Source organism: Pongo pygmaeus, chromosome 9 (assembly GCF_028885625.2).
Source record: "Pongo pygmaeus isolate AG05252 chromosome 9, NHGRI_mPonPyg2-v2.0_pri, whole genome shotgun sequence".
Taxonomy (NCBI): Eukaryota; Metazoa; Chordata; class Mammalia; order Primates; family Hominidae; genus Pongo; species Pongo pygmaeus.
Window position 1 is genome coordinate 96610303 of NC_072382.2, and position 144179 is coordinate 96754481.

Consider the following 144179-nt stretch of genomic DNA (forward strand, 5'->3'; position numbering starts at 1 on the left):
TTCCTTAGCTTCTAAAAACAAACCTAGTGAAATAAGAGTAGGGTTATCAGGTAGGTTGCAGAACCTAGGGTGATCTGCCTTGTAGAGTTTGTGGTTAATATTCATTTGTTGAACCTTCACGCCCACCTGCCTGTATATTAGGCACAAAGAGTAGACAAAAAACATAGTCATGTACCTGCTATTACAGTGCTTGTACCAAATACCTACATACTGTGGCTGGGGAGGTTGGGAGAAGACTGATAAGCAAATAATATGGTAGACAAGGAACTAATGTCCTCAATGTATACATAGAGCTCACAAAAATGCCTAAGAAGAATGCTGTCATCATTGTGTTGTTGTATAAAGTCACAGTTTACCTTTTTGAAGAGAATGAGTTTATAGAAAGGCAGATTAGGAATGTAATCTTTCCCATATGACATACTTTCTTTATGTGTATTTTTATTGTCAGAAAAATAATTTCATGGGCAAAGGATTTCAAAATATGAGTTCTCATTTTGAGAAGGGAAAATGCGAAGTTGCTACAAAAAAACTTATCTTTAAGAAAGAATTCAGATTTACAAATTCATTCAGCCACTCTGACTACAGGTGAGGTTGTAGAATGGGGGTGTCTTATCTGTTGCACTCCCTGGCCTGAAATACCATTATTGCAGATAGGTGCTCAACTCCCGGCTTCCCTGACTAATTCCAGCCCCCATTTGAGAGGTTTGATTTCACAGGACTGTGGAGAGTCTCTTTCAGGAAAACAAAGATCGAGCAGTGCTGATCACAAGCTGCTGGAGCTGGATTCCCCTCTAAGGGGCATGCCCAGGGAGTCTCACAGCCCTGCCAGTTTGACAGCAAAATGGTACAGACAGGAAACCTTCACTCTCTCTTGCTCAGGCTGATCCTGGTTAATGTCCAATGTTCCTTTGAGAAGGATCAAGGACTGGGTCTACTGGCATCCTGAACTGCCTCCTGCAGCTCCCTTTGCTCCCGTCATCCTCGATCTGTTTAACCAACTTCCCAGAAACCATCCATTGATCTTCCAGTATGTTGGTCAGTGGAGATGAGATTGAGTCAGATGAGGAACCCATCCTTGAGTAACTCGTGATCAAGTTGTCCCTCTGTTTGATCAGTTTTTCAAGTGTCCTTGCCTTCTAGCTTGTTTTCTTCTACATTCCCAGAACAATGTGGCCCTGGAGAATGATTCATTTAGTACCAGCTACTGCATTGTGTGGTGAGAAGGGAGAGGATATAGGAAAAGTGCTTCTGTAATAGCTGCTGTGATGCCATTGGTGTTGTTGGCAGTCACCACCCTCCTTCCTAACTCTACTAGCAGGCTGTGGAGGCAGGGTGTGATGTCCAGCTGCAGATTTCTGATACTGTCAAGAGCTCACATCCCACAGCCCCTTGAGCTGTATCATTCCTTGGAGAAGAGTTCCACACAGCTCCACTCAGGGCTCCAACTCCAAGCTGTGGGTTGGACAAAAAAGACAGGGGAGGTGATCTAATCACCAACACACATCTCTCTGCAGTACATTTATAGAAGACTCGCAAAGTTACTCACTTTGAGAAATTAGATACTGTATAGATGTCTCCAAATGCTAACATTATGTAAGGACATGACATTGCCTTCTTCACAAGGAAGAGGAAAGCAATTTTCCTTGCTTGGCTTAGGTTGATCATGTGAGAAGAGCACAGAAAAAATCAACTATTAAATAGTGGGAAATTACGTCCATCACCACTGAGGGAGATGGTGTTTTGAATATAATGAAAATGTAACTGATCAGTGAAGAAGCTCTCAGGCTCTGTCTATATTTTGTTTTAGCAGCCCTTACCCCTGAAAACTATTTTATCTTTAATCTTCATCACACAAATAGCCTTTCCCTTGAGTGAGTAGCATCATCAACTGCTTGGGCATTTCACCAGATCTAGTCAGGCTTAGCTGGATGGGCATAAACACTGCGGACATGACTAAGCTTAATTCCATTACATGAATTGCTTGCAAAAAATAGAGGAATCCCCTTAGGAACTGAATAAGGAGTTTCCCAAAGTTGTGAGGCCCCAAGTGGACCTCTCCCTGCTACATTTTCCTCAGAGCACTGATCTGGGACCTGAGAAACAGGGTGCACCTGTTGATTCAGTTTCTCCTCCCTGCCCACTAAGTCACAGACCCTGACATGCTGTTGCTCTGGTGGCTACTCTGCCACTCTCAGTCATCACACATCTGACATGTCACTTGTCACTGGTGCTGATGAGTGCTTCAGATTCAGTAGCAAGCATGGCAGGGCCAGTGGCAGGAGGATAGAGGTTGTGGACCATCATGTGCGTGGACCATGGTATGATCTGTTTTCACCACTAAACTGGAAAATGAAGAAGATGATGATGGAAATTTTCCTGTGGATATGAGATGGGTGGGGACATGGAAGCAAGAATGAAGGCCTGTCCTTCCACAGGCATTCTTGCCATGACTTCATGGATTCTTCTCTCCCTAGGAATGCTGTCATGATTTCCAAGATCCTTCTCATCCTAGGAGTGATCAGCAAAACTCCTCAGACCTGTCTGCCCTGAAGAGGGTCCACTATGAACCTCCAGAACATCAATCTAGGAGGGCTATTGACTCCTTAGAAGCAGTGCAAAGTAGGAGAGCACATCAGCACTCTCCAAGTGCATCTCTTGCTGGAGAAATAATCATGACTTCCCAGATCCATTGCCTCCCTCCCTCCCTCAGGAAGATCTATCTTAACTCTCTAGCAGAGACATCTCCATCCAGCAGGACCTTCCATGATTTTCCAGGTTGGCTTCCAATATCTATCACTTTCTATCGAGAACAAAAATGAGCGAGATATGAAAAAGAGCCTCCAGCAAGTCTTTTCCACATTGGAAGAGCCAGAAACCTCTCATTTATTCCAAAAAGCAGCAAATAGAAATACAATTCAGACCCCTCTCCACCATGAAAAAAAAAAAAGCAAACAAAATCCCATTCTGAAAGTAAGAAGTAGCATGCCTTCAAACGCTCTTTCCCCAGCCATAGCAAACCTCAGATAAGCTCTTTGTCTAGAAGTCACACTCTGGATCTCCTTACCACCAGAGTGGGCACAGGAAGTCCTCTGACTCAGATCCGTCTCTCTGTGGAATAGACCTTGGCCAAGGAGCTCTGATTCTGGAAACAGGGGAGCAACTCTTCTGCTTCCAATCTGACCCCGCTCCAGATGGGTCAAGTTCCTGCAAATAAGGCTAAGTACTTGCTTTCTTGGGCCCAAACTGACATGCAGTGAAAACCTTAGGAGCTTAGGTGAGCCAAAGAAACCACGGAGTTTGAAGTTGAATTCCAAATGCCAAAGTCATATTTTAGTAACTTTAAACTGGATTATTTAGACCAAAGGAGAAATGCAGAGAAGATGAGGAGTCCTCCCAGTGGGGAAAGGGGCTGGCCCGGAGCCAGCCAGAACAATAGAGTTTGGAGGTGCTGAAGCCCCTGGGCGGCTACGTGGATGAAAACTTGCACTGAATGTTCAGAGGACAGGAGAGAGGAATCCCATGGCCAAATTGGGAAGAATAAGCCTAAGGAGATCAGAGATAAGAAAGTGAGGACTCACTGCAGTGGTCTGGCACCTCCTTCCAATGGATTCAATATCTGGCTGGGACACCACAAGGATGGAGAGAACAGATCCAGTGTGTTTGACCCAAGGCAATTTGCAGGCGTGCAAGCAAGAAGACAATCACTGTTGTGACTGAAGGTATGAGCATGGGGGATGGACCTTCAGCTGCTACGTCTATCTTGGCTAACAATCAGGGCTTACCCAGATCAGCAGCAACTTGTTGGGCACCAACTTTGGTTCTAGGAGAATTTGGGCCTGGAAATTCTAATTAGGGGCATCCTGAATTTCTCAGCTATTCTAATATAGAGGAAACACTGGTTTTTCAGTACCCTGAGAACATCTAGAGTTTATTCTGCTTAGAGTTTTTCTCTATTTTACTTTTCTTTCTGTAGCTGAACATATCCATATTTATTAGAAAAAGTGCAAAGCCCTGTAATTTGTACTTCTAGCATTAATAAGGGGGTACAGGCAAGACCAGAACTGGGGAGTGTTCTCTTCCTTAGACAGCAATCAGCAGCACAGACAGCATCTCTGGCAGTTGGCTGTAAAGACCACTGACATCAACAAGATCCCACATTTTATGAGCAATAACTTGGGTTCAAAAAATGCAAGTTTATAACAAGGTGAGTTACGTAACACATACTCAAGGAAAAAAGCAAACAAAGTTGGTCAAAGATAAGCCAAAAGGAATACATCCCAGCCAATGCCGGACAAGATGGAGATGAAGAAGAATCTCTTTAGGCTATAAAATGACTAAGCAGAGAAATTTGGAGGCAAATGGCAGAGCCTCCTCCTCTTCCGGATTGACTGTTTAGAGGTTGACAGGGGCATCATGCCCTGCCATTGCTTCATTTCTGCTTAGAGACAGTATTAAAAGTTCCTGGACATGTGCCAAAAGTACCACTGACATGCAATGAGTCTCACAAGACCATCACCTTTAGGGTGTTGAGCAGAGAGGCTGACCAGGCAAGTTTCAAACACACTGGAACAGTTTCTCTCCACTTCCACTTCAAGAGGATGGCACCACCACCAGACCTCCTGGCGTGAAGAGGCTCTACTCCTACTGAGAAATAGTTTTCCTCCTTGGCCATCACTGCCCTAAATTTTTGCCGCCACCCTCACATGTGGTCCTACACCCTCAGAGCCCTGAGCTACTCTTACTCTGTTGTGTCTGCAGCTCTCTGGTTCTAATCCTGGCACCAGGAATCCACCACCAACTTCCGGGGTCTCCTACCAATTTCTAGTGTTTGCCTTTCATTGCTGATTTTCATACCCAGGCCCAGAAGTTCACCCACCAACCATTGCAATTTGCCCCCAGGTCCCAAGGGTCCAGCAGCTTCTGGAATCACCCCAGCCTCTTAGGTTGCGCCCAGTGACCCAAGAGTACACACTGATTCTCAACTCCCCATTCCTCCTCTTTTTCCAAATGAAAAGCTCTACCCTTTTCCCCCTCAAGCTTTATTTTTTCTTCTAATTTCCCATCTTTTTCTCCATAGGGAAGTTTTGGTGATGTTGTATAGGGGCCTGTACTGTCCCCAGAGTTGATTAAATAGATTCTGCCCCCCACCCCATGATATGAATACACTGTTGCAACAAAAACTATACTAAGCTGCTAAATGAAAGAGCCCTATACTCTACTGTTTTGTAATAAACTACAGTTACAGCCCTGCAGAGAAACATTAATACAAACAAGGAATAAGTTTCAAATAAGAAAGAGGAGAATAAGGAGGAGAAATGATTAAAGGGAAACTGAGCAATGAAGCAAACTTTTGTCTATCCATGCAAATTCTCCCGCTCCCAGTACCTTGTGAGTTGTAGATGATGCTCCTCAGCAGGTTAGGCTGAGAATAAAGGGCCCAATTCAGATGACTCCTCTGCTCTGGTGAGTTACCTCCTCTGTTTCTTAAAAGGAGAAAACTAGAGCTTTCTCTGATGTGACGCCAAACTTATGTTTATTTTTTAAAATTGAAATTCTAACCCTTATATTTGTGTGGAACCCATGGTTTGTGAAACATTTTTAAAAACAATTTTAAGAAGCCATAAAACATGGCTGCATGTGGGAAACTATGATAGCTAATAACTGTAGCAGCTGCCAACTACTTGGCTGTAATGGACTCGAACTCTTCAGTGTTTTTTTGTTTGTTAGCTGATTTTACTTGCCTATTAAACCCTCAGCCTATTAAAAACTTATTGTTGCTCATGAAACTTGAGAAAGCAGCTTACACTGCTAATTTTCCCTGATGTAGTTGTGTGAAATAAATTTGAATTAAATGAATCTCTGGCATTTTTCTGAACCCACACAAAAAGAGATGCATTTGTTTGGTGGCTGTTTTCTTCTTCTTCTTCTCTCTCTCTCTCTCTCTCTCTTTTGTTTTGTTTTGTTTTGGTGGCTCTAGGAGCTGGGGCCTCAATGATGAACAAGATCCAGGCATTGGCCTTAAAGAGCCCACAGGCTGGTGTTCAAGAGCCAGGCAAACCCCTCCTTCCTTGACATGGGTCAGCTTTGAGCAAAGATGGGTAAGTGGATGTGTAAAAAGCCAACTTAGGAATATGGAACAAGAAGGCAAAGAGCTGGAGAACTGCCACTCAGAATACAAGTTGATGCACAGAAAATATATCAGCAGGATCCAGAGCACCAGGAAGCTGAATCAGCAGAGCTGGCCAATAGTGAGATGACTCACCCCATTCCATGCAGGGGAAATGCATACATCTTCTTCGTATCCTCTCTCCCTGCACATATGACACTGGGCAGAAACTGTTCATGTGTTTACCTCTGGCCCTGGGCTGTGTCTTAGTTATCTTTCTATCCCACTTCCTGACATTACCATCTACCACACTTTCTGGTGCAGAGCGAGGCTTAATAAATAATAGTTGTATTAAACAAGCATTCAAGAAGAAATGTCCTCACTAAGTGGGAAGTTGAACTAGAATAGCTCCCAAATTCTGTTCTACTTGGGGATTCTATGATTATATAGAGAGCCTGGCATGGGATAGGTGCCCACTAAATATTGATTCAGATGATGCCTGCTTAGTTTTGCAGTTATTTGTGCCCATGTTTTATCTCCCCATATAATCAGCTTACTTTTTTCTGCAACTGTATTAATCATTTACCAAGCACGTTAGTAATCAGTTTGCATGCATTGTCTTACTTGATTTCACATAACCCTAGGAGCTAGTGATTTAGTTTCTATTGCTGCATAACAAACCACTCCATAACTTAATGGCTTAAAACAACCATTTATTATTATCTGTCTTGGTTTGTGTACTAACTTGGCTCAGTTTATTCGCATTCTTTTTGGGGTCCCAGATGTGGGCTGGTGCTGCAGTCTTCAGAAGGCCCAAAGGTGCTGGATGTCAGGAGAGCTCACTCGGTGGGCAGCTGATGCTTGCTGTTGGCTGGGACTGTTAGCCAGAGCACCTACACATGGCTTTTCCAAGTGTTCAGGCTTCTCACAGTATGGTGGCTGGGTTGGAAGAGGGAACATCCCAAAAGACTCACACAGAATGATTTAGCTTGTATGACCTAGCCTTGGAAGTCCCGGAACATCACTTTTGCCACATTTCAATGCCCAAGTAAGTCCCTGAGGCCAGCCCAGATGCAAAGGAAGGGGAATTAGATTTCATCTGTTGATGGAGGAATGGCAAGGTCATTTCTGAAGAGCAGCTGAGATGGAAAGTATTTTGTAGGCATTTATGGAAAATGCCATCTGCCACAGTAGTTACTATTAATATCTCTTTCTACACAGGAGAAAATTTCACAATGACTTAGCTAAGTTATATGATTAAACTGCTTGTTCAAGATCAACCAGATCCAGATGCCATCTAATTTGGTAACCATTATACTTCACTTAGGATAGTGTTCTAAAACTTTAATAAGGAAGGAGTCACCCCTTTCAAAAATGCAGTATTAGTATCAAGGATATGAAAATATAAATTCTAGTAAAATGTATAAAGTAGAAATATAAATTCTAGTAACACTTGGGATGCCATGTTCAATAAATATTACTGAAGGAGGAGCTAACATCTGCTGCACTGCTTCAGTGGTCCAGGCACACATACACTATATATAAACTCACTTAATCCTCACAGTTATCTTTTTCCCCCAGATCAAAGTGAACTTTAGAGGGATTAAATGCCTTGCCCCAAACCACATAATCACTTAGCGACAGAGCCAGGGTTTGAACACAGTCACATCTCAGTCCACATTCCATGTGCTTTTCACTGAGCTCCATGTTGCAGGTTGGGCTCCCCAGGAATCAGTCTCTGAGATGAGAGTAGCAGGCAGGAAGTTAAGAAAAAAGTGCTCAGAGGGAACACGTGGAGAAGGAGAAAACGCAGGATCGGGCAAAGGAGAAGGTGGGCTGTGATGCAAACAGTAATTCAGCAGGCCCCCCGAGAGCTCTGAAGCTGGGATAGCCCTTCAGAGTTGTCTTACCGGGGACACAGAGTCTGCACTTTGATTTCCACCCCTTTCAACATAGAAAGCAACATAGTAAACGGTTGCCCGATTAAGACTGAATTGTAAAGGGAGGCAGCATCACAAAGGGGAGAAAGCACTGACATGTAAGGGAAGCCAGTCCAGGCTCTCGACAAGAAGAATCTTTCCTGCAAAAGACTAGGATATTCAGTGCCCACGCTACTATACAATCTTCAAAGGTGAAGCCAGGTCTCTTAGCCCAGACAAAGCGCTAAGATGAATGCTGCAAGTCCCTCTACATAATCTGCCGAATGAATCCTCAGAGCAGGCTGGTACATTTTTAATGTCGTTGAGTTTAGACATGGCCCCAAATTGAATCAACTGACAGTATTGAATTTGTTTACTCTAGGATTCCAAATTGTGTGACCATATACCCAATGATGAGTTCCAAAAAGTAAATAATTCAGGAGCTAGTCACTCATAGAGGTCAGTGGTGGGAGACAGTTAGCTAACAAGACATTAACAGCTATTCATAATGACAGTCATCTTCAAAGGGTAGAGTCCAAAGTGGGTGGAATGAAATAAAGGAACTATACGTTTCCCAGATCCCATCCCTTATGTCTCTGCCTGATGCAGCCTCATCTCCAATCTCTGCGAACAGGCAGAAGCAAAAATAGGGAGAATTCGAAGTCAATGGGGAAGAGGAAAAAATGAGAAAACGTAAGGAGATGGGACTAATTTATTAAATACATGCTATGTCACTTAATTCTTATTACCACCCTATGGATTACTATAATCCCAAGCTTTTTGGAGGAGGAAATTGAGATGCCAAAGGACCACTTGAAATCCCATGGATGTGGGATGAAATGGTAAACAGAAGAAAAACAATGAAGGGAAGAGGGAAGGGGGGAACTGGAATTGGGCACATTTATCAGGAAAGGGGACAATAATTTTAAAAATATTGCCAAAGCACCCTGCAAGCTGCCAAAACACATGTTCCTTCCCTCTGCACCCAAACCGTGAGAAACCAAGTCCCTGGAGTATGGTCCCTTAGTGACCTCACCAGCAGCATCCACTGCCCTGTGCCTTTAATGATCACACTCAAACCGGACTGGCTCTAGCCTGTGTGGACCCCTATCGGTGCTGCCAATAGTTCATCAAGGGAAAATACCATTATTCATAGCACCCCTGAAGTTCTGCCCTTCTGCAGAACAGATGGGAGGGAAGAGTCTGCCTGGGTCCTGGCAGTGGGACTGAGACTCTGGCGGAAGCAACGAGGGAGGATTAACGAGCCAAAGTCTAAAAGAAGAGGACCATCCTGGAGGCACACCCAAGTGGCAGGCACTGTCCTCTCAGAACTGAACTAGGAGGCAGGGGCCATATGAGGCTGGGTCCCCCAAAACAGTCTCACTGCGACCCTTAGTGCTACCAAGCAACCAAGGAGGTGGGGCAGGTAAAGAGGGAGGTGGATGGTGGATGGAGTGGAAAGATGTTATTTACTGAGGCAGGTAGAACTAGAGCCAAGCAAATGCCAGCCAGCCTTTTGGAGGGTTTGGGTGGATAAGGGACAATGCCAAAAACAGCATTAATTTTCAATCCTGGGTGGTGGAAAGACTATATATATGTATGTATGTATGTGTGTGTGTGTATGTATGTATGTGTGTATGTATGTATGTGTGTATGTATGTGTGTATGTAGTATGTGTGTGTGTATGTATGTATGTGTATATGTATGTATGTGTGTATGTATGTGTGTATGTAGTATGTGTGTATGTATGTATGTGTGTGTGAATGTATGTATGTATGTGTAATTTCTCTATGTCAGACATTGTTGGGTTTGTGCCCCCCTCTATAATCTACTGATTGTGGGACTTCATATGAGGTACAAAACATAAGTGACCTAATAAGCCCTCTCGACAGGGCTTCAGGGAGGAGCCAAGGCTGGCACATAGTCAGAGGGCAGGAAAATTTCCACTCCCTCCGTGTGATTAGGAGGGCTGCTTTGTTTTCTTCCCAGGCAGAGAGACCTCAAAGAAAAGTGTGACTTGTGGCAATCATTGGAATGCTCTAACGGGAGGGAGCCCTAAGCTAAGGGGAGGGGCTGGATCAGCATTGGGAGGGCGAGCGACAAAGGGGCATTGTTTCCCGGGAGGGCAGGCTGGGGCAAGGCTGACTCCACTGCCGGCCTGGGTGTGGACAGGTTTGCTCCTGGGAGGAGAAGGCCTCCATCCTGGCCCACAATAGCCAACCCAAAACAGTTTTGGCAAAATTAAAAGACGCAGGAAAATGCCAGCGACCGTTTATTTTCTCCTGGGGTAGATGGGGGAGGAAGCAGCTCCTTTTTCTGGGCTGGATGGAGTCTCAGGGAGGAGGCTAGGTGACAGCATCGCCCCTTCCTCTCCGGCTATTGCGCACCTTCTGGAGCCTCGCTCAGCCTGCTCCCTCCGGCGCAATACGCCAATGCTGCTACCCACAACGCACAGACCAGAAACCAGGATAGACAAAAGCCTAGAATGGCCTGGCACCGAGCAGGCCCAGCGCAAACGCAAGCTCTCTTCCTCTTCTCTCGGTGAACCCCAAGCCCAGTCCCGGGAGAGGGAGCGGATGCTCATTTCCGAAGGCTGGCAATCCTGCAGTGGCAACTGGAAAAATACACATACGTGTGTGTGTGTGTGTGTGTGTGTGTGTGTGTGCGCGCGCGCGCACAGTGCATATCGTGCCCATCTACAAGGAAACCTGGCGGCTCCACAAACAACTTTGAGTCCCGGGAGGGCGGAGGTGGAGAGAGATTCTCCGCTTGGATAAGGGCGCTGGATAGCCGAGTACTCTCTTTTGGGGCTGTTGGCGGTCTCCGGAGTCTCGGGAGCGCCTTGGTGTCCCTTCCCAGGGCTCGGGTTCCTTTGAGAGAATCAAGAGGGAGGTGTTTTTCACTAGGACTCGCGGCGGGCCCCACCTGCCTACCGTGGCCGGCTGGGAGCGATTACAGCAGGGTCTGCCCGTCCGACGACGGCGGCTCCAATCTGGGGTCCCGCCGGCACCGACCCTCAGCTCTCTCCCGATACCCGCTGGCCTCTCACAGCCTTTGGTGGCACTCGCCGCCACGGGGAGGGTGAGATCAAAGAGGCAGACCTAGGCCAGGAGGGACAGCCAGGGCTCTTTCCCGCGGGCCAGCCTCTCGTCCTTCCTCCCGGGAGGGGGCTCTTTCCCTTTTTCCGGATGCGGGCCTTTGAGAGTCAGCGACGCCTTAGACTCCTGCCAGAAAAATACACCCTCATCTACCCAATTCTGCCCTACCCTTTGGAGCTCCTGGACCCGCTGACCGCTCGGTGGGGTCAGAGCCCACCCCCGGAAGGGCCGCTGGTCAGGGACGGGTTCGCCCTCTCCTGGCCTCCTTGGACCAGCGCGCGGGGAGGATCCCGGTAACGCCGGGCGCCTGCAGACCTTGAGTGGCCTCACCCTGGTGACCTCCCCGGGAAAAGCTGGGCCGTGCTTCCACACTGAGGGCCACTTGTTAATTTGCACGAGAAAGTGCTGCCGAGGGCCCACACGTGTGAATCCACCTGTGGAGTGCGTCCCCTCTCTGGGGGCAAGGCCTAGGGGAGGCCGAAGCGGAGAAGTTGCCGGAAGACTGGGAAGTAAGAGCAGGGGCGTCGGAGGAATCGAAGTTGCAGTGACATCAGGCTCGGACATCCGGCGGACTCCTCTCAAGGTGATCGGATACTTCCGAGAGCCCCACAGCCCTCCTGGGCCTTTGCCCTCGCGTCTGGGATGCCTTCGGGCGCCCCCAGTCTGCAATGCGTTCGTACTTCCAGTAGGGTGATGTTTTCGCCCGGCCCCTCTGCGAACAGTCTCCGCCCTTCTCCACTGTGAGATATTTCACAGTTTCACCCGCAGAGGGCAACCTTATTCCAAGTTCCTGAGCGCCCTAGGCCTCTTTCCCCTCCCTGCCTAACTGGTGAGGTGGGACTTCAATGTCTTTTAGGTTTACAGTCTTTTCCTCCCCACGGCTTCTCTTTCCTCCCCGTCTCAGGCACTGGGCATTTCCAGTCGATCCAGCGGGTCTGGCTTCTCTCACATATGCAGTAAGGGTTAGGGGAGAAGGTCCCAGCTCCTCTTGTCTTTAGCAGAGTGTAAACTGGCTCTGCTGAGGAGGTGGCTATCCTTTTATTCCTTCTCCTGAGAACTGTTTATATAATAAGGAGCTTCACAGCCTCCAACATAAGGAAAGCAGGTAGGAACTGATCATATAAGGCTTTGTAAATGTTTTAGACTTTGGCTTTAATGGGAAAGAAATGGGGAGCCGTTCGTGGGTTTTTGAGCAGCAGGTGGACATTGCTTCTCATAATGACCACGCCAGCTGCTGTTTGGAGAATAGACTGTAGGGGTCACTGCGCAAAATGGAGGCCGCGATCCAGGTGAGAACCAGGTGAAAGAGAGCTGGGGCCATGGAGTGGCGCTGGAGGTAAAGAGAAGCACTCAGACTCTGGGTATGTTTTTCGAAAGTAGGATAAAAGGCCGGGCGCGGTGGCTCACGCCTGTAATCCCAGCACTTTGGGAGGCTGAGACGGGCGGATCAAGAGGTCAGGAGATCGAGACCATCCTGGCTAACACGGTGAAACCTCGTCTCTACTAAAAATACAAAAAAAAAAAAAAAAAAAAAAAAAAAATTAGCCGGGCGTGGTGGCAGGTGCCTGTAGTCCCAGCTACTCGGGAGGCTGAGGCAGGAGAATGGTGTGAACCTGGGAGGCAGAGCTTACAGTGAGCCGAGATGGCGCCACTGCACTCCAGCCTGGGCGACAGAGCGAGACTCTGTCTCAATCAATCAATCAATAAAAATACAAAACATTAGCTGGGTGTGGTGGTGTGCACCCTTAATCCCACCTACTTGGGAGGCTGAGTCAAGAGAATAGCGTGAACCCAGGAGGCAGAGGTTGCAGTGAGCCGAGATTGCGCCATTGCACTCCAACCGGGGCGAAGATTTACATATATATAAGATTTTCTGTCTGATTGTTTGTGGGGGTATGAGAAAAAGACAGGAATCAGGGATGACTCCAAGCAGCTGGAAAAACAGAGATGCTGCTGGCTGAGATTGGAAGATGTTGGGGTAGAGGGATAAGAGAGCTTAATGTTATGTATTTTAGGTTTGAGGTGTTCATTAGAAAAACAAGTGGAGAGATTGATTGTGCAGACACGCAGGTCTGGAGAGGGCTGGGCTGGAGATAGAAATATGGGTTGCCATGATACAGGCATGGGACTGAAAGCCCCATCAGTCCCTTGGAGAGATCATCAGAGAGTGAGTAGAGACAGAGCAGGGCGAAGCCCTGAGCCCCAGTTCCCCCAACATGTACCTGCAGTCTGTTTCCTCTTCTCAACTACAATTCCCATGGTCTTGTCTTGTTCACAGAACCTGCTCAAAGAGCATCTATTAAATGAAGGAACCCAACTTTCATCACATGTAAAATAAACATCATTATAATCCTACCTCATAAGGTTGTTGTCAGAAAAAGTTAAATGCCATAACGAAAGTGAAACTGCCTTATGATTGGTAGACGCCTGCTATATTTTTAAAGTGTAGCCTTCATTATCTCATTCTGTACAGCTTGTATTACTTGATTGTATCTTCACAGTTTCTGATACATGTAAGGCAAACACTCTCGTTCTCACGTTATTGACGAGGAAAGTAGGATTGGTGAGACAAAATAAGTCCCTGAAGCTGCATATCTAATAGTAACACCAGTGGCTGACCTATTTGAGCACATCTGCGGCAGGCACTGTGTTAATGATTTTGCATGTGTTATCTGGCAACAACACAGCGAGGTGGGGATTATTATCTTCACTTGCACATGAGGAAACCAAAGCATAGAGAGGGTGGTTAACTTAGCCAAGGTACCATAGTGAGTGGCTGGAAGAGTCTGGGTCATGAAGCAGACCTCCCCATCCTGATTCAATGTTCTTTTCGCAGCCTCATAGCTCCTCTTCTTCATCCCCCTACTAGACTCCTGCCAGGGCCAAGCCTCACCACTCCTTCCCTTGACATTGGCAACATTCCTCTCTCCTTCCGTTTCTCTCCTACCAAGCCTGCTTGCTGCAGGATACAAGAGTTCAGTCACTCCTTGGGATCTATCTGCAGGTCAAAACATTTTGGCTTATTGCTCCCCCTTTCTGGAAAGTCCTTTCCCTTCCTCTCTGCCTTATGAACTCCTGTGTGTTCTTCCAAACCCTGGTGAACTCCTATGTGGTTTTCCAAGTCCAATTAATATGTCACCTCTGTTGTGAAGCTTTCCCTGTTTGCACCAGGCAAGAGGCATGACTTAGATCATGTGACACTTTGTTTATAGGTCTATCAAAACAAACTGACAATTTCCTGTGGGTTTGACTGATGCCCCTGTAATATTGTGACTTTTCTCTCAGAAAGGTTCTTATGTTTTCATGTCTTTTTATCCAACATGCTGTTTGCTTCATGAATACATAAATGAATGATCCATTTACAATCACTATCAAAGCAAATTTATGGATATCAAATACTCTTCTAGAGATGAGGAAATAGGCTAAAAGGAGTGATTTGCCTAAAGTCAGTCAACTGATTAAATACTGGAGCTTTGCTGGGTATGATTATGTGTGCCTATAATTCCAGCTACTCAGGAAGCTAAGGTGGGGGCAGAGCGGGTGGGTGGCAGTGAGGGCTTGAGCTCAAGAGTTTGAAGCCAGTCTGGCCAGCATAGTGAGACTCTGCCTCAAATAAATAAACATAAATAAATACATAAATATTGGAGTGTGAGCTCAAGAGAGGTGAGGAGATTTTATCTGGTGAAACTCAAGATTTCACATGCCTATTGCTTCCCTCTCTGGCATCTAGGGTCCTGGAACCCTCCTCCAAATGCTCCTGCAGGTGGCAACAGAGGCCAAGGAAAGGTGAAGCATTCTGGCAGAAGTTCTGGAGACAGATGGGAAGCTGAGCTCCCTGAGGGCAGGGGCAAGGTGACTTGAAGAAAGCCAGGCCAGAGGGAGCATTTTATGCCTCCATCATTTGTAATCCAGAAACAAAAGGTTTAGACACTTTTAGTGTAAGCATTAGTCATAAAATTGACACTGAAGAAAGGAAAAAGCAATTGAAATAAAAGGACAGTAAATAACAAATTATCTTACAGGAAAAGCTACACCATGTGCCCCAAGACACCGAGCTAGAAAGTAGCAGGGGTAGTCAGTATCGGGGCCCATCGCCTCATGTTATCTGCACAGGGAGTCTCTGTCTGATGTTTGGGCACAGATAAACAAAGTCCAGGTATAGTGCATTAAACAGGATCCAGAGGGTGTTTATGCATGGACTGATGGCCACCTCGAGTGTCAGAGCTTCTGGCTTATTGTGTCTCCACCTCTGTCCTAATACACATTTTTACCAATGGCTTGCTGAAAAAAACAGAGGAAAGGTCGGTGAATTTGCCAAGGACAGGAAGCTCTGAGTGTTTGCGAGTGCCCACGTGGAGAACAGGGAATTGTACAAGTTCGAGCTGCATGGGCCAATAGGGAAATGGAACAAAGGGACATTCTACCTTTGTGTTCAAAATAATTAGACAAGGACAGCATGGAAGAGACATGGCTTTAGTAATAGTGTATGTTGAAAAGAATGGGGCTGGGGCATTTATTACAACAACCGACATTTGTGCAGCATTTATAAGGCATTTTCATTACTCCTTATGACACATTAGAAGTAGTAACGGGGAAACCAAGGCTGGGAGTATCTTGTGTAATTAAATGGCAGAGCTGTAGTGTGAATTATGTTTCTGTAACCCTGGGGTTACTTCTCTTCTTTTGTTCCCCATCTCTAACCAAGCTGCATGCTGTGCTCATTCTTTTTTGTGAATGTCTCTCACCTCCAATGCAGCCAGCCATCCTGTTAAAGGGGTGGATTATCCATGTCTTTCTGAGACTATTGTACAACCTCCTCATTTAATCTCATTTCTCTTTCCTCCCATTAATTTTATATATGCCACATGAGCCGGATTACCAGATTTAGCAAAAAGCAAAAACAAAAAGCCAAGATACTCAGTTACATTGTTACATTTGAATTTTAAAAATGAATAATTTTTATTGTATGGGACATACTTATATTAAAAATTATTTGTTGTTTATCTGAAATTCAAATTTAACTGTGCATTCTGTATTTTATATGGCAACCCTGATAATCATGAAATACCATTTCCATCATTCCAGAAATATCCATTAGTTCCCTGTTACCTGAAGGACAGGGGCCTCAAACTCGAATTTTTACAGGTAGGTAACATAAACATACAAATTAAGTGACTAGTTGGTTAAGTGGGGCCTGAAGCTAAATTCAAAATTGAAGAGCAAATGTTCCCTGACCCTAGACATTCCAGTTTGGACTTTAAACATATATAATCAACTCCAATAAAAGCAAAAAAGAAACACACACACACACACATACACACTCACACTCACACATCCGTAGCCATCAGAGAGTCTGGCTTCTAATCTGAAACCTGGGCTAAACGAAACCACTTGGCCTGGAATTGGAGGCCCCTGATTGGCCTTTCTGCCCTTCACTCTCACCACTCTCCACCATGGGCCCTCCCATGTCTCCTCCACCGGCTCATCATGGATGGCCTCCCTCACCCGTAGCCGTCTTCTTACCATGCCAGTCTCACAGGCCACTCAAGTCCACAGTAATCTTTCCCTTTCCATCGTCAATTTTGGCTCCTCTCTGTCCCAGGGACACGTTTAGTGGTCACATCATTTTTCTCCCCAAGACCCGAAAGGGAATACAGGAAGTGACTTTGAGAGGCCCCTACCATATGCCAAGTCCTCTAAAAAGATCTTTGCTTATTTTTGTTCCCTCTCTCCTTAGTGAGATGGTGAAGTACTCAAGGGTAACAACCCTGTCTCATATGATTCCAAATGCTATATTGAGCTTTGCTATAACATCCATGCTCAATATATACTTTCTTACTGACAGGTCCAAGAGTGTACAAACTCATGAACTCAATGACCGCAGACTGGAAGTAAAATCACAAACCAGTGCTTCCCCCACCCCCACGCTTCCTTCGTACACCCCTGTCACCTCCCAATTCTGGCTTCAAGCATTTTTCAAGTCTGAGGCTTTAGCCCAAATTTAAGCTTTGGCTTAAATAACGTCTTTTTTTTTTTTTTTTTTTCCAGAGCTGATAAGAACTTACATTTGAAAGATGGTTCTTTTTTTTGACCTCAGTCCTGCTGGGTAGTTGTGCCTTATTAGACAATTATCCATAGCACTTTCAAAGTCCTCCTCATGAGCATGTTGAATTGAGCCAGACTTGGAGCTTTGAATGGAATGCCATTTAATCTTGGCAAAGGTCCACCTTTTGTTTCTAAGGAGGGAAAAAGCCTAAGGAACATGGGTGACTTAGGGACCATTTGCACTTAGACCTGATCTGCTGGGGAAAGGTTCGGAATCCTGGAAAAACACGAATTAGACACTGAGCTGGTAAAAAGAAAGAGACAAGCACTGGCCAGGCAACCTTCAGTTTTGCTAATGCCAGAGGTTTTAAAAATATCATCCCTTTCTTAGGATTCCTTGGCCTGCCTAGCTATGTTCTGGCTGAGATGTGCTGAGCTGTGCTGGGCTGCCGGCTCCGGGACTGGTTTGTAGCCAGCTGTGCCTTCAAAGAGCTCTCTCTTCAAGACTTCCTCCAACTCTAGATTCCACAACTGCCTCCAGGAGCTGCTGGGCCAGGGAGGGCCCTTCTGGAAGCCTGGTTGCCTTTTGCATTCTGTTTTTACTCTTTTTTTTCTTTATAAACAGATTCTCCTCATTTCAGTGGGAAAAGGTGTCATGACAGATCCATGTCTCTATTTTACCCTTAGGCCTCAAACTTCTTCATGGGAAAAAACAGCTTCTCTTTTTTAATTGAATGAACTAGAAGAAGTTCATTGTTATTCATCAACTTCAAAGAGACTATATGAGGCCCCTTGGCCAGGACTACAGAGTAGTATTTTTTAATCAGAAATTATGGCCAAAAAGAAGAGGAGACCAGAACACATGGGTGAATGTTACTCAATTAGTGGTTTTCCTTAAATAGTCTAGTTTCGGTGTGTGGGAGGAAGGAAGTTGCAAGTGCTTATGTGCCAGGTACTGTGCTAGGATCTGAGGATGCAGAAATGAAGAAAATGCAATCCCTGGCCCTCCCACCTGTTGGGGGAAGTGGACTTCGCACCCTGTGGATAAGGAGTACACAGTGTAGCACTGTGGTTAGAAGCACCAGCTCTGTCATCGCAGGGCTTGGCTTGTTTCCTGGCTCTGCTGTGGGCTGTGTGGCATTGGGCAAGTTACTTAGCTTCTCTGTGCATTATGTTTTGCATCCTAAAAATGGGGTTAGTGATAAAATCTGTGTTATATGGTTCCTGTGGGGATTTCGTGAGTTAAAATAGTTAAAGTACTTAAGCTCAGTGGTTGGCACTTTGAGTGTTTATTACTATCGTTGAGAAGATGTAGAGGAAGTATATGGGCATAGAGAGCAAGGTGGAGCTGACTGCTTGGGTGAGGCAGGGGATGCTTCAAAGAGGAGGTGACATTTGCTTTGCACTCTGAAAGATGAGTGGGAGTTCAGTAGACAAGGGTGGTGTGAGGGAACCCAGGCAGTGGGAAGTGTGGTCGGGGCAGAGAAGGTGATGGCTGGAAGCAGTAGCAGAAAGGCCAATGTGGCTGCAGCCTGGGACTCTCATGTGGCTTGGGGGAAGGGAGTAAAATCATAGGCTGAGTCTGGAAAGGTGAGTTCAGGCTAGACTGAGAAAGGCTTTAAACTCCATGTCATTAATTCATTCATGTAACTCTATTATCCCCATAAAGATGAAGAAGGAAGGCATTAAAAATTATGTAATTTGCTGGGTGTGGTGGCCCACGCCTGTAATCCCAGCACTTTGGGAGGCAGAGGCTGGCGGATCACTCGAGGTCAGGAGTTCGAGACCAGCCTGGACAACATGGCAAAACCCCGTCTTTACTAAAAATACAAAAATTAGCCAGATGTGGTGGTGGTTGCCTGTAATCCCAGCTACTTGGGAGGCTGGGGCACGAGAATCGCTTGAACTTGGGAGGCAGAGGTTGCAGTGAGCAGAGATGGCGCCACTGCACTCCTGCCTGGGCGACAAAGCAAGACTCCGTCTCAACATCACTGAACCAGTAGGGGGCAGAGCTGGAAGTTGAGCCTGGGTGTGTCTGACTCCAGAGCCTACACCCTGAGCCTTGACTTTGTGCTTTCTCACAATGCCTATGGCTGCTGCTTTAAAACAGTACTTTCCATTTGCCTTGTTAAATGGGACTGTATATGAATTATACTGCACTGTTTATTTTTAGAGAAATAAAAGAACCTAATAAAGGAATCTGACACGGACCTTGGGTGAATAAATGTACCCTTAGGCTAGAGTGTATTTCAGATAGCTTGGATAGAGAACTTGCGCGGTATCCCCAAGGCTCAGGCCCTGAGAAGGCATGGCCATCTGATACCTTGGTTCCTTTAGCACAAAATCCCCATGATAACCTCAGTTTGCATTTCTTTGAAATCTGCTTGGCAGAGCTGTGGGATACCTGAAACTCTCTGGGTCATTTTGCTTTGATCAAGGGCTTTGCTGTTATAGGGGCAGTCTCAGATCAGGTGGTGGAGGTCATCAGGCCTTGGCAAAAAGCCCAAACATCTTCCAATGGGACCAGGCCCTGTGATAGCATCTTTCCAACCCATTAATGGTCAGCTGGGCTTTTTTGTCCTGGGTCCATTCTGAAGTTCCTCGCTCCCTTCTTTTCAGAGACACTCACTACTGCTCAAGGACACTTAGTCTTTAGGTCCCTGGCACCTCCTGGGAAGTAGCTGGGGAGAGAAGAACAGGGCTACAGTGGGAAAGCAGACAACAGGTGCCAGGCAATTTCCTTTCTCCAAACACTTCCCTGGGGACAGCTGCCACTCATAAGCATCCTAATGCAGATCCACAAAGAACTCTTCCCTGCCCCACAATTCATTATTTTTTTTTTTTTTTTTTAGACAGAGTCTTGTTCTGTCACCCAGACTGGAGTACAGTGGTGCAATCTCGGCTCACTGCAACCTCCACCTCCCAGGTTCCAGAGATTCTCCTGCCTCAGCCTCCTGAGTAGCTTGGATTACAGGTATGCACCACCATGCCTGGCTAATCTTTGTATTTTTAGTAGAGATGGAGTTTCACCATGTTGGTCAGGCTGGTCTCAAACTCCTGACCTCAGGTTATCCACCCACCTCTGCCTCCCAAAGTGCTGGGATTATAGGCGTGAGCCACCGTGCCCAGCCCACAATTCACTCTTATTCTCTGTCTTTCCCTTTATAATGCTGACCACAGTTTGTAGTTTTATAATTTCGTGGTTTTCTTGCTTACTATCCACCTTCTCACTCCCCTGACTGTGAGCTCCATATGGCAGGGGCCACATCCATTTTATTTCCTGTTGTAGCCAGCATTGAGGACCGGGGTGGCAGATGGTCTTTTTCCTCCAACTCTGTCAGTTCCTTTTCTCTCTCCTTCGTCCCCACTAGTGCATTCTCTTCTTCCTGGCCTTTAAGCGTTGGGATCCCTCAAGACTGGCTCTTTGGTTACCTTTATCTCTCACTTTTTCCTAAACCCTCACCCAGGTATAAAGCTTCAATTAGTCTACCTGACATCTTTGTAGATCTTTTTTTTTTTTTTTTTTTTTTTAGTTATTATTATACTTTAAGATTTAGGGTACATGTGCACAATGTGCAGGTTAGTTACATATGTATACATGTGCCATGCTGGTGTGCTGCACCCATTAACTCGTCATTTAGCATTAGGTATATCTCCTAATGTTATCCCTCCTCCCTCCCCTCACCCCATAACAGTCCCCAGAGTGTGATGTTCCCCTTCCTGTGTCCATGTGTTCTCATTGTTCAATTCCCATCTATGAGTGAGAACATGCGGTGTTTGGTTTTTTGTCCTTGTGATAGTTTACTGAGAATGATGATTTCCAGCTTCATCCATGTCCCTACAAAGGACATGAACTCATTTTTTATGGCTGCATAGTATTCCATGGCATGTATGTGCCACATTTTCTTAATCCAGTCTATCATTGTTGGACATTTGGGTTGGTTCCAAGTCTTTGCTATTGTGAATAGTGCCACAATAAACATACGTGTGCATGTGTCTTTATAGCAGCATGATTTATAATCCTTTGGGTATATACCCAGTAATGGGATGGCTGGGTCAAATGGTATTTCTAGTTCTAGATCCCTGAGGAATTGCCACACTGACTTCCACAATGGTTGAACTAGTTTACAGTCCCACCAACAGTGTAAAAGTGTTCCTATTTCTCCACACCCTCTCCAGCACCTGTTGTTTCCTGACTTTTTAATGATCGCCATTCTAACTGGTGTGAGATGGTATCTCATTGTGGTTTTGAGTTGCATTTCTCTGATGGCCAGTGATGATGAGCATTTGTTCATGTGTCTTTTGGCTGCATAAATATCTTCTTTTGAGAAGTGTCTGTTCATATCCTTTGCCCACTTTTTGATGGGGTTGTTTGTTTTTTTCTTGTAAATTTGTTGGAGTTCATTGTAGATTCTGGATATTAGCCCTTTGTCAGATGAGTAGGTTGCGAAAATTTTCTCCCATTTTGTAGGTTGCCTGTTCACTCTGATGGTAGTTTCTTTTGCTGTGCAGAAGCTCTTGAGTTTAATTAGATCCCATTTGTCAATTTTGGCTTTTGTTGCCATTGCTTTTGGTGTTTTAGACATGAAGTCCTTGCCCATGCCTATGTCCTGAATGGTAATGCCTAGGTTTTCTTCTAGGGTTTTTATGGTTTTAGGTCTTCAAACTAAACTACAAGGCTACAGTAACCAAAACAGCATGGTACTGGTACCAAAACAGAGATATAGATCAATGGAACAGAACAGAGCCCTCAGAAATAATGCTGCGTATCTACAACTATCTGATCTTTGACAAACCTGAGAAAAACAAGCAATGGGGAAAGGATGCCCTATTTAATAAATGGTGCTGGGAAAACTGGCTAGCCATATGGAGAAAGCTGAAACTGGATCCCTTCCTTACACCTTAGACAAAAATTAATTCAAGATGGATTAAAGACTTAAATCTTTGTAGATTTTAAAGGCATCTCAGATTCCCAAATTATCAAGGCAATACACATGATCTTTTCCCTAGAACTTGGCCCCTTCCCAGTGTTCTGTGAGTAAATGGCTGCATCAGGCAGCAATATGGGCAAGACAGAAATGAAGGAGTCATCCTGATGCCTCCTTATTGTTTACCCTCCCCGCAAGCCAATCACTTAGACTTGTTGATTTTTACCTATTGTTCAAATCCACCTACTGCTCCGCATCTCTGCTGTTCGTACTGTAGCCTTCACTGCCTGCTCTGTTCACCTGACTAGCTTATTAATGAGCCTTCCTGCTTCTGTTCTGGTCCCCCTCCATTTGTTATGCTCCAGCCAGAGCATCCTTAAAATGCAAATCTGATCATTTCACTATGATTACCCACCCCCACCCCCCCAGCACACACACACACAATGTAAAATTCTCCGACAGCCTCCATTGCTCTTACAATAAAAGCCAACATCCAGCTGGGTGTGGTGGCTCATGCCTGTAATCCCAGCACTTTGGGAGGCCGAGACCAGCAGATCACTTGAGGTCAGGAGTTTGAGTCCAGTATGGCCAACGTGGTGAAACCCCGTCTCTGCTAAAAATACAAAAATTTGCTGGGTGTGGTGGTGTGCACCTGTAGTCCCAGCTACTCAGGAGGCTGAGGCAGGAGAATTGCTTGAATGCAGGAGGGGGAGGTTGCACTGAGCTGAGATTGCACCACTGCCCTCCAGCTTGAATCAACATGGTTAACATGGTGTCAACATGGTGACAGAACAAGACTCCATCTAAAAACAAAAAAAAGCCAGCGTCCTTTGTTTGTGTGGGCTTTAAAGTCTTTGTAGCCCAGACCGTACAGTAGGCTGACTTCGGCAATGCACTCTCTGGCTGATCTCTTATGTCTCTGGCCTTTGTGTTGGGAGGCACCTCACTCTGGCAAGCCACTCTCTTGGACAGTGTTCCTTCGAGACAGCTCCAGCCTGGTTACCTTCCAAGGTCTTCTCTTGACCTACAGAGAGCTCACATATCCTTGCCCTGCCAAATACTGGAAGGGCAATTTTTCTTGTGGCTGTCCTCTCTCTTGTTTGCATGCCTATATGGGCAGCAAGCTGCCTGAATGCTTTCTTTTAGATTGGAATTGAATGCCAGTATATATTGTTCCTTAAACTCCACAAGATTTGTACAAATGCCTCAGAATGAACTCCTTGAAGGGAGCTGGAACTCGAAGCATAGCACTTTCTAAACAAACCCTCTCTTTTTGCCTCTTCAATTTCCACTCTTTCATAGCCAGCAGTGGGGTTGAAGTAAGGCTCACGAAACGGGGTTGGGATCACCACTTTTGCAAATCGTTAATGTGCGATCATTTCAGTTTGCAATATGGGAACACATTGCCACCTCTTGAATGAATCCTTTTGGGGCCACGGCCAGCACTGAGTAGTTCTATTTACAGAATCCTGTTTTAGAGAGAGAAGATGCTCACTTGATGGAAGGGGTCAGTTAGAATCTACCATTTTCAGACAAGAAGGGGCATGTTCCTTTTGGAAAAGCTGGGTGGGCACAGTCCTGAGCAGTTAGAGGCATCATAACAGCACCAGGAAGCTGCATGCGAGGGCATAAGGGCTAACTTACCTTCTTTGCTGATATGCCTGATGCCTCAAGTTAGAGTGAAGGTCTTTTGAAACTCCTAACTTGGCCCAACTCCTTTTTACCTCTTACCCTCCCGGTCATTCCCTGTACCCCATCTGGGGGCCCTCCCCAGGGATAGCTCCTGGCCTCAGCCTAGAGGAGCTGCTTCTGTCAGAGATTACTCTATAAGAGGCATCCTTGCCCGGGCGCGGTGGCTCACGCCTAATCCCAGCACTTTGGGAGGCCGAGGCAGGCGGATCACGAGGTCAGGAGATCAAGACCATCCTGGCTAACACGGTGAAACCCCGTCTCTACTAAAAATACAAAAAAATTAGCCGGGCATGGTGGCGGGCGCCTGTAGTCCCAGCTACTCGGGAGGCTGAAGCAGGAGAATGGCGTGAACCCGGGGGGCGGAGCTTGCAGTGAGCAGACATCGCGCCACTGCACTCCCGCCTGGGCAACAGAGCAAGACTCCGTCTCAAAAAAAAAAAAAAAAAAAAAGAGGCATCCCCTAACCCTGGGCCACAACTGGAGACCTAAGTGCTGCTGCACCCTGGCCAGGTCGGACAGCCGCACTTCTCTTGAACACTACCCAGAATCTCCACTTCAATCAAGTGGTAAGAAGGGTCCTTCTCTCTTGCCCAGAAGTCCTGTGGCTGTCTGAGCCTTGCCCCCCCCGAGTCGTTGGTCCATTCACAGAGTCTTTCTCTCTCATCTCACCACGGCCAGCACTGTACAAATTCATGAAGGAGATGCAATTTGTCTGAAGTGCCCATGACCAAGGGGAGGGGCATTTCATGCACATTGGTGTAAACTGGCACAACCTTTCTGAAAAGCAATTCAGAAATGTGTATCAAGAGTATTAAGGGTGTTTTTTGCTGTTTGAGAAATTCCATTTCAGTAACTTCCATTTCAAAAGCAGTTTCTAACAGGTTTGTCATGGGGAGTTTGTTTTCACCTTGGGAAATCCATCTTTGATGTCGCGTCTTCTGAATTCTATTTGATTTGCTCCTTTAATAACGTCATGAAACTCTGTCAGTTTCCCAGTTATATATGGAACACAGAAAGAGAGTGTAGGCAGTCAAGGTGGATTTAAGGCTGTGTAACTCTTTGAATAATGTTGTCGAAGAGAGAGGCTGCTCCCAAAAGACATGGTTTCCAAAAGCAGACTGGTGTGGCTCTGAGTGAATAAACATTGTGTGGGGATCTTGTAAAACGGGAAATTTTATGAGCCCCTCATCTCCCATTCTGATTCAGTAAGTCACGGTGGTTTCCAGGAATGTCTATTTTTAACAAGATTTTCTGTAGATTTTGATGCTCAGATAGAGGTCTGATAATCACAGCTTAGAATGTAAGCTACCATAGTCTATTTCATTTTTAAGAAATTTTACTACATCTTATTTTGATGGAATATTGTATGTCACATGGGATCCATGCATTCAAGAAATATCTGAAATACTAGACAAGCATTCTCACTGCCAAATTATAGGGAGGAGTGTAATTTCAAAAAATTTCAATGCATATAGATACAGAGAAATCTAGAATGACTTCGGTATGCAAAGTATTCTGCTCACTAGCAAGCACAGGCACTTCATTTCTTTCCTAGGTGTCATGTGACAAATGGGTGCCTGTTTCGATTTCACCTTTCTAGCACTTCTTAGGCCCCAACCCTAAAGATGTGGTCTTAGAAAAAGCTGGATTTTTTTTTTCTCATTTCTGCCTAATTCAGCTGTTGACTTTTCATTCCACCTGCAGTCCAGTTTGGTAAATCAGAGCTGCAATTATTTTTGCTGTTAGGAAGATATCTATTGGGTGGAGTTAATAATACAATTTTGTCCAGTGGTTCTCAAAATGTATCATGCATTGAAATCACCAGGAACGCTTTTCAAAACCGAATGCACTGGATTCACCTCAGTCCAATTACATCAGCATCTCAAGGTTGGGGTTTGTTCTCAGGTCTTCAGATGACTCTAGGTGCAGTATGGTTGAGGACTATTAATTTGGCCTAAATTCCACCTGGGGTAGCAATAAAAGTGTAGCAGGGGCTGGGTGTGGTGGCTCACACCTGTAATCCCAGCACTTTGGGAGGTGGAGGCGGGGGAATCACGAGGTCAGGAGATCAAGACCATCCTGGCAAACATGGTGAAACCCTGTCTCTATTAAAAATACAAAAAACTAGTGGGGCGTGGTTCAGGTGCCTGAAATCCCAGCTACTTGGGAGGCTGAGGCAGGAGAATCGCTTTAAACCCAGGAGGCGGAGGTTGCAGTGAGCTGAGATTGTGCCACTGCACTCCAGCCTGGGCAACAGAGTGAGACTCCATCTCAAAATTAATAAATAAATAAATTAACTAATTAATTAAAAGTGTAGCAGGAACCTTCATTGAACAGTCAGGAGAAAAAGATGTTTTTCTCTTGTGCCTACCCCCATTCATGATTTCATGATTGCCTCTGTGTCCACCTGTCCTTCTGTGGTTCTGTTTGCTGTTTTAAAATTCTCTTCTTTTCCTTACAGCCTTCCATTATTCTTCTGTGGTGTGTACCTGTATTGAAGTTTTATTACATTTAGACCTTTTTATTACATTAGTCCTTTTATAATCTAACCGTTTTCCCTTGGAGTATGACCATGTTATACAGGATGCTTTTTAAAAAATGGAGGTTCCTGGGTCCTTGTGCTGTACTCACTAGATCAGAACCTTTCTCTATCTCTCTGTCCATATATATACATATATAGGGATTTATTAGAGAAATTGGCTCATGTGATTATAGAGGCTGAGAAGTCCCAAATTAGGCCATACACAAGCTGGAGAACCAGGGAAACCAATAGCATGGTCCAGTCCATGTCCAAAGGCCTCAGAACCAAAGAAGCCAATGGCATGGCATAACTCCCATTTTGAGGGGAAGGCCAAACCCCAGGGAGCTGCTAGAGAAAATTTCGAAGCTCAAAGGCCAGAGAACCTGGAATTCTGACATTCAAGAACTCCAGGTAGGAGAAGGGCATCCCCGCTCCAGAAGGGAAAGTAAGAATTTGCCCTTCCTCTATCTTTTTGTTCCATCCAGGCATCCAGCTGATTAGATGGCACCTGCCCATGCTAAGGGCAGACCTTACCCACTCAGTCCATCAACTCAAATTCCAGTCTCCTTCAGAAACACCCTCGGAGACACAACCGGGACAGCCCAATAATTCTAGTGAAATGCCAGAGCACCTGATTTTCCCTTTCAGCAGAATAGGGATGGGCTCAGTGCCCACTGAAGCACTGAGAATAATTAATGCTTTACTAGCTATCTGGGTATCCTTTAGCCCAATCAAGTTGACACACAAAATCAACCATTGCACTCAGTGATTCTTATATTCTACAGTTTGAGTATTTCTGTCCTAATTGTACCAGTCCAGTTACGGGTACAGTCATGCTTAGGGTCTAAAACATTGAGGGTGAAGGCCTAAGAACAAGCTTAACAGGAATGTGATATATTTCAACTCCATAAAGGTGAACATTCTGAGGGTGGAGATGAGCAAAGGGCTGATTATTAAGTTACCAACTATAGTGACTCTGGTTTAGTGATATAAGTAAAAATCCCTAAGACTATCCAAGGCTATCCTTAATAGACTATGATATAAGGAAGAAATTTTCCAGTCTAGATTCTCTATGGATAAAGCACTGGCCACCTCCAGCATTTACATTCTGTCAGTTATCTATTGCTACAACAATGCTGTACTGTGTAATATACAACCAGAAAACCTCAATGGTGCACAACAGTAAATATCAAGTTTTGCTCATGAGTCGGTGGATTGACTGGGTGATTCTGCTGGTCTAACTGGGTTTGATGGGGTACCTCCATGAGTTTCCAGTCAGTTCTAGGTAAGCTAGTTTGACTTTACTGGTCTTGGATGGGTTTTTTCACGTGTGCTGAGCCTCAGCCAGAGCATCTGGGACAACTGAGCTTGCTCCAGGTGGCTCATTCTCCAGCAGACTAGCCCAGGCATGGCAGGAGCCAGAAAGAGAGAAGCATGTGGTCTCTTAAACCCTAGGTCTGCAGCATGTACAGTGTCACTTCTGCGCATTCTCTTGGCCAGTTCAAGTCACAGGATGAGCCCAGATTCAAGAGTGCAGAAATAGACTCTACCTTTTGATGAGCGAACTTGTAAAGTCACATTCCAAAATGTGTGAGTATGGATTTATGCAAACAATCAGCTACAGCCACTGGGGCCAGTTATGTAAACAATCAGCTACATCCATTACCCAAGCTTTACCTGTTTACCTAACACTTAGTTACAAGGCATCAAGTTCTGAAGTTTATCATATTGCTCCCAGGCATCAAAAAAGTTTGTGTGCACATACCTGGGAAGGTAAGGCCTTGCATGTCAACAGTTTGCTTTGAGTATCTTATACTTCATCAATGATGTACATCAAGGAGGATGTGCAATGTATTCAGGAAATTATTCAAGATATTCAGAAAATTCCCACATACTCAAAGAATGCCTTATGGTTACCTTGAAGATCCTGTTTTTATGGTGCCCTGAAATTCTAGACAGTCTCTGATTGCCAAGGAGATGCTGTTGTTTCAAAGTGGGACACATCATCGTGCTAAAAACTCATTGAAAATGGCTCCTTTTTAAATCTGCCTCAATCTGGCTTTCACTTCCTTTTCTAAGTGAAGAAATACAAATAGCTTAGCCTATAACCTTTAGACACTGCACTGTTTGACCAAACTATACTTTCCAAATTCATCTTGTAATGTGAAGTCCCACACATATGGCCTGAACACCACACTCCGGATTTTTGTTTCCTCTGTCTCTTTCACCTTCAACGTGATGTTCCTCAGTCTCTGCAAATCCAAGTCTTTTTTTTTTATTTATTATACTTTAAGTTTTAGGGTACATGTGCACAATGTGCAGGTTAGTTACATATGTATACATGCCCATTAACTCGTCATTTAGCATTAGGTATATCTCCTAATGCTATCTTTCCCCCCTCCCCCCACCCCACAACAGTCCGCAGAGTGTGATGTTCCCCTTCCTGTGTCCATGCGTTCTCATTGTTCAATTCCCATCTATGAGTGAGAACATGCGGTGTTTGGTTTTTTGTCCTTCTGATAGTTTACTGAGAATGATGATTTCCAATTTCATCCATGTCCCTACAAAGGACATGAACTCTTCATTTTTTATGGCTGCATAGTATTCCATGGTGTATATGTGCCACATTTTCTTAATCCAGTCTGTCATTGTTGGACATTTGGGTTGGTTCCAAGTCTTTGCTATTGTGAATAGTGCCACAATAAACATACGTGTGCATGTGTCTTTATAGCAGCATGATTTATAATCCTTTGGGTATATACCCAGTAATGGGATGGCTGGGTCAAATGGTATTTCTAGTTCTAGATCCCTGAGGAATCGCCACACTGACTTCCACAATGGTTGAACTAGTTTACAGTCCCACCAACAGTGTAAAAGTGTTCCTATTTCTCCACACCCTCTCCAGCACCTGTTGTTTCCTGACTTTTTAATGATCACCATTCTAACTGGTGTGAGATGGTATCTCATTGTGGTTTTGCTTTGCATTTCTCTGATGGCCAGTGATGATGAGCATTTTTTCATGTGTCTTTTGGCTGCATAAATATCTTCTTTTGAGAAGTGTCTGTTCATATCCTTTGCCCACTTTTTGATGGGGCTGTTTGTTTTTTTCTTGTAAATTTGTTGGAGTTCATTGTAGATTCTGGATATTAGCCCTTTGTCAGATGAGTAGGTTGCAAAAACTTTCTCCCATTTTGTAGGTTGCCTGTTCACTCTGATGGTAGTTTCTTTTGCTGTGCAGAAGCTCTTTAGTTTAATTAGATCCCATTTGTCAATTTTGGCTTTTGTTGCCATTGCTTTTGGTGTTTTAGACATGAAGTCCTTGCCCATGCCTATGTCCTGAATGGTAATGCCTAGGTTTTCTTCTAGGGTTTTTATGGTTTTCGGTCTAACATTTAAGTCTTTAATCCATCTTGAATTAATTTTTGTATAAGGTGTAAGGAAGGGATCCAGTTTCAGCTTTCTCCATTTGGCTAGCCAGTTTTCCCAACACCATTTATTAAATAGGGAATCCTTTCCCCGTTGCTTGTTTTTCTCAGGTTTGTCAAAGATCAGATAGTTGTAGATATGCGGTGTTATTTCTGAGGGCTCTGTTCTGTTCCATTGATCTATATCTCTGTTTTGGTACCAGTACCATGCTGTTTTGGTTACTGTAGCCTTGTAGTATAGTTTGAAGTCAGGTAGCGTGATGCCTCCAGCTTTGTTCTTTTGGCTTAGGATTGACTTGGCGATGTGGGCTCTTTTTTGGTTCCATATGAACTTTAAAGTAGTTTTTTCCAATTCTGTGAAGAAAGTCATTGGTAGCTTGATGGGGATGGCATTGAATCTATAAATTACCTTGGGCAGTATGGCCATTTTCACGATATTGATTCTTCCTACCCATGAGCATGGAATGTTCTTCCATTTGTTTGTATCCTCTTTTATTTCATTGAGCAGTGGTTTATAGTAGTTCTCCTTGAAGAGGTCCTTCACATCCCTTGTAAGTTGGATTCCTAAGTATTTTTATTCTCTTTGAAGCAATTGTGAGTGGGAGTTCACTCATGATTTGGCTCTCTGTTTGTCTGTTATTGGTGTATAAGAATGTTTGTGATTTTTGTACATTGATTTTGTATCCTGAGACTTTGCTGAAGTTGCTTATCAGCTTAAGGAGATTTTGGGCTGAGACAATGGGGTTTTCTAGATATACAATCATGTCGTCTGCAAACAGGGACAATTTGACTTCCTCTTTTCCTAATTGAATACCCTTTATTTCCTTCTCCTGCCTAATTGCCCTGGCCAGAACTTCCAACACTATGTTGAATAGGAGTGGTGAGAGAGGGCATCCCTGTCTTGTGCCCATTTTCAAAGGGAATGCTTCTAGTTTTTGCCCATTCAGTATGATATTGGTTGTGGGTTTGTCATAGATAGCTCTTATTATTTTGAGATACGTCCCATCAATACCTAATTTATTGAGAGTTTTTAGCATGAAGGGTTGTTGAATTTTGTCAAAGGCCTTTTCTGCATCTATTGAGATAATCATGTGGTTTTTGTCTTTGGTTCTGTTTATATGCTGGATTACATTTATTGATTTGTGTATATTGAACCAGCCTTGCATCCCAGTGATGAAGCCCACTTGATCATAGTGGATAAGCTTTTTGATGTGCTGCTGGATTCGGTTTGCCAGTATTTTATTGAGGATTTTTGCATCAATGTTCATCAAGGATATTGGTCTAAAATTCTCTTTTTTGGTTGTGTCTCTGCCTGGCTTTGGTATCAGGATGATGCTGGCCTCATAAAATGAGTTAGGAAGGATTCCCTCTTTTTCTATTGATTGGAATAGTTTCAGAAGGAATAGTACCAGTTCCTCCTTCTTAACAATCCTACGGTGTCTGCTTAAATATGGCCTTCTGCTTAAAAAACCCTTCACTGATAACCCCAAACAAAAGTGTGCTTGTTTCCTCTTTATGTTGCAAAGAGAGGGGAAAAATAGCAAGTAAATTCAGACAAATCTGAGAACAGTTCTACCATTCACTTACTGTTAGACTTAGACATGGTGCTTAATTTTGCTAAGCCTATTTTTCTTAACTCTCTGAGATGGGGATACTATCCACCTCCAGGATGATTATAATAAAAATACTGTATTAAAAGTTCTAACATTTACAAGGTCCTTGATAAATGATGGCTTTTTAATGACCCCATGTACAAGCCATTATCTTCTTATTTTCTATATTGTTTAATGCCCAACCAATGCCTGTGTTACTGTTTTGCTCCCTGCGCTTCCGTCTTCTTAAGGACAAGGGTTATGTCTTCCTTCTTATTGCTTTTCTCTGCATTTTACAGATGAGGAAACTGAGGAACCACAAGATTAAGTAACTTGTTCAAAGGCAGATAATTAGCAATACTGGAGTTGAGATTTGAATTTATTTTAGGAACTACTTTCTAAACCCCTACCCTGTGTGTACTGCCTTGTCTTAGCCTGGCTTCCCGCTGGAAATAAAGCCTGAGACCAAGGTTTATTTGCCACTGGGTTGAAGGAGGCGGGCAGGAGTGAAGGACAGGTAGGGTGAAATAGGAAAGGAGGGACAACTGATAGAGTTGGACTGGTGCTCGATCCCACCAAATCCTCTACGTTTCAAAACTGTGGCTTGGGGAATGAAAGGAAGCACCGGTTATGGGTTAGCCAGAGTTAACTTCTTGCACTTTTGGTTGTACATACTTAGCAGAAAGGCAGTACCCTCTGGCATCCTACCAAAAGCACTCAGGAGAGCCCCGAGGCAGGAGGCCAGAAGTAAGCAGTCCAGGACCACGAGAGCAGTATCTGTGAAAATTGGGCGAAAGTTTGCAGATAATTGGTTGCCACCACACCAGCACTGAAGTTAGAGATGGGCAAGGTGACTGTGAAGGGGTGTACAAGGGGTGTGCACTACATGTCTCTTAGCAAGTAAAGGAGAGAGTCAATGTGTGCTGAAAAGTACTGTAACCACGAGAGTTTTCCTGAATTTCACCTAGATGTGAAGATGACGGATTTGTTTATTTTAGGAGCATGCCTGTGTAGGAAGGAGTATTAAGAATTCTTGCCAAGGCTGGGTGCAGTGGCTTACGCCTGTAATCCCAGCACTTTGGGAGGCCAAGGCGAGCAAATCGCTTGGGGTCAGAAGTTCGAGACCAGCCTGGCCAACATGGCCAAACCCTGTCTCTACTAAAAATACAAAAATTAGCTGGGCGTGGTGGCAGTGCCTATAGTCCCAGCTACTTGGGAGGCTGAGGTGGGAGAATCACTTGAACCCGCAAGGTGGAGGTCATAGTGAGCCAAGATTGGGCTACTGCACTCTAGTCTGGGAGACAGAGCAATTCTCCATCTAAAAAAGAAAAAAAAAATTCTTGCCTCAAATTCCTTTTAAAGAGTTTTATGGGAAGGTTTTGGGCTCATTTGTGTTTTGAAACATGTCAAGTACATGAGATTATGGGAGAAGAGATATTTTCTGAGATGTTCGTCTAAATCCACAGAAAGAGAAGCCTATGTTAGAAAGTTACATGTATTAAAAACTATGACTTGAATTCATAATTCTTACCATACAGTAGAATGTTCCTAAAATAGAAATGCAACACAGTTTTAAGTTTTCCTGAGTCTTCTTTAGAATCAGGCCCATTGTTCTCTTAGAATTTTTAGCCTTAAATTCGCAGGTGCTGATTTTTATCTCCTGGTCTGTGAACCTTCCCCTCAGGGACCATCTTTTGACTCAAAAGTTCATTTAGGACCAGAGGGAAAAAAAAAATCTATTTTTTAAAAGTAAAATTGTTGCAAGTAAGCCAGAAAGAAAAGTTATCTAACCTTGTCTGAAGCATGGATCATCCATTTACTTTTCAGTAAAATGTCATGCAGATAGCATGGTCATTTATATCATTCAACAAGAAACTTAAGCTGAATTAAGGTAGTGAAGTTCAGTAGAAAAAATGATGTCAGAAAGACCAGAATTTGAATCTCCACTGTGCCAATTCTAAAAACTGTACCAACTCTTATACAAGTAAAGCTTTCTATGACTTAATTTCCTCATCTATAAAATGAAGATATCGTCATTGCAAAATTATTGTGAGGATTTGTTCTTCACAAAGTTGTGAGGATTACATGAAATTGTATATGTGAAAGGACAAAGTACACGCATAAACATGAAGTATTATTTTACTTTAAAGAATGGCTCAAAGTTGTTAATAAATTCATGGGGAAACTAGTGTCAAAAGCCTGATTTTGAATTGGGGGAGAACTTGTAGAAGGACTGGGTTGTTAGCTGAGTTTGGCCCAATGTACCCTGTCGTTTGTCTCCCCTGGCGTTGCATATTATTGAAAAAAAGATTTTTTTTTTTGAGAGACAGGGTCTCACTATGTTGCCCAGGCTGGTCTTGAACTCCTAGGTGCAGATCCTCCTGCCTCGGCCTCTCAAAGCGCTAGGATTACAGGCATGAGCCTCCACACCCAGCCAAAAGATAGACTCTAATCAGCAAGCAGCTGGTTTCCACCAATCTCCCATTACAGCTAGACACATGGCACAAAGGAAGAAATCTTGCCTTTGGTATGAGTTTTTACGTAATATGTGAATTTAAGACAAATGAAAAGTCAGGTCCTTCCTTAGAAAACTTGCACAAAAGACTGCACAACCCTTATAGCTTTCCAAAAGCCTATTTTACATTCCTACTTAGAAGTCTTATCACCACTTCACATTACACATATATCAATCATCCTCTCTCCATTAATTTTTTTCTACTTTATATCAAATAGTAACACTATTCTCTGGGCTTGTTTATCCATTCAAGCTCATTATTGTGCTGTATATTTCAAATACATGAGTACACATCACCTAATTCTTAACCATCTCAAGAAGGTATTACTCCTGATAGAATGTAGTGCAGAAATCAAAGATCAGAGAGATTAATTTACTTTCAAGGTCGCAAAGCTAGTAGAATATGAAAAAAACTAGGTTTTTTAATCCAGGCCTTTAATCCAACCTTATGTTCGATGCCTCTTTCCTCATTCTAATTACTGCTTTGGTTAACAAGAGACAATAATAAAGTTAATTTGCCTCTTGCTAAGATCACAATTGATATTTTAAAAGGTAACAATAACTACATATTTTGTACAACTTACACTATTGCAATATTCCACCAATAGAATATTGAGTGATAAGAAATATCACCAGGAAACTGGGTCAGGAAAAAAATAGTGAAAATAATGACTCCTATAATTCTGATATCTTTAAGAATGCATGTCTCAATAATCAAGCAGAAATAAACCAAGTGAGAATGCTACTCCAATATAAACAAAGTAGGCAAATGATTGGTGTTCAGTTTTGCCAATTTTATTGAACCAATAAAATTCCTACTAATAACAATGAAATAAATTTTTGCAAGTATAAATGTGATACAGTTTAACAAAACCCATTGTTCTGTACCTATAAATAGATTTTCAAAATGTCATAAAAAGTGCAGTTATGAATTGTTAACATGTTAATACACAGTTCCTTTATTTCAGATGTGTTTGTCTTGACTCACTAACAGTTCCTTCTGCATCTGTCCAAATAATATTACCCTCCCTCTAAAAAAAAAAAGAGTCATTAAAGCACTAGAATATTACACATAAACTGATCCATTTAGGTCAGCTTTAGTCAGAACTGTAAAATCAGCAACATAAGAAAAACAAAACCTAGTAATACATACAAAAGCTTTCATGGGTTCTATAACCTTCTTAACTGCTGATTCATGTGGAGGGCATTAAGAGTTGAAAAGGCTTATATGGTTAACTACCTTAGACTATATCTACAGCAGGGTCTGGTTTGCCAGAACAAGTTTAAAGTGGCTGTTTATTAAGTTTGCTATTTTCAGAATTGAAACTATAAGACCGCCATTTGACACTGAAACTTGCGTGAATCCTAAATTGCATCAATTATCTATTTGATAAAAGCTTATTCTAATTTAAAACCTTATAGAGCAAAAGACTGATATATATAGCAGTCTTAAAGATCACGTCATCTGCCTTACATTAGTCCAGTCACGTGCTTCGTAAAAAACAAAAAAATTACAGTAACAAAGCACAGGACTACAAAGGCAAAACATCACAGCTTCTGATTACATTGAATAAAAAGTACCAAGAAACGCAAAAGATAATTCTGTATTAATACTGATGAATTAAAGAACTATAATAGACGTTTCACAGCATGCTACATATATCGCTCACAACTTAAGGATAAATGTCTAACGTTGAAAGTCAAGAAGTTGGCAATCTGATTTCATGTGCAATTCAGCTACAGTCTTAATATATACATTCATTATGTAGCTGTCCTGCAAAACCAGGATTTTTTAAAAAGAGTTTTCAAGTTCAACTATTTCATAAGTTAAAAGATGCGTCCAGTTCTTCCATGACCAGGAAAGTTATTTTCAGGCTTAAAGGAGCTAATCCAAGCAGCAAGGCCATGTTCCAAGTGGACCTGACAGGGTTCTTTATAACCTTGCTGAGACTGTGTATGTGTATGTGCCTATACTAGTAGCACTGAGAAGATGCCAAACTGGCTGTGGTTTGCTTTCTATGTCTCTTATTTTGGGTTGAAAAGAGTAAATGTGAAGAGAAAGAGGAAGGGGAAACTGTATTTTCTCTCCAGAGAAGACTAAATAATGCAAAGGAAATATCTGCACTAGATATATAGTTTGGATCACTTTCCTTGGTGAACAAGGGTACCATTTAACTCTTTTACCTTAGAGAACCAGCGAAATTCAGAAAGCGGAAGTCTCTCAACATTACAAAGGAAACTCCTTGGCCACCCAACTAATACATTTCTTTATTCTACCTTTTAATCCTTCCTTATCAGACTTGGGGAGCCAGTTGAAAATGTGTAAAGATATTAATTTAAGAAAGAGATGTATAATAAGTTTTATTCTGTAAGTTTCATAATGTATGCACTTAACTAATCAGGATTTGTGAACAATATTTTAACACTATAGGCCAGAGAGATTCTCTCTGATATTCTTTCGGTAGAAATTATACATTCATTTTTTTAAGAGGTTAACTTGAGGGGTGCAAGAAAACAAGACTGTTCTAGCAAAATTTACATAACAAAAATTCTATTCATCTTATTTAGACTTACTAATGTTTGATGTTGTCCTATGAACTGTAAAATTGGGTATTTGTTCTAAAGGCTATTTTGTGGTATGCCCTGCACTATTTCAAAGATTTCCACAAGCATTCAAAAGAATCAGATATTCATTCTGTTTCCCCCTATATATATATATTTTTCATTCTGTACTTCATGGTGGTACAGTCACAATTAGGTTAAAGCTAAAATGAACACTTCATGGCATATAATTTAAAACAAACCGCCTCATTCAGTCTCCATTATTAAGTCTCATTTCTTAACTAGGACGTCAATTCATTCCTGAGCCCTGAAAGGCATTTATTGGATACTACTATCAGGGTGAGTTGTTCATGAATGAGATGGAAAACATCCAAATACTACAAGAAATAATAATAATCTATACTTTCAAATGGGATGGTTCATCAGGTCAGACAACTGTGTGCAGTGTCCCATGTTAGAAACCTGACATAATTTTACATTTAGGAACAACCTCAAATGCACCTAGCTGGAGAGGAAAACTATTACATCTTCTTCCTCTTTGCATTTCCTCTTCCTTCTGGATATACCCGAAGTGCGGCTAGGAGAATAAAGACTACAAAGTCAATGCATTTTCTTTTCATCCCATGGAACATTTTTTTTCCTCCCATAAGAACAGGATAGGAACAGAGGTTAGAGGCTTAGTCTAACCCAGGAAAGCCTGGTTAAACCCTTATGTACCCAATTTTGTGTTATTTTATCTATATTATAAATCAAATGGGCTTCTGTGATCCCATAGGACCATCTAAATACCCTTTGCCATATGTCATTCTATTAGAAATGTGTTTCAAGGCCCAAACACCAAACAAATGTCTGGAACACCACCCTATTTGCATGCCAGAAATTTCCCATTCCACTGAAGGGTTACAAGTCATTCTGGATTGCTGGAGAATTTTAACTTTACATTCAAATAGCTTGGACTAACAATAGTATTCATAACCTAATACAAATCCAAGTTAGGATGGCAATTCAATCACTTTAAAATCCTGTTATATGCTAAATTCTGAATGATAGAAATAGTTCAATTTCTGTATCATGTATAAATATAAAGTTTCCTACTTTGATAGAAGGCAAAAATCTTTTATGATTTATTTAAAATATGGAAGTTGTATTACTGAACAACAGTGAGTGAATCCATGAAAAGGTTGGATACTCTGAATTTATAGGCTCTTTGGGGATGAGGTAGAGGAGAGCAAGATATTTCGGCAGCAGGGAAAAGGGTAGAACAGAATAGGGTGACACAATTTACACTTGATACTGCATTAACATCTGGTAGTGTCTAGGGCAAAGGTTAGCCAAAATATAGCTGGATGGTTGAGGGATTTAGGAGTTGGGATGAATCCATAGTCTCAATGAATGGAGAAAAAGTAACTCAGGAAAGTAAATGCTGGTGACTTATCAGCGGGTGGCTGGTGATGTTTGGTTTGGATTGTGAAAGCTGCTTAGACCAAGATGGGCTGAGGGAAGGGGAGGAGAGTGAGCATGTAGAGGTTGAGGCACTTGGAGGAAGAAGCAGGCAGAAAAGGGTGGACTGAATGCAGACAGGACCTCCCACATGGGAAATATTTTCTCTAGATTAGGTGTATGATGCTGAAGGCAGCCACACTCTCAGCACTATGTTTCTCGTATTCTTTGAAAACTCTTCCTTCCTCATAGGGCTCTGCCTTGACATATACCTCTACCTCTCTTATCCATTTCACCCCAGCTATTTTTGTTCTAGGTCTCACCGGGGCAGATTCTAGGTCTGTTAACTAAGCCAAATTAGCATTGAAATAAGCTCCACATACAGTGGGCATATAAGTTCTGTTGACTGAGATAAATACATTCATGTTACAGTACTGCTTTGAAGAAAGACTGTTTAATTTGATTCTCAGTCTCCAGAGGGATATAATAGGGAAACACAGTTTATGTTGACGGCCACCTAGAATAGGTTCTGATTACATAAATTAGGCAACTTAAAACTCAGTCTGAGCAGAGGAGCCACGACTTTCAGTCTGCTGTTGAATTGTGCTACTAACTAAGCAAATGTGATATACTATTTACATAACATTATTGTTATGTACTATTTACTCCATGTAAGACAATCTCTTTGCATAAAAGCAGTCCTATTAAAGAGAAGAATTTAAGGGCTTGCTTTCTAGAGAAATGATTTAGAATTGTCTTTAAAATACAACCTAAAACACCTTATTTTGCTAACACAGTGCAAATCATTTTTATAACATGCACTGAAATTTATTTTTTCCATGAGGAATTGTCCTTAGAGTTCAAAAGAATCTTACCATCATATAGGCATGCACCCTCCCTCCACTAAAAATGGTGAACTATTTTAAGTACAGATCTTTAATTGTTTGTTGATCATTTTATTTTGCTGTGGCACAGAAATCTAAGATTTTGGATTTAAAAAAAACTTTATAAGGGGGAAAAGGAAAAAGCTGCTCTGGAATAATAATTAGCTTTTAGAAGCATTTAAAATCTTTAGGAGACATTATAACAATCAAATAGGAGCTCTGGTTCAAATTTTATAGGATTCTTATATAAAACTTATATTGAGTTTTCTGTTGTAAAAACAGCCCTGTGTTTCTCTGCCATTATTTGGGCTTACAACCATAATTAAAGGCCAAGGCTATGCCCCAGAGTCCATGTTAGCCATCTTTTATTTTAAAAATACCCCAAATGGGACAAATTCATACTGGGACTGAGACAATGTACTTAGTTCAAAAAGGTGAAGGAGGTAATAAGCTGTCTCAAAAGCCTCTTTTCCCCTAATAGTCATATATCCACCTGAGGAAGCCTCATCTGAAGAAGCCAGTGAGGCACCTGCCTGGCTACTCCCATAGTCAGGTGGGTTAAAGAACAGATTATTTTCAGGTGGGAGAGTATCTCAATATTTCTTAAGGTGATCTGAGAAATTATAAATTACCATTGAAGCTGGAAATCTTGAAATTCCAAAGTAAATAGACATTATTCAAGCATACACATCAGTGGACTATGAAGACTAATTTTAACATAATAAGCAAAGAATTAAAGAATTCACATTCACATGTGCTTTTCTCACGTACACTTGCACATTTAAGTTTGGCACAATGTGAGCGCAAGGTGTAGATCAGCATATTGCATAATCACGTCGTTATACCAATTGAACCAGATATCTCTTTTAAAAATATCACATTTTAATATAAAAAGCTATACTATAAATTACTAAATAGTAAATTCAATACTCTGAAAAAATATCACCCTGGAAAACCGCATCAGAATTTCAAGTTTGCATTGGATAAAGAGAGTTAACAGCAAACTCGTTGTAAAATGGTATTCACAACCTGAAATGCTGTGCATGCTGCATATTAGTAGGTGCTTTAGCACCTGCAGAAGTCAATTTTTCTAGGCTGGTTCACTGAGGTTCATAAATATATGGTTTTGTTTTTGTTTATAGTTCCAAGTCAACTTATTTTCCTGACTATTGATAAGATAGATCAATGCTGAGCTAAAAAGAAACTTTGCAAGGAAAGAGATCTATTAAAGGCACTAATATTTCCATAGCCTAAACTCCAACTACTTACATTTCCAGGGAAAAAAATAAACAAAAACTAAGTGGCCATTTTAGTTACTTAAACCTTGTTTCCCCTTTTGGTCTAAAGCTCATATGGTGTTCTGTGAGAATTTCTCCTCCTTTTCAATACATACAAATCATTTTTTATCCTGTTATACAGTTCACCTGCACAAAAATATAGGGCTATTAATTGAAAGCATCTAGTAAAAAAACAAATTCAAGAATAAATGACATCCTCAACTTGAAAGTTGTGAAGTTAGGTAAGTCAAATGGACATTTATGTTGCCATTTGTGTTTTGCCATTCTCCTATTTTCTTTGTATTACATATCTACATAATGTAATATTGAATAAAAGTTAACATATGGCATATGCAATAAAACAGACGAGATATGGCACAAGTTCTCTGAATAATCTCTTTAAATAAACCACCCTGTCTTTAAAAATATTAGTAATTTTTTCCTCACATGGAAGATTTCAAACAGGATCCTGGAATCCAAAAATGCAGAACTACCTTATGTTAATAAGTATACAGTCATATTTGTTTTCCTATCTGGAACAAAATCTAAAAGAAAGCAACCCAATATATTGTACCAGAAGAGGATGGTAAATGGAAGAGGAAAATGATTTAATGAAACACTAGTTCACGATTCTTTCACAAAAGAAAAGTTAAATCTTATATCACAAGTAAGTCTAAAACGAAATATTTGCGGGAACTCTAACAGAAAATTTTATCTATATTATTTACTATGAAAAATGGATATGTTTTCAAAAATTAGCATGTATGTGTACAATTCAAGTCACCCTTAACTAACCAAAAAGTGTTTAAAAAGCAGTGCAGTTGTGTCCTACTGGATAGTTGTAAGCATCTCTTTAGGCACTTCACTGGTTCGTTGACATAATACAAATTAAAGCTATAAACACATAATGTTGTGCTCTCTGAAGATAGTCTAATTAAGCAACGTAAACCAATGCAAAAATGTGACTTTTTGGCCGCTTATTCCTCCCCTATGACTTAATAACTTTTTTAAACCAGTTGTCCAAGGAGATTTTTCTGGGGAAGGGAATGCTTTGGCATTATGAAAGGAACATTGTTCAATCCCAGTAAGGTAAAACTGAAAAAAGCCTGTGCAATAAAGAAATTTGAAAAAAATTTCTTTATGGCTCTGTTTAAAAGGACACTTTTGCAGTGATATGACAGGGGGAAAGTTTAGTTGAGTATTTTTTGAACATATTGCACTCTGTTTTTGTAGTTCAATCACATTAATGCATAGAAACACAATTTTTACCTTTGAATAATAAACTGTCTAACCTATTATAAGAACAAAAGTCATGGAAAATAATTTCTAAAAGCCTAACAGGAAAAAAATAGGCATATTAACCTTCCTTTGCTTAACGAAATACAGAAAAAAACTATGAGAAAGGAAAAATGTGCAAAGAAAATTTTTGGTCAGTCTTGTGTGGGTACAGGTTTATATGTGCCAACTAAATGAACTGTAAGCAGCACTGTGAGCACTGATTATTTAAGGTGACTGAGGATTACTGTCAGTGATAGGATTGTGTATAATTCCACTTATAATATATACATCTGATATGGAAAACTGAAACTTCCGTTTTAGAAGAGAAAGAAAATAGCTGAATTTGGCATTTCAGTAGCATGCTATAGAATTCATCATGATTAATTTCACATTAAATTATGGGCAATAGCTGTATCACATTTCATGTTATCGCCAATAGCAGTAAAACAACAATAAATGAACAAACAAACAAAAAACAGTGCCTGACAAATAATCTCCTGGGGACACAAATATGTGTCCAGTGAGCAGCTTGGTTCAACAGCGCATGCTTTTCCTCCACCAGATTTAGGACACAACATTAAAATTTTAGAATGGCCAACGAGGTCACTCTTTGCTGAATTCCAATATCTGAAAAACAATTGCTTGAGCAGATTGTAAGCACTTGTCCTTATTCTTAAAAAAAGGGCGGGGTGGGGGGAAGAAAAAATACACATACACACAACCCAAAAGCACTGAAGTTAAGCATTAATAAGCCAGATTCATGATTTATGATCAGTATCCAAAACTCCAACTATAAACAATGCAAAGTAGTGCTCCTCAGTATTATTTTTGCAATTGTTAGTAATGTTAAGCATCAAGGAAAATAAAACACATCATTGCACATTACAGCCGCAAAAAACAAAAACAAAAAACAAACGGCTAAACTTTGACACTAGAGAACTGAATAATTTTTGATGCTATATCACAAATAGCTTCGATGTTTAACTTATGTGAAAGGTCTTTACACATGTATGACATTTTCCTTGGGTGATACTTCAGGTCAAATGCCGAGTTATGGCACGAAGAGCATAAAGAAGTTCAGCTTGCATTCGTGCTTCCATTAAAAGTAGATTGACATGAACCTAGAAGTGAAAATGTTATCAGTTTAGTAGCCATTATAAACACCTAGAAAATCTTATTAGACATTCACAAAGGTTTTTTTATGTGTATATAAGCAATATACACACACACACCTAGGCATATTTATCCATGTTCATGATGCAACATTCAAACCTGTGTCTAATGGCTCTGCGAGCAGTAAAAATAACCCATAAAATCTAAAAAATTCTGATAACTCTACTAAAGTTGTTATTTTTGTAAAGTCAGTCTGTTGGGTTATAAAATAAAACCAATTTTTATAAATTATAATTTTCCTACAAATTATATTTCTTTCTAGTTATAAAATTTTACATGGCTAAAAATCAGACCTCATTTTTTTTTAACAGCTTATGCTTATCCTGTGAAAAGCTTTAAAAAATTTTTCCTAGTATTTACTTAAAAGATACTAAAGTGAAAATCTGATGTTTAAAGTTTCTGATTAGTGTTTGATACTTGTTAGACATACATAGCTTCCCTAGAGTCTTTCAGATAAAACTGTGAAGAACATTTCTTTCGGGGTTACATCTCGGCTGATAAGTTAAAATGGGTATCCATAAGTTTTCAAAATTTACTACAAAAATATGTTTTAATATTATATTATTTTGATATATTTATACCAGTCGGATATGTGGTTGGATATATTCTCCTGAAGAGTAAAGAGAATTTCTAGATACAATCTAGAAAAGGAAGAAAATCTAGAGCAAACATATAAATATGGGATAAAGACCCATCAAGGGGAAATGCTGGATGTAAAATGGGTATTTACCTGATGTGAGTGGGTCTAAGACTGCAAAAAATCTGTTAGGTACTGAAGCCTTAACATTCTCTGCTAAGATCAGACAGTTTATTATTAGTGAATGTTTCCTAAAAAGATTTTCTTACTCTCAAGCTTCAAAACTGTTGTATAAAGGAGATTCTTGAACTTAAAGGTTAAAAGTCCTAGGACTTAAGGCCAGCTCTTATACTATGATGTTGATAAAGATCCTTAACATTTATTAGGTTTTCTAACTTAATGTTTCCTATATATTTCTTTCAAATAAATATTTTTATGTAACAGTATATTTGGCTCAAATGTCCTGAATTATACTGTCAAAACACTAAATTACCAAGTTTGGGTAAAAAATCTATTGTCTTTTTTTTTTTTTTTCCGAGAGATGGAGTCTTACTCTGTTGCCCAGGCTGGAGTGCAGTGGAGTGATCTCGGCTCACTGCAACCTCTGCCTCCTGGGTTCAAGTGATTCTCCTGCCTCAGATTCCCAAGTAGCTGGGACTACAGGCATGCGCAACCACGTCCAGCTAATTTTTGTATTTTTTAGCAGAAATGGGGTTTCACTATATGTTGGCCTGGCTGGTTTCGAACTCCTGACCTCAGGTGATCCCCCCCACCTCGGCCTCCCAAAGTGCTAGGATTACAGGCAGGAGCCACTGCACCCAGCCACTATCTGGGTTTTTAAAATATTTTTTTAATTCAGATTTATTGAATAGTAACCCAATTTTGGTTATACGCTTTGTTCAATATAGCGTATAAAAGTTTATCGTAAGCCTTAGAAATACTAGATCTAAGTACTGATATCTTCAAAGTACATTTGGAAAACTGTCTACAGTTCTAACTATTAATAAAAATCAGACATACTGAAATGTTGTGTTAGGTGTAATTGTATTTTGGCCCAGAAGGCACATCCATTTCGAGATTCTTTAACCACTAGAGTTAACCTATTAAGACAATGGTTTCTGCTAAGCACAGTGGCTCCCGCCTGTAATCCCAGCACTTTGGGAGGCCGAGGTGGGCGGATCACCTGAGGTCAGGAGTTTGAGACCAGTCTGACTAACACGGTGAAACCCCATCTCTAGTAAAAATACAAAAATTAGCCAGGGGTGGTGGCGGGCACCTGTAATCTCAGCTACTTGGGAGGGTGAGGCAGAAGAATCACTTGAACCCGGGAAGTGAAGGTTGCAGTGAGCCGAGATCACGCCACTGCATTCCAGCCTGGCAAACAAACAAACAAAAAAACCCCAGATAGCTAGATGATGCCACTTCCATGTCAATGGCAATAATTTATTAATACTTTCACGTGTCATTTTTCATTAACTATTACTTCTTGTACTGAAGAACTGTCTATGGTATAATGCTTAATACTGAAACACTTACCTTTTCTGAGTGTTTGAACTGCCGCCAGTAACTATCATACATGCGTTTTGTAGTCCTCTCAGGATAGCAGGTCACTGTCTTAATGTAAACCTTCAGGCTTCTTTCAAGTAATTGATTAACTTCTCCATAATCATAGTCATCATACCTACGAGCAATACAACAATAGCTTTATAATGACAAAATCAAAATATTTAATTTCCAAAGTTATACTAAGGACATTTATTGTCTAGTAATTAAATACTAAAAGCTCGTTAATTAATTGAATCAACAAATGTTTACTGAGTACCCATTATGTGCCATGAGTACTCAGTAGTAGTGATATACTAGTGAACAAAATAGACAAAAATCCTTGGTTTCATGGAGCTTAAATTTTGTTGAAGAAAAAAGGACAAAAAATTAAAAAGATAAACACATTGTAGTCAGATGGTGATAACTGCCATGGAGAGGAAATGGAACTTGGTCTGGGAGGAGAGGAGTTGTGATTTTCAATAGGGTGGGCAGGAAGACTTCTCTGAAAGCCTTGATATTTGAACAAATACCAGATGGTGGTAAAGAAGCAAGTGTAAAGGACTTGAGGTAGGAGTCAAGTGTCTCAGGGAAGAGCAAGTAATCACTGAGTCCCATGCTGCCAAATAGTCAAATAAGATAACTGGGAACTGACCACTGGAAGTAGCTATATGGAGGTCACTAGCAACCTCGATAAGAGCAGTTTTGTTGGTTGATAGGGACAAAAGCCTGATACTGTGAATAGGTTCAAGAGAGAATGGGAGATAAGAAAATAGTGACAGTAAATATACACAATTTTGTCAGAGACTTGCTTCACAGGAAAGCAGAAAATGAGGCAGTAGCCAGACGGAAATGAAAGGTGAAACTGAAATTTTCTTTAAAGATGGGAGAAATTAAGTGTGTTTCAATGCTGATGGGAAAGATCCAAAAAGGGAGTAAAGCTGATTATGCTGGAGAGAGAAGGGAGCATTGCTAGAACTGAGATCTTTAGAAAATGAGAAATGGGATTTTGTGCATAAGTGTAAAGGAACATAGACAGTAATGACAGCAGAGTAAATGGGCACAGATGCAGACAGGTAGGTAAATGTGGTATTGGGAGCTTGTGGAATTTCTCTGTTATATTTTCAGTTAATTTTTAACCCAGATAATGCTTAGTTTAATAAAAAGAGTATCTTGATGCATTTATGTAAGCTTTATTTTGTAGCATCCAACAGATACATTCACTACATTTGTTACCTTGTATCCAATACATATTTATTACATTTAAATTGAGTTTTATCAGTGTTTTTCTTAGGTAGGTAGATATGATATATATGTGTTTTAAAATGTATTGATTCTTTAATAACATTGTCTAGCATGGTAAATGGACAAATAGCTCAGTTATTACATACAACCATAATCTATTACATGGAATATCATGTTATTAGTCGATTTATCAGTAAATTTTGGGGTTCTTTAGCTAAAATTATAGAAAATACTTTGCTTAACAGATTAAATTCTAATTATCATAAAGTCTTTCTGATATATATCTATATAGTCAAGTTGAATAATTTGTAACTGGAAAGTTTTTCTGTCTGCTAATCTATTACCATAAAAGCCTCAAAACCACAACTCAAAAAGGCACATTCTCCAAAAAGTGCTTTCTTGATTAGACTATTCAATCTCATGTACTTACTGTCCTTTCAATGCTAATTTTCTAAATTTAGAGGTCATTAATTTATATTGGCTGATATATTTAATTTCAGTGTTATGTGACCTTATGTAAGCTTATGAAGGCACAACCTAGTATAGTTTTGTTTATACCGTAATTACCATTCCTTAAAAAATAAGTTTTAAAAAGAGCAAACTAACTAAACAAACCAGAATTTATTATAGTGATCTAAAGGGACACTACACCCGTTTTTTAAAACTCACCTGTTCTTCCAGGAAGGATTCTCAAATTTAGTCTAATTCTATCCTATCCCCAATCATTACTGATGCTTTTTTCCCTCCTTAGTAAATTTTTACCACTATATTTATATGTGCATCAATGTTAAGATTCATAACAAAGAAAAATGCTTCTCCATAAAATGAAATTAATTTTTAAAATCAGAAGTCTACATGTAATATTTTCTTCCCAGAGTCATATACTCCCAAACAGGACAAAAATAAGACTCATGCTTGAATTTTCACTTAGAAATGTAAAAAACTGTCTCTACAATGAACATACCTGATTCCAAACATACAGTGAACGTAGTTAAATAAAGCTCTGCGCAGCATGGTTGTGTCAACGTCCTCATGGGTGGCCATAGTGTTATATGTGAGATTATAGACCATCCGAAACTTTTCATCAAGAAGATGTCCAATGTCAGAATAAAGTCTGTTCACCAGGGAGAACCCATGATTTTCCCAGGTATAGTCCTAAAAGAATAAAATGTATTTAATTACAAAGTGGGCATTTTCCATCTAAATTCTATGTATTTATTAAATATAACTAATGAAGCAAGTAAGCGAGGCTATTTCTAATTTAGTTCTAGGTTTTCAGCTTTACTAAGGCTTTACCAATAACCCTTCACATCAGTTAGTAGATCAGAGTGTCTGGATGTTTCTTCATGGGGTATGGGATTTGCCATGTTAGTGATGAACTCTGGTCATCTCCTACCCTCAGGTACTACGCACACTATCCTCTTATCTGGAAGAGCCCTAGGAGATCTTGGAATATTCCCATGTGAACAAACCTACCCAGTGACATGGACAGTTAGCAGATCATCTAAAATAACCATGAAGGAGTTTGTCATAATTCAATCTCATACCCTCTTTAGGAGTCATATCACTGCTGTGGCTATTTCTTAGGGGTGAATATTAGAGTAGCCCTTAAGCCCATGACTACTGGTATATGATCTTATTCCAAGAAAAAGTGATGTCACTTGTTTTCCTCTCTGTTCCCTCCCCACCAAAAATGGTATAAACATTATGCAAATACCATGTAATAATAGAAGTAACTGAATAAAGCAGACTGTTTCCTTTTGTCTTCTTAGGGAGAAAAATGTTGAAATAATTATCCATCTATTGGGAACTCCAATAAGATTAGACTGAAACTAGGTTAAATACAAAGATTTATAGATTCTATCAAAAATTCTTTAGTGCCAATTTTAAAAATTTAAACAGTTAACGGTTAAAATGACAGTATTTTCTAGTTTCTCTGAATTAAAGACATATTATACCTGAGCTCGGAATGTTGGCAAATGCTCTTCTCCTCGTCTGGCAAAGTCTTCATACCCAAAACCAGGGTCTTCAATATATCGAGAGACATCAGATGTTATAATCATGTCATCCTCAAAATCTAAGGACAATAATGAACAATCTAGTGTTAAGGATACTGTACGTGGTTATGACAATAAAACAGAACTCCATTTTCTTCCACTTTTTAGCTTTTCCACGGATTTCTAAAGTGAAAACATGGACTCCGTGACTTAAATTTATACGAAATATCTACTGCTAAAGTTTTAAATATAATTTCATTACCAAATACTGGCAATCTTACCATTTAACTAGTTTTCCTAACTGAAATATCTAAACAGTAGTAGCAAAGGATCAATATGCTAGTTTTACTAATTTAGGAATGGAAGATAGCATAGGCCTGGAAGTATAAAGCTGAACAAAATTTTTTTTTTTTTTTTTTTGAGACAGAGTCTTGCTCTGTCGCCCAGGCTGGAGTGCAGTGGCACGATCTTAGCTCACTGCAACCTCTGTCTCCTGGGTTCAAGCGATTCTTCTGCCTCAGCCTCCCAAGTAGCTGGGACTACAGGTGTGTGCCACCATGCTCAGCTAATTTTTTGTATTTTAGTAGAGACAGGGTTTTGCCATATTGGCCAGGCTGGTCTTGAACTCCTGACCTCGTGATCCACCCACCTTGGCCTCCCGAAGTGCAGCTTAACCATTTTTTTGGTTTTGTTTTTATCTCTCCAGGGGATGAAGTGGGATGAGAGGAAGGAGAAGAAGAGATGAAGGTGAAAGACCACTCTGAGTTTAAGATAAACTTTGTTAAAATTACATGGTGTTTCATCTGGATGTATTCACAGTAAAAATTAGTTCAATATAGTTTATTTTTAGCTTGCAAAAAAGCATATAGGGAGAAAGATCAGAAAGGACACTCAGTGGGGAGGAGAGCAGAGTTTTTGATGTCATTATCATTATCTTAATACACTTGAGAGCTAAGTAGGGGGGCTCAGTTTGTGAACATTCACTGAGCTTTATGCCTAAGATATGTGCACTTTTCTATGCATATGAAAACAAAAAGTACACAATATATGGAGTAAACAATGTCCTAATGAGACTGTGACTAGAATATTACCAAAGTGGCATTCAGGAAGATAGCAAGGCAATAATAATATTTTAAGAAAACTGATTTCTGCATACTTGATGACATTAACAATTTACCACTGAAAAAGTTGAAATATCCAATGCATATTAATTTATGCAAAATAATTCTATCTCACTTTTTATTTTAGGTTGGTCTGTCTTTACTATTTTTTCTGATTTTAACCATTAAAAGGGAATGAACAAGCTTCATTTACTAGCTTCTAGTCTAGAAAATGAACATATATTTCTCAAAAGAACAAACTAGCTATTTCCCTGAAAGGAACAATATTTTCATTATAAGTATTTTAGTATTAAATGTTGTATTTCATAAATAATAAATAGTAAAACAGTATTATGGCATAATAAAAGACAAACTATAATTCTTAACTGAAAATTTTTGAGAGACTTAAAAAAAAGTGTAATTATGTTAATTCTTCCTAAAGAAAGACCTGGTAGTAATACTTCATTATCTTTAATCTTTGCTATTGCATGAACATCCTAACATTAAGTATTCTTTTCTCACAAGTTTTCAGCTGTCTTTAGGTCACTGCTGTGGACTAACTGGGTGCTTGATAATGGCAGGAAAGGTTAAGTGCTCTGGTTACCCAATTTCAGATAAATCTTATTAACATTCTTACCAAACTTCATTACATATAAAGAAAAGAGACAGTGTTTACTGAGTACTTACCATATACCAAGTACTATACTACACACTTACTATTTTTTGTTTCATTAATACAGGAAGAAATATCCATTTAAGAAATAGATTAACTGTATCTTACTAACACCATTGTCAGTACTGTATCAGTAAGAAATACAATGTGTAGATGTTTAAGTATAAGATGATGTGAAAAACTTCTAAACATTAAATGCTTAAACTGATCTGAAGTTTTTAAGTGATTTTTCAGTCCTGTGAAGAGAATTTTCAGGCTTATCCCCAGCCCAATCCCATAACCACTTTATTTTCTCCTTGTCCTCCCAGCACTTTATTCAGGTCAACAGAAACACTTTTAAAATGGCATTTTCAATGCATTATCTCTTAACATTTACAAAACCAGCTTATACTTTCCTTAATTCAGTTCATTACATAATAATATAAATGAAGCAAAAATTATAAAATGTAGTAGCAATCACTGAGGCTGCTATGAAAGGTAGTTTTATAGGTTGCAAAGTTTATGGATTGCAAAGTAAAATAAAGCCAAAAACAGTAAGTAATAACTAAACTCTATAAAACAGTGTCTCTCTAGATGTGATTTTTCCTTTGACGCTGCACAACCAAGTGGTTTCATCTGGCAAATATTGATACTGGAGTTGACTATTACACAGTTGGTTCTTTAGTTTTTGTTTTGCTCATATACATTTTCAAGTTGTATGACTTTTAGACAGTTTAAAATAAACAGTAAAAAGTAAGTAGTCAGCCAAATAAGAGAAGTGATCCTAGGAAAAATCTCTATGCATTAATTTTTAACTTAGGAGTCAATTAACACCTGTTTCCTAGACAATTTTTATTCACAGAAAGAAATGTACAAACGTCCCTCAATCCACAAATACTTTTTTCCTAAATTTATCTTAAGAAGTTAAAATTAGCATTCTGATTATTAAATCTAAAACTCTAGCTTTAATTCTATCTAAACAATTATTTCAAAGTCTGTACTCAAAAGAAATAGTATTTTGTTCATTATCTGCATTATTCTGCCCCTAAGAAGTAGTTACTGACATAATACAGGAAACATTCTGTTGCAGTAATGGAATGCCTAACTGAAAAAACAAAAAACAGTAAAAGCTAGTTAACCCTGTTACCAAGCTACAGAATATGACCCCTGTAGAATACTTTAAACATTTATTTTCTTCAAAAGACTTGAAAAACTATTCTTAGAATCCTTACATAGAATCTAGAATACTTTATAACGCTGGTCAAACCAAGACTTTTTTAATACCAAAAAAAACTTTTTATTTCTATTTTAAAACATGGTAAGTCTACACAAATGACTCAATTAGCTATTGTACTGAGTCTTTTTTCTATATTTTCTTTGTGCAGCCAGCAAATTTGGTACTGGCAATGATTAAGAGTGAAATATGGATTTTTATAAATATGTGTGTATATATGTAAATATATATGTATGTGGAGGGGTATATGTATGTATACTGACATTATTTCCTTGAAATAGCCTCTTCTATTAAAATTAGAACATAATTTTTGGCTAAGGTCCAAGACTTGCTAGTCAAAATTCACTTTTGAAGGCTGTAGTCCCGGCTTAAAGTTCCAAGAAGGTAGAGACTGAAATCCAAAGTATATTTTTAATATTTCAAAAGACCTAAGAGAAATAAAACATCAATATTTTTCAAGCTTTAGTGATCTTAATGAAGCTCTTAAAAATTAATTTTTGAAAACACACAGATATTACTAACTTTAATATAAATGTTTACATCTTTAGACATTAGTTTACCTAGAAGGTTCATCATAGAGTCATTATTTTCCTTCACCCTCACCTGTTCTCTCTGGATGAATTTTATAATCAACTTTTAATTTCTGTTCCCAGTTATATGCTGATAACTTCTAAAATTTTGCCTTGACCTTAAAGCCCTCTCCTGATTTCCCATCTCTTCCACCCTTTGTATTCCGAGAGTGGTTTGCATACTAGCAGCACTGGCATTACTTGGAGGCTTGATAGAAATGTGGCCTCTCAGGCCCTACCCTAAACTGACTGATTCAACTTCTGCATCTCAACAAGATTCCCCAAGTGACTCATGAACACTGAAGTTTGAGAAGTGCTGCGCAAGACATTTCCAGACTGGTTGTTTTATACACATCTCTACTCAAAATGTCCAAAATATGGGAGGTTACATATTTCTTAAGGTTAGCAAGATCCTTACAGTGGGGACTCTACCTAACCAGATTTCTCTTTACACTACCTGTTTGATGATGTACGTCCTAACAACACAGAACCACTTGTTCTTGGACCCAGCATCCTGTTTCCTTACCATCGTGCCTTTGCTTGGCCCTGGATGCTGTTTACCATGTCCTCCTGTGCCCCTCAGTCATTACCTGACTTCCTCACACTCAACTGGGTTAAGATTTATCTTAGAGCCAAGGGCTGCAGGCATTCTTCCTCTAGGTTCCTCTTCTGCCTACACCCTTTGCCTATCAAGACTGGGTTCAGTGCCCTCTTCTAGGCTCCTATCTTTCACATTCTGCTATGAGTTACAATTATTTTTTTTTGCTACTAGAATGAGAGTGCCCTGAGAGCAGGAATCATGCCTTATTTAACCTTAAAACCTTAGTACCTAACACCATGCTGAAACTCTATCAGGTACTCAATAACTGTTTGCAGAGTGAATATTAAACCAATAATCAAAATACTAGGTTTCTTTGTTTGGAATTTCCTGCTGACTAGAGGCTCTGATTTCAGTGACAGTAATCTTCAATGGATTAAATTAATTGAAAGGATTAAAATGGTTACTCAATTTGGTAGGTAAAATTTTTCATAAAAAAGATCATCAGGAGAAACGATAAAAAGGGTTCTTGTTCTTCCTGGTAAAACTGAGAACTACTGATTAATGTTTTATGTTTAACATTAACAAGTTATGGCTGAAACAATTCTCAAAATTTATGAGATTGATGAGTTTTAAGACAGGCAGTAGTTTTGAAGGCCTCTTTAGATCAACAGAACTCTATTTTTTAAAAATATGTTATGTGTGATCCCAGCTACTCAGGAGGCTGAGACAAGAGAACCGCTTGAACCTAGGAGACGGAGGTTGCAGTGAGCCAAGACCACGTCACTGAACTCCAGCCTGGGTGACAGGGCAAGACTCTGTCTCAAAAAAAAAAAAAAAATGTTATGCATATAGATTACTTTTAAAGAGTTTAAACTTTGTATTGAGTCTATGCTATTTTAATATCATTTACTATGTGGTGTTCAATATCTTTTTAGTTATAATTGAAAAGTTTACTTCCTATTTCAGTCTCTTCGAGTATTAGAAAAACTGTTTTCAAGACTACAGCAAAGAATCTCAGCTTTTAACACAGGATGAATTCCTCCAAATTCAATCTAAGAAAATGACCTAAATAATACATTTTTATAGAATTCCAAAGAAATGTAAATGCAAATGCAGTGTAATTTTAGAACTAATCTGGAAAAGCAGCAGTGTGAGAATAATCTTCCCACACACACCCCACCTACAAAAAAGGCAGTTTTAAAATTTTATCTATTGAAACAATATTTCACTTATCATTTTAAAAAAATCACAAAAGTAGGATAAATTAAATATGCCTATCTAACTTTATAAGTAACCGATCTGCTTTAAATAACATTTTATCCAGGACAGAGTATGAACTACGAAGCTGAAAGTTTCTCTCAACTCAATCTGAAATACATTCAAGGATGAACCAGCCTGAGGGAAAGCAATAGCATGAGGGTAAGATAGAAGAGGAGAACTACATAAGAGAAAGATGGTAGCAGAATCATTTTTACATATCCATATGGAAAACACTGAAGTTGCCCTGTCAGGGTTCTAAGAACAACTAAAAGGCAAAAAGTGCAAAAAAGCACCTGAATGAGGAAATGAATGAAAAGTATCTCCAGAGACCACAAAAAGACTTTCTTTCTTCTCCTTTTCAAAACGAGTGCTCATTTCTTCCTGAGACGCCTCTTCATCTTCCCTTTCTTCTTGAAGTCTTTTCATCCTTTCCATTAAGGCCTCTAGCTCACTTAGAGAATCCACAATCTGGAAACAGATAAGATAATGTTGGGTGCTATTCATACTAAAAGTATTCCAGTAAATATCTCCATCTCCAAATGTCACCTTACTATGTACAGCGGAACAGGCACAGTTATGAAGTTCTTAAGTCGGTTTTTCACCAATTTCAAAGGAAATCATGACAGATTCCAACATTTTCAGAAGTATGGTTTTTTTTCAGTTATAAATATATATGTTTATAAGTATATATGTGTGTGTATAAAATCTACAATTCTAGCATTTGGTATATATTAAATATTATAGTTTAGTTTAAAAAATGAGGCAGTACAATTGTTTTACTTTTTTCTGTCATAAGATATGTTTTCCACTGGTTGTTCCAGCATCTTATACATACAAGTATATTGTTTTGGGATCTACTGTCCAAAGGGTCTAACATTAAAAGCCTATGATCACTAGAATGCATCACTGTTTAGTCTTTATGATTTGCAGCAATATGTATTTGCTTTAAAAGCCTCTTTAAAATAAATCAGAACTTCAGGTACCAAATTTTTACAGTAATAAAAATTATGCAAAAATATTTTAAGTATATAATATCCTATCTAATTGGAGAAAAATTCTCTCTAGATATTTTTAATATTAGAAGTTTAAAGCAAAAATAGTAAAGAAAAATAGCTAAGAAAACTAACCCCAAAGTTGCTGCCTGAAAGAGATGCATTCTCTATGTTGTTGTCATTAGCAAGATCACAAACGCAGAAATTGTTGACTGATATTAGCCTGAATCCATTGGAGATTTCTGGATCTCTCTCTGGATTGATACCACTACCAAAAACAAAGCTTGCCAAAGCATGATAATGTGCCAGGAGGACCACAGCATGTACCAGTTCAGGCAAAGACCAATTATTTTCTCCAGTTTTGACAAGTTTCTGAAATGAGAAAGCAAATCAGAGCAAATATAAAAATTCTAGAATGCTACAAAGCAATTTCAATGAAAATCTACCAATTTTCATATATCCACTTAGAGTAATAAAACTTAAAACTCTCTTTTAAAAATGTTTCACATGTTAAAGATATGATTTTGGCCAATGCGCCATTAAAACTATCATACCTAACAATATAATTACATTGTAGTGTCTTCTAAATCCCTTATTATACAATAAATCTTCTGCTTCAAAAGCATTTTTTATATAGTATGCTATTTTAGTGAAATACTTTTAGAAAATCAAAGAACACTGGAGCTAGATAGGACTTTAAAGATTATCGAACAAAACCATTCATTTTAAGGTGTATTGGAAACTTCATCTTACAAAATCATGAAAAACCCCAATTCAGCAAGTCAAGTTTCAGTTATCCTTTAGATACCTTCTAATGGAGAAAGACCCTGCAGCAGATGACAGAAATTGTAGAATACTACCACCTCACATCTGAATAAGAATTTAAAAAATGTCCAAGCACTTTTTCATATTCTGTATTTCACTTGATCCTCCGGCTGAATGATGGATCACAAATGAAGTCATTAAAAACAGTAATTCCTCCACTTTGTCCAAGAGTGAATTCCACCAATTAATCCATCAGGGATTCTTTCCCATCGGTGTTCATTTTCTCTCCCTTTCTCTCTCTATCTCTCACTGTGTGTGTGTGTGTGTGTGTGTGTGTGGTATGTGTGTGTGTGTGGTGTATGTGAGGGAGAATCTCATCCCTCTCTTTCCCTCCTTCCAAATCTAAAACTTTCATTTGGCTTACTTAATGGCTAAAACAAAACAAAACAAAACAAAACAAAAATAAAACTGCTTTCTTTTGCTTTACTACCCACTGTTTAACTACACACCATATATAATTTAATATATTACCAAAAGCTCACAGAAAAGAAAAGAAAATCAGTCAAATTCTATCATCCTATGGCCAGGGGAGATAGGAAAAGATCTGTTAAAGAACAAAATTATAGCTAGATAGAAGGAATAAATTCTAGTGTTCCATACCACTGTAGGATGACTATAGTTAACAATAACATACAGTTTCAAATAGCTAGAGGGAGGATATTGAACATTCCCAACACAAAGAAATAATAAATGTTTGAGGTGATGGGTATCCTAATTAATCTGGTCACTGTATATTATATGTTATCAAAATATCACTATGTACCCCATGGATATGGACAATTATTTGTTAATTAAAAAATAAAATTTAAAAAGTGATCTTAAGACAAAAATATCATTATTACAATCTGTAATAATGTAAATAAAGAGGGTCATTATTGAATAATAAAAGAATATACCCCAGAAAAATATACTTACTTTACATCTGTATGTACCTAACCTTGTAGCCACAAAATATACTAAATGGCTGCAATATTGACTGAAAAAAATTCTACCACTCTAACTTTTACGTATTTTCTTTTATTTTTTATAAGCAATTATATAGTTATAACAACATATATTTATATTTTTCTGATGTTCAACTTTGACATTTTGGCATGTTCATTTTTCATTAGGCCACACTGCCATATTAATTTTTAAGCAAGGCCTCTCCTGTATGTCAATAGATGTATATAACTACTTATCCTTTCCTATACCATTATTCATATTCTAAATTTATTTGCTTCTATAAATAGCATCTTCATACTATAGTTTTGTTCTTATTTTAGAAACATTTCCTAATAGGATTTTTAGAACAAAGTGTAGTAATATTTTTATGACTTTTGATAATACTGCCAAAGAGCTTTCCAAAAGGATTGTTAGAATTTACAATGCCCTCACCAATCTTTACAGGATTATCATTAAACCTGAAAGGACAGCCAACACTCACCATCTCTAATTTCTTGCCTCACATTCATTTCTACTTTTAAAAATTCATTACAATCTGGTTTCTTTTTCAAGCAAACTCCTGAAGCTACATTTACTAAGATTACACATGACCTTCCAAATGGCCAAATTTGACTATTTCTTTTTAGTCCTTATTTGATCTCTGCAGAATTTACATTGTTTACTTTCTCCCTTCTTGACATTAATCTCTCTTGGCTTCAACAATTCCACATTTTGGGGAGGGAAGTATACTTGCTACCCTGAGAAAGATCTTTCTCTATTGCTGTATTCCCTCCACAATCTTCCTTCCTTGGTACAGTATCTCCCTGGATGGGCCATTCATTCCTTCAACCTGACCTTTGCTTATCTGTAAACAACTATCCAATTTTACTTTTAACTCACATTTTATCTTGAGTTACAGACCTGTATTTCCTTTAGTAAGTGGACATCACTTTGTGGATGTCATTTTTAGTTGTTGTCACCTGTATATGCTCATGTCATGAAGAAGGACACCTTAGTCACTCTCTTGTCCCACCCACTTTCTCCATCCTCACATCCTGCCAGTCACCAAAGTCCTACTTATTCTCATGCAGAATCATTACTAGAATCTTATCCTTCCTATGTATCTCCCATGGCTTTAAAAAAAAAAAAATCACCTCTCAGGTGTAGTACTATGACTGGTCTACTGCTTCCAGTCTGTACAATCTGTAATTTATCTTCTAAATCACCTAATATATTTATATTACAACTTGGCACAAAAACCTTTAATGATTCTCGATTCTCTATCATATTGATCTCCAAGCTCTTGTGATCAAATGTACTTCCAAATGTAACAATTGGGAAAGGTCCAACCCCAGATATTATGTATATTTATTTGTAAATTTATACACATAAAATATATTTTATATAGAATATTTATATATGTGTACTGTAATAAAAACAAAATACACAAATACAAAAATTTATAAGAAAGAGATAAGAATATACACACATACACAAATATTCTGTTAATATTTTGGAAAATTTTCTTGTGTACCTCCTGAGTACCATAATATAACCCTGAAGACCATAACTTTCTGAGAATAAAATACAAATTATTTAATACAGTATTCACTGGGTCATACAATATGATCTCAATTCTTCCCAGTTCCCACCTTACATAAACATTGCTACACTTCAATAATCTGAAACTGTTGGCTATTCTTCCAATATACCATAATATTAAATACTCTATTCTTTCTTTGAAATGCCCTGCTCTACTTGAAAACTCCCACTTATTCTTCAAGACCTAGCTCAAATGTTACCTCTTTCAGAAAATAAACTTTCTGGTCCCATTCTCTTTATTCATACATTCATACCCTGTTGTGCTGTGATTATTGTCATTACCCCGTTCTTCTTCTCCCCTAGACCCCAAGCAAATCTATAGGCAGGGTCTTTATCTTTACCCATCAAAGTATCTGGCACAAAGTAATTAAGATATGACATTAAAAACAATGATTAATTCCCCTATCTAGCTAACATATTATCAAATCAGAACATAACTCTTAAGACAGCATCGTGCTTCATAGTTTCCCAGATACATCATCAAAATCTGAGAGTATGCAGATTGATAAACACTATGTTTGGTTGAAAGGGCAAATAACAAAAATGTAGTCTAACAAGAGGATCCAAAAACCAAGGACATTTCTATGCATTAGGAACAGAGATTTTAAATAACAAAGGTTTCCACTGAGAATTTAGATGATAGGTCCCATGTATTGAATAGTTACCACGTGCCAAGAATAGTGCTAAGCATATTGAATAATGACCTCACCCTGTAGGCCTTTAATGGAAGCGCCTTCAGAAATACAAGTGCTCTTAGTCAATCACGACAACTCTATTTCTCGTCTAAGCTCTAGTTTTAAAAGGCATTTAAGCATTCACACACCAGCTGGCAAATCACTTTTTTATTTGCAAAATCATTTTTTGAGAATCTAAAACTTATGAAATGTTAGAACTATAAAAAAGTTTAAAACTCATTTAATCCAGCTCCCTCATTCTGTAGAAGGGAGAACTGAGGCCCATAGAAGTTAATTTACTAAAAGGACACAAACTTGTAACAGAGTACAGACTAGATCTCAGGCATCCTATCATGCTAGTGTATTTTCTTTAGTCTATCTACTACTTAAAAATAGAAACCAAATTTTCTCATAGCCATTCACCAAAGTACTGTAGAATGATTACTTAAAGAGGAGAAATATTCATTTGTGCTTAAATTAAACCGACTTTCTAAACTTATCTTTTCTACACATACTAAGACACTATTATTTATGTTCCAAGTTCCTAATATACACATATTATAATTAAGTCCTAAGCAAATTCCTTTTTATTTCAAAGAAACATTCAGTACCTGAATGTGCTCTTTTGTGATCAGCCAAGGTCGATGTGCTAGCAGCTTATTAATTTCATTAAGATTTTTCAGTCTTTGTGGCACATATTCCAAACCATTCAACCACTCAGCAATACCTCCAGTCTTTAAAAATTCATCCACATGCATGTTTATTAAGTAAGAACACTGATGTCTAGCTGCAGCCTAAAGCACAAAGAAAAAAATTCATTGATAAAAGAATCACAGTAGAGTTTCTTTCCACTATTTCTAAACAAATAATTCAGATGGAGCTAATGATTTTTATAGCCAGTACCTCTTTTCTTACAGAATCCTTTTTCTAAAACATCCATCATAATGATGTAATAGATTCAATACATGAAGCTGATACTTGTATAAGCAAATAATTGCCACATTAAGCCAATTATTTCCTTGTCTGGAAGTTGGTATAGCTTAGGCCACAGCCTACTTTCTAGCTATGAATAGGAAATACAGGTCCATTTCAATATGACAAATATACCTATTATATTCTACTTAAAACATAATAAAATCTCATTAACTTACATTCTAACAACTCAGGATTCATCCTAATTTGATTACTTCTCTTATCCTCTTTAAGATAAATGTGACTTCAGTCATATTTGTACACATCTTCCTACTTAGATGACATGGAAGCTCACTGACCCTTTTCTTCCTATGCAGTCAGAATCAGCCCTCAATTGACCTCTTTTTTCCTCAGGGCTGCTTCTCAGTAAAACAGTATTATTTTATTCTTTCTATTCTCTACATCTTATTTCTCCATATTTTACAAGCATTCTAAGTCTGCTTTCAGCCTTAGTGTCATCAAAACCTTAAGCTAAAATTACAGCCTCAGTGAAGTTCATCATTCAATAAAACATGCAATGTTGCTTTTTGTTGTTGTGTAAAAGTTCAGTGAGACTATAAAAAAGACAATCAAATCAAGCGTGGTCAAACTTAATCTGCTAACTCCTGGCTAGTTATGCCAGCCCTGTCAGCCCAGCTTCTTCCCCAACTTCTCCAAATATATAGCACTTTCATTATGTTCTTGTTCTTCTTTTCCTCCATTAAAGTCCAATACACACAAAACTTTGTAATTCTCCTCCATGACCTCTATTGCCTGTGAATAACTAGTTAACCAGTTTGTAATCAGAACTATACTTAGAAGTGTTATAATTCATTCAAAAATTCTTCTCTCATTCAGATTCTCCATTAATGCTGACTGATACTTTCCTCTTACTTGGCCAAATTAGTGATATTCTTTATGTATAAAATTACTAAGAAAAATGTCACAAACAATTTGTGTTTGTATAAAAACAAGATATCAAGAGCAAAGACAAAACTTGTGGGGTATTATTTTGCATGCTATAAGCATCTTTATTTGTAAGAGATTAAATATGAAAAATGATTTTACTGAAAATTAAATGAGAAACATTCAGTGCATTAAGTGGCTTAACATATTCCAAATGTACCCAAGACACTTGGTATCCAAAAGGCCATAGGCTTCTTCAGTTCTTATGTCCATAAATTATACTTAGCTCTATACACACACAAGGACACACGCCTATTTTGGAAGGGAGAAAGAATAAGTGAGGAAGGTGTTATGTGAACATAGGAAAATAAGCACCCACCATTATTGCAATATAGTGCCTGTATGGTAGAGGAAGGGGACCATCCATGCGCAACATGTAAAACTGGCTCCGCAAGAAAGACTCCAGGTACTGAGTGTGTAAACTCATAACCTGTGTGATGTTGTCCAGACGACCGGATGTAGAGTATTCTTCCACAAGAAAGTTAGTACGTTCATCCACTGTGTTTGCTTGGACAACCTGATAACCAAGAAACACAAAACAAAATGACTATTGAGACATAAACACACCCTTGGTTTACATAAATTATGCCACTATTGAAGCAAATGAATATTCATTTGATATTAACAGACACTGAAATTATGCAGTTGCTCATACTGGAAACAGAAATAAAAAAAGAAAGCACCATTCATTTTTGGCTCTGGTACCACAATTTATTAAACAACAAATGTTAAATTATCAAACATTATACACACAGCTATGAATGAAGAAAAGAAGCTTCCATCTGTTTTGCTAGGCATATTAGGTAGATTCTTCAGGGTCCATTTGCCTGGCCATTGTCACACCAATGTGTGGTAAAGCACAAGCAGCAGCATCTGGTTACATATATTTACAATTTCATCTCATCAGCCTATGAAGCACATCATTTTTAAACTAATATTTTCAGTCTAATCCTTTGCTTGCTTTTGTGATTTAACATAAAAAAAACTTTCTCAAGTCTTCAGGGACAAAGGCATATATAATAATTTTTAGAAAAGTGTTAATTGAAAAATTAATGAGGACACCAGAATACTGTCATTCCTATTTTGAGCCTAACAATATTAATTACTAAAAACAAGGCAAGTTATTAAAATGGACATTCTCCATCCTAGGAAATCAAAAGAGTTTTCTCAAAAATAGATTATTTATATATAGCTTCATACACAATGACAGTTTGGGCATCACACCAAGAACTGGTTCTGAAGGTGTTAAGAGTTTATTAGCACCTTGTAGAAAGACTCAACCCTGTGGGAGTTAATGGACATGAGATGCATAATTCTAAGAGTGGTTCACTGTTTATTTGTATTTCAGAATTGGAGTTCTAGACTTATTTTAGAGATAAGGAAACAGATTTAAGATTAAATTCAAGCTCATGCACTTTATTAATAGCAGAGTCTGATCTAGAATCCAGATCCCCTAAAACCCAAACTAATGGTCTTTCCAAACATTCACACTGCTATTAAGAAACTGTTTACTCTTCAGAGCTGGCTTCGCAGTCTGAAAAATAAGTACACATTATACAAAGACACTACTGACTTAGGGAAATTTAATCCCAAAGGAAACATAATGTTTGAAAAGTATAAATTGTGAGGAAATGTTAACTACAATGGTGTAACTCATTATGGAGCCAAGTATACTTTGATTTGCTCACTTCCCCACCATTTTGTCAACTACAGGGACCAAGATAGTTAAAAATATAATGGAATCTAGATGAACCACATATAATTAGAAGTAGAATATTTGTTATTTTTGTTTTGCTTTCCCCAGCATAAGTTTCTTCTAACTGGATGCCTAAGATTCATTAATAGATTCATATGATGCAATAGATCCTAAAAACCAGATTATCCTCACATATATACTGTGAAAAATGACTATGCTTCAGGAAGTCTTTATATGTAGTAGGCAATTTAGAGCAGCCCCAAGCTATCTGAGGAAAATAGGCATAAGCAGGACAGCTTCTCCAGTGCATGGTGCATCATCCTCACCCAGATCAGCTATTGTCACTGAGCTCCCAAAATGTTACTGTCACTTTGGATTTGCACTTAGGTGGGAAGGTCACTAAAAAGGTGATCTGATGATGAAAGAACTGTTGACTCTGGCAATGATCTGGTATTATTCTATTTCTACTAGTCCCTTCTTTTAAGACAATAATCGGCACTCTAAATATTTGTGAAGCTGAAAAGAAAATATCTCCATGGTTTTCTGACATGTGAACAAGAAAGTCAAGAGCAAAATTCATTCCTACTTTCATATTAACAACAGATATTCTTTGATACAGTTAAGTTATTTTTAAATCTTACTTTTTATATTTTAAGACAGATAAACTTACTTCCTTCTCTGGAATAAAGGCACTTGGTCCTCTTGTCAAGGGTTGAGACACTCTGATTCTTTTATCCTATTTTTAAAAGAAAAGTTTTATGTATTAATGATGACTTTCTAAGAAATGTTAAATTTGTACACATTTATTGCTAAGGTACTAAAATAAAGAGAATAAATAATTAAATTAAATTATGTGAGACCAGAATAAGTGTTGGGTCTCAGATCAAAGAAAACCCATAGGGCCACTGTATGGATGAGATAATGGGGCAAACACCTACCATAGTGCTAAGTGCAGCACAGCCTCCTCAAAATGTCATACCCCTTAGTCACAGTCTACACCATAAACTTTAAGCCCACATCTGACATGCCTGAAAACCATTAACCTCCATAATAAAATAGTGTTTTATAGTAGTAAACTGTTAGACATCAATTTGAAAACTAAATAAAAGGTTAAATTCAAAGAGGATTACATAACAACCCTTCAAAGCAATTACCCAGTCTGCTTTTTTTCCCTAAAATAGCAATAAGCATATCTAATATGAAGTTTTGAAACTTTAAGAAAAATGTAAAAATTAGAGAAGGAGAGGTTAGTTCAATATAAAGAATGGGGAATATAGTAATTCTTATTGTTCCACTTGCTATTCTATTAGTGATATTAACAAGTGACAGATTGCCAATGGTATGTCTGAATGCTGATTTTTTTAAAGTTTTTAAAAATTTGTTAACTTTTTAAAATTGAAAAGTATTTTAGTATCCTCATTTAAGTGCGATATAAGCCATAAAAATTCAAATCAGAGAATAGGGTCCTTCTTCTCACCCTCCCTTTCTCCCCCCATTACTAGGTAACCTGAGTCTTTTTTGGTCCTTAAAATCAAACAGCCTATCAAACATAAAATAGTTATTTAAATCTCTTAAATCCTTTACTTCATTAGGAACCAGTTACAAAACAAATTGGTGAAAGTAGGCAGTCAGGCATTTAACATAATTTTTTTGAGAGCCTAATCAGAGACTGTGATAGACTGAGGATACAAGGTGAGGAAAACAGATATGCTCTCTGCCGTCATGAGCTTTGCACACAATCTTCATCAATTTTGGGGGTTCTATTGAAATAAATATATTAAACAATAATACTCTTAACCTGGTAAAGTTTCAGAAATAACTAGGCATCTAGGTTATATTTACAAAATGATGACAAAGGCCTCAATCTCCTGGTCAAGTACACTGGAGGACTACATGTTAAGAGGATGAAGTCAGGATTCCAATATTGGTATTTCTTGTCTATGTCAACCAAATCTAGACTTACCCAGAAAGATAATTTAAAGGAAAATAACAGGTTTCTTCCTTTTGCTAGCCTCCATAAAATATAGAAAAAAAAATTTCGAACACTCTCTGTATAACTCAATGAACTATGAGGTTAAAGTAAGCTGTAATTGCACCACTGCACTCCAGCCCGGGTGACAGAGTGAGACCTCATCTCACAAAACCACCACAACAAAAAACTTAATGAAGTAGTATATGAAAAGCAATTTTCTGGACAACTATTCATTTCAAATGAACAAAGCAGCTGGAAAAACTGATTACGAGGAAAAATTACAATTATGAGGTTTGAGGAAAAAAATTTCAACAGGAAGATAAATTGAAATCTTTAAATAATAAAAAATACATAAAATTTAGAGAACATGTAGGGGGAGCAAAATATAAACTCTTTCACGTTAAGATGGACAATGGGATTTTGGAAACAAAAAATGATTTATTAAATTTGTTGATAAAAATCACAATTTGATACAGTTAGCAACTAAATTTACCTTTAAATGTTTGATATTATTACTTTAAATATTTTCCCCAACAGGAGAGATTTAAATCTGAAAAAACATTTTCATTATAAATGGAACTGAAAGGTACTGCATTTAAATGAATATAACATCTCTTAGTGTTTAGCAATTGAAAAGAAGCAACTTAAACTCAATTTCATTTGTGTCAACACTGATTTCTTCATTTATTTAGCAAACATTAATTGAGCATCTACAATGTGCTAGGCAGTGAGTACACAAATAAGAATTAGATTGGCAGAATGCATACAACCTGGCCTATGACATATGCCATAGCAGTTGCATACAAAAAGTGATGAAAGAAGACATCATTTTAGCAATTATCATTTACTTAAGTCATTTTCCTACTGTTGAACATTTTAGTTATATACAGTTTTCACTATTATAAGTAATCCTGTGATGAACACCTTCATATAAAGAGACTTGGGATATATTTTGTTGTGTTTACGATAGTTTCTTTAGGAAGATTCCCAGAAGTGGACTTACTATGGTTTGGGTTATAAATATCTTTAAACTTCTTGTTACTTACTGCCAATATGCTAACAAAAATGTCTTACCAATTTTATTTTCATCGGCTGAGAAAATGTCCACTTAACTTACTAATTTCAAAAGTAAAAGGCAGCATTCAAAAACGTGTTTGAAGCATTTTATTGTATGCTTATTTGTAGTAAAAAGTTCTTAAGCAGAGATGTGGATCAGATCTGTGTTTTTAATACTGTTGAGGGTGATGTAGCCCCTGGGCCTGAGAGGGAAAAATCCCAGCCGGGAAGCTCTGGTGATAGTCCAGGAGAGATAAAATATGGCCTGACCTAAAATATTTGTTTATATACTGAACATAAAAGAAAACTAACACAATTTTTAACATCATGTATTCTTCCTCAATTATATTTTTTAATGTTGCCATTTTTGAAATGATCAGCCTAGTTTCTGCTTCTGCATAAGGAGAATCTTTTCTGGCAAGGACTCTAATACTGTGTTGTCTCAGTTGGCTGCTCTGTCTATTCAAAGGAAGGTGAAATACAATTTTAAAAATGATCAAAGTTCATAAATTCTACTCTAAACACATTTCATTCTGAAAATGTGTTTCCACCCACTTTTCTATCTCTGCACGCTTTTAAAGTCAGTAAGATCAAATACAAAAGAAATAGGATAGGACTATATCCAAAAGATTGATTTTTTTTTTTTTTTAAGATAAGACCATAAGCTAGAGTTCTGGTCAAATTATAATGCCTTTCCTCCGCCTTTCTTTCAAATCCCCAATGTCCAAGGACCAAGTTCCTACTTCACTCATACTAACTTTTCTAAAGTCTCTAGACCTACGTTCCCCAAAGTGGTAAGCATCAGCCACATATGGCTAAATTTAAATGAATTAAAATTAAATAAAGTTAAAAAACACAGTTTCTCAGCCACATTAACCACATTTCAGATGCTCAGCAGCCACATAGGACCACATGTACTCTACAGGACAGCGCAGATGTTTCCATCTTCCACTGCAGACAGTTCTACTGGACAGTGCTGCTCTGGACTCATTTGGTTTTGCTTTTTTAAAATTGCATTTTCAGACATTTTTATAACTTTTTGAAATACTAAATGACTGCTCTGCAGAGTTATTCATTTGATGGTCACCTACTCAATCCCAGAACGAAGCATTTTAGCGTAATTGCAGAAATGCTCTGAACCAATCAACCAATTTGTCCTGTTTGGGCAAATTAGGAAGAAAAAAAACTATCAGCCAGTTCCAAGGACCCTTGTCTCAATTTCTGCTTACATTACAGTCCCTAGAAAAGTATCAAGGGCACGCTCACTTTCCTTCCTTCTTTCTTTCTTGTGGTAATAAATAAGTAAATAACATCCAAGGTTTACCCTTTTAAATTAAGTGTACAACCCCAGTATTGTTAACTATATGCATGATGTTGTACAGAAGAGGTCTAGGACTTTTTCATCTTGCGTAACTGAAATTTTATTCCCATTGAACAACAACTCCCATTTCTCCCTACCCCTAGGTCTAGGAACCACCATTCTACCTTTTGCTTTTTATGTAAACACAGTCTTTAGATCACAGCTGAGATTCTCCCTATGTAATCCCCTGCTTTCTTACCTCTTTGCACAAGTCAAATCTACCTCCTTCTGGGCAACTCTCTCCTTTTTGGGCTTCCTTTTTCTTTTTTTTTTGAGACAGAGTTTCGCTCTTGTTGCCCAGGCTGCAGTGCAATGGCACAATCTCGGCTCACTGCAACCTCCACCTCCTAGGCTCAAGCGATTCTCCTGCCTCAGCCTCCCGAGTTGCTGAGCTTCCATAACACTTTACCACCCAACCCACTAACTTCTTTGATCATTTACTTTTATGTTTCCTAGATGTTCCTTGCAACTCCTTCCTTATAAATATTGATTCTTTCAAGTCAATGTTCTCTTCTATGGCTACCATATTCTTTACACAAAACAAAATTCTACTCAAATTTGTTATGGTGACTATATTGTAGGGAAGACAATGGAGCAGATGAAGGAAAAAATAAGGGCATATGATATGAAAATGAGCAACCCATGCAACTGCCTCCTGAATCTTTTTTATCTAGAAAACTCGCTAGCTCTTCTCCGCCCTCCAGTCTGGCTTTGGGTATTTTGTGACATAACCTGGATGCAGCATTAGCACCTTAAAATCAACATGTTTAAAATGAATCTTCTATCTCAAACCAGCTGTTCCTCCTCACTTTCCTCTGTAGGTTATAAAATCACCATACATACCAGCAACCCTGGCTCAGATTCACAGTTATCTTTGACTCTTTATTTTAGGGGCCTGCATTCAAATGGTTGCTAAATCCTATAACTGTCTTTTACCAACTAAATCTTTAAGTCATCCTTTCCACACCCCCTACTCAGTTGTAAGATTTCTCTCATGCCAAGAAAACTTTCCCCTCACAAGTGAGAATAATATCAATTCTAGACTGTAGCTTTCCCCATTGTTGGGAAGCTTTGAGAAGATACCATATAAAAATGTAAAACACACAAAGCATAATATATTTTTATTTTTCTCCTGCTTATTTTCCTCAATGTCAAAAAAAAGGAACCCAAAACTAAAACAGCTACATTTTCTCAACAGATGCTACTTGATTAGAAAAATTCAAGGATTGTTCTATGCTATGAGTGAAAATATGCAGTGGCTGCACTAATTTTGAGGAATAATATTGCTATGTTTTTCTCTAAGTATTTAAGCTAAAGCTACTATCTTATTTTTGGGAATAAATGAGTTTGATCATTTAGTCAAAGATCTAGTGAATCTTATATAATGGCTTTTAAATAATAAATCTTATTTATTTCTGTGAAAAACCAAAACAAGTCCTTGAGTTTCTTTCGCTGTCACTAGCCACATATGCCTATTGAAATTTAAGCTGATTAACATTAAATAAAGTTAAGAATTTAGAGTTCAATTGCACTAGCCACATGTCAAGTATTTAAAAGCCACATGTGGCTAGTGGATACCATTCAGGAAAATGCGAATCTAGGCTATTTCTACCATTGCCAAAAGTTCTACGGTATAGTGTTGCTTTGTAATATTGTTCAGCTGCTAGGATAATGCAAAGATAAAATGGCTACAAAATCAGGAATAAACATGGCATAATAAACACGTACTAAAGTACTTTCATAGAAATAAAAGATTGATTTGAATGTTAAAACTGAAAAACCCAATAAAACCAACCAATTAATCTTAATAACAGAAAAGTTGAGAGATACCATTCTTCAGTCTTAATTTGATGACAACTTTGAAATCACTAACTAAAAAGAATGAAAGAAATTATCTAAAATGTTGACGAGTTTAAAAAAAGGAATATAAAAGTACTTAAGAAATTTTAAACAGTAATAACTTTATCGTGATTTGTTTTCAGAATTAGCTGTTTTTCATGAAATCCTGTAATTTTAATCAAGAAAAAACTAGTTATAAAATAGGAACTCACACTTTCTATGTGTCACTTGTATGTACTCTAAGAGATTATTTTGTAAGGTTTATAATCTCAAGAATGTTACCATTAGGAAAATTTATTTTTACAGATAACTCATTATAGCTGAAAAAAGTTACGCTTGAAATTCATCAGTTGAGATTATGCCTATTAAGTAATTATCTGCTGGAAAACAAAACACTGAAAGGATGAGGATGAATTATATTTAGAAAATCACTTATTTTGACACTTAACAGCTAAGCGACTTATTAGATCCCTTTAAAGGATATAAATTGATCCCAACAGAAAATTAAGATCCTTGTATTTGGAAGTTAGAAACTCTTAAAATTCTGAGTCTTCAGGAGTAATCAGCAAATTACTTGCCCCTAAAAGACTGACTTCCAAAGAAAATTAATTGCTGCACTTTAAGCTATTAAATGCTTTAAAATAAATTATTAAAATTAATTTTCACTTATTTTTCAGTGTATTTTATTAAAAGTAGAAAAGCAAAATCATACATTTCTATCTACTAAAATGTAAATGTTGCTTATAATTTATCTCTGTAGGGGAGCAAAATGTGTAATTAATTTACATAGAAACACTTAAGGATCTTTTTTTAAGGAAAATCTGTTCAACATATAAAATATTCTGGTAAAGTAAAATTTGACTCCATAGAGAACACTAACCCCACAATTTTTAAAGATATCCTTAGAAGATAATTTAATAGTGCCAACATTCTTTTTTAAATACACTACAATGACAAAATGTCTTAAATACAAAACACATGCCCCAAACAAAATTTTTAGGTACGAATGTAAGAAAGCCAATTGAAATGGTCTATACAAATAGTAAATTCAGTTTTTGACCCTCCTTTTATTGTTATAGATGTTCCATTTTGGCAGAAACACTGCAACAACAACAACGACAAAAAAGTAGGTACAAACAGGCAGCTCTATGCTACGAAATAATGCTGATGTAACCCTAGGTGAGAAAACAACAGGTTTTAAATGAATTATAACGGATTGGTACTTTTACAGTAAACTTAACTTTAAAGGCCAGTCACTAACTGGAACATAAATTCAGTTCCCACTATCTCTAAAAGAAAAATCCAAAAGATAATTTAAAAAAATGTGACTTCTATACCATATTAAAATATGTATTGATGTTCACCAGATTATAATAACTGAGATCCAAGATTATTCCATAAGAAAAGATCTAAAAGCAGAAAATGGCAATGGCACCAGGAGTGAGAATGTTTTAAATTACACCAGCATCTCTTCTCTTACTTGAAGCTAGAGTGGTTCAAGGAACCACTGAAGATCAGAAGCCCAGCAGATGTTACAGGGGTGTCAGAAATTCACTGACACTCCAAAAAGCACTCAAAATTCTCCTTCATAATGGGGAATCTCATCTAATCCTAAGGGCCTGAGACTTTTTAAGAGTGAACTCCTTTTAACTGAGCTATTAAAACCAAGACTATCAAGTCCTTCCTGCAACAGTTTTACCTCTGGATAGAGTCATTTGAGGAACATAGGAAAGATCTTGTTACTAATAGTGTGAAATCTAGCCTTCTTCAACAATACATATGAAATTCGATTTTTAACTTGAATTCTCAAAACATTTCCACTCAAAAGTACTAGAGTTATCAACTGTATTATAGCAATTTCTTTACCTCCTCTCTCTCTACTGAATCATCAGTTCCTTGTAGGCCGGTTGGTCAGTACCTTGTTCATCTTTGACTACTTCAACCTTAGAATGGTGTACATATGAGGTAAACTTCTGGTCTAGTTTTTACAGCTTTATGTAATAATGGTCATTTGCATAGCAGTATGTTTTTCTATTTTGCTTTTCCAAAAGAATGAGTTCTAAGAAATAATATGAGATATTATGATTAAGTAACTTTCATGAAAAAAAAAAAATCTTGGTGTGCCATTTGGTAAGAACCATTACATAAATTTTACTTGTTTTACTAACTGTGAGCCCAAAGCTACACAAGCTCACCTAGTGAGTACTCTGGAAATGGCAGCCATGAGTACTGCTATTATTAGTGGAAACTGGCAGTAGTACTCATTGTAGTAGAAGCAGTTAAGTATTTAAAGATGAATGGATTCATTCCAGCACTGAAAGAATTAAAATGAATGAAGAATTAAAAACGTATATCCATATAGCAAAGGGTAGCTAATGAGTTTAGTTTGCAGTGCAGTATAACTGAGCTTCCAAATAAGCTTTTGCTTGGCTAGTAACAAAATCCCTTAATTTTTACTCATTAGAACACACAGTGAACTTGTTCAAAGTGCAAACAAGTTGTTATATTTATACACTGACTATGGAGTGACAAGCTTCTAAAAACAAAAGGACCACTTCAAGGTAGCTCTAGAACCCTGTATGACCCCAGAATTATACAAATCTACAAAGGTGGAAATAATTAAGAACAAATGCTATAGGACAATCTTTAAGCTACACCATTAGCACTATACTACTAGTTAGTCCTTTAAACTGGAAATAAATCTAAAATCACATTCATGTCCAGTGTCACCCAGAGGCAAGTGACAAAGAACACACTTTTTCCACTTTCCATGTAATGCCACAGAATGACGTAAATCAAAGCTACAGTCACCTGTAAATTTAAAAGGTAATTGGTAGTTTTAAAATGACTTGTCTTTTCTGTGCTCTGTGGAAATTAGATATATTTCAACCAGTGTATTCCTGAGGATCTGCCTTCCCTTTTTCTCTCTATTGAAATGCTATCCATACTTCCTTTAAGCCCTGTCTCAAATACCAACTCCTTTGGTCTTCCTTCTCTCCTGCCAACTCCCAAGCTTTCCTATGAAAGCTTTACATTTATTTTTCTTAAGGTTCAGTTATATTGTTTCTCTCTCTTATAGCTATTAACATATATCATTATCTTTTGCTCCTTTCAGACTATAAGCTCCTTAAAGAGTAGAATCAATTTCTAACACAATATCTGTAGCATTACAGCTCAGCAAAGTGAAAATAATAGATTCTCATATATTTTTTGAATGGAATTAAGGAGATAGGAGTCTGGCTGTAGGCTCTTTCATCCATTTCTCCTCCTTGAACAGAACAAGAACATCCTGTGGATTTAAGGAAATTAATGTTCTCTGTATTCTTATTAGAAATACCAATAAGTTAAACCAATATATAAAACACAGTCCTAAACATCAATCTACTTACTATCTTCCATGTGCCCTCTGGATGCCTATTTGTTTATTTTCTTAGTTATTAAAACAAATAGTATCTATAATTTCCCATAATTTGTACCACTTTCTTAAAAATCAGTAATATTCCATGCTGTGACACTAATCTTGGGCAACAAAGCCTCCTGTATAAGCTTTTAAGTGTTGAACACTTTTTATAGAGCTATGGAGCTACAAAATATAGCTGTTGAATATGCTAGTAAAATTTTGAGCTAAAGCACAAGAAAATGAGGACAGAACTATAAATCTTAGTAGCTGAGATAATGCAAGTCCATAATAAGCACTTAACTCATTGCTTCCTTATTAACATAAAGACAATATGCTTTTCTACCACTAATTATAAGATCTGGTCCCAAAAAAGTATTAAGAAAGTCTTTACTTCTATATGAATAATTTTTTAAAAGTTTCTGTATTGTGTAACAATAAAACTTCACCTTGAATTTTAGAAACTTTTCCTATTAAAATAATGTCTCAATTAGATGAAAAGAAATTAAAATTGGAAGTTTTAGAAAGTAAAATTCCCATTAGAGACAATTACAGTTATATAACATTCTAACGTTACTCAGTAGATGGTTGATAGTTACTAGTACTTTTGGAGAAACAAAAATATGCTGTGAATGTAGTTATCTTGGTGTATGAGGGAAAAGTGGAGTTTTAAATCAGGCTTCCATATTCAGCATCTACCAGCTTGACTATAGTATTATAAAATCAAAAGGCTTTAGGTTATTCCAATGGAACAGAATGACAGGATGGTTTTCAGATTTTTCAAAACACAACGATAAAATACAAGTCACTTACTCAGCTTAGAGGAATCAGGGAAATATATTAAATGCATTTGATTTATAGAGATTTACAAAACAAATTATAAGCATTTAGCCTTATGGAAACCAGTACTTCTTTACGCACTGAGTCAGAAATAAGAAGAACTCATGTTCTCATTTAAATTGAGAAAGTACCTTTCACACAGCCTCCCAGGATCACAACTGTGTAAATTCAAGTATATTTGATTTTACTCTGAATTACATTAAACTTCCATTTTAATAAAACTTAAAAGAACAGAAGTCTTTATTCCTAGTTTTAAAAGGAGCAGTCACATTTTCATTTTTACCTGGAATAGAATGAACAGATCTGATCTGTACAGTAAATGCACGAAGACATCATTTCTGCTTTATTTTGTCAATCCCCAAGTCTATAAGCAGAAAACTACAAGACTGTGCTTTAATGTACACAGGTAAACTTAAAACCTACTGTAATCAGAATTAAAACCATTCTTATGCTCATTTAAGTAAACAGTTCACACACGTCTTGATGTCAGGACCTCTTCATAGTCTTAAAAATTATTGACCCCTCTGCTTCTGGGCAAGGAATGGTTTGCTGGTGTGGACATCTGTGTCTATGTGAAAAGTAGTGGTCATGTGGCTCAGATTTGTGCTACCCAGCAGTATGTCTCCAAATCCCTGGTAGCCTATTGCCGGAAATACGTAAATGAGGCGTCCAAGAAGCAGATCAAAGACATCCTCATCCAGTACGACTGGATCCTGCTGATAGCTGACCCCCTTGCTGCAAATTCAAAAAGTTAGGAGGCACTGCAGTTATATAAGAATGTGTCCTTATATTTTAGAAATATATACTAAAGTATACAGCAGGTAGAAGAAAATGAGTTTTGAGATTTAATTATTTCAGCAGCAATAATAGCAACACAGGATTGATGAAGTTAAGAGTGATAAAACCTTCCCAATATTAAATTTGGTCATGGGTTTATGAAGCTTCATTACACTATTTTTTCTGCTTTTGCGTTGCTTGAAATTTTTATAATTTTTTAAGTGACTAGCAGGTACCTGAGATAAATAGGCATTTAAATAAATGACAATTATTACAACAAAGTTTTTGTAATTTATAATACAAGTTAATGAAAAATAAATGTTATTAATAAACCTAAGATTGAAATTAAACACTGTAACTTTTAAAAAGAAGAATTATTAATTCATTTGATTATTTTTTTAAACCTCTGTTATGTACTGAATGTTCCTGTCCCCCCCTCAAAATTCTTATGTTGAAATCCTAGCCCCCAATGTGACGGTATTAGGAGGTGGGGCCGTTGGAAGGTAATTAGGTCATAAGAGTAGAATCTTCATGAATGGGATTAGTGCCCTTTATAAAAGAGACCCCAAGAGCACCCTGGCCCTCTTCTGCCCTGTTGAGGACACAGTGCAAAGATAGCTGTCTATGAACTAGGAAGCAGACATTCATTAGACACAATTTGCTGGCACCCTGATCTAGGACTTCTCAGCTTGTGGAACTGTGAGAAATAAATATTCATTGTTTCTGCCACCCAATCTTTGGTTTTTGTTATAGCAGCCTGCATGGACTAAGACAAGCTCATTTGCTGGAAAGTCTTGAACTAAGTACTTGAAAATACAAAGATAAATGAAGCACAAGTGCTGACTTCAAGGAAATGCCAGGTAAATAAGTATGGATGCACAATTACAATGTATGTTAGGAGCTATAATGGGAGTAACCAAAACAGGAAAGCCTCACTCTGCCTGCAAGGGTATGGACTAAAACAGCCTTCCAGATGAGATAAATCTTGGGAAGGAGTAGAAATTTGTTAGGATACCTAGAAAAGGATAGTTAAGTCTATGTGGATACAACAATACCAGGAAAAAGAAATATAAAATACAAAGACATGACACATCGAGGGAACTATGTTGTTCCACATGATTCCTGAAACTTTCTCAGGGAATAAGGCTAGAGACATAGGCAAGAGTCACATCATGAATGTCAGAGTAAAGAGCTTTGATATTATATAAACAATGGGCAATAGTAAAATAATTATATTTGTCTTTTAAGAAAATATTTCTGACATCCATTAGAAAGTAGAGTGGGGTGGTGGAGGCTGGGGGAAATACGAGCTATTAGTAGGCTACTATATTATGTAGGAAAGAGAAGATTTGGGTTAATTAAGTAGTATGGATTAAAGAAAAGGAATTATATTGACAGCTAGTTAGCAGACTAAATAGAATTGAGTGACTAATGGAATATCAGGGTAAAACAGTGAGAAAAGTCTAGGGTTCCTCACAGAATTCTGAATTAGATGACTGGATGGATGAATAATGGTGACACTAACTGATATAAAAGAAATCCACACAATAAGGCAGCTTAGATTTAGGCTGATACTAGCAATCCAGGGATTATGCTTATAAGACAGTAATGTGGAAGGATATGGGTTTCAAGGAGATGAAAGCACTGTCAAGAATCAAGTGTTTCATTATTTTAATTTGCATTTAAAGACCCAAACTTTTATTATACATTACACTCTAATATTTAGTAACAACTTTATACTAGGTTATCTCACCACCTGTTCACAAACTTCTCAGTGAGTCTAATTTGCTTTCCATTTCTACTACTACTACCTCAGTTTAGCCTATCATTTTATCCTTAGCTTATTGAGGGGGTGGAGTTAGGGGAAGGACAGTAGAGGAAGAAAGGCAAGATCTCCAACATTCTGGCCCCTAACCTAACTTTTCAACTTTTGTTTTCCAAGTGTTCCCTTATATGAACACTTCATTTCACATAAGCCTCAACACAGTTCCTAAATTCCGTATACTGACTCATTCAAACCCACAGCGAGTTTTCCCGTCTTCCAGATTCCCATTTATATGATGCCTGGTATCATTTTGTGAAAGAGAAGATAAACCTCTTTTATATAAAAGTGGTTTATCTTCTCTTTCACTAATTTAATTATAAAAGAAGTGTTCTATCTTAATGACTAATTCAAATCAGATGCCCAATAAACGCTGATTGATAACATACTATTTCTATATATTACTCTGACTATGATACATTTAATGATATTAGAAACTATTTTTGAACAATAACCACCTTAAAATGTTTTTTGGCATCCTGGATTTATGCCAGTCCTAAAATACACACACACACACACACACACACACACACACACACTCTTATAATTTAATAGAGTTACTTCACAACATCCAAAGTTTCTCAGTTCCTGTTTTGGCAAGAAAATTCTCAGAGTGCAGTTTTTGATAGAAAGAAAAAGCTATAATTATGCTATAATTAAGATCTGTGAAAGTAATTATCTTCTAATAATCACAAAGACTTCCTTTAATTTGTCATTCTCCTGATATCTCCTCCCATTTTCCAGATTAGTTTGCATACAGATGCTATTCAGGCCCTTTTCTGTTCTTTAGCTTTCTTTTTTAAGTAACTTAACTAAGGATAACAGGATTTGTTATCCTTAGCCTGTACTTAAGGTTTCAGTGTTAGTGTACTAAATCAATAGTTTTTCAGTTAACTCAAAATAAACATTCATATCACTTAAACATTACTATTTTTTTTTTTTTTAGATGGAATCTTGCTCTGTTGCCCAGGCTGAAGTACAGTGGCATGATCTCAGCTCACTGTAACCTCCACCTCCCAGGTTCAAGCGTTTCTTCTGCCTCAGCCTCCCAAGTAGCTGGGACTACAGAGGCATTTTTTTGGTATTTCTAGTAGAGATGGGGTTTCACCATCTTGGCCAGGCTAGTCTCGAACTCCTGACCTTGTGATCCACCCACCTCAGCCTCCCAAAGTTTTGGGATTACAGGCATGAGCCACCGCGCCCGGCCAACATTACTACTTTTTAAGCACTGAAAGGACATCAGTGAACACCAGAGGCCTGCACTAGGCATTCTAAGTTTAAAACACTTTCAAATCAATCAACCAACCAATCAGTATGTACCAACTAAATTCATTGTTAAGCAGCTTATGTAATAGCTCTTTTAAGAATGGAAAGTATAAAAACTGCCTAAAGGGGTTTACAAACTACTTGGTAAAATTAGATACAGACACCCAAAGAGTAATAAACAATGTAATACATAACTGAATGCTAGAGGTAAGGTGATACGACGAAAAAGGTACTAAAACCTGAGTTATTTTCCCTTCTTAGCACTGAAAGGATCAGTGCTTTGATCATTTTTCAAGGAATTAATTTTCGCATTTAAAAAATGAGAGACATTCCATGGGGCCTTTTTGCATTAACATTATATGGTTATACAGAATGCTGTGAAAGATTCTAAATGCTGGTAGAAAGTTTTCAGAAAGAAAATAAGCTAAATGCTTTAAAATTACTTTCCCATTATTTTGCTAGTTTAAAAAATGTTTTCTTATTTTAAAAATAATTTTACTTAACCTAGTAATAAATTGACTGATACCTTCTGGATTTTTGGTAAAATGTTATAAAACCAAGATTAGAAAAAGGTCTATTATAGATATATATCATATAATATCATATAATTTACATAATTTAATAGCAGAAGAACTGTAATTTTAAATATGTCTAAAATTCTCTTCAATGTTCTATACTATATATTTTTTTTGTTTGTTTTGTTTTGTTTTGTAGAGACTGGGTTTCATCATGTTGCCCAGGCTGGTCTCAAACTCAAGAGTTCAAGTAATCCACCTGCCTGGGCCTCCCAAAGTGCTGGGATTATAGGTGTGAGCCACCACGCCCAGCCAATTTATGTTCTTCATAAATGATCCAGTGAACAAAGCATACCATATTCTAAAAAAAAAGAAATAATAATAATCTATTTATTGTCAGGATTTATGGTATTCAATGATTTTCTTCTTTCCTTAGTTTTTTTAAAAAAAAATGAATCAAGGGATTATGTTAAGGTATTTTATGTAAATGGTGATAGTAGTCTTTTAAATAATCTTTATATGATTAATAACCTTTATAATCTAGTAGTATGAATAACTTTTGAAAGTCCTCACAAAATAACGTATGGACTTGTCCTCGCATATTTTTATTTAAAAAATATATTAAATAATTTTAGCTCCAGCATGAAGTATTACTGGGCCTGTATATATTAGTGAGGTTTAACTTTACGTAACTGTTTTATAGAGAGTTCATATAATCATGATAGGACTTCAAATACAGCTGTTCCTTCCCAAGAATGTAATCTCCAAAAAATACATTTTTTTCTCCTAAAAGAAGAGCTGCATGATCATCAGTGTGCCAAATGTGTTTATAACTATCAGAGCATATGGGTTGGCTGGTAGGTAGTAATTCCTCACTTAAATGGCTACCATTGACTTTCTTCACAGAATTGAAAAAAACTACTTTAAATTTCATATGGAACCAAAAAAAGCCCACATAGCCAAGACAATCCTAAGCAAAAAGAGCAAAACTGGAGGCATCACGCTACCTGGCTTCAAACTATACTACAAGGCTACAGTAACCAAAACAGCATGGCACTGGTACTAAGATATATAGACCAATAGAACAGAACAGAGGCCTCAGAAATAACGCCACACTTCTACAACCATCTGATCTTTGACAAACCTGACAAAAACAAGCAATTAAGAAAGGATTCCCTATTTAATAAATGGTGTTGGGAAAACTGGCTAGCCATATGCAGAAAACTGAAACTGGACCCCTTCCTTATACCTTATACAAAAATTAATTCAAGGTAGATTAAGGACTTAAACATAAGACCTAAAACCATAAAAACCCTGGAAGAAAAGCTAGGCAATATCATTCAGGACATAGGCATGGGCAAAGACTTCATGACTAAAACACCAAAAGCAATGGCAACAAAAGCCAAAATAGACAAATGGGATCTAATTAAACTAAAGAGCTTCTGCACAGCAAAAGAAACTATCATCAGAATGAATAGGCAATCTACCTGTAACATTATCATGCTGCTTGTCCCTTGGAGAAAATTCATGGTACAAGGTAAAATAAACTTTTGAATTCCTAAAAAAAAAAAAAAAAAAAAAAAAAAAGAATGAATAGGCAATCTACAGAATGGGAGAAAATTTTTGCAATCTATCCATCTGACAAAGGGCTAATATCCAGAATCTACAAGGAACTTAAACAAATGTACAAGAAAAAAACAACCTCATCAAAAAGTGGGCAAAGGATATGAACAGACACTTCTCAAAAGAAGACATTCATGTGGTCAACAACCATACGAAAAAAAGCTCATCATCACTGGTCATTACAGAAATGCAAATCAAAAACACAATGAGATACCACCTAACCCCAGTTAGAATGGTGATCATTAAAAAGTCAGGAAACAACAGATGCTGGAAAGGATGTGGAGAAAATAGGAATGCTTTACACTGTTGGTGGGAGTGTAAATTAGTTCAACTACTGTGGAAGACTGTGTGGCGATTCCTCAAGGATCTAGAACCAGAAATACCATTTGACCCAGCAATCCCATTAGTGGGTATATACCCAAAGGATTATAAATCATTCTCCTCTAAAGACACATGCACATGTATGTTTATTGCAGCACTATTCACAATAGCAAAGACTTGGAACCAACCCAAATGCCTATCAATGATAGACTGGATAAAGAAAATGTGGCACATATATACCATGGAATACTATGCAGCCATAAAAAAGGATGTTTGGCCAGGTGTGGTGGCTCACACCTGTAATCCCAGCACTTTGGGAGGCCAAGGCGGGTGGATCTCCTGAGGTTAGAAGTTTGAGACCAGCCTGGCTAACATGGCAAAACCCCATCTCTACTAAAAATATAAAAATCAGCCAGGTGTGGTGGTGTGCACCTGTAGTCCCAGCTACTCTGGAGGCTGAGGCAGAAGAATTGCTTGATCCCAGGAGGTGTAGGTTGCAGTGAGCCAAGATCACGCCATTGCACTCCAACCTGGGCAATAAGTGCGAAACTCCACCTCAAAAAAAAAAAAAAAAAAAAAGAAGGATGAGTTCATGCCCTTTGCAGGGACATGGATGAAGCTGGAAACCATCATTCTCAGCAAACTAATACAGAAACAGAAAACCAAACACCGCATGTTCTTGCTCATAAGTGGGAGTTGAACAATGAGAACACATGGACACAGGGAGGGGAATATCATACACCGGAGCCTGTTGTGGGGTAGGGGGTTAGGGGAGGGATAGCATTAGGAGAAATACCTAATGTAGATGATAGGCTGATGGGTGCAGCAAACCACCATGACACATGTATACCTATGTAACAAACCTGCACGTTCTTCTTGCACATGTATCCCAGAACTTAAAGTATAGTTAAAATATATATGTATATGGCACTCTACCTTGAAAAAGAAAATTGCTTATGGAAGTGGTTACTGCAAGGCCTACAGCCTGTAAGTTATGAAGCAGCAGCAGAAGGATGATCTGAAATAAGACGTAACAATGTAACACCAGATATGAATGGATGGAGCTCATAACACACTGGTGAACTAAGGGGGAGGGTAGATGTTTGAAGTATGTATCCTAATACACAAAACTCACTGATATGCTCAAATCATTCCCTAATACATCAATTAAAACAAATTTGCATTAAGTGTTATAGCAGAACTGTGAGCATTTTGCATTCTACCACTATATCACTTAAGCATAGCTCTTATTAAAACAGAAAGGAAGACTAAAGAAACTTATTATTCCAATATACTAGATTCAAGACTCTTTAATAAACAGTTTGTATTTTTAAAAAGTTAATTTGACAAAGTTCACAGGCAAGATAAAGGGAATGAGAAAAACCCAAACTTGGTAAATCTGCTTTTAATTAGGACATAGAGTTCATTATAAATAATACTCTATAAACATACTTCTTTATATCAAAGGTTTGGCCAGACTAAAAAAAAGGAAAAAACAAAAGCAGCTAGTTTACAATTACACTTGCATTATGTGAAAAATTCAGAGAAAAAGATACCCGGTTTTATCAAGAGAAATGATAAGATGCTCTGACACAATTATAGTGGAAAAGAATAATAAATATCCCAGATAATCATTAATTCCTTCCTGGTGCATAGAAAAGTATGTGTTAAAACAATAATGACAAACCAAGTTTGCAAATTCTAAAGTTGTAATCAAGTAAACCAGCAAAATTTCTATTGACCAAAAGGTTTTTATACATTTTTAAGAAACATAGATAGTTAAAATTACTCACAGAAAAACTGGTCTTTAGAAATGATGATCAGTAGACCATTCCCTCCAAACAGTAGCAAAATCCAAATTATCTTAATATTCAATCTGCTTTTAAGGGCTCTTAAAGAGGAAACCAAATCTCTTACCTCTCTCTATAAAGACTATGTCAATCAGCTCTCAATCATGACATGCAAATGTATTTACCTATATCAGAGTTTGTGGACAAATAAATGGAAATAGAATCATCAGGGGACCTGGATTAAAAACTTTGGCAATTAATAATAAAAATGTAAAGGTAGTTCATTTCTGAGTTAGAAATGGGGTAAAACATCACATTTCTATATGCTTTCTTTTTATTTCCTGACATCAAGAATTTCTATAATATCTGGGTTGAAGGAAAGCAAACAGAAGAAAACAGTCAGGGGAATGGTTGTTAATAGTTTTAAACAAGTTACCTTGTGTACCTAATAATCTCATCTATGAAATGAGGATAACAGCATATACCTCCCTCATAGGGTAAGTATGGTATAAGGCCTAAAATTGAGGTCCAATATTATATGATCCCTTGACATCTGGTAAAATTGGGAGGACCTTAAATGTTAATTGCAAGTTCCCCTCCCCTCCCCACCTTGCTCATGGGCATAAGGTCCCCTGGTCAAACAGCTCACCTTCTCAAATGAACCAGGTGTAATTCCCACTTATTCCTAGGTGGCAGATTTCAGTTCACTGCCAGTTCATGCAATTATGTAAACAAGCCAACCATAGCTTCATGTAGAAACTTGGGGCATCTCACCCTCTTTGTTCTAGAAAGCCTGTCTCTCACTGCCCCTCGTTGTTCATTCTCTTCCAGAATACAACTTCTAAGTGCACTGCACGGTGTGCAGTGTCCTTTTTCCCTGGACTGTGAGTATATGTGACTAATAAACCACTGTTGATCTCATCTGTCCAGTGTTAGGTATTATATGTTCAGCCACCCCCATGACCCAAGAGTGGCAGTCCCTCCCACAGCAGTGGGTGAATAGAAGGCTATTAAAATAGGCAGTGAGAATATTATATGAATGTAAAGCTCTTAAGAGTGTGACATTATCTATACAACTATAAAAGGCTCACGCCTGTAATCCCAGCACTTTGGGAGGCCAAGGCGGGTGGGTCACGAGGTCAGGAGTTTGAGACCAGCCTGGCCAATATGGTGAAACCCCATCTCTACCAAAAAAAAAAAAATACAAAAATTAGCTGGGCCTCCCAGGAGGCTGAGGCAGGAGAATCGCTTGAACCCGGGAGGCGGAGGTTGCAGTGAGCCGAGATCACGCCACTGCACTCCAGCCTGGGTGACAGATCAAAACTCCATCTCAAAAAAAAAAAAAAAGTAACTGCCATTATTAGAGTTATGCAATACTGAGTTCCTAAGTATAACACAACTAGACAACATGTTTAGAAATTGTCTTACAAGCTAAAGAAAAGATTTACAGAATAGGCTGGGTTTAGAAAACTATGAATTGGCTCAAAGTAGGTCCTTAATTCGATATTTTGTTCAACAAATGACCCATCATATTAGAAATGGAAAATAAAATTGGAAAGTAAAGCCACTTAAGTAAAAAACACCCGTTTATAAAATAACTGGTTATAGATACTCTATAATGTTATCTATAAACACATTTTGCATTTTTGAGAATTAAAATATATATTTTAAAAAATCATGAAAAATAGACAGTCCACTGAAACCACATACCTAAGCCTTAAACATAAGAACAAGTATTTAATATTTAACTACCCTTCTTTTCCATATAGTAATGTATTAAATTAATTGAAACATTATCCATGCTTTCACAAGTGAAGATACATAATAATCTATTAACCTCTACAAAAAGTCAAAAGGTATAGTTTTCCATTTTTAGCTATCTTTAAAGTTATTTAGAAAACATCTTTCTCTCTAACCACAGAGTAAGCTCTCTAAAACCTAGGACAGACTCCATACACCTTGAGTCTTCAAAAATCCTAGTATACATATTAATTAAATAATTCTAAAATTACATTATTTTATAAAGTAGCCATCTTTTTCTATTTCAGTTCCTAATAGATAATATCTCTAGATTAACATACAGTGCTCACATTATATATTTAAGTTCCTGAAATTTATACAGTAAGTTTTATTATCTACCATATGGTATAAAAGTAGAGCAATACAATTGCAGCTATCTCTTGAATTCATAATTAAGGAAAAGAACTAATATTCTGATGAAATATTAATAAGCACATCAGATTCCTAAAGAGAATGATTGATATGACAACATAAAGGAATATGCTATAGATAGGCACAGTACCTTCATTCATTTCCAGATTGTATTTATCTATGTCTACACATGTGAGTCCTCATTAGCCTCCTACACACACATTATTATTCCCTTGGTGATTTACCCATAGCTACTTTGGATATCTATTAAACCTGTGAACATCTGTCTTTATCTCAATGCATCTTTAATTTGCCATCTCATTTGAATCTGCTCTCTGTACTATCCATCACTTAAATTATCTATTCTTCTCTATTATTTCAAAACAGTAATAGCTTTTTAAATTTTTATAAAATATGTGTTTATTGTTAAAAACAAAGGACAATGAAGAGAAGTAGATGGTAAAAATAATCTCCTGTAACCCCACCACCCAGAAATTAATACTGTTAATTTTGGATTCCTTCCTTCTGTATTTATCTTTTTTTAAATGAAAACAAAAATCTTCATATTCCTAAAAAATAAAAAACTTGGTTTTTTCCAATCAGTGGACAGACATATTATGGACATATATGGACAGACATATTATGGATGTCTGTCCACTTCTATACATAGATCAGTTGCCCGGTATTCCACTGTATTTATGTCACATAATTTGTTTAACCAATTCCCTCATTAACAGTAACCTCAGAGTATTAAGCATTTACTGATGATATTTTAAAGATGAGAGCTGATTCAATTGAAAATGACCCCTATACTGAGATAAGATTTAGTCAAGGGGCAAACAACTATAGAAAGGAAAAAGACAAAGTAAGATTACCGATGACAATGTGGTCTTATTCTCTAGCTTCTAATATACAGCACTGTCACTGACCTTTACTGAAAGCTAGGTGAACAAGCAGCTAGAATCAAAGGGCTCTGCCTTTAAGTAAGTGTGGATGCAAACAGGAACAAGGGAGGCAGGCTGCCAGTGGAGTCTTTTAAATAGGATAAGTGATCTGTAGACCCCAAATCGTAGGAGTTGGCTGAAAAAAAACTGGCATAATTTGTTAAACTTTTATTTTTAATCTTGTTATTGCTTCCACTGTTCCATGAGATAGTTCTGTTTAAATGTAATTATGAATGACCCATAATTTAGTCAGTATTTTTATTCTTTATGAGAGTAAAATTACAACCAGAGCTAGGCAACTCTTTTTTTCTCAGGCATGGACCCAATCCTATATCTAAGCTTCTCAAGTTCTCTATCAATCTGAAGATAATAATTATCATCCATTAATTCAGAGAAGGAATTCAGTAATATTTCAAAATACTCAATTAAAAAGTCCTATGTAAAAAAGAAAAAAGAAAAAAAGATAAAGTTCTGCTACCTTAACCAGTCATGCAATAACTGACAGGAAATATTCTCATACCTTACTTTTGCCATACTGCTATTTTAGACCATGAAAATGCTTTTTAAATTTTCTTTTTTCATGAGATTCAAAGTCAAAAGCTGACTGTCCATTGCCATGGAGACAGTTCTATTTAAGGTACTATATTAGCCCTTTCTTCACAGAAGGATAGAAAAATGGTCACTAGAAAAGCATCACCTACCATGATTTAGAATTAAGTAATCACATATGCTTCTGGGGCAGCCCATGCATAAGGAACTTCAGAATTAAAGTGGGGTAATTTAATACAGCCTGCTATTCACATAAGTAACATCAATACAGGTTAAACTGTAGTACTAACTTAGAAGTAATATGAGGAAAACACCCATTACCTCAAAGTTAGATGCAACCAAAGAACAAAATAAAATTACTTATAGTTACTGTCCTAGATAGAACTGCAACTAACTGAGACAATCTTTGCTTTTCAAAGAGCAATCTTTTATATACCTATGGTCCATATATAATACACATGCCATGGGTTTCTTTTGTTTTAATTTGTAGGCCGCCTGTCTCCAAATGGAGACTTTCTGACACTCCATTTTTAATTGAAGAGTAAGCTACTATAGGTGAAAGAGAACATCCATAATTTATATATATATATATGTATTTAATATTGTCCAAGAGTTTCAAAAGAATTTTTAAAAAACAACATATCAATCCCAAATCTGTCATCAGGACAAATGTTATCATTTCTTCTTTGATTAAAAAACGTTCTTTTCTTTATGAAAGCTTAAAATATCAATCTTCCTTGAAATAAAAATAATCTAAGATGGAAAGACCTACCAGAGTCTACCAATGTTAGTGCCAAAACGCTTATTTTTATGTAAGCAAGCACGTCCAAGAGATATTTTCACTTGATTTCAGTCGTAAACAAGCTTTCAAAACCCAATTCCTTTTTCCCTAAGCTAAAGTTCAGAATGTAGCAACAATAAAATAAGACATATTTTTCTTACAGTGAGAGCATATTATATCTGAAGGTCTCAAATCTGCATTTTTAAAAATAGGCAAAAGGAATCTTCCTGATTCTAGCACTGGCGCTGCCAATATCATCTATCTCAAACAACTGATAATGCATGTTGAAACTGAAGTAGATGTAAACAATTTTCATTTGTGGAAGCATTTGGTTAATTATACTAGACTGGTGGTACTAAATTCTTAAGAGTATTAGAATCACCTGGAAGGCTTGTTACACTACAGACGGTTGGGTCCCATCCCCAGAATTTCAAAAGATTCAGCAGGTCTAGGGGTGGGGGGTGGGGTAGTAATCTAACAAACTCCCAGTTGATACTGATGCTGCTGGTTCTAGAACCACACTGCAGAACCATCGTCCTAGACATTAAACAAACTGATTCGCCTACGGAATTGTTATTCTTTGCTGGTTAATATTTCAACCTTTCTCAAAATTAAACATTTTAAATAAAACAATAGCTTCGGTCTGGGGGAGGGGAAGTAGGAACAGTCAATCACAGCAATTTGGGAAAGATATTAATTCAATGAAGACCGAGTTAATTCCTAAAAATTGTTATCTAGTTTGGTGAACTGCTGAATTACAATGACATTCAGGAAAATAAATACCTGACATGTAGTAAACGGTCTGTGTCCCCTGTGAATTCAACTGGCCTTGACAAACAAATATCTATCATAAAATAATGAACTTAGTATTTGAACGTGAATTTTTCCTAGAAATAATTGTAAACCAATTATGTGTCACATATGCTCTAGAAAAGGTATGTATCAAGTTTCTGTGAATCCAATCTAGCTTTTCCACTGATTTATGTCTTCATTTTAGAAATCCTTTATCTTAAATAGATTGATATACAATAGACAGCACACTGCATTTTAGTTTCTAAGTGCTCTACACTTTCTGTCAAATAGTTGATGATCCATAAACAATAAAATGTGTTAAGATGACCATAAAGGTAGAATAAAAAGAAATGGCCTTTTATAGTAACAATGGACTCCTCTTTGACAGTCATGTAATGTATACCTATCACTGAAAAGGCAATGGACAGGTTAGGACTGCTAGAGGACATATTACTTCATTTTTGTGACATCACAGCACTTTTTATGAATGATAACATAGTAGTTTATTAAATGCAAAATTTACTAAATATACACTGTCACAATGAGTTCAAATTTTAGTAGCACTCTAAAATGAAAAATGAAATGCTTCAGCACATTGATGGCAACATCCTAGGTAATTTCTTATTCAGTGTTTTTAAAAATCCAATTGTTTCTATAAATAATCTACATCTAACTACAAATGGAATTATCATTGAGGTACTTATTATCAATTCATTCCATTTTCCATTGTGACAAATATGTTCTCCACAACAGCTCTAATAAAAATCTAATCATTAGTAAAGGAAGTAAGATAAAATCACATAGATATTAGCAATAATTAGTAAAGGAGGCAAGATAAAAAAAGACAAACGACACAGATGTCTTGTAGTTTAAAAGTTTAACATCAATTAAGAGTAAAATACTGGCCAGGCACAGTGGCTCACACCTGGTAATCCCAGTACTTTGGGGGGCTGAGGCAGGTGGATTACGAGGCCAGGAGTTCGAGACCAGCCTGACCAATATGGTGAAACCCTGTCTCTACTAAAACTACAAAAACTAGCTGGGTGTGGTGGTGCATGCCTGTACTCCCAGCTACTCAGGAGGCTGAGGCAGGAGAATCGCTTGAACCCTGGAGGCGGGGGTTGCAGTGAGCCACGATCATGCCACCGCACTCCAGCCTGGACAACAGAGCAAGACTCTGTCTCAAAAAAAAAAAAAAAAAGTAAAATATTTTCCACTACTTTATGCTTATACATCATGTGAATTTGTTTTTTAAAACCACATGTGTTTAGACTAGTGATTACTTCACAAGATAAAAGACAGATAAGAAAGGTCACCCATATCAATGTACGCATTTTGTGCATTTAATTCTCCCATATGTAATCATAAAACTGCACAACCGTAACAAGAGTTAGTCAGGGGACTCCCTGTCAAATCTAATTTGAAGCATACATTATTAAACTGCTTAACTGTCGGCCACTGTGGCTCATGCCAGTAATCCCAGCACTTTGGGAGGCCAAGGTGGGTGGATCACTTGAGGTCAGGAGTTCAAGACCAGCCTGGCCAACAGGGTGAAACCCCTGTCTCTACTAAAAATACAAAAATTAGCCGGGCATGGTGGTGGGCACCTGTAATCCCAGCTACTTGGGAAGCTGAGGCAGGAGAATTGCTTGAACCCGGGAGGTGGAGGTTGCAGTGAGCTGAGATGGCGTTGCTGCACTCCAGCCTGGGCGACAAGAGCCAGACTCCGTCGGAAAAAAAAAAAAAAGCTTAATTGTCAATCCTCATTTCAAAGGAAGAATTCTGACTGAATAGGGCTTGAATCTTGCACACTGCACTAGTTACGTCATGGCTTGATCTGGGTATCATTAGATCCCAACCATGGAACGCATCACATACTGATGCTTTCACAAATGTGCAACCCAGATAATGGTGCCATATTAATTACATTGATTAAATGCTCAGTGTGCAATTTTAAAAGCTTATCCCTATAAAAAGTATTCTGAATGACTTGATTTTCCATTTTTTAATTACTGACATCCACCACTTCTCATCAGAGGAAGGGTTTGTTTCTGCTGAATAATCTTCCTCTCACAACACTCTCCAACAACAACACTCACATATTCCTGCATCAGGTACCACCTTTGCCCCCTCTGGAGTGAGTGTACGTTCATTTATTACATGACACATTTCTTGAGCACCACTATGCTAATGTTGGTTGGGGAAGGTAGGTAGAGAATTAGGATTTTAAGACAACAAGACAATTAGTTCAAAGCTTTACAATTACTTACTATAGAAGAACTACTGTGCTTATGTGTATGGCCCGTAAGCCCAAAATATTATTACCCAGCCCTTTACAGAAAGTTTACCAAATCCTACTCTTGACTGTAGTGTCAACTGGGAGGCATAACCTTGAAGATCTCTATAAGACCCAGGCATATGTTGCAAGTCATCACGCTACGTAGGTAAAAACTCTGATGTTCTCATTCTAAGTTTGTTCAGTGCCTAACAGGTGAGAGCACTTAATGTTTCCTAAATAAATTAATTAATTAAAGATATTCATATAGTATTCAGTGATTTATAAATGTTAATAGCCTTAACATTTCTTGCCTAAGAATCTGAAGGCCAGTAAAAGGTAATAGCATTTGACATACAATTCTGATAAGCATAAAATAGCAATCTGTACAATTTTACAAAAAAACCTGTTTCTACATTCCCATCTACCTAAACATATATTTACCCTCTTTTTTTTTTTTTTGAGACAGCGTCTCGCTCTGTCGCCCGGGCTGGAGTGCAATGGCGCGATCTCAGCTCACTGCAAGCTCCGCCTCCCAGGTTCACGCCATTCTCCTGACTTGGCCTCCCGAGTAGCTGGGACTACAGGCGCCTGCCACCACGCCCACTAATTTTTTGCATTTTGTTTCGCAGAGATGGCGTTTCACCGTGTTAGCCAGGATGGTCTCGTTCTCCCGACCTCGTGATCCGCCCGCCTCGGCCTCCCAAAGTGCTGGGATTACAGGCGTGAGCCACTGCTCCCGGCCATATTTACCCTCATTTTTAAGAGCACCAAATACTAAATAGGTTTCTTGTATAATCAAAAGAATACTTACTAGTTTATGCACATTTTGAGTGTTCAATAATGCACTTTGCCTAAAGAATATTAGAAACTAGAGCTTTAGTTATTTTTAATAGCTACACAATATAAAAATTAATCTCATGAGATTATATACATCATACTCTATTAAAACAATAAAACTACAACACAAATAGATATTCCACACCCCAACTGAGAATTCACTAATTTCAAGTAACATACAAAACAGTTTTGATAAAATAATTTGAACATTACATGGAATTTAGTGCTAAGGTATCTTACTTTAGCTTAAATGCCATTTATTTTTATTAGTTTTAAGTTTTTTTTTTCTTTACTGGAGTACATTTGCTGGACTGACTTGTTTTACTTTACTAATTTACACCAAAAAATTAAGATATACATATTAAATGTCTAATTTTATATCAAAGAGGAACTTTCTGGGTAGGTAAAATATTATTTCTTTTTCATCTGTGTTACCTTAAAGACAAAAATAAATAATAACAAATATGCCACCCCACTTAAAATTCACCATGCTGGGCCCAAACCTTGGTCAACACAAAGTGAACAAGGATAAGCCAGCTTGATATTGGCCATCAGTTGTCCCAACACCCTGCTTATTATTACCCAACTTTATCTCTTTCTTCATTTCAACTCCTAGCTATATATTGGATGGAACTTCATTAACAGTTTTCCTATTAGACACAGCACAACTGACAAGCACATCCTTGGAGTAAACATATTGAAAAATATTTTTTTTTTTTGCCAAAATCATTACCTTTTTAATGTTTAGTAAACAAGTTAGGAAAGACAGTCTCTAGAGAAGCAGTTACTTGAATTTCAGGATATATGTTCCTCTGGAAACAATGTTATACCCAGTGGTTAGGTTTCTAGGCTAATTAACAAATGCCTGAACATACCTGTAATATTAACAGTACTCTGGAACTTAACCACATATCTTACTGTGTTTCTATGGAAAACTCTCAGAATCAGAGTTCTAACTTAAAATAAATAGCAGAACCACATCTCACCATAAATCCCTCTCCCCAGCACAAACCCTTTCTAAGACTGGAAACCCTTCTAGAGATGTAGATTCTGTAGACTATAGGGGATGTAGGTAGGGGAATGATAACAGCCCAACGGTTTCTTTGCTTCCTTTAATCAAAATTTTTGTCTCAACATATAATGAAAGCCAAATGAGTGGTGGAAATGAGCATTCATGTTATTATTTATCTTCATAAATAATAGTTTTACTGAAAAAAATTTACCAAAAAGTGAGAATATTTCTTAGAGGTCCAATTCGCAAGACACATACTTAAAATGTTTCCAGATAATATCTTTTGTCACAGACACTACAGCAGTATTAAATAATTCAATGTTATTGAACTAATTAATGACTGGTTGGCAGGAGGAGGAGGGCAAAGTATGCTGGTAAGTTAGGAAAAAAAAATCCTGAGGTTAAGAAAGGATGGTCACATAATTAGGATTTACACAGATAGAAGAGATAACTATATAGGTTAAAACTGTTCAATAAGAACTTTAATGTGTTTCTCAATAGATTTAATCTTATAAAATGATTTTTTGCATTTCTAATGTAAAAATAAGATACAATACATATGAATTTGAAATCACTCCTATAAACTCTTGAATAATCACATCCTATTAAGTTTCATTAGTTTTACATTTTATAACAGCCTTTCACACAAAGAAAAACATGAAATATAAGACAAGGCAGTGTTTATACCTGCACAAAGAGCCAGGCTTTGGAGTTCAACCTGGTTGCAAATCCTAAGTCTGTCACTTACTGGTACTATAACCTTTAAGAAGTTAAGAATGCCCTGTGAGCCCTAGTTTCTTTATCCATAAACTGTGAGTAATAATTCATCGCAGGTTAATTGTGATGCTTGAATGCGATAACATATGTAGAGTTTAAATGCTTAGCACATAAGTAGTATTCAGTAGAAGCTATTGTCATTATAGATATTATAAAATGTGTTTTGAAAGTAAGAGTCACAGCCGGGCTGGGTGGCTCGTGCCTTTAATCCTAGCACTTTGGGAGGCCAAGGCAGGCAGATCACTTGAGGTCAGGAGTTCGAAGCCAGCGTGGCCAACATGGTGAAATCCCGTCTCTACAAAAAATACAAAAAATTAGCCGGGCATGGTGGTGGGTGCTTGTAATCCCAGCTACTTAGGAGGCTGAGGCAGGAGAATCGCTTGAACCCAGGAGGCGGAGATTTCAGCAAGCCAAGATGGCGCCACTGCACTCCAGCCTGGGTGACAGAGTGAGACTCCAACAAAAAAAGGAAGTAAGAGTCACAGTCTCAGATAATTACAATGATCTTCTACAAAACCCAGCTTTAGCTACCCATGAGGTAAATATGATCTTTCTAATATTCAGGATATATATTGATAACTGAAAAGACATTTCATTTCTTCAACTGACTAGTTCCATCTTTTCAGTATAGGAAGATATAAAAATAAAATATGTATCTAAAAAGAAGAACATATCCTTCCACTACAAGTAGCTATTAATTAGCAGAGAATAGAAAGAAAATAAGTCTTACTAAAATACATATTTTATACTTGTTAAGAAGTCTCTGGTGGTGCAAGAAATAATATGGCCCTAAGTCAGCCATTTTAATTTTTGGTCATATTTATTCACATATGATATTTTCAATACATTCTTTGTAAAACATAAGGTTAAATGCCTGTCATACCTTATTAGAAGTTTTGGGCAGCATAGTGCAAGATATTTCAACCAGCCTAAATAGGAATAAAATATCTCATAATATTCGTGTGTACCTCAAGGGGCGTCAATATACTGGCTCATAGACCAATAAATGACTCACTTCTGCGTGGATCTAAAAAGTAAAGGCTAGTTATGGGGTAGTCTGGGCCTATGAACAATTCTATTTCACATTTACCAAGGGAGTGCCTGCTGGCCAAGGGGTTCATAGCTGGTTTGGGAGACTTTCAAAGTAAAGGGCTTGTGGGGAAGTGGAAGACTGAAAGGCTAAGCCAGAATTCTAGAGTCAAACTGGAACCCTAGGCTCACCTAGAATCTTGGAAGTTTGAAGGTATACCCTTAACTACTCAAAAACAGCCATCCCTTATAAAACACTAACAGATTCCAAGAAGTGGAGCATGTGTCCATTTAAAAGCAATGGCCACTTTATATTTCTGAGAAGGACCAGCAGCTAAGGCTGGTGTCTTGACCCTATCTCTTTGTGGGACATTCTTGCTCCCTATTAGAATTTCCTTCAAAAGTGATGATATTTAATTGAAAGATTTTCATGGCCACAAGGATAATGAAATGCTTGAAAGCAAAAACAAAGAAACAAAGAAGTCCAGGCACCAATGCACTAAAAGATTATTTTCTCAAATAATCTTTGCTATTGCACTTCTGAAAGTGTTTCTTATAAAGAGAACAAAATAAAGCCATAGAAGAACAGACATATTTTGGAAAATAAGAAAAGTTTTCATATTATTGGCTATATTGTATTGTATCTAATATAAATATACTACTGACATTTTTAAAATAAATGTCTTTAAATCAAAATCCTATTTTGCTAACAATAAACTCTCCATTAACTAGATCCCAAATAAGAGGCAACCTAGTAGGAGAAAGGTTTATGTAATTGTTAATTTTAATTCAGTATGCTAAGTGCAATAAATGCAGTGCAACTGCATATCATGGCAGTCCAGAGGATAGAAGGAGAAGGAAGAGTTGGAAGATTAGAAAAGGCTTTTTGGAAATGTCATTAGACTTTTGAAGAACAGTCTTTCTTCAGATTTTTGAAAGACAAATAGGAATTCTATATGGTAACTACAGGTTTAGATTATATAGGATATATATTTTAAATTGTTTAAATCACACAGGTTTAAGGAAACTGTTATGGGGACACATGACTAAACGTTTTGACTTGTTAGCGTATTTACTTTATACAGTGAATTCCACTTCCTCCCCGCCATCTCTACTGCTATCACAGTGATGTCTAAGGGACAAGGACAAGTTAGATACAGCTAGTCACTTATAGGTCTCAGCAGATCTAATCAGACAGAGTAAATAGACCCTTATGCTTATGCCTTCAAGACCACACTGAATGCAGGTAGTTGCTGGCTGTCATAGCTTTTGTGTATAGTGTACCACAACTCCCCCCCGACCCCCGCAAACCCATCACACACACACAATAGAAAGTCCACTATACCTTTGTGGATTTATTTAGGAACTCCCACATTCAGAGCTATCCCATCTCCTGTTTACAGCAGTGGTTTTGTTTTCCTTTGTCTTAATCTTAACAATGCTTGTTATCAGTACTCTGCATTAATAGTTCTGTCTCTTCTCTCTCTTTTCTTGTTCCTTCTGCTGCTGCTTCTCCCACACTTCTCAGCTTTCAAGCCAAACAGACTAATCTTGCTACTCAGGGTCTTTCTTTCCCTTGCAGCCAAGAACCAATCAATTAGGTATAATGGACATAATTTTTGGATTTGACCTTTCTTCAGCTGTTGCACAGTACTAAAGGAGAATATTCCTTCAAAGTGAAGGAACTTTGTTTTTTTCCCTCCCTGGTTTATATCAGAAAAATGATGCTCATGAAAATTAGGGAAAGATCATTTCTAGTTAGCCAGTTACTGTGGTAGTAGAGAAGCTTCTAGGATGTCACTGAAAAGGCGGTAGGCAGCATCTGCAAGTGATACACACACCAAACAGAGGTAACTGAGTTGACTTTATCAATATTTTCTGTCAGTGGTATTAAGCTTTTTATTTTCCCCATAGAATTACACCATATACTGGCATCAGTAGTAACTCTGGCTCAGTAGTTCGTAAATGTCTTGGTCCTGGAACCCCTTCAGACTCTTAAAAATTATTGAGGACCCCAAAGAGCCTTTGTTTATATGTGGGTTATAACTGCCCATATTTACTGTATTAGAAATTAAACCCGAGAAAACTTTGAAATGTTTAAAATTCATTTAAAATAGTAATAAAATCTATTACATATTAATATAAATCACATATTTTTAGGAATAATTGTATTTTCCAAAACATAAAAAGTGAGAAGAGTGACATTTACATTTTGCAAATCTCTTTAATGTCTATTTAATACAAGACAGCTGAATTTCCCCAATCTGTTGTGATGTGTTTTGATTGAACTATGTGTGAAAAATCAAACCTGACATAGCTATATAGTTGGAAAAAGAAGATAAGTGTGAATATTTTTCTTTGATACCACACTAAAACTCAACAAGTATAGCTTCTTAAAGGTTAATTGCAATGTGGTATCTGAAATCATATCCATGACCTCAACTGTTTATATCATATTAAAATCCACTTGTACATTTTGCGGTTTAAATGGATTTTACCCATATATGATTTTGATAAACACTTCCTCAAAAATAAGCAAAATGATCCTGAAAACTAGAGGAAAACAACTGACAATAATCATTGTCAGTGATTAAAAGAATGGTCAGATCCAAAGATTACCTTGTCCATTATGCTCTAATTGGCTGCTCTTGGCTGAAAAGGAAAGAAAGAACCCAATTAATAATGTCTTTCTCTGTTGGTCATTTGAAAAATATTGGCTCAATGAGTTATGTAAATCTTTCAAATACTGACAAATTTTATTATAGATTATCAAAAAATTACATCCACTAATATCATACTTGATCTCAAGGGGACAGCCTTTAAGAACCAGGAAGCTTTAAGGCTACTGGTGACAGATACATATTTTCAAAAATTCTAATTTTTCCCTGAAAGCTTGAATTTTATCACTGGCAGCAAATAGTGTCAATTGGTTTCCTTGAATTTTCAGGGTTATATTACTCATTTATAAGATAATGTTTATCAAATACCCAGGTCTGAGTAACCAAAGTTTGTCTGACAGGTGTTATTTCAAGTAAAAATGGGGTTACATGAAAAAAGTGGCTAGTTCAGCTTGCAACTAAAACAACTGCACAAGTTTTCTCCTTGAGCCAACCAGTTTGCTATGCAATGGATGCACTTTATACACTTTCCATTTTGTCATATGGGGTATTAAAAAGATGCACACAAAAAGGTCAAGCTTTAACAAAATTTAAATTTTCACTGCTTCTTCAAGGACATTCAGTGATATTGAAATTGTTTCCCCATTGTTCAATGTGCAGTGGTAAAGAATACAGTGATAACTGTTTGGTGTCACTAACCTGATTAATACTAAGGGGCTAGCATAGTTTTACCCCCACTGCTTTTGCTCTCAGTGAAGAAGGCAAATAAAGTCTTTGTATAATTATGAACACAGTTTTGACCTCTCAGGCCTTCTGAAAGGGTTTTGGACCCACAGGGATCCAAGCACCATACTTTGAGAACTGCTGCTTTATCTTATTAAGGAATTAGCCAAACAACTGTTAGATAAAAGTGGCCAGCTTACTCTTCTCCTACTACTTCAGTTAATCTACAATAGTATTTAAAGTATGGCTAACTTTCATGTTTCCAACCAATATTACCTGGAGAATCTTCGGTATCTTTGGGCAGTCCACAGATGCTGAAGCTGGGAGTAGGGATATTCCCTAGCAGCCTCAATATTGCGGAGGACAATTAGAAACAGCTTATTACAAAGGCAGTATTAAGAATTAAATGGATTTCTTTGTTATTAGTTGTATGACTGAGACCAGGCCACTTAAATCTTCTCAATTTGTGAGAATCAACTGAAATAATGTGAAAGCACCCTAAAAACTGTGAAGGTCAACACACACTTAAGTTATTATAATCCAATTCTTTCAAAGGAAGAAAATGAAAAGGCTGAAGAGATGGGGAGAAAAGGTTAAAAGACTTTTACTTCCATCTCTTCTCCTAAACTAAAATAATTAAAAATTTTTGCTTTACCCTAGATTTACCCCCCCTTTTATTAAGCACAATTTTCCTTAACTCTTAGTCTTTTCAAACTAAACACCAATTCCCCTTATCTGCTGAAGTGTCAAGGAAGCAATTTAATTATTTGAGAATCAAAAGTCAATGCCTTGCTATTTAAGTGCAGGGGTGGGGAAGGGGCGGGGAATACAGATAGAAATATGGAAATCAAAAATAAGTTAAAAAAGTCATTCTGACTAAAAGCATAATCTTTACCTCTCATTTACAGGCAATAATTAAACAGGACAGAAAAGTGAGTATTAACCAAATTACTCAGTATGTATTGAAATATATTCCCATAACACAAAAAGAACTAACATAGTCTGGGAAAATGGAAAAATATATAGACTTGTCCTTTTCTTTCTTACGTGGCTTACAAAGTTCATCAACACACATCTCTCTCCAACTATACAGCAATCTGTAAGGCAAGTAAAAATTATCAACATTTTACAGAGAAAACTCTGCTTCAAAATCAAAAGATCTGTTAAAGACCTAACTGCAACCACATCTGTGGCTTCCAGTATCACTACATTAGTAGTTATGTTTTGTATTTATTTAGGGTGGGGAGTTGGGGGAAGCAGGAGAACACTTTTTACAAATTAAATGTTCTATTGAACCTGAACTATAAAGCATATAAATACACCAAGCAACTTTCAAGTATTTTAGTAATAAAGTAACAACTACTGATAACAATAAATTTGTGCTCTCACAAGTAAACATTTAACTTAATATGGAAGGAATTCTTTTTAAAAAGCCAGTGCCTTCACAATCAATGACAATCTTTCTCATACATGACACAGTAACAAAAAAAAATTCAAACATCTGTACAAAGATAGCAGAACAAATTGTAATTCAAGACCTGCACAAGAATAATTCTGTAATGAAAGATAATGGTGTGAAGACTCCAGTGTATTAAAATTACGTGTACATATTTGGGGGTACCCATATTTTTAAATTACAATTTTAAAATAAGTTAAAACATACTTAAAAAATTTAATGCAACTCAAGCATTTTAAAACCCCAAAGAATCTTAAGGGTCCATACGAAGCAGTTTGAAAACCATTGCATAAAGGTTTGCCATCACGAATTTACTACTTGATTTCTGCTTAGGATATTTAAGATAATCAAGTTAAAAACTGCCTTTGACAATCAAAAATATATAACACAAGAAAACTGATTAACCAAGGCATAATGTAACTAATGGTCCACAGATAGAGCAAATACGTTTTATTGGCTAAACCATATAAAGTTGCTATTACTTAACAATTTTGACTATAAAAATGAGGCTCATATAGTTCAATCTAGTATTTTTCTTTTTTCTTTTTTTTTGAGACAGAGTTTTGCTCTTGTTGCTCAGGCTGGAGTGCAGTGGCGCGACCTTGGCTCACCACAACCTCTGCCTCCCAGGTTCAAGCGATTCTCCTGCCTCAGCCTCCTGAGTAACTGGGACTACAGGCACACGGTACCACGCCCAGCTAATTTTTGTATTTTTAGTAGAGACGGGGTTTCACCATGTTGGCCAGGATGCTCTCGATCTTTTGACCTCGTGATCTGCCCACCTCGGCCTCCCAAAGTGCTGGGATTACAGGCGTAAGCCACCATGCCTGGTCCTCAATCTAGTATTTTTCATTTTGACAGTATCTTTGTTTATAAAACCATCAAAAAGCGGTCAAAATATATGATCATATAACAAAGTGAAAAGTGCAATAACAATACAAAGATATATCATTATAACTATCTTAACATTAAAAAAGTTGAAATGTTAGATCCTTTAAACTTAAGAGCACAAAACTATTCATTTAAGTAGCACTAACTGCTCAATACCCAAAGTACACTGTAATATGCCAATTTTTTATTTACTGGAAGATGAGTGGACTGATAATTACCTACCTTCCTCAATGCAGTTTGACACATGACTTTTCAAATTAAAGGATTATGTTCTTCTAGTTATCACTAGAATTTCTTCAAGTAAAAGATTAAACTTAAAAACTCGTTAACTTTACAAAATAAATAGAAGCATTTCCTCTTTTATTAAAAACTTTACTGAACTACCTCATTGACAATAGAGCAAGTTAGACTTAAGAGTTAGGGATTTCAGGATAGTTTTGATGGTTCATTTATTTATGGATATGGTTTACCTCTCCATTCTTTTTACTGACCTAAGGTTACCAAATTAGATACATTCAATATTTTAATAAGTCTCTTTATTTTGGAGGATACTAAATCAAAACTGTAAACAGACTTCTAAGAATAAATGTAATTCTCATACAATATACAATTCAATATTCAGGCATTGGGTTAAACCAAATTATTTCATTTGAAGGTGAATTCCATTCCTTGTGAAGTTCCCCTAAAATTCAACACACTGCAACAAATTAAGCCACTTACTGAGAGAATAACACTTTCTGCCCCATATAAAGGTGACCCTTCTTCCATCATTATATAGAAATATAAAAGCAAAAGTAATTCACACTGGATGAGCATGAGTTTCATTCTTCCATTATGAATGAGACTGAACAAACATTCAAAAGGCTATGACTCACTTGGCTACATTACTGAACACTTTATTAAATGGAAAACAAGATAAATTCTAAGAATCACATTTTGAGAGTTATAGATGACTTTTAACTTAGAGTTATATCAACAAGAAAAACATGTCTTTATTAGAAATAAACTTTTCATTGTTATTTTAAGAATGATGAAACATTTAAAATGCTACATACTGATTCTCTTAAGAGCACTTCAAAGTGGCACTCTTTAAAAAGCTGCAAATGTTGCCAAGTCATGTTATAACTGGCTCAAAGAATCCTATTTCCATTAAGTTATTTCATGCCACTGCATGAATCAATATTAAATACCTTGGAGTTACTAAAAACTGGAATACTGGCAGAGATGTGCACAGCAATTATAAAATGTGAAAATGTGAATACTCTTTTTCCACGTTTCTTTTAATAATGGCCAGAAATGAGGATGTTCTTTCTAGGTAAACAGAAATAGTTTCTTAAAAGCTAAAGGAAAGATGTAATATCTTAAATGCTAGCAAAGTGTCATGGATCCATAGCCATAGCTCTCTCAAAAGAAAAATGAAATACATTTTGAAGCCTAATATTACCTCCAAACATTTTATTAGCCTAACAAATTGCCAGAGCCATTAAAAAAATTTTTTTATCAAAGTCAATACAGTGCTCTTTTTCCTTATTCAATTAAAAAACATAACTTGCTGTCATTTTAACCAGGCTGCACTTTAATCAAACGTGTCTTAAACAACACATTTTTTCATGTCAAAGACATAACATAAATTTAAAAATTAAGAAATAAATTTTTTTGAAAGCTAAGTTCAGATGACATCTGGCCCTGCAGTGAAAGAGTTAACATTCAACTAAGCTGATCTGCACTTCTGATCCATTACATTTCTCACAAGCTACCCTACAATGAGCTGAGCAAGTATCAACTGTAATTTGATCCTAGAGTTTATGGAAAAAAATAACTGCACATACTCATCACGCACATTTAATAAAAATCTGTTTCAAGAAAAACATATCCAATAAACACAATTTAAGGCATATTTAACTGTTCAATTAACCTCAAATCTGCAATCCCTTTGCTCTCACGCTCTCAAATAAAATAGGAAGAAAAAAAAAAGCAGCAGCCCTACTGCAGGGAAAAGAGGCTTGAAAAACAACTTTGATTGGCACTTGGCCTGACCCACAGAGGAAGAAAAACAGTTTTTGGACAAAGAGAGCAAATATTTGAGCTTGCTTACTTATGTGCTTTTTTCTTTCTTCCTTTTTTTAAAAAAAAATGTAGAAAGAACAATCCCAAAGTGAACTGTATTTAGAGATGTTGACTAAAAATGGTACTATATTCATCTCCGCTTTCAGTCCCGATGCATTTGCACAGCTCAGCAATTTTAATTCATTTGTAGTGAACAAACAGAAGCATCTCACCTAACGTTTCCACTTAATAAAATGTAAAAATAGAGTTTGAATACGAATAAACTGATTATAATATTACTTTGGGGCAGTTGTTAAAATCTGATCAAAAACTCTAGAGACCTTTTTTTCATTCCCTTCCCCATCCCTCTCACCCTTCCCCACGGGGCGATTAAGCCAAGTAAGCTAAACAATATTGGAGTAAACTTTCTATCAGTCACTCTAGGAAGCAGCAATAAACTGACGGTGCGCCTCATTTTTATGGATCAACACGGGGGGAGGGGGGTGCTAAGGAGGAATAACCCACATCCACCTCAGTCTCCTCCTCCCCCAACCCCAGCCTCAGGAACTGGCCAGGTCGAATTGCATCTCCCATGGGCATAAAGTTCAAGATGCTTTACTGGTTCCTTTCGAGACTGAACTACAGACACGGGACGACCATCCGAACAATTTGAAAACGGGGGGGCGTTGAGCAAGGCGCGCAAGGCAGAAGCAACCGAATAAACAAAAACGATACTCGCAAGAGTTAGCCACAGCAAAGAGGGGCCAGGTTCCTCGGGATCCGACCCAGCTGCTCTGATTTCACAACGACCTCCATCAACAGCTAAACTGCACAGGGAGGAGGATCGAACGGATCCCTCCCGCCCTCCGCCCAAGGAGCCGACCCGGGGTAGCAAGGTAGGGAAACGAGCCGTAAAGGAGAGCAAAGGCACCAAATAAAAGGAACAAGGGAAGAAAAAATATCCCAACCCCTCCAGACTTGGGTCTGTCCCGGCGGAAATAAAAAGCTGCAGCAGTCCAAACCCTCCCGCCCTCAACCCACGCCCCCTTCCTCAGTCCCTGCGGAGGGACGGTGCCCGGGGATCCCTCTCAGCCTCCCCCAGTGCGCGCCCGGGGACAAGCCGCCCGAGCCCCGGCCGGCAGGAAGCGACCCTCGCCGGCAGGACCCCGGGCCGAACCCGTACCTTCCGCAGCACTTTCCGGCAGTTGGTACAGAGCAGGTAGTTGGCGGCGGCCGACGGGCTGCTGCCGCCCCGGTTCATCGTGGCTGCGGGCGCCGAGGCGAGAGCGGGCGGAGGGCCGGGTCCGGGCTGTCACTGCGGCCACTGCAGGGCCGGTCCGTCCCCCCGCCGCCAGCCGCGATTCCGCCTCAGCCTCCTCAAGGCGGGATGTCGGGAGGAGAGGCGACTGCCCGAAAGCTAGCGGCACTGCCAGAGGCGACCACCGCGGCAGCTGCCCCAGCGACGGCGGAGACGGCGGCGGCTGCTCCTCACCGGCCCGTTGTTCCACCCGCCCCCATCCTCCAGACCCCCGCCCCCGCCAGGCTAGGACGAGCAGCCGCCACCACTGCCACCGCCACCGCCGCCGCCGCCGCCGCAGCGTCTCAGTGCGGCCCCGCCTCCGCCGACCCACCACCTTCACCACCTCCACGCTCCGGCACCGCCCCTCCCGCCAATCGGACAGCTCCGGCTACGCCCCCAGGGCGCCAGCCCGCAGCCAATGAGCAACGAGAGCCCGGCTGGGAGTCGTGCCGGCCAATCGCAGGGGCCGAGGAAGCCTTGAATCTCCGGGCAAGTTAAGTTTATCTCCGAGGCTCGGAACTGAAGGGAGATGGCGGTTAGCTAAGTAGTAGGGTAGCAGGGAACAGTTTGCTCTCCTCTGCCAATAAGAGGACGAGGGTGTGTCATATGCAAATACACTGCCCTCCAAGCCCCACCCCCAAGATAAGCTACGCCCCCTTCTCTAGGTCCCTGCAAAAGTGGTGAGGAGAATGAGATAAATAGTTGGGAGCTAGAGCTCGCTAGAGAGTCTAAGATTGAGCTAAATATTTCCTGATCTCTCGAGAAAGGGGGAGGGGAGTGGGAGGATTAAATGTTCCTTCCTTCAGGACAGTGGTTAGGCTTTCTCTCCACGAAAATCTAACTTTAGCTGTAAAGAAGACAGCAGTTATGTAGCACTTTGTATCCAGGGATCTCAAAGAACTTTATGCATCATTTATTGTGAACCTTGTTTTGCAAAGACTTCAGTTACTTGAGGCTTGGGAGGCGGTTAGGGGATAAATGTCTGAGTTATATATATATTTACGCAAGTAATCGAGTTTGAGGGGAGAGACATAAAACCTCTGGTTTAGCGGTTTCCTCCTGTTTCTGAAGCATCTTCTAGCAGTTATCTTAGAGATGTAAGTTCATTTACTTGTCCAGCACTAAAAGGCCAAAGGGGCTTGTTTTCTCACCCAAAAGACCTTCCTGAGGCAGCTGTTTGGATACATGCAGAGCACAGCGCCCTGCTCAGAAAGGAAGGTTCAGAGAACAAATTGCCGTTTAAAACTATTGGGACAAACCTGCCTCTTCTAGAGCTTAAAATGGTGAGTCAGGGTTTTAGCGTCCACGTTCCGCGGAGAGAAGGCAGACTTGACTGGGGAAAACGCAGGCTGACCGAGTGTGGGGGGACAGACGGGTAGGGGAGCCAGGTCTCCCGAAGGGGCTAGCAATGCGTGTCCGAGTCGAATGCGGGTTCCGGATGCTAGACGCCCGCAACCTGCTCCCGAGTGAGAACAAAGGCAGGCGCAGAGCGAGAACCTGATTGGTGCCCGGTCCTCACTCGTGTCCTCCGGGCCCCAGAGATAACTTGCATCGCCTACTGGCAAGGAGCTCTGTGCTCACTGGAGCCCAGCTCCCCACTCGGCCATGGCCGTGGCCACAGGACTATGCATTATGACATCACCTGTTTTCGATTTTTAGAACCTAATCAGTATTCTCGGCTTCTCCTTTTTTAAAGGTCTCCAGCGTACCAGCATTTGTGAAGGCCTGCAGTTCGTAGAATGAAATCTATGTGGAGATGATTTAAAAGAACGGTTTCACTTGTTTGCATTTCTTTCTTTTCTTTTTAATTAAAAACAAAACAAAACAAAACAAAACAAAAAAAACCCTGGTTTCCTTAGGGATTCAGGGTGGTGTTATGCAAAATCGGAAAGGTACACTTGGAGGAGCTAGGAAGTTTAGCATATCAAAGCTATTAGACCAATTTGTGCGGTTAAAACTGCCAATCTCATTTCTCAACAGCTGTCTCCTCTCTGTCCGTTTTTAGAGACCAACACATATAAACCAAGTCTACACAAGGAACAAAGGTAATGGAAATCTGCTAGTATCAGGTTTAAATAGAGTAGAAAACCCCAAAAGGGTCTAAGTAATGTAGTTGGGTAAAGGTGTTGATCCATTTAGCCAGTGTTAGCTAAAGGTCGCTTGATGCTGTGTAGACATATATAACTAAAGAGCAATGGTGTGGGGAAGGTGCTTAAGATTCAGTTAGAAGAAACTGTAAAAGCAAGTAAATTCAGAAAAGGAAGGAATTACCACATGCCCTTCAATGCAGAGAACCAAGAAATGCAGGGAGAAAGTCAGCAAGGCACAGTTTTTCTAAGAAACACATATGTGTCCCCATTTAGTGGTAAATTTCTTGGGCTATATTCCTGGCTGGTTCTGGCTTTTAAAGCAGATTTTATGTGAGTACATTTTAAAGGAAAGGAGAAATTGAAGGATGAAGTGAATTTTTGTGCAGATTGAATTTTCTCAAATAGTATTTTAAATTCATATTGTTTTCTAGTACATTCTTCTTATAACCTTTTCTTTTCTTTTTTCACTTGACAGCTAAAATCCTTTCGAAATGAGTTCCTTTAAGTTCTTCAGTAACTAAATCCCCCAGAAAGGAAAGCAGAGAGAATCTAGCCCTATACAATAACATCCTCTAACAAAGATTGCTAAAGGAAGATTTTAGTAGATGAATATCTTCAATAATACATGGTCACATACATGTATCCGACCATATGATGGCTCTCTGCACCAAATTCCTCCAAACTATTATAATATGTATTGTCTGTAGTGCTATTTATTTGGCAGTTAATCATGTATTGCACTGTGACATTTCTTATACTGAACCATTATGTATGTGTTTATATTCTGCCCTCAGCTACTCAATGCCAGTACCTTATTCTTAACACAGCAACCACCCTTTCTGGTCTGTCGTCACACCCTCATCCCCATCATAGTTGTTCTCCTCTCTCATGGAAATGTTCAGTTTCTAGACATCTCCTTTCTCTTCCATTCTTCACCTGACCTTCCTTCCTTTCTTGGCCTGCCTGAATACCATAAAGGGAATTTTATTTCAAACCCAGGATCACACTTAAGAGGAAAAGAAACAAAAGCCAGTTCTTTTTATTGCACATAGAACAAGGAGAAACTCCACCCCTTTTGTTGTCTGGTATGTTTAAAACAAGAAAGAACTTTAGAAAGGTAGGATATGAGTGAAAATTACAACCAATGTTGAGAACTACTTTTTAATTTTTTGTTACAAAATTGGGATGATACTTCATTAAACATTGTATATCATTTCAAAACTGTTATCTCATAATCATTTTGCTTGTTTTGAATTATTCTTTTAAAGTGTAGTTTTTTTAAGCAAGGAATCCATAAAATCACATGGCTTGTATGTACCATAACTTACTTAATCCTTATGCTATTGTTTAATATGTGGGTTGTTTCAGATTTTTCATGATTGTAAATAACAAAATAAACTTCCTCATACTTAAGTTTCTGGCAGCATCTCTGATTCCTAGGCCCGGAATTTCTGAGTAAAAGGGTATACATATGTCTTAAGGCTCATGGTGCAACTTGCTATAATATTTTGTGGAAAGATTTGAATAAGAACACAGGTGAGAGCAATCATTTGAAAGCTATCATTCTGCATAAGGCCCATCAGTATTCCACCTACCTCTACCTTAATCCCTTTCCCTTCTTCCTTCTGCCTGGTGAATATCTTCTGTTGAAGCACTTCCTGAATCAAGCACTTGTCCAAGCATCCATAGTGCCCCTCTATACCTCTTCTTTACCAAAAAGCTCACTAGGGAAATGATAGGTTTACCTCCTGTTTTCTCGTTAGGCTTCAAACCCCTTGAAGGCAGGGATAGAGTAACATTTACTTTGTATCCTTGGCTCCTAGCTCAACCGATAGGGAAGTGCTCAAAAAAATTTTGGAGAAAGTAGTGAGTTCCACTCTTTATAAAAGCACCCCAATAAATGTGAATTGAATTGTTCGGAAAAATCCACTGCTTTGAAGCAGAGAGATTAGGTTCATGTTCTTACCTGTCACCAATCCTTCTCTGACATTGAACGTATTAACCATTATGGGTTGGGCGTCATTCTCTCTTTTATAAAATGAAAGTTGTTACCACAAACCAGAGGTGTAGGAAGGGTTGAAGGAAAATTTTTGTGTTTAGCACGTTTGATTGAAGTTACCCTGTTAATAATATGCTGTGACTTTGGACTTGAAATTGTTTACTTCTTTAAATATTCTCATTCTATTGACCAAAGAACTGAGTTCCTCTATAGTTTCAAAATAAGGAGTTAATTGAGAAAAATCAATTACTAAAGATATTTTTAAAACTCCATTTCTTGAGACAATAGGTCACTTTCTAACATTTTGCCTCTTCAGTCTTCTTTTTCTTTCTCAAGGGGACACCCAAAGCATTTGGATTGCTGGGAAAGTGCTGCATTATTTACACATTTGCAAATACTGTAATTTGTTTCTTGCACAAAGGAATTTACACTTCACACAATTGTAAATTGATTGCTCCCTCAGAGCTGTTAATTAGATTCCTGCTATTTTTTCCTAAGACCCGAGACCAATACTACTCCAAAGGAGAAATAAGAGGATCTGTTCTCAAAAAGGCCACTACTTTAGTTCCCATCCTATTCCACCTCTTCAATCACCCACCTCCACTAAGATTATTCTTATCAAAGCTCATTTTTCAAAAAACAAATATTCCACCAGGACCCAAATTCCTGTCGGCTTGCTCTTCTAACATTTCAGATCAGAGTTTTCTGTGTTTAACCCCACTATAAAGCAGACTACAAAAGGCCTACAGATGTGAAGGGTGTGGTTTATTTGTTTGGCTTGCACAAAGTCAGCCAGCATGATGCTTTTTAAAACATTTTTGAATTGCTTTCAAATATTCCGAATTCAGGATTTTTTTTTTAAACCAAAAATCTAGATTTCCATTTTCTTTAGAAAAATTGTCAGATCTGGTTACACTGGGCTTATATTCCCACAGGGCAACCATCTGTCGAGCTCACTACCTGCTATTTGGTTTGGACATGCACTCTTCTGTTTACTAAGGTCCCTGCCACTCCCTAGGGGTTATATTTTTGCCATTTTATTTACATTATCTTCTTGCCCTTTGTAGGGATTTGAATTTGCAACCTCCATAAACCTTCTCCAGCATCTAAATTACTGATCTGTTAGTTATCACTGTTAACTTTATCAGAGAACATTAATTCAAAATAAATTTGTCATCTCTTTACTATAACAAAAGCTAGGGAAAGGGGTCACATGCAAGCAATATTGTGATGTACGATGATGTCAGGTGCCCTGAAAAAAATATATATGTATATTGATATGGTTTGGCTGTGTCCCCACCCAAATCTCAACTTGAATTGTATCTCCCAGAATTCCCACGTGTTGTGGCAGGGACCCAGGGGGAGGTAATTGAATCATGGGGGCTGGTCTTCCCCATGCTATTCTCATGATAGTGAGTAAGTCTCATGAGATCTGATGGGTTTATCAGGGGTTTCCACTTTTGCTTTTTCCCCATCTTTCTCTTGCCATCACCATGTAAGAAGTGCCTTTTGCCTCCCACCATGATTCTGAGGCCTCCCCAGCCATGTGGAACTGTAAGTCTAATTAAACCTTTTTATTCCCAGTTTTGGGAATGTCTTGATCAGCAGTGTGAAAATGACCTAACATATATATTATATATATATATACACATATATACACTGTATATAGTATATATATATATCTCACAATGGGGTGAACAATTATCTAACTAAGAAGGGACTACTATGTCCTTTATGCTGCTAACTCCACTTCTTATTCTCATTCTGCTCAAATCCCTATTCTAATTGTTGCTTTAGGATAAAGGAGCCACAGGTAATATGGCAATATTGGAAGAGCAAGGAAGCCAGGCCTGATGCATTGAGAGTGTTTTATTTGATGGGCATTATCACATAGAGGCTAGAAGCCCTGGTTCTGGAGTTAGACATAAATTTGAGTATTGACTTTGCCTCTTACTGAATGTATGACCTTGGGCAAATTACTAAATTTCTCTATGCTTTCCATCTCCTCATCTGTAAGATGGAGTAGTAATGCTACCTAACTCAAAGGGCAATTGTAAAGATGGACTGAAATAATGCATTATAGTGCTCAGCAAAGTGACTGATACACTGTAAGCCCTAAATAAATGCTTACTGTGAGCTGACACAATATAAAGGATGTTATACTCTCCACATACTGTGTGACCTGGGTCTAGTGACTTAACTTTCCTGTATCTCAATGTTTGTCATCTGCAGAAATGAAGATATTAAGATTAGCTTTGTCATAGAGTTTTTTGAAGATTAAATGAATTCTACATAAAACACTTTAAAACAATGCCTAGCTTATAAGAAATTCTATGTAAGTTCTATTATTATATACTGTTGTTAGGAGATTTTTTTTATTTGTCTTTTTTTTTTTCCAGTGAAGATCTTTGATTTTGAGATACTTGTCTCAAAAGTAAGATAATATAGGGCAATAGAAATAGCACTGGACAGAAAGTCAAGAGACCTAGGGTTTAGTTCAGTGAACTATATATGAACTATATGATACATGCAAGTTTGGAATCACAGCTTATCTGTCACTTGGAATCACTTCCTTATCTATCAAATGTGAAAGGGTGATTAAATTGGGTCCAAGCAGATCTAGGTTTTATGGGGGCCAAAACTTATATGCTATAGGAACCTTCTTTGAAAAAAGGAATGTAAAATTGTGGATGCAAAATTATTAATAGTTATGAAAATGAATACTTATTTAAACTCAGCAATAAAATCACAATAAATTTTTAAAAGATGAAAAATACTATAAAATCACAGAAGCCAGAAAAAAAAAATTTTTATTAACTGCCTGACACAACCCTGTATTACTTTTTCCCTACATCTTTGGGGCTGTATATTCCACATTCCTCTTCATATGTTAATGACTTTTTTTTTTTTTTTGAGACAAGGTCTTGCTCTGTCACTCAGGCTGGAGTGCAGTGGTGCGACCTTGGCTCACTGCAACCTCTGCCTCCTAGGATCAAGCAGTTCTCCTGCCTCGGCCTCCAGAGTAGCTAAGACTACAGGTGCATGCCACCACACCTGGCTAATTTTTGTATTTTTTTAGTAGAGACAGGATTTCGCCATGTTGGCCAGGCTGGTCTTAAACTCCTGAACTCACATGATCCACCCACCCTGGCTTCCCAAAGTGCTGGATTACAGGCATGAGCCACCATGCCTGTCCTATTAATGATTTTTGTAATACTATCTTTTTTAGAGGGAATGGAAAGATAATTCAATCTTTCCCCTAGTACACATTCCCAGTTCTGAGTGTCCTAGGACACATATGTGTCATGAAATAGCCTGTGACCTTACATCTTTGTGATATTATGGCTGGTGAATTGACCCAGTGGGCAGTGGGAATATTCCTAGAACCTATTCTTTTATTGAGACCACTGGAAATAATAACCGTACACTGAAATGACTGTGATCCCCATAAATTTAACTCATAAACCCAAGCTAAAGTTATGTCCATCTCAACTTTCCCTTAGCCAGATCAACAAAGATACCCACAGCTTCTCCAATGCCTCCAGCATGAGGGAGATTGTGAAGGATGGAAATTGGAATACAAAGAAACTGTGATCTTTACCAGTGGTGGTTTTAATAGCTTACTCTTGAAATGTATTTAAAAGTATGACCATGTGGGTAAATTGCTTGGACCTCTCTCAGGACCTCAGAAGGGGCCAATGCTAGTGATGGACCCTAAAGTTTAAACTTTTTTAAATTCACAATTAATCCATGTCTGAGTAGAGAATTTCAAAGCCCTCTTTAAACTCTATAATTTTGTGATTTGTTTTGTCTCAGTATATTTCAATGAGAATCTAGTGGAAACAGCGTATAGGAGAAGTAGGAGAATTTCTTCAAGCAGGTGGGGAAAAAGTAAAAGAAGCTCTATTCTCAGATATCACTAGAGTTGTGTTGGTTTTGTTTGTTCTCTGAGGGATTTTTTTGTTGTTGTTAGTCACAGTCTTCTTGATATTCCAAATCCACTGTCCCAAATATTCAACCCTTCTTTCAGAAATGAGGAAATTAAGACAGAAATATTACAGAAATATTATATATATATATATATAATATTACTGTAAAATATACTGGCTGTCTGGGTGTTAAAAATGAGAATAGATTAATAAAATAGAAAAAGTCACACAAGCATAAGGCAGGTTGGGAGTAGGATATAGTTAATGGGAGTAAAGAGCAGTTATAATTTGTTGACTTAGAAGTCTTAGATAATGTAGTATTCTATTGTAAGGAATTTACAGGAAATCAACACAGGACTGAGGTGAGATTGAAAGGGACCTCTGAATAGAATAATTTATACTTCTACTTTCAGATCTTCTGGATGTGACTATGGCACCTCCAGACTTTGAGCATCTTTAGGGACAAGACTGATTCATCTGAATATTTCTAGTACTTGGAATCTAAGAGGTGCTCACAAAAACTCACTGGATGACATGATTAGATATATTAGAGTTTGTCAGCTAGAAATCAAGTGAACAGATTATTTTAACCAAAAAATTCCCAATGTCTTAAAATTGTAAATATATTTTTATACAAAGGTAAAATTTGCCTTATGAGCAGAAGACACATTCACAAAGTATATGTGAATGATTGCCACAAAGACAGCAATTTCAAAGATGAAATGTCATCAGATGATGCATTCTCACATGAACTGCAAACTTGGAATCACAGCAGCAACTTTTGAGATTCTGGAAGGCTGCAAAATTGGAAAATTATGCTTTGAAATATATGCTGTCCAGATAATCCTTTATTTAGTCATTTATTTATCGAACCTTACCAAGTAGTAAGTCCTGGTGATAAAAGTAACAAAGGACAGGCTTATAATCTAATAGTGAGACTGAAGTATAATCTCTGCATTGTTACAGAAGATAAATAGAAAATGGAGAATAGAATGTAAGAAGGGTTATCAGCAGAGTCCAGAAAGATCTTTTGAGCATTTATGCCTATAACTGGATACATCTCAGTGGTAGTGTTGAAGACATATGATACAGAACTCTTGCTGTGTTTCAATGCAATGTACAATGTCAACAGGAAGACAGGATTAACCCCTATAAACACCAGAGAACAATACAAAACAGTGTATGATGAAATCATCTCCTAATTCCATGTTCATTAATTCACTCATTCATGCGTTCAAGCACTCCATGTTTGTGGAGAGCTTACTATGTGCCAGCCACTTGACTAGTCATGGAGATAGAGTGATGAACATAAGAGTTAGAATTTATAACCTAGCAGAGAAGATGGACTTTAAACAAATAATCCCAGTGTGTAATGAGTGTTATAGTAGGGAAAAACACAGGAAGGGAACACAAAACAGGGTGATCAAACCTCGTCTAGGTCTCCCCTGGTCTAGGCCTTCCCCGAGGAAGTGAAATGTTAACCCAAGAAGTGATCTGCCTCCTGGTTTCCAACAGTAACTCCCAGAGACTCCACCTAGTAGGTCCTTTCCCAGTGTTTCAGTTCCCCATTTTAATATAGTTCATGCTCCAATTGCAAAACTCCTATGAATCCTGGCTTTTTACATTGCAGTAGGCAAACTTTCATGAGGGGTGCAAATCTTCCTTTCTTTTCTGAGGGGCACTATCCCTATTAAAAATTCACCAAAATTTTCATCTATTTTTCTGAATTAAATAATATCACTTTATTATCTAACATTTAGCATTTCACACTTAGCCCCCACCCTGTTGATTTCCATTTGTGTATGTGCAAGTGATATATGTGCACAATTTCTAACAAGTACATCGATATTATTTTTCTTAAGACAGTAAAGTACTTGAAGATAACCATCATATTTCTAATCTATATACTGTAATCCCCGTAACCTTCATGCTAGTGATGATAATCATCATAGATACGGTAATAGAAGCAACCACTATCATTTACTGAGTACTTAGTATGTGCCAATAATTATTCAATAACCTACATAAATTATTTTGCCTAATACTTATAAAACATCTATGAAGTAGCTATTATTATCTCCATTTAAATGTGATTTATAGGGACTGAAAGTTTGGTCAAGGTCACACAAGGTAGAGCTCTGATTTGAACCCAAATCTGCTTGATGCCACCAGCATTTACAATGTTATAAAATTATGCTTTGGCATTATTCAGTTAGTCATTTTTATAAATATTCTTTGAACTAATTATCTGTGTTAGGTTACCAAACTATAAGGTCCACTAGATTAAATCTCTCATACATTTACCAAATATAGCTCACTGGACACCTATTGAAATAAATGCTATGAGAATAGGCAAATACATACCCATTATTCTCTATTCTAGTATTTTATTACCCACTGGCATATTACGCGAAAAATATTTGGGTGATCTTTGGATAAGAAAAATACCTTTGTTGGCACCCAAGTCAAAATTCCAAATGTTCTGAGATATAAGTCTGAAGATTCCTAGGCACTTGGCTAGTCACGGAGATGAAGTGATGGACATGATGAAGATAAAGTTGATAAAATTAACAATTAAGGGTAGAGGAAGGAGGTGCTGTTGGTACTTTCACATGCTATATCAAGGCAAGTACAGGTCTATTGCAAAGCTGGGATTAGATTCTCTAGAAATAAGATGAATAAACTGGTTTCCTCATAACCTGCCAGCAAATTCAAGATGTTCATATCAACCTGTCTTATCCACAGCCTCCTCTAAGTAAATCTTTCTGCTGGTGGCCTTATTCTAAATAATCATGCTCTGTACTATGCGAGTCAACTGAGGAATAGAGTCATTCTGTAACCTAGCCATCCATCTGTATGGACTAGCTCAAAATGATAATCTGAGCCAATCAGATTCCTTTCTTGGAAATTTGGCATCAGGAAACTATGATACTAAGCCAGTTGGCAGCAAAGTCAGATTGTAAGAGGATGTCATGAACCATATGCAAACTAAAACGAAGAAGGAACAGAACGGATAGGAAGTAAAGGGTGAGGAAGCTGGGAGGGGTAGGAGGAGGGGGCAAGGCACAGAAAGAAAGCAAAGAAGCTAAGACACTGGTATTTAGAGTTCCTTAAATCCTGGTGTGTTTCCACTTCCAGTCCTTGTGTATCTTTGTAATAATTTCCTTCACCGATCTAATCTCCTCCCGCTGCTGATTTTGTGAAGTAACTTAATTCTGTTTCTTTCATCCAAAAGAGACTGACGGAAATAATCTCCCTTCATTTCCACGTCAAGCACTTATACATATGAAATATTACCCTTAGTTCTCATTAGTAAATGGATGTGAAAGTCAGGACATTCCAAAAGAAAGAACTAGAACTCACTGGGCCAGAAAACCCCCATTTCAGTTTTTACACAGAAAAATTCTTACAGTCTATGTTTCACTAAGAATGTCTGCTGTGCAAAAACCTCAAACTTTTTAGAATGTTTTTTTGTTCCAAGTTAGAGAATGGCAATCAGTAATCTATTACCCAAAGTGCTTCTCCTTTCCAGGTTTCATGTTAAAGTGATTCTAATATGTGTGTGCTATCAACTGCCCATACAGAAATCTGAGAGACAAAGGCTTTCTCCCTTTCCACACATTATCCTTCATTCAGACTTAATGCCTGCAGGTCCAGTTTAATGATTTCCCAGAGTTTATGAACGAAAAAGAAAAACAAAGCAATAAAAACAAAAATCAAAGTTAAATTTCCTCAAAAGTTTTCAAGAAGGAAGTAGGACAAAAACAAAGGGAATGAGGGCAGTTTGTCTCAGGATACAAATTAAAGATCACTGTGGTGGCCTCTGTGGGGTGGTTGTAAAGGGGACCAGGTGTATACTAGGAAGTCATTTAGTTTTGGAAATGTAAATATGTGTAAATGTTTTAATTTTACTCAACTTGCCAGAGGTAGAATGTCCCTGGACAACTAACTGTTATGTTTTTTTAGGGCCAATCGCTAGCTTTAGAGGAGCCTCAGCTAATCACAGTAGAGCTGGACTGTTCTGGTTTTCCATTCCTTAGCATCGTATTCCTCATCTCTGCGGAAGGCACTGCTCCTTCCTTTCCTTTCTAAATCTCTCTCTCTCGCTCGCTCGCTCTCTCCCCCCCTAGTTTGTTCTGGACTCATGCTGAGCTCAGCAACCCTTGAACTCATTTTCTATCTGATATGTGAAATAGTTCTTAGGTTTCACTAAACATTTGGAAAATAAACGAGGTACTTCACTCTGCCATTTTTCAGGTATGGTGAAGAAAATAAAATGGCCTCCCTGGGCAGTACTAGATGGGTTGTGATTGTGCTGGCCTTGCTCTTGATGAGATAGCACTACTGCTATTTCTGTATATACCAGACCTGTCACTTTGCATTTTCTATTTCTCAGTGAAGACATGAACATCTAGACATTCCACATGTCTATGGGGAACTAGAGTGTCCAGGAATGGAAGCAAATGGAAACATTCTCATTATGCAAGTGTAACTTTAGCTGTGACCTAAAATGTATTGCCTGAGACTTCTATAAGGGTGAAATTGAAAATTTTCCGTTTGTTTTTTACCTCAATATTGTATAGTCTAGTCACTGTTCAAAAACTCCTCAAACTTCATTTTTCATTACTTCATAGGGTTTTTTGTGAGGATTAAATTAAAAGACATATATAAAGCACTGAGAACAGTGTCTCCCCTATCATGAGTACTCAGTAAATGTTAGCTATTTGTGTTATTTTTAAAAGATTTCATACAAAAATATATTTTTAAACAGCAATCGAAATTTACTTGAATTTTAATGTTTTGGGTTCCCTAGTACCATTTACCAAGACAGTTTGTTTTGATTTAAAAGGGCCTCAAGTGCTTGATAACACTCAGGGTTTATCATTAAACATCTTTATTGCAGTTGTGTTTGCAAAGTACATTTTTGTCTTCTGTTAGCTAGTCTATCCAGTCAGATTCTAAGAGAACTCAGTGTCAGTGATACCGTTGAATAATGAAGAAGCTAAGGTCATGGAGAAATTAAATGACACCAATGTATTCTTCATTCTAACCTCTCTCTAGATGAAGAAAGAGAATTTTTAAAATTTGGCTTTACATGTGTATGCAGATGAGTGTATGTGTACACACACAAACACACACACAAACACACGTATATATACCCTTATGTGTCCTGCTCCCAACAAATTCTCTTTTTTCTAAGCTAAAGATCATTCTTTAAGTTTTTAACTGAAAAATTACAGTTTGCCAGTTAATGAAAAGGAAATATTGTTCCCATTTAAGAGCTGGAACTCTGAGATCGAGTGCTTTGGAATACTTCTAGAGCTTTGTCTACTGAATGATTCCTACTTTCACTCTGCAGGAAGCAACTACCTTTTGTGATATGAACAAAATATAGAAGATAATATGTCCAATGTATTCTGTATGACTCAAGGAAGAACCCAAACATAAATAGGTCTGGTTTTTATAAATATGGGGCCGGGCCGAGAGAGTCCCCTTGGTGGTAAATGGGTAAGAGTATTTAAGTGTGTACCAAGCACCGCAGTTCTTCTAAAAGGTCTTCTTTGCCGTTTATGATTGCCTTCTGTCTGTAGAAGCCTCTTTCTTTGTAAGTCTAGTTTAGTCATCAGGCAAAATGCCTTATTTATTTCTGGTTGTTTACAAAACCAAAGACCCATACCATAGGATATTTATACTGTTGTCTATCAAAGTAGTCACTGGGAGAAGAGGTAAGCAATTCCTCTGCTAAAAAATATTGCGGCCTATGAATTATGAGTGCACATGAAAAAGTCCCTGCTTTACCAGGTCATAAGTAAATGATTTTGTTCTCTTGAGCTAATGATGCAACTCATTTAGGTTGATTTCACCTTCCTCAGATGTCATAAACCTAATTTTCGTCTTTCACGTATAGTGCTTAGCTCATTGTGCAGTGGCGTCTCAGGTAAGAGGGGCTGAAGCAAAGTCTGAGTTCAGTCCTCCTAAGAACATTGGGAAGAATTTCTCCCCTTTTTCAAAGAACCAGAGGGTATATTTAGCCAAACAAGAGTAAGTTTCTAGATATGGAGGGTAACCAAGTAGGGTAACATTTTTCTGAGTGGAAAAAGCAAAGAGAAGGTAGATGCCTTTATGTGTTGGTATCATAGTTTCCATAGCCCTGGTGCTTCCCATAGCAGCTTTGAAATGAAGACCAGCAGTCCAGCAGTCCATTCGCCTAGATGAGGCAACAACCCAGGGTGAGTAGAGGCTGGAGCCACACCCTACCAGCTCTGAGCGAGCTCAGCTTTTTGTTTTCTTTGCCTTTTGTCTTCAGGGCTCCAGCAACATCATTTAACCCCATTCAGGAGTGAGATTAGGTGAATTCCTTAGAGCCTATGAATCACCACTGGTGATGCAAAGTCAGAAGAGCTAACATGTCACTGGGATCCATGGGCTCTGAGGAATGACCAGTTTCAACAGTGTTACATGATTTCAAGGCCTTTTCACGTCTCTTGCTTTTGGCCCTGTCACGTATATCTGATATACTTCCAATTTTTCATGTCCCAGTCTCCCATCCCTTTTATTAATCTGCTTCTTTTCACATCATCTGCCCTACTTCCTGTGACCTTCTAACTATAGCAAACTGCTAAACCCTAGAATCTTTGCTCTATTGTTAAAATTCTCCTCAAAAGTCACCCAAATTATCCTGGTAGCAAAGCAGAAGAGCTTAAAATTATTTTTTGCAGTGAAAAGCCTAGAGATGACTTACCTAAATATGTTCTATTTGCTACCTGCAGTTCGTGCTCCTGTCAGGGGAAGTTATGGGATTTTGCCTAGACATACTTTGGTCATTCTGTGTTTCGTGCTACCCATGATGAATCAGGGATTGTTTAAGCAAATGAAAGCAAGTGTCCTGTGGAGTGGTAATGGAGACATTGGTGGCATTCACATGGCTGAAAATTTGCAGCTCATCTCTGGCCCCATCCATGAACTGAATTCTAACCTCAGAATGTTCTTCTGAAAGAAAGACCATTTTCATTGCTAGACTCTAAGCTCCATGAGGGCACACACTGTGTCTGGATTCTGTTCATTTATGTATTCCAGGTGACATAGAATGAAGCTTCTCCCATTGTAGGTGTTCAATAAGTCTTTGTTTATTTAAATTCCTACCTGATGAAGTTATTACTCTAGCACAGCACAAGGTTCTTTTCCATTAAATACCACAATATCAACTGGATATGGCAGGGCAGAGTTTAATGTGCTAATTTAAATACACAGAAATGAAAAGATTGTTATATCCATCATGGACCTTGGAATAAACATGAATTTCTGAGGGCTGTAAATGTATCTCAGAGAACAGGATTAGGAACAAAGTAGAAATAAGTAAAATTTAAGGAAGATCTCAAACATGAAGGGGAGTGGATAAAGAAAATGCATTTAATTTTTGATTATAGAAATGCAAAATTGATAAAGAGTTCTCAGCTTAACTGAAATACCAAGTATTTTCTCAGGACCTTAGTACCATTACTCCTAAATAAAATAAAATAAATAAAATATGGAATTTAGACTAGATAAGATCCCTTCCAAATTTAAAAAGGAGATTATGATTACAAATGATCAAAAATATATAAAATATAAATTAAACTGAGGACCTTATTCTATCTTTTGGAAATTGGTCTTGGACTAGAACAAAGGATCTTAACCTAAAATCTATCACTGTACTGCTTTGGATCTTTGAATTTCCTAAAACCATGCAAAAAATTTGTGTATATATATATATATATATTTATATTTTCCTGAGGAAGAAGAATCTACAGTTTTCATCAAATTCCCAAAGTGAACCCCAAAAACCTTATAAACCACTAGAGTATAATATTTTAGGTTGTCTCTTTGTAGGATTTGGCAGAACACTTGCAATGTGTCAGGCATCATGCTAAATATTTATACGTATTAACTCATTTAACCCTAACTTCATAATACCGCTGCTTTTCTGAGAAGTAAGTTAACGTTCTCAAATTCATACAGCTGATACATGGTGGTGCTGGGATACCAACTCAGGCTGAATAAAAATGCCCTGCCTTTTTATTACATAGAATTATCTTCCTTTTGGGCAGACAGAACATTTGCCAACAACCAGAGCCTTTTCAGTCTTAGCCATCATTTTCCATTTAAATCATCCTTTATATAGTAACGGCCTCCTAAGGATCCTAAAGTCTTACTACATTCAAGCAGCATTCCTCTATGGAACAAGCCTTCTAAAGCCCAGAGGCAACCCTCTCCAGACTGCTCCCTTCAGTTTTTTTCCATTGTAAAACTAGCCTGCAGTAAGCATAATTTTGTCTTAACTGTCTATTCTAGACTCCAGTCTGGACACATGGCACAAATGGACAACCCATACATTTGGAGAGACTCCAAAATATCCATCTCAAGCACTGAATGGTCCTGGCCCTGTTTCAAAATTTTAGTAACCTTCCACAAATTGTGATTCCAGACACGTTTATACCTTGGTCCCCAGGATAATGGAAGGCACAAAAGAGGCAGAAATTAAAATGTTAGTCCATCTGGGTACACAATGTGGGCCAGCAGTGACAGTGGAACCCATTGCCTCTTAGGTCACCTGAGGGTAGTATATCCGTGCTTTCTGTGAAAGGGTTGACAAAGTAATCCAGAGCAGTTTTCTTGATGTTCCTTAACTCACTGTAAATACAGTGTGCTACTTAACAATAGCAACTAAGATTTAACAAGCAACAGGAAGCATTTTTAAAAACAAGTGAAAAGCTGAGATCAGAATTCCAGTGAACTTTCTAATTCAGCTACCACTGCCATTATTCAGAAGCAAAATAACTTGAAATATACGATGGAAGCTGGAGAGGCAAGTAAGATAAAGCTTTGCTATTCTCTGCCCAAGAGAAGAGTGGGGATCATCCAAACCTTTTCATTAACTTCAAATTCTGAAGGTTGAGTCATATGCCATGTCACTGCAGATGGAAAAAGAACATCCACAGCAAAGGTGACACCTGAGAGGTCATACAGCCTGTTAGAAAAGCTGAAAGCATCAATCTGAGAAAAATAAGTGAAACTCAAGACCCATGTCAGAACTATGGATGACATAAGGCATTGAGCGTTGTGGGATTCGAGACATTGCCAATCTCCTCACTTTTCTCCCTTTTTATTCTTTACAGCCCAACCACTGATAGAAGCCACTTGTGTGACCTGAACTAATCTGTTATGTTTTCTGTGCCTCCGAAGGTGCCGGTTTCAGTGTCTGCTGTGTTACAGTAGTGCCTTTGCTGAGTTTGAAACTGGATACTCCAAGCAAGTAGATGCCTTTTCTTCAAACATGCCAGGGAAAAACTTAAATTACTTTAGCAAAAATAATCTTTCTGCCATCTTCGTCAAGTTAACACAGAAAACTGATATTTAGTCATGAAGGAGCTTGATTAAACTGTTTCACTTTATCATTTTTCATCTTGATACAGTAATATGGATACAGGTTATTTTCTTGCAATACTTCTCACCTTCTTTGCAATTTTTTTTTTTTTTTTTTTTTTTTTTTTTTTTTTTGCTTGGCTGCCTTCTCCACGAGATTATATGCTTCATGAGGACACTTTTTCTCATCATTATATATATCGTCAATACAATAATGTTTTAGAAGAAAATAAATAAAGTCCATGCAGAAAAGTCGTCTGATCTATGTTACAAGAATAGTGAATTCTTATCAGGTTAATAAAATATGAGTTGCATTACTCAAGAGTTTTTAATAACCAGTGGTTGTAAACTGAATTTGTATCATGTATCATGTGTAAATGTAATATTGAATATTGTTGTAAGTTTCAGGATAGGAATTAGTGTTCAGGCTGCAGTGAGTAATTGCTGCTTTTGTCATCCTTTGGGTAACTCTTAGCCAGCTTGGGTCTGCGAAATTGCCCCCTCCTTTGCATTCAGCCCTGTCCTTGTTCTAGGAGTCTCCTCCCCCAACATGCAGTGGGTCTAGCATTGGTATGTGATTCTCTGTTCCTCCAGGGAACAGCCCTCCCTGCGGTCATGAGGCTTTGTTCATCCATACTCCCAGCTGTCCTTTCTTTGCTTTGGGGAGAAATGTGCTGGACCTGTTGGGCCCCTACACTGAAGCTACACAGGGAAAGTTGGGAGAGGGAGAGAAAGAGAAAGAGCGAGAGGGGGAGGTTAAAAAGACAAGCAGCAGTGAAGCCGATTAAACAGGTGGAAAGTATGTGTGCATGTGCATGTGTGTGAGTGTGAGAGGCTGGGGAGGAGTGTTCCATGAAAAGAGACTGGCACTTGTTCAGACTGGAAGGAACTGAAAGAGTGGGAGCAGTATGTGAGCCAGGAAGAGAGCAGTGGGAAGCCGGGGTTTAGGTCAAATCGGGAAGAGGTCCCGCCTTCTAAATCATGCAAAAGATTTTGACTTTTATCTTAAGAAGAAAATAGGAGGAGAAAGCCTAGGGCAGTGTCAGAAAGACTGTACATGAGGGGAGAACTGAAATAGGCTTCTCTGGTGGTTCTGACCACAGCCCATTCATTAGTGGAGCCTATTCCTTTTGGCATTCTTAGTTTTGACTCCGTTTCAGAAAGATATATTGAGCACATACTCTGTTTTAGGCCCTATGCTAGACAAGGGAGAGAGATTAAAATATTTAAGATGTGACTCCTGCCTTTAAGGATATGTCAGTTTAGTAATGACATTTTGTTTCATTAAAGAAGCTAATAGTCAAACCAAGAACTTCCAGCTAATCATTCCGTGTCTTCTCACATGGAGTGCTTCTGAACCAGTTTTTTCACCTCCTGTTCTTATACATTTGACTTTTTTAACACAAATTTTTGCATTTTTCTTGGTTTCAGGCCATCCTCCCTGCCTGCTATATCTTTTTGAATCTTGCTACTAGCTCTTTCTTCCAACTTTATGCTACATGCAGATCTGATGAACATGTCTTCTTTTTGTTAACTCAAGATCTTACTTAAAAAATTGGTCCAGCACTTTGGGAGGCCGAAGCCGGCGGATCACTTGAGGTCAGGCGTTCAAGACCAGCCTGCCCAACATGGTGAAACCCCTGTCTCTACTAAAAACACAATAATTAGCCAGGTGTGGTGGTGCATGCCTTTAATCCCAGCTACTCGGGAGGCAGAGGCAGGAGAATCGCTTGAACCCAGAAGGCAGAGGTTGCAGTGAGCCAAGATTGTGCCACTGCACTCCAGCCTGAGCCATAAAGTGAGACTGTCTCCAAAAAAAAAAAAAAAAAAAAAAAATTGGTGACAGGTCTCAGAGGGTCCTTAAGCCCTTTAGCATGGCACAAGTAGAGATTTCTTTCCAGGTGGTTCTTAATTGATTGGTCAGTACATGTAGGGTACCATACAGTGTTTTTTCCTGGGAAGCCTCTCACTATTTTATAGCCAGAAATAAGTGCCCTATTTATGGGCACCCACAGCACCTGTGAATACCTATGCCACACTACTTGTGACATTACATTTTAATTTTGTTATGCATCTATCAGTATGGGGCTGTCATTTTATTCATCACCATAGTCTCAAAATTGAGCACAGTGTATTTGTATTACATGTGACGGACACTCAACAAACATTGTTCGGTGACCTAACCTGCATGATTTTCTATGGACTTTATTTTATTTATTTATTTATGTATTTATTTATTTTTTGAGACAGAGTATCACTCTGTTGCCAGGCTGGAGTGCAGTGGCGTGATCTTGGCTCACTGCAACCTCCGCCTTCTGGGTTCAAGCGATTCTCCTGCCTCAGCCTCCTGAGTTGCTGGGATTACAGGTGCCCGCCACCACGCCTGGCTAATTTTTTGTATTTTTAATAGAGACGGGGTTTCACCGTGTTAGCCAGGATGGTTTCAATCTCCTGACCTCATGATCTGCCCGCCTTGGCTTCCCAAAGTGCTGGGATTACAGGTGTGAGCCACCGCGCCCGGCTTTTTATGGACTTTCAAAACAGCCAGGCTATTTGATAAATTTTGAGGGTTGAAATATAAAATTTAGCCCTCCTGGCAGTTCCCAGTTTAGCTCTATGTAGTTAGGAACTGGGTCCCACGTTCGTGCCTTGGTGTTGGCTCCACAGAATCATACACTTTGGTCTCTGGAGCACTTCCTGATATGTCATAGGAGTTTTTAGTGTCTTCAGATTATCTCAGAGATTTTACAAATGATGCAGTGAAATCAGGAGAAAAGAGATGTGTAACCCCCTTATCACTGATTTCCAATTTCATGGGCAGGACGTGTAGAAAGAGCCTGGAATTTGACAATAGAACTCTGGTGAACAGGTATACTAAACATAATAAATATAATAAAAACTATAGCTTAATTTGAGAAAGCTCATTGAAAAAGAAATAAAAATTCTTCTTTTTGATGTAAACCATCTTGAGATATTTGTAGTTTTTTGTTCTGTCCCTACGTGTTTTGCCTTTATCTTTGATTACTTAAACTATGAGGACCACAGATTCTCATTTTTGAAATTTGCTTTCAGTAATTCCTCTCCATCTTTTTTTTTTTTTCTTAATGTATCTGAGTTTCTATCAGTTTGGCAAAAATGCTTGGCAACATTTACTGGGATTTTTGAACATCCCACATGCAGTTCTGTGTTAGGGATTTCACAGGTATTATCCTATTTAATCCTCTTCTATAAGAGGCAGGTATGTTACTGTGCTTGATTTATTTAAAAAAAAAAAAAAGAAAGAAATAGACAGAGGGAGGTTAAATCATCCCCACTCTTATCTTGGTTTCCGTCTCTCCCTGTAGTCTGCTGGTGTGTTGCAGAGCTGAGGTTTGAATAGGACCTGATTCCAGAGCCTGAACTCTTAATCCCACACACAATTTTGCAAAGGGCTCAAAGTCACAGAATGTCATACTGGAAGCATCCTTAGAGATCATCTAGCTTAGAACATAATGTCTAGCTGTGGACCTGATTTGCTCTTACTTTCTGGGCAAAATGAATCTCCCAGAGTGAAAAATAGGTAGGGGAAATGGATGAAGTGGGAGCGGGCTGGGTGGGTTGATTCCAAGTCCCAGACTCCCAGCAGGGACTTTCATGTCTGGAATTTTGTTTTTTGTTTTTTGTTTGTTTGTTTGTTTTTGAGTCAGAGTCTTGCTCTGTCACCCACGCTGCAGTGCAGTGGCGCCATCTCGGCTCACCACAACCTCCGCCTCCCGAGTTCAAGCAATTCTCAAGCCTCAGTCTCCTGCGCCTTCCGAGTTTAAGCAATTCTTAAGCCTCAGTCTCCTGAGTAGCTGGGATTACAGGCTCCTGCCACCACGCCTGGCTAATTTCTTTGTATTTTTAATAGAGACAGGGTTTCATGATGTTGGCCAGGCTGGTCTCGAATTCCTGACCTCAAGTGATCCACCTGCCTTGTCCTCCCAAAGTGCTAGGATTCCAGGTGTGAGTCATTGTGCCTGTCTGGGGTTTTGGAATTGGATGGTGCACGCATTTTTTTTTTGGCTGCATTAATATCTTTCTTTCTCATTAAAACGTTCGTTTAATAATCATGTGAGGCTGGGGTCTAATTTCAGTTTCAACTACCACTAACTATGTGACCATAGGATTTTGTTGTTGTTTTTGCTCAGCATCTACTGTGCCATATTTTAAGACACACATTTCAGGCAAAACAGACAGCAGGAACAAAGGTATGGTAGGTCCACTGAACAGGGAGGCAGAGAGCTGGATGCGGGAACTGCCCATCACTCTGGGGAGTCTATGAGACAACAATTCTGTTTTACAGCACAACAAATTGTTTGTTACCTTCAAATAACACAGAAAGACAAAAATCAGTAAGTTTATATTTCCACAGGCAGTGAAAATGTGAAGATCTGAGTGGTGTGAAATGAAGTCACTTTCAGAGAGAACATTTTGCTGAAATTTAGAGTGAGCTACATGTGCCTAAGTCATACACAGGAAGTAGGAGACCTGGGGGTCAAGGGGACAAAAAGCCCCACAGCGAAAAAAGGCAATTACTGGGAAAATGAGAGAAGAATGCAAAGTACACGGAATCAGCTATGTACGTTGTGAAATATAAGTCACCACACTATGTGTTTTGGGGCTGCAGTCACAAAGATCAAGATAGAAAATACAAATATTCACCTCCATGTCTGAGTAATCTTTGCCCCCCATTCTTTCATTCCTTTCCTCCAACATTGTAGTCTCCTAAGCCTTTTTTGAAGGATTCTTTGTCTCATTTAAACATAAAGATGAGTAAGGGAGTATTGTTGTCACCTGAGCAAACCAGATGTGGCAGGCTCTGTGAAGTATATCCATGTTTTCCTGCTCTGCTTATGTAAAAATAACTTAGGAAAGCTGAAATATTTTGTATGTGTATTAAAAGTTAAAGAAAAGAAGGGTTTGGAGCAATGAATGAGATGAAAGACAAAGCTGTGCCAGGAAAGATGAAAGCCAAGCAAAGGGTGGTTAATCATCCCAGCCAGAGATAAACAAGAGAAATCCAGTGTCTCCTGAGAGCTAAGGAGCCCCGCTATCCACCATGGAAATGTCTCTGACATCTAAGTTACCGAGCTGGTTACTAAGCCTGCTATTTCTGATCTGTCAAAATCATTCCATTAAAACTTAAAATAAGCCTGCAACTGGATAATCTTATCCCTTACAGAAGCCTTATGTAATAAATGCAAATGTGCATCTGAATTATTAGGCTTCTATTTTTTTTCCCTCAAAGCTGCACTTAATCAGTAAAAGGTTGTGAAAGCCTAAAGATTTCTAAAATAAATGTGTATCTTGCATCTCTAACGTTGTCTTGAGAGCTACCAAGAAGTTTAGAAGAAAAGGCCTCGTGTGGAGAACAAGAATTGCTGGGTTCTGACACTGGTTTAGCTACTTAATTTGCACTGGTTCTTGCAAATCACTTAGCCTCCCAAGGTTGCAAGATTCTATGTCTGAGTGAAAAGAGTTCAGAAACTAGGATTAAAGACCAGGGGTTTGAGGCCTAGCTTCATCATGTGCAAGCTATGTGGCTGGCAACAGATTTAATATTTAGGAGTTTGTTTTCTTATCTATAGAGTGGGGGAAGTAATAGTACCTCATTCATAGGACTGCTGTGAAGAACATATGAGACATTGTATATAAAAAAGTTCTTTGCACACTGTAAAGGGCAACAGACAAGTTGGCCTTTGCCATTACTTCCCCAGTTTACCTAAGGCTTACAGAATGCTGGGAAAATAAATGAGAGGTAATAAGGCATTTTTTACAGAAAGTCCTAAAAATTACTTCACAATTCTTTGTAGCAAGTGAAGACATAGTTTAATACTGATGGTAAAGGCAAATGAACTAATCAGAAGGCCAGCCCCATCTAGGAGATGTGTAAGACATCTTCCATCTACAGTCGAAGGCAAACGATAAGGTTTTTTTCTTATTCTCTTGTATTCTAGAGGCTGTTGGGGGTTGGGTGGCTTGGAAGAGAAAGTGCCACACAATAGCATTTGCTAGATTACGGCGTGGGGGTTGGGAGGGCACTATAATTTAAGAGGCATAAGATGACTGAAGTGATTACACAAAAAAGATATCTTTCAATTCCATTTGAGCTACAATCTGATTTCGCTGTTGAGTACAATGTCCCCTTCACAAGAATCAGAAGTCAGCATCAGGGCTGTGCTGCGTAAGTTTTCCACCCAGCAACAGGATGATGTCAGCAGCCAGGGAGAACAACCAATCAGCAGGCAGAATGAATCAGAGCGTGCTGGGATTTTGCTCAACTGTCTCTTAGCAAAGCAAGCTGTGCTCTGAAGTGCAGGGGTTATTTGCACTTCCTCTGCACTTGAAGCTGAGGCTGAATGGCTCTTTAGCTGAAAAGGTACCAAGGAGCGTGCAAGCAGTTAAGATGATTTGCATCCAAGCAGCCAGTCTCATAAGTCATGAGTCATATTTGTTTTCCTGAAAGTATTTTTTTGCAATAAAAAATTCAGCATTAATAAAGATTCTAAAGTCTTGATTTATATGTTGTGTCTTATAATTGCTTGAAACCTGTTTTGTTTCATGCATTGTGATGCTGGGCAGCTCTTGGCACATGAGCTACAAGAAAGTTCAATACTGCCTCTTAGAGAGTTTGAACTTGCCTCTGATGTTTCAAGTCTTCTCTCTAATGACAAGCAGCCTGGAAATCAACAGCTGTTTCATTTCTGGGGCAAAAGCGCTAATTCTCCAATTACACTAAAATGTGTTTTGTGTGTGCTTTAAAAATAAGTCTAAGCTGGAAGAATATGATGTGACTTGTAGACATTGTCTCAAGGGTGGGAGTGGAGAGGGCTTTGTAGCATTTCTGAAAACATGAAGTTATTTCCCAATATTTTGTCAGTTTTTCTGATCTTAGTAGGCAGTGACAGCAGTATTGGAAAAGGGTGCAATCGAAGGGTTAAACTCACCTACCTGGCATTACCTATGACATATCCCAGGTCGATTAGACCTCCCAGGCAGGTTCCTCACTGGCATTATCTGAGGACAATTTCTGTGCTATCTAAGGCCAGAAAGCAGTTTTTCCTGTGAGTGGTGAAAACACATCTTTCCAAAAGAAAATATACATCTAAGAGAGGGAGCGATTTTTCATCTTGTCTTCTTTCAGAGTCCTTGGTAGGTCTCAGGAAGCACCATGTACTGCAATTTATTAGCCCAGACCTGCTACAACCTATCCTTCTACAGTTTGCTTCTTGGCTGAATGCCTCGTTTTCCTCATTACTGAAATGAAAAAGGGTTTACAAAGCTAGCTAATTTGAGCTAATTAGGGACGGGCTATTCTGAAATATTAAGAAGGCTGGATTTGAGAATATTCCTTAAAGAAAAGCCGACATTACATTCAAGGGTTGGTAATATGCTGGAGGAGAGAGCACAGCTTCCAGAGTTTTGGCTTCCCAGCGTTTGAATCCCAGCTCCATCCATTACCAGCTCTGCACTTCCAGCCACCTCTCCATTCCACAGGTGCAAACTGGGGCAATGCTTAGCTCCAAGGACGGTTGTGAAGATAAACAATCTCTCACCGCCAAGCACAGGCAAAACACATAGTAGCTACTCAATAATTCATAGACCCTCCACCCCTTTTAAGCTGGAAATAAACAACTTGTTGGCTGATAGAAATCCCAGAGGGACCTGCTTTCACAAATACTGTAGGATTTGTAATTAGCATGTAAAAAGACTGCTTCTAGCCCTTGAAAGCATGTTGTCCTTTAAAGGCTCTTAGGCAGACTCAAGAAGCCTTGTTTGCCCTCTAGTATTAATTTGCTTAGCAAATTCTCACTGCTAGGGCAAAATTAAATTTCAGTTTAGGCTCTGTTTGATTGACCACAAACTCTAAATGAAGGTGGCTTTAGTGTGGTCTGACTTTCACTTGTTTGGGAGCCTTGAGATTAATGCAATAGGCCTTCGAGTGATTCTATAAGGCCCTGGCACTCTTTACAAGAAAGACGTAAATGTGAAATATCTGAAGCAATGCTGTTATCACCATTCCCTTTCCTTAGCTTAACATCCCTCAAGGGGTGCTTCTGGTGCCCAGAGAAGTTTAGAAAAGCTTTTGACAGAGCAGAGCAGACTGGGAGTCTGTACGGAGGTGAAAGCCCTGGGAAGGTATGAGGTTATAGCAGCTGTAGAACCCAGAGACTTCTGGAGGAAGTCGGGTAGGGGATGCATTTCCTGGGTGAGGGCAAATCAGCTATTTTGGACTCTTTAGTTCCTCATTAGTCAGAAATCAAGAAGACTACAGAAATGGCAACATTCTGCTATTGCTACTGGTTCTTTCTCCTGAGAAATGCATTTGCTAACTAAGACATAACTTTGTAGATTCGCTGTCCACTCACGGCTTAGTTTACTGCAACACAGAAAAGGTCTCTTTCTTCCCGGTGTGCAGAAAGATAAACTGACAGCCTGTGGGTAAGCTCAGAGACTTGTGAAAGATCACATTAGGACATCAGGATGGAGATACTGAATGCGGAAACAATGAAACCGGAAGTTGAGATCTCCAGACAGTACCTCTGTTATTCCAATCACTTCAAGTCCAAATGGAGAAGTTTAAAATGAGTACCTTTAACCAAGAGTGCAAGATCTGCCTAGTTTTGAGTAATTGGATCTCTGGATATGGGCTCTAAGAGATCGTTACCTATATTTAGGCAAAGGGAAGCCAATTCATTCCAAGACAGTGTCCTTTTCTTTTTTGACAGAACAATTTGATATGGTATCATGGATTAAATACATTTCTTACTTGGAAGGATCACATTATTTGGGAATAGGTTCACTGCAGATATAATTAGTTAAGATGAGGTATACAGGAGTAGGGTGGGCTCCTTATCCAACATGACAGGTGTCCTTTTAAGAAGATGACAGTGTGAAGGCAGGTGCACATAGGAAGAAAGCCGTGTGACACAGAGGATTGGACTGGTACATCTACAAGCCAAGGAACACCGAAGATTGTTGGCAAACCACCAGAAGCCAGGAAGAGGCAAGGCAGGGTTCCCTAGAGGTTTCAGAGGGAGCTTGGCCCTGCTGATACCTTGATTTTGGAGTTCTCCAGAAGTAGGAGATAATAAATTTCTATTATTTTAAGCCACCCAATTTGTAGAACTTTGTTACAGCAGCCCTAGCAAACTAATATATATGGCAATAACCAAAATGACCAAACTGGGAAAAGCTTCCAGCTGTGTGTGATTTTTGAGTAAATAACTTGACCCCTCTGGAAGAAAGTTTTCTTACTTGTGAAGTAGGAGTGGAGTAGGTGACTTAAAAGGACTCTAAACTCCTTTGAGAATATGTGGTATCTCCCAGTGTTTTGATCCACCTCTTGACTCCTATCTATCTCTCTGTTTCTACTTGCCTATATCTTAGTTCAGGGCCCAGTTATTTCTTGCCTGGAAAACTATAAAACTTTTCTTGCTTTCACTCTCTCACCGTACAACATAAGTGCCTGTGGAATCTTTGTAGACAGAGATCTGATAATATAATTCCCCTACACACCCCCTGTACAGCTGATGCTGCTTACAGAATCCTGTTGAAACTCTTTAGCTTGACACCTGGCTCTTCACATCTGGACCAACATCTCTCTTCAGGTTTGTCTCCCACGAACTCCCTCCCAGTTCCTCTCATGTCCACATTTGATGCGTTCTAGCCATAATAAAATATTGAGTCATGAACTTCTCTTTTCTTTTTTTTTTTTTTTTTGAGATGGAGTCTCGCTCTGTCGCCCAGGCTGGAGTGCAGTGGTGTGGTCTCTGCTCACTGCAAGCTCCACCTCCCGGTTTCACTCCATTCTCCTGTCTCAGCCTACAGCTGGGACTACAGGCGCCTGCCACTACGCCCGGCTAATTTTTTTATTTTTTGTATTTTTAGTAGAGACGGGGTTTCTCTGTGTTAGCCAGGATGGTCTTGATCTCCTGACCTCATGATCCTCCCATCTCGGCCTCCCAAAGTGCTGGGATTACAGGCGTGAGCCACCACACCCAGCCTATGAACTTCTCTTTTCTTAAATCCTGCACCCACTTGCTCTAGGGACTTCCCACCTGCCATTTTATTCTCCACAAAACAAGGAGCAATTTGAGGAAAGAAACTGTGTTTCTTTCACTGTTTTTGTTTTTGTTTTGAAACAGGGTCTCCTCTGTCGCCCGGGCTGGAATGCAGTGGCGCAGTCACAACTCACTGCAGCCTCGATTTTCCAGGCTCAGGCGATCCTCCCACTTCAGCTTCCCAAGTAGCTGGGACTTGAGCATACACCACCATGTACACCACCATGCCCAGCTAATTTTTGTATTTTTTGTAGAGACTGGGTTTTGCCATGTTGTCCAGGTTTGTCTCGAACTGGGCTCAAATGATCTACTCACCTTGGTCTCCCAATGTGCTGGTATTACAGGCATGAGCCACTGTGCTTGGCCAGTTTTTGGTTTTTTGAGACAGTCTTGCTCTGTTGTCCAGGATGGAGTGCAGTGGCATGAACATGGCTCACTGCAGCCTCAACTTCCTGGGCTCCAGTGATCCTCTCGCCTCAGCCTCCCCTGTAGCTGGGATTACAGGTATGGGACACCACACCCGGCTAATTTTTTGGTTTCTGTTTTTTGTAGAAATGGTGTCTCACCATGGTGTCCAGGTTGGTCTTGAACTCCTGGGCTCAAATGATCCTCCCACCTCAGCCTCTCCAAGAGCTGGAATTACAGGCATGAGCTACTACTGCACCTGACCTCAATTCACTGTTTTTTCTCTATTACCTAGTACTTTCCTTAGCATATAGTAAAAACTTGGTAAGTATGAGTTGAAGAAAGGAATCATTTATTCTTCAAGATCCATTTCAAAGATTTTTTTAAAAATATGAATACCCGAGTTAGGTGTTCCCTCCCAGATCCCACTGCACTCTGTCACAATTTTCTTAAATCAGTACTCTCATCTGTGAATCTTGCCAGATCAATGCATGAACTAAATAAATGTGCCCTAAACTAAACTAAATAAATGTGGTGTGGATGGACAAGTAAATAATAAACAAGTTCTAACTATTATAAATGTTTGTATGTACTGTTGTTTACCGTGAAAATCTTCATCTGAAGTAAGCGAAAAAGTTTAACCCCTACTCAACCAACTTGACTTGTTCAATCAGGTTGTGGCCATAGTGGTTTAGTTCAGTTGGTCAGAGTGTGTGCAGAAGGTTGGTTCCTCAGTTCTGCTCTTATTTGGGGTTAGTTAGCTGGGAACTAACTAGATGGTACTGGGAAACTCTGAAGGGCAAGGCCTCCCTTTCCATTTGAATGCAGATGGAGTGAAAGAGTGCAGAGGGTTCAGCACAAACTCAGCAGGGTGGTCAGCAGCTCAGCCTGAGGGCAGTGGCCAGGAGCTGGGTGGTGACTGGAAATGGGCTCCTTGCAGTGTGGATCTCTGCTTTGGTAACCCCTCTTTCTCTTCCTCCATGGGTAAGTTTGGCCAAACAAGGCCCCAAGTGGGTGGGGAAGAAGTGAAGCCTCCTGGGGAATGATGCACACACTTCTCCCCAGCAGATCTTCAATGCAAATTGGTCCCAGTGCGAGGCTGACCTTCTGGGCTTAGTCTTACACACAGATCAGAACCATCATTTGAATTATAAGGATAATGACTATGTATTGGACACTTACTATGCGCCAAGTTCTCTCTCTCTCTGTCTCTGACTTATGTCAAGGTCAAGTTAAATCTGCAAGTCAACTAACTGCAACATGGGAATTGAGATAGAAAATTGTTAGGTGAGGTGCCCAAGGTCACGCAGCTGGTGAGTGGCAAATACAAGAAAGTAACTCAAGTCTGTTTGACTCAACAGATCTTCTTGACCAATAAACATGCTTTCCAAGTCCATTGTATTCTATCAGATTCATCAATTGATTAATCAACTAAATAATATTTATTTAATACCTGCTATATGCCAGATACAGTTAAGGTTCTGGGGATAATGTGGCAAACAAGACAGATAAAGTACATGCTCTCATGGAGCTTACATTCTAGAGAAGGGAAATAGATGATAAAAATATAAGCAAACAAATAATTTTAGTGAATACTAAATGCTATGAAGAACACAAAATATGGTAAAGGATAGAAAGTGTAATTGGCAGTTCCTGAAATGGTCCCCAACAATCTTTGCCTTCTTGTATTCATGCCCTTTTATAATGACTTGATGTGTATGGACTTAGTGACTCACTTCTAATGAATAGAATATGGCAAAGATGAAAGGATGCTATTTCTAAGAACAGGTTACAAAGCGACTTTGTATTTTGAAACACTTTTTGCATATAGGATTCAGTGAGATGCATATGTTACATTCAGTAACATTATTACATTATTTTACCTTACGTTAAATAACAATTTGCCTTCGAGACAAAACTGAGTCTTTTAAAATATTTTGTAGAAAGAACTTTTCTAACTATTGATATGCCTGCTAAACTTCCTTGAGCTGAGGCCAACAGGTTTTATGTCTTCTACCCAATTTGGTTTAATGTCCCTGACCAGGTCATTCTAAGCTCTCAATGCAGACAGTGAGCCCATTTTGATGTTCTCCAATAACCCAGATTTCTGAGAGCTGGAAGTATTAAAAGCCTGACCTTGACTTTTATGGGTATTAAAAGGCAACATTAAGGCTTTCTGAGGGTATTTTTGATATGCATTTTCTCAAGCTATAAAGAAATATGGAATGGGATTTTTTTGAGTTAGACTAGGCCCTGAACAAGAGTTTAAAAATTAAACATTTATGAATAATAAATATACAAAAAAGGTATAACCTCACAAGAAGTAAAAGAAATGTAAAGGCAATGATGAGATACAATTTTTCACTTTCAAATTGGGGACTATAATGCTTAATGCATATAGGATTTAGTGAGATGCAAAATCTTAGGCAGCTCTTGTAGCATAAATTACTGGAACAACCTTTCAAGTGAAGTAGTTAGTCATATGTGTCAAGATTCTTAACCATATTCATCCCTTTTGACCCAGTGACACCACAGTGTCCTTAGCCCCTCAACTGCAGCTGGTACTTTATAGATATTTAGTATATATTTATGGAATTAATTAAATCAGATATAAACCTAACAAAGCTTAAGAAAATAATATTCAGTTATAAAAGTGTTCAGGGACGTTTATTGAAACATTTATTTTAACAAGAAAAGTGGAAACCAGAATGCCTAAAATAGAGGTTTTATTAAATATATTATAGAATGTTCATTTGATGAAGAATTTTTCTGCCCTTAAAATGAGGACTAAAAAAATTTTTTTTTTTTTTTGAGACAGAGTCTCACTCTGTTGCCCAGGCTGGAGTGCAGTGGTGCCATCTCCGCTCACTGCAAGCTCCACCTCCCAGTTTCACGCCATTCTCCTGCCTCAGCCTCCCGAGTAGCTGGGACTACAGGTGCCCACCACCATTCTCGGCTAATTTTTTGTAGAGACGGGTTTCACCGTGTTAGCCAGGATGGTGTCGATCTCCTGACCTCATGATCTGCCCTCCTCGGCCTCCCAAAGCGCTGGGATTATGGGTGTGAGCCACTGAGCCCGGCCAAAAATTTTTCAATAAGATGTGACAACATGGACAAAGATCAATATATTAAACTGGGTATATCATGGTCCCCAATATGTGCATAGAGATGGCAAATACATAGCTATACATATAAAAAAATTTTTACAAGGAAATCCTCCAAAAATGTAAGTAGCAGTCACTTAAGTGATTTTGTTGTCTTCTTTACACTATACTGTGTATAACATTTTTCTACAATGATCTTGATTTACATTCAATATTACAAACATAGCAATATATACATTTTAACAGTAATTTAAAAAATCTAAGCCTATAAAATTCAGACCATTAAAACTAGGAATCACACATTGAGCCAAAAGTTTACAGTAAAACACAAACACACACACACACACACACACACACACACACACTCTTTTGGTTTTCCTCAAATGTTAGAATCATTATAGTTTTTCTCCTTTTATTGATTTTTAAGCCAGATGAGTCAATTTGTGTACACATAGGAGGAGGCCGTGTGGAACAGTGGTGAATAACACATTTTCAAGAACAAGGCTTTGTTAGTTTAAACCTGGGCTCTGACAATTACTTGCTGAGTGATCCTTGGCAAAGTATTTAACCTCTTGGTGTCTCAGCTTTTTCATCTGTAAAATGGAAATATTAATAGTATCTATCTCATAGGATAATTGCGCATATTAAATGAGAATAGTACATGTGAAGCACTTAGAACCATGCCCGGCACATGGTGAGTGCAACCTGTGTCTTCCCTTGTCTTGTATGATTTCTAAACAAGCAGAGCTCTGTTTACTGTCCAAGGTTTGAAATCCAAACCCTCTACCCACCCACCTTGAACCAAGAGGAGATGCTTGACAGTAAGCCTTCTGAATTGTTTAGATGTCCATGTGTGCATGATTTATAGAAAAAATGACAATAATGATGAAGTGAAAGGATTTAGATGAACTGAACCTTAAATAGCACAGTCTTTTAAAGCAAGCATTTTGAAATATGCCTTATTATGGGCACTAGGAATTCTCTTGCCTTTAAATTGTCCAAAATAATATCATGCTCTCAGTTCACAGAGGGGTTCTCTCAACCTAGATGGAGAAGCAGAAAAAGCACAAAAGTCTTGGTGCCTATGAAATAGAAGTATCTTTCTCTGAACACTGAGTGGACATTTGAGAGGTCTAGATCATATTCTTCCTCCTCCTCCCGGAAGTCTCCTTTGGCCCGTTCAATTGCAAGACCCAATTCCTCACTTTTCTGAAGTCCCTCAGCCCTTTTTCTAGTGCTTCTTGATGACTGTTCCCACTTCAGTCTTGTATTATGATTATTGTGTGCATGTGTCAATATAGATTTCACATTTTATTCTTCCTGATATCTCCTAACTACACCTAGCATAGGAAAACCTGAGTAGTAGAACTTCAATTTTTTATTAAATTGCATAATAAAAATGTAGATATTTAGAACTTGGGAAGATTTTTCTAGATGACATTTCAGAGGTGAAGATCTAGAAATACAGCGAAAACTGTAATTTGCAGTCAAAGGGAACTAAGGTTTTAACCACTCACAGGCTGTGAGACCTTGGGAAGCTTTCTAACATTTTTGACATTGTCTTTATTTTTAAGAATGAGGATAAAAATATCTGTCTCACAGAACTGATAATAGGGTAGAAAGAGATAATTGACTCAAGTGGTTGTCACTTGATGACACTAGTTCAAGGCCACATTGCCTGGTGGCTGCTAAAGCCACTGCACTATACTTTCTTAGTTTGTTTGGGATCAGGTTTGAGGTTTTGCCTAAGTACTGTGGCTGTGATATGAGGATTTCTTCTAGGAGGAGAGGAAGTGGCATTTGTTGATGGTTTGCTGTATGCCAACAGCTTTACCCATAGCTTTTGAAGCTACTCTTGGTGGCATAGCCTATGGAAATAGGTGAAAAAATCAAATGTGCTGACATAACCTTCTCATGCTTCAGTATTCTTGAGTGCTTTCTGAAGCTCTTGCTCACTTTACTCCCTTTCATTCAGAACTCAACAACCAAGATATCTGGAGATAGCAGATCAGATCACTGGACAGAAAACCTCTGGGAAATTAGAGGAACACTCACTTGTTTGGGGTAATTGGAACTTCTGGTACCTTGAAACTCCTTTCATTATGAAGCTCTCAGACTAAAGGGCTAAATGGACTTACAGCCTTCCTGTGAATATTGCGGGAGATACTTCAAGTGGCACTTTAATGTCCCTTGTGTGCTACTGTACCACGCCAACTCCTGGCAAGGACAGTAACTCAGGACCTGCCACTGGGCTATCAATGGTTTTTTAAAATTATGGACAACCCCTATTTCCAAATAACAAGACTTTTCAAATGAGGATAATAAGGGTGCACTCCAGACCTAATCTGACTCTTTTGATCTATGTTTTAAGAAAAAGTGCAAACCAATCGAGCAAATTTGCTTTCCTGAGGAAAGAAACATTCGTGAGAACCTACTGTGTGCTGACACTGTTAGGCACTCCATTGTTATCCCGTTTTTTCTTCACAACAGTCAGGTGTCAACAACATTATTCTCATTTTACAGATGAAAAAATGTTAACACAGTTTACTTATTTGCATTATGCCACGCATAAATATCAAGTACTGGAGCTAGGAATCAAATTTTTTTTTTTAACTGCAAGATCAATATTCTTTTGGCCACACTATACATCTCATTTTAAATTATGTTCAGCCAGGTGTGATGGGTCATGCCTGTAATCCCAGTACTTTGGGAGGCTGAGATGGTGGATTACTTGAGCCCACGAGTCCCAGACTAGCCTGAGCAACATGGCAAAACCCTGTCTCTAAAAAAAAAAAAAAAAAAAAACCAGCTAGGATGATGGCAGTCATCTGTGGTGCCAGCTACCTGGGAGGCTGAGGTGGGAGGACCACTTGAGCATGAGAGGTCCAGGCTGCAGTGAGCCATTAATAATTAATAATTATATTATTAATCGAGACAGGGTCTTGCTCTGTCACCCAGGCTGGAGTGCAGTGGTATGATAACAATGATAATAATAATAATAATAATAATAATAATAATAATAAATTATTTCCAGAGTGATGTTAAAAAAGAAATCATTTATGTATTCATTTTATTTAACAAATACCTATTGAATGAGGAGTGCATCCCAGAGATAGTGGAGATAGAGTTCCAAGACAGTTTTTCCTCTCAGGAAGCTCACTCTGCAGTGCCTTCCCTATTTTAAGGACTGTGTGACTTTGCCTCGAAGGTCAACTGATTCTATTCAAATCTGGTTTCCCCAGGGGTAACCTTGAACAAAATCACAGCTGTCACCAGAGCCATCATACGTTGAAATTGTGAGTTTTTAGAAGATGATTTACAGTTAGTTATTGGTTGGGTATGTGGAATATAGAAATGTTGTCAGTGGTTGGATCTATTAGGTGTGTGGGGTGTGGCAATCCCTTCAAGAAGTCGGGCTGTCACTGCATGTGACATGGAAAAACCCAAATTAATGATGACTGCTCTCCTAACCTACACTCTCTGGACGAAGGAACTGCTGGCAACACAGTTTTCTAAATGTAGAAATTGAATTTGTTAAAATTTATGGAGAAAATGTTTTCAGCTAATAATGTATATCAGAAGTTGTGTGTAAAGTTGTGGCAGTGAAGGCTGGTACAGGGAAACTATGCCGAGGGGAAAACCAATGCACGCTGTGGGTCAGGCTGTTTCCTCTGTTGGCACTGAGGCTCTTGTCCCAAAGTCTATGGTGGTATGACACAGTTGTTGATCACTAGCGTCTTTAGAATTAGGTAGAGTGGGATTCAAATCTCAGCCTTCTCATTCACTTACACTCTCATGCTCAGATATGTTATTTAGCCTGCAAGAGCTGTTGTCTCCTCAACTGTATTAATAGCTCCTACTTCTTCCCTTGGTTGTAAGGATCAAATGAAATGATATCTGTTAAAGTGGCTAGCTCTCAGCAAATAGTAAACAACATATAGAGCCAGGTGCAGTGGTTCATGCCTGTAATCCCAGCACTGTAATCCCCGGAAGCTGAGGAGGGTGGATGGCCTAAGCCCAGGGGTTCGAGACCAGCCTGGGTAACATGGTGAAACCTCATCTTTAAAAAAAAAACCACAAAAAAAAATTAGCCAAGCGTGGCAGCGTGCACCTGTAGTTCCAGCTACTCAGAAGGCTGAGGTGGGAGGATCACTGGAGCCTGGGAAGTGAAGATTGCAGTAAGCCAAGCTTGTGCCACTGCACTCCAGCCTGGGTGACAGAGTGAGACCCTGTCTCAAAAAACAAACAAAATGATAAGTACTAGTTGATGGGAAAAATCAGCATAGGAATAACAAAAATGTTAAATATTTGCAATACTTTCTTGTTTCGTGGTAACATCAGTTTTTTTCTTTTTAACAACCTGCATGTCTACTATTAGAACCATTATGCAATTAACTCACATAGAATGTGAGCTCCCCAGGGACAGGAACTTTATCTAATCATCTGTATGTCTCCTGCTCCTACAAACGTGCTTGGTCCACAGTGGGCAGATAGTCAATATATACGTTGAATGAATGAATTCATTCAATCAGTCACTCAAACTTTTGTATCCACTGCGAAGTTCTGTAAATGTTGTGGGAGACCCAAAGGGGAATAACAGATTTCTCTCTTTAGTATATTATCCTGAATTAGGGAAGACAAATGTGTAAATAGAAAATGAAACTCCAAAATGACAATTTGAATGAGATAAGGACTCTAAGATGGGACTTTGGAGGAGAAAGAGGGATATGGGAAAGCAGGAGAAACGCTGCAAGGAGGTATTTTAATTGAGCTAAAACAGATAAGAAGAATATTGACAAGTAGAGATGATGTGAGTAGGGAGGGAGGGTAGAGAATGGAGATGGTATTCCTGGAAGTAAATATTATGAGCAAAAGTATAGAAGCAGGAAGGAGCCAGGTATGTTTGGAGACAAGGAGAAGTACAATTTTACTAATAAATAGAATACTGAAGGGAACTTAAGGACAAGGACTGTTTCCAGAACACTTTGTACAGAGCCCAGAACCTCATCCAACGTTCAGTAAATTAGCTATGAGTCACTGAAATGGAGTGCTCTTGAAATGAGCATCCAGAAGCCCAGGGAGAAGATTGCTTAGCCACAGAAAAGAAAGGTCTCCGGCATGGGGATCGCCACAGAAAAGAAAGGTCTCCGGCATGGGGATCGCTACAGACAAAAGATGAAGCATGGGACTGATTATCACGTTGCTTCCAAACCCACCCACCAGTAGTGTCTGGGAGGATTTCACCATATTTTAGGAAATTAGGACTTTGGAACCCTGGGTTTATTGGCTTGAGACTCGCCTGTCTCTGCATTTTGACTCTAAATAAAAAGTATTGGTGCTTCCATTACAGAATTCATTTGTTTATAAGAGCATGCAGTTCTAAAGAACATCTGTATAACACAGAGCTGTATCTAACAGGTGACATTCAGCCTCTTAATCTTGGTAGTTAGAGCATAGAACAAAATACAGTCTAAATTTTGCAAAGAATACTCAACTGAGCTGCAGTGGAGAAACTTTGGATCGTCTTCAAGTGTCTAAGATTTCTAAATGACAAGATCAACCCCTACATGGTTTCCTCCTGCCTGGGTTAGTGGGAACAATAATAACAGCTAAGTTTTACTGAACACAAACAATGTGCCAGACACTGTGCATTATCTCATTTAACTTTCCCAACACCAATGAGGTGGCTTCCCACTATTGTATAATTGAGAAAATAAGGTTCTGTGAGATTAGACTGCTTAAGAAGTAGAACACAGCTTATACTCAAAACCAGGTTCATTTGATGAGCTAATTGCATTGCATTGCAGTCACAGAGATTTGAAAAAATTAAATAAGATTGTATGTGTTAGGTACAAAGAACTGAGGGACAATGCAAAACTTCCTTAAATTGGGGCTGATTTAATGGGGTGGAATAGGAAGGCTCAGTATGCATAAAGGGTAGAAGTCAAAGGGCAGCAAATGAAGTAGAGATCATTACAAAATAACAAGTTCCTGCTTTTTCTTGTAAGGCAAAAATAGCTTCCCACCCTCATTGTCAGATAGGGATGGGTAGCATATTTCAAACTGGGTGTATAGTCTGTCTAGTAAAGGGCAGATATTTTCAATAAAATCCACATGGTGCATTTGCTCCATGGCTCATGCCACAAGGACAAGTCTACCAGGCCTCCCTATGCCTGTGATGCAGCCGTACTTGAATCCTGGGCATCCACCTTGAGCAGGCCTCTATTGTCATTCTAATTAATCATTCAGCCTGGGGATTCACACTTCCCAGATACAAGCCAAGTGATACAGTTTGGATATTTGTCTCTGCTCAAATCTCATGTTGAATTGTAATCCCCAATACTGGAGATGGGTCCTGGTGGGAGATGTTTGAATCATGGGGGTGGATCCCTCATGGCTTGGTACTGTCTTTGTGATGATGAGTTCTCGTGAGATCTGGTCATTTAAAAGTGTGTGGCACACCACCACCTGCCACCCTTTCTCTCTTTCTCTCTCTGTCTCCTGCTCTTGCTTTCACCATGTGATGCGCTTGCTCCCAACTTCACCTTCCACTGTGATTGAAGGCTCCCTGAGGCTTCACCAGACACTGAGCAGATGACAGCACCATGCTTCCTGTAAAGCCTGCAGAACTGTGAACCAATTAAACTTCTTTTCTTTATAAATTACCCGGTCTCAAGTATTTCTTTATAGCAATGCAAGAATGGCCTAACACACCAAGTTGCCAGACACTTGCATGACATAAGGAGCTTACGCTTCTCCTGTCACACCCAGTGTGGTGCACTTCCTGGAGTCAGCTCTGTCTACCAGCCCAGATCTACAGCCACCTCTGGAATGCAGGGAAAAGAAGGGAGGTGGTCGTGTGGATCTAGAGGCTTCCAGGCAACAGGCAGTCAAGAAGGAAACTGAGAAAGCAAAATAGAGTTAGCAGTTGTAAGATTTCTATTTTGGAATTAAGTCAGCAGAGTGGAGTAGAATAGAGGCAAAACCCTCTACTCTAACAAAGAGAAATGTTTTCGTACTGTTTTATGTGTTGATATTCTGTCAACCCCAGGCTCTTATAGTATGGATTTTAGATTTCTGTTACCATTTGGCTTGAAGTTTGGAGTGGGGTAGAAGCAGAAACGGCCCTGGACAATTAAAGTGAATTGTGAAGGTGGAAGGGACGTGGCTCAAAATGCAGACCCTGCTCAGCAATATTTGTGTTTGGGGCAAGAGCAAACAAAGCCAAACAGAAACCAGAACTTTGAGTAATCTGCCAGCTGAGAGATGCCTCAGTAGGATAAACAATTGGCTAAGTATTCAGACTACGAGGTACATCCAGGAATGGCAATCTGTTCATCATTCTCCTGTCTAAATGGCTTCCCTTTGCTCTTAGAAGAGAAATGAATATCTTTAACGTGACACAAGGCCCTGCACAATCTGGACCCTGTCCTCTCCATCACTGGGCTGAAGCCACATTGGCTTTCTCTCAGCTTCTGGGACATGCCAACACCATGCTTCATGTTGTACCCATCCTCAAGTTTGCACATGCTTTTCTCTCTTCCTGCATGTTTATTGTTCTCCTCTCCTCACCCCACCAAAAAACAAAACAAAACAAAACAAAATCATCTCCATTCCTCCCTGAAAAAAGGATGTTAGCAATGTTGAGTGCAGGCACCATGTTGTTCTTGTTCACACTCTGTCCCCACACCTAGAATAGTACCTGGCACGTAGTCAGTGCTCAATCAATATTTGTTGAATGCATGAATGGAGCCAGATTGTTTCAGTCACAGTTTCATTGCAGAATACTGTTGGACAATTGCTTAATCTGTTGGACAAACTGTATAAACACAAAGGCTGGTTACATAGCATACTTCTACAATACATTGCAAACTAGATGTCAATCAATCAATGACTTGTACCTATAGAATGCCAAGTGCCTCGCTTGGTGCTGTCAACTTGAGAGTTGAACAGTTCTCTGAGTTCTAATTCTCCAAAGGAAAGCCTTAATGGTGTAGGGGTTGGGGAAGACAGTCTAACGAAAGTGCCCTATGCCTTTCCCACACAAGGGAGAGATAGAGAGGAATTGAAATGACAGTGGTATAGTTTCAAATTCAGGCAGTGAACCAGCTCACAGGGATGGAATATCTTGGATTCAACATTCATTCAGTAACTAAGTATTGAAAGTTTACTAGATTCTCTGTATAAGAGTATCAAAGAAGACTGACAAACCTGGTGGAACTGGGAGTCTGATCTGCAGAACAATCTGGCCTGGTGCTGTAATAAGTAATTGATTTCTGGCTTCAATGGGTCCTCAGTACTGCTAGCTTCAGTGCAGTGTAGCCTTTTCCTTGTTTTTGCTCAGTGTCCTCTTCAATTTCCTCAGTGACCTTTCCAATTCATCATCATTTTCATTTGACCCTCTACCTTGACTCCATTCTACTCATATTTAACACATGACCTCAAGTCCTACTTCAAGAAATGTGAGGTCATCAGGCCTGAAATGCCTCAATTTTCTCCCTGTAAGTGTATATTTAGCCTCATCTCTACCCAACTTTATTTCTTCTGTTCTGTTTTAGAGATTGAATAGTCTTTCTCTCATTCCAGTGTTCTTTAAAATTGTAAGCCTTAATTGGTTAGTGGAGCATGAAATCAACTTAGTGGGTTGTGACTAGCATGCTTTAATGAAATAAAATAGAACAGAAAAGGAAATATCAGGGTACAAAATATGTAGTAAGAGCAAATATTGTGTTTGTAAACTTGTCTTTATGTATATGAAGATGTGTATATCTTTGTGAATATCCTGGGTATTTAGTGAGATATTTTCCTTACATTGAGATACAGCCAAAATTATTAAGAGCACCATTCTACTTAAGGTCATTCTCCCCACCTATCATGTTTCAACAAGATTCTCTTTGATTATCTTCTATCTTCTATCTTCTTCACATATTTGATATATTACTTTCTAGTGATTCTTTTCATTGATCTTATAATGCTGTCTAATTTCTTTCCGCTTAAAACTGTCCTCTCTCAACTTAGATTTTCTTCAACTCCTGTTCTTAGTCAAGAAGTGCAATCTAAATAATAGCTTTTCTTCCTTCCTCCTGTGACCCCATGCCATTAAAATTGCTTCTTAAGAGGTTACAAATGCTCTTCACATTGCTCAATGGAATCCGTATTATTTTAGGCCTATATTAGTTGTATTTTTGTGTTTCCTTGTCATTGTTGGCCATCTGCTCGAAATTTTCAACATTTTGGATTTCTTTCCTGGTTCTTCTTCTACCACTCTGATCATTTCTCTGCTGCCCCTTCATGAATTCTTTATCTTTTTCCTGCTCCTTAAGCCTGGGTGCTCCCCAGGGTCTCAGTCTTACCCTCTGATCTTTTCCCTTGATCTGTTTCTCTGGCTTCATCTTTTCTTCATCAGTTGATGACTCCTAAATCTGTATCCCCATCCCTTAACTCTTCCTTGAGCTTTTTTTTTAAAATAATATCAAAAGGCCTGCTAGATTTATTTAATTATCCCACAACACATCTCAAACTGAGCTCATCCTTGTCTCCAAATACACAGTACCTATATTTCTTTGACCAGGCTGTTACCTGCATCTAAAATGCCCTTCCATGCCTTTATTTACCTGGCTAACCCTCATGTGTCTTTAAAATTCATCTCAGCTATCACCTCTTTAAGCAAGCCAAGATGTGCTAAAAGTTCCACATTATCTGTGAATCTCTTTAAACATTTACCATGTTATGTCAATGTGGTTTGTTTTCCTGTCTTTTTCGTTAGACTGTAAGCATCTTAAGGGCTGAGAAATTTAAACAATTTTTGTGCTCCTAGTGCTGAACATAAGTGTCCAGCATATTATAAGTACTCAATAAGTATTTCCTAAAACCATTGTCATATTGGAGAACCAGAAATCATCCTGTGAATTCATACTCCACAAACAGGCCTTCAGATAATTTTGAATTAGCTTACTCCAGGAGGATCTATAGTCTGATGTGCCCTATTGGTTAGCTTCCCCCGATTTACTGTAAAATTGATCTGCTTAATTGCCTCGTGCTGTGTAGACCTGGATATAGATACAAAGAGGAAACTTGATATCAAAAGTCAGGACTCAATTAGCTGTTAACTAAAACTGATGACTTAGAGAATAGACATGACACATCTTATCCAAGTTACTGAATATACCAAAGGAAAATAATCAAGATATGGTCAGATTTGTTTAAAACCTCATTAAAGAAACTCTTTAAAATTGTATCACACCCATTACTGGATTTAATTACACTCTCAAATTATTGCCAAGACTAGTTTATTTTGTTTTCTATGGCAGGTCTGTAATAGAGTTGTAGTATATCTGTCTAACCTTATAAGTAAAATGCTATTGTGTATTTGCTGTAGCATTAAGCTGAAAGTCACTCAGAGATTCTTTTTGGTGGTCTCCCCTACTTCCTTCACTATCTTTGTATTTTTGATGCTCAGCTGTCATGCTCTTATTCCATTGTTAAAATCTAGGGAATTGAGAAATTCATGTTGGAAGCTAGGTTCAGAGACATTTTTTTCTATCAGCTTCTTAGAGGTTGGGTTTGTTTGGGGTGGGGAGAATGCAGCTTAGTCTATGTAATTATTACCATAAACTGCTTAACAAATACTCGAATTAATGAGAGCATGCTCTGCTGATTTCATTAGTTCTAATAATGCTCATAGTGAATAGTGATTTAATTTTCTCCCTCATGAGTTGATATGTAAGATCAGAGGGCCAGTGATATATTGAAAATGCCATTGTGTCATGATTTGAATTTATAATAATTTAGACTTCTCATCTTACCTCTGCAGCCTCATCAGGATTATATATGAGCTCAAAAATAAAAGAGAAGCCCCTATAGTTGTAGTTCACTCTTTTTTTTTTTTGACAGAGTCTTGCTCTGTCACCCAGGCTGAAGTGCAGTGGCACAACCTCAACTCACTGCAACCTCCACCTCCTGGGTTCATGCCATTCTCCTGCCTCAGCCTCCCGAACAGCTAGGACTATAGGCGCTGCACCCGCCACCACACCTGGCTAATTTTTTGTATTTTCAGTAGAGACAGGGTTTCACCATGTTAGTCAGGACGGTCTCAACCTCCTGACCTCATGATCTGCCTGCCTTGGTCTCCCAAAGTGCTGAGATTATAGTCATGAGCCACCACACCTGGCCAGTTCACTCTTTAAAAATATAAATAATTCCACGTATTAGACTAGCACTGCGTGGGTTACCAAGAGTTTTGTACTATATTTAATTCTCAAAACAACCCTCATAATCACTCCTGATTTACAGATGACTAAATGAAGACTCAGAGAGGATAGAATGGCTTGTCCAAAGTCACACAATTAGTATCAGAGCCAACATAGTGTTTGAAAGGCAGGGATTATTCAACAAAAAGCTCTTAAAATTTCCGTTTAATCTAGTTCAGTGAAATACTAGCTTTAGGGTAATGTATTTTGAACACCTAAGTCTATCAACGGCTATAATCCAAGAATAATTATTTCTTTCTTATTTCTGATTATTGCAAAACATTTATTGAAGTGGACTTCTTAAATGCTCATCATCACTGGCCATCAGAGAAATGCAAATCAAAACCACAGTGAGATACCATCTCACACTAGTTAGAATGGCGATCATTAAAAAGTCAGGAAACAACAGGTGCTGGAGAGGATGTGGAGAAATAGGAACACTTTTACACTGTTGGTGGGACTGTAAACTAGTTCAACCATTGTGGAAGACAGTGTGGCGATTCCTCAAGGATCTAGAACTAGAAATATCATTTGACCCAGCCATTCTATTACTGGGTATATACCCAAAGGATTATAAATCATGCTGCTATAAGGACACATGCACACGTATGTTTATTGTGGCACTATTCACAATAGCAAAGACTTGGAAGCAACTCAAATGTCCATCAGTGATAGACTGGATTAAGAAAATGTGGCACATATACACCATGGAATACTATGCAGCCATACAAAAAGGATGAGTTCATGTCCTTTGTAGGGACATGGATGAAGCTGGAAACCATCATTCTGAGCAAACTATTGCAAGGATAGAAAACCAAACACCGCATGTTCTCACTCATAGGTGGGAATTGAACAATGAGAACACTTGGACACAGGGTGGGGAACATCACACACCAGGGCCTGTTGTGGTGTGGGGGATGGGGGGAGGGATAGCATTAGGAGATATACCTAATGTAAATGACATGTTAATGTGTGCAGCACACCAACATGGCACATGTATACGTATGTAACAAACCTGCATGTTGTGCACATGTGCCCTAGAACTTAAAGTATAATTAAAAAAAAAAAAAAGAAAAAAAAAAGAAGTGGACTTCGTCTAAAGCTTGTTTCCTGAATTTCTCCATAGTTAGTGATGATGTAGAAATATTCTTAATTTTACCTTTGGGGAATTTAGTTATGTTCATTTCATCCAAATCCATTAATTTAATGATTAAAAAAAATCTTAATCCATTTGGTCCTCACTGGGCCTGTTACGGAATCAGACTGTTAAAGCTAGAAGATGCAAGAGACCATTGATATGGTTAGAATTTCTGTCCCCACCCAAATGTCACCTTGAATTGTGATCCCTATAA

General features: G+C 38.5%; 2 protein-coding genes and 1 long non-coding RNA gene across 6 annotated transcripts; 2 read left to right on the top strand and 1 right to left on the bottom strand.

Annotated features, from left to right (window-relative positions):
• Nucleotides 1–11396: 11396 nt before the first annotated feature.
• LOC134740274 (uncharacterized) lies at nt 11397–78236 on the top strand. Of its 2 annotated transcripts, none has more exons than XR_010127623.1 (3): nt 11397–11706; nt 73800–73903; nt 75812–78236. It is a non-coding gene; the product is annotated as an uncharacterized LOC134740274 (long non-coding RNA). The 2 variants fall into 2 exon arrangements; XR_010127622.1 differs by having other exon boundaries at nt 11575–11706; nt 73797–73903.
• SESN3 (sestrin 3) lies at nt 34615–102181 on the bottom strand. Of its 3 annotated transcripts, XM_054438160.2 has the most exons (12): nt 101824–102181; nt 95919–95968; nt 94150–94182; nt 62473–62538; nt 60426–60623; nt 58801–58983; nt 54300–54536; nt 53466–53640; nt 47778–47896; nt 46784–46974; nt 44569–44713; nt 34615–42403 (listed from the first exon to the last, which is right to left on the bottom strand). In XM_054438160.2, exons 3-12 carry the CDS (start codon nt 94156–94158, stop codon nt 42317–42319), a joined length of 1410 nt encoding a protein of 469 aa, XP_054294135.1. In that variant the 5' UTR covers nt 94159–94182; nt 95919–95968; nt 101824–102181; the 3' UTR covers nt 34615–42316. The 3 variants fall into 3 exon arrangements, with proteins under 3 accessions (XP_054294135.1, XP_063527434.1, XP_054294133.1); XM_063671364.1 differs by lacking the exons at nt 94150–94182; nt 95919–95968; nt 101824–102181 and adding exons at nt 78134–78204; nt 100448–100559; XM_054438158.2 differs by lacking the exons at nt 94150–94182; nt 95919–95968; nt 101824–102181 and adding an exon at nt 100448–100576.
• Nucleotides 87782–104065, top strand: LOC129008729 (basic proline-rich protein-like). Its single transcript, XM_063671660.1, has 4 exons — nt 87782–87803; nt 100320–101847; nt 102545–102609; nt 103130–104065. The coding sequence occupies exons 1-2, from the start codon at nt 87782–87784 to the stop codon at nt 101060–101062; spliced, it is 765 nt and encodes a 254-aa protein (XP_063527730.1). The 3' UTR covers nt 101063–101847; nt 102545–102609; nt 103130–104065.
• Nucleotides 104066–144179: the final 40114 nt, after the last annotated feature.

Coding starts and splice junctions, on each gene's coding strand:
- LOC129008729 (XM_063671660.1), top strand. CDS start 87,782: ATGCTAATGTTGGTTGGGGAAG. Junction 87,804..100,319: donor GCTAATGTTGGTTGGGGAAG/GTAGGTAGAGAA, acceptor CCCCTTCCTCAG/TCCCTGCGGAGGGACGGTGC.
- SESN3 (XM_054438158.2), bottom strand. CDS start 100,525: ATGAACCGGGGCGGCAGCAGCCCGTCGGCCGCCGCCAACTACCTGCTC. Junction 62,539..100,447: donor GCCGGAAAGTGCTGCGGAAG/GTACGGGTTCGG, acceptor TTTTAAAAATAG/GATAAAAGAATCAGAGTGTC. Junction 47,897..53,465: donor TCATTCATTTCCTCATTCAG/GTGCTTTTTTGC, acceptor TATTGTCCTTAG/ATTTTGAGGATGACATGATT.